The sequence below is a fragment of the Oryx dammah genome, unplaced genomic scaffold, assembly GCF_014754425.2.
Source record: "Oryx dammah isolate SB20612 unplaced genomic scaffold, SCBI_Odam_1.1 HiC_scaffold_10, whole genome shotgun sequence".
NCBI lineage: Eukaryota > Metazoa > Chordata > Mammalia > Artiodactyla > Bovidae > Oryx > Oryx dammah.
The window spans coordinates 81968287-82090182 of record NW_024070194.1 but is presented as its reverse complement, the minus strand read 5'-3'; the positions used below and the strand labels follow the sequence as shown (position 1 = coordinate 82090182).

The window sequence follows — 121896 nt, the reverse complement described above, 5'->3', positions numbered from 1 at the left end:
ATTTGGGAGTCTGTTAACACAGGTTGTCTAGGATGGTCATAACGTTCCTTCCAAGGAGTAAGCATCTTTTAATTTCTTGGTTGCAATCACCACTGCAGTGATTTTGGAGCCCCCAAAAATAAAGTCAGCCACTGTTTCCACATCTATTTGCCATGAAGAGATGGGACCAGATGCCATGATCTTAGTTTTCTGAATGCTGAGCTTTAAGCAAACATTTTCACTCTGATCTTTCACTTTCATCAAGAGGCTCTTTAGTTCTTATTCAGTTTTTGCCATAAGGGTAGTGTCATCTGCATATCTGAGGTTATTGATATTTCTCCTGGCAATCTTGATTCCAGCTTGTGCTTCATCCAGCCCAGTGTTTCTCATGATGTACTCTGCATATAAGTTAAATAAGCAGGGTGACAATATACAGCCTTGATGCACTCCTTTTCCTACTTGGAACCAGTCTGTTGTTCCATGTGGTTTTTCCAGTAGTCATGTATGGATGTGAGAGTTGGACTATAAAGAAAGCTGAGCACCAAAGAACTGATGCTTTTGAACTGTGGTTTTGAAGAAGACTCCTGAGAGTCCCTTGGACTGCAAGGAGATACAACCACTCCATCCTAAAGGACATCAGTCCTGGGTGTTCACTGGAAGGACTGATATTGAAGCTGAAACTCCAATACTTTGGCCACCTGATGGGAAGAGCTGACTCATTTGAAAAGACCCTGATGCTGGGAAAGATTGAGGGCAGGAGGAGAAGGGGATGACAGAGGATGAGATGGTTGGATGGCATCACTGACTCAATGGACATGAGTTTGGGTAGACTCCGGGAATTGGTGATGGACAGGGAGGCCTGGTGTGCTGCAGTCCACGGGGTCGCAAAGAGTCGGACATGACTGAGCAACTGAACTAATACAGGCTAGACTGTCTAATCCTGTTCTAAGTCTCAAGAGGGTCACATGTCCTAAGAAGACATAACCTATTATTGTGGAATAGGTTTCAAAGAACCTTGAAGACTGGAGCAAAGAAGGGGATTGCATTTCAATGTTGGTTTCAAAAGCTGCAGGCTTTGCTCCAATCAAGGATGTATGACCAAGTTCAAGTAGGTCAAGACACCACATAGTGGTTGTTCTCCCATTAGCATGCTGAGCGAGTTTCTCTAAGGACTTGGTCATATGGAAGTTTAATCATTTTGTTCTTACTACATGTCCCTGTGTGCTTAGTTGTTTAGTTGTGTCCAGCTCTTTGTGACTCCATGGACTGCAGCCCGCCAGGCTCCTCTGTTCATGGAATTCTCCAGGCAAGAATACTGAGTGGTTTGCCATGCCCTCCTCCAGGACAGCATCTTCCCAACCCAGGGATTGAATCCAGGTCTCCCACATTCCAAGTGCATTCTTTACCATCTGAGCCAGCAGGGAAGCTCAAGAATACTGGGTAGCCTATGCCTTCTCCAGGGGATCTTCCTGACCCAGGAATTGAACTGGGGTCTCCTGTATTGCAGGCGGATTCTTTACCAGCTGAGCTAACAGGGAAGCCCACACATGTCCCTAACATCTTTCAAAAATGAAAACTCTTAATTCCATTATTTCACCCCAGTCTCTGAGGGAATCTGTCTTGTGGGCTTTTCCACTGCTATACTGACAAGGGTCAGGTGCAGTATTTTGAATGGCCCAGGAGACCAGGTCAGCTCAGTGTCCCAAAGGGTTATTAGCATTCCTTGCCATCTGCTCCAGTGCCAACCACTTCCAAACCTCAGGAAAGAGGGGACCTGAGGGTAGCGAGATTCCATAGGCAACACAACAACTACGATGAGGAGAAAGCCTTGGATCTTTACATTCATTCCTGAGTTTCTGTGAACCTCTCAAAGAAGCTAAAGCAAGGGTTTGGGATTCATCAAGTCAAAGAGGAAGAAAGGAACAATGAACAGACAGGATGGAGGAAGAACACATGAAAATTACTTTTTAACAAAGTAGTATTTTTCACTGCCTAGGCAAATGACTTCTGTGAATTTCTTGTATGAAGAAGAACTTTTGTTTTCTTTTTACTTAGTTATCACCATCATTAGGTTTTGATGCAAGTGGAAATTTACAATAAAATGAAAACAAATATCATCAAGGATCACATACAATTCTGTGATAAGGTGATCTGTAATTCAGGCAATGTACTGCTTGAGGCTCATATCTTGATCTCTTACTCCAGTTGCTGCTGATGCCATTTGAGGAAAATACAGATGAAGAGAAAAGTAAGTATCACTAGGTTAAAAAATTGGACAATTACAAGAATATAAATAACAAATTTATAATGGATTGCAATACAAATAAATAGTATTTTTAGTATAAAGCTACATTTGCATGAAGAAGCTACATTTGCACTGCTTAGTAACAAATATGATAAAAATACACCAGAAACATGTTAAAGTTGTATGAGTCACATATATACGTCACAGTTCACATGAAGTTTCACTGAGAATAAGCCATCTGAAGGCCATGTGTCCTGATCTGAAACTATCAAAGGCCTTTCAAGCAAACCTCATGGCTCAGGAAAGATGTTAAAAAAGCTGCCCCATCCAGATCGATCTGACTTGACTCCACTTTTGGTTTTCAAGATAAGCTATAATCTTCTAAAGGGGATCATAATGTAGACTGATGTAAACAGATACTGAACGAGAAGAAACTTTTCTATTGGCACAGACGATTTACATCACCATTTTCCCAAATGTTATTATTTGAAAGGATGGGTGAACCACGCATTTATAATACTGGCAGAAATAACACTTTAACACTGAGATAAAGGACATAAGGAAACTACTGATACACATTTTAAAAAGCACCAGTCTCCCCTTCCTTTTCTTACTTCATGCCAATTTAAGGTTTTAGGCTAAAAGCTCAGGTACGTCTTATCATTTCTACTCTTCTTTGGACTCTTTAATGTTTCTCATTCTGTAAATCAGGCTCCACTCTTAAAAGATTTGGTAATAAAAAGTCACATGCCAAGTACTTGCCTTAAAACTATCAACAAGGATTTGGGCCATAAAAGAGTCAAAATTTAGCTTCCTCCACCATCAGTGTCAGCCTGACCAACGCTTGCTTGTTTTTTATCACAGTAGTAATTTTGGATTTCTTCTTGTAGTCAGAGAGGCTTGTGGCTAACTGGGATCTTGTGCCAAGATAAAGCGGCAGGTTTGTACTCATGGGTTCAAGCCATGTGAGTTGAATGAACCAGCTTCTTATCCATTCACACTTACAGTTTAATGGGAAAGAAAGAAGTAGACTGCCTATATGTTGCTTCAGAATGAGAACTCAAAGCAAGCTGGGGTCGTTTGCCAAGAGATAAATAATAAAAGGAAGAAAGCAAGGAAACAGTAACTGGAGGTTTCAAACTTTCCCTCTAACCAGTGAACAGGCACTCTGCTCTCACTTCTCACACAGAAGGCTCTGCACCCATTCCCAAATGAAGTTTCTTTAATTCACCTAACTTTGATATTCTGTAACTAACTGACATTGCAATACAGGGAGATATGATAATTTATTTTTTGAATCAAAATCATATTTCTATGCACTTGACTTCTGGATTAAATATATTACCTATAGGAAAAATCTATCAACTCCTATTGAAATGTTAATCTAATTTAAAGTTATTTTGGGTTGATATTTTCCTTTAGTTTTATATTCAGGAGGAACTTAAAATGATCTTAAAAGTTACAAGTGGAAAGAAATTAAATTTGATTGTGTACATCTCTCATCAGAATATTTAAAAAAAAAAAAAACTGTAAAAACAGTCCCCATAGCAAATACTTCAACTTTTAATGAATCCACATCTCCAAACTGTTTTCTCCTCTTCCTCTATTTTTTTTAAAGTATTGTTGAGAAAGAAAATACATATTTCTTATTATATAATTAAGTACTATCAGAAGTCCAACTGGAAATTGGCCTTACATTTATAAAAAGCCAAAGTAGATTTTATTTCTTCATTCCGTCCCCTTTAGTAAAATACTTCACTTACAGGAAAAGAATTATTTAAATATGAGGGAGGGGGCTTGGAGCGAAGTATCATACAGAAAAGCCAAACTATGAAGCCTTTCTTATTCCATACTGTTGAACTTGAATTCAGTTATCTTTGAAAAATTTTTTCAGCTGATTAGAAAAGAAACAGAATCCAGTGCCAGGAGGGCAGGTTCAGCTTGTCTCTGCTCCAGAAAGGCTTCCTGGTATCAGGGAGATGGAGCGGCCTCCCTGGAGGTACCACTGGAACTGGTACTTTGGGTGGGGTGTCAGAGCCCCAGATGGTGGGCGGGCGAGAAGCGAGCACAAGTCAAGGTCTTCCCAGCCTGTTCTGTGATGGCCTCAAGCTCGAGACTGTGTTGCTGTCTAAAAAGAAAAATTATCAGCAACTCTAACATCATCACACCGGGGGATGAGACTATCAGGTGACTAAGTGGGAAGATGAAAGATAACCACCTCTAAAAACTGGATTCTGTCAGAATAAAAACTCCCTTTGTGTGAGGCTTGCAATAGGCTCATTCAGCCACACCAGGGCAGAGTTTCAGAACCTCCCCCTCCTCCAGTGAGCCCATGTTCAAAGTTAATACAAGGTAAGGGTTATCTAAACAGCAGATAGCAGTGTACTGCATATTTCTTCTTAAAGATGACAGAGTAACATGGAAACTTACATTATCATATGTAAACTAGATAGCCAATGGGAATTTTCTGTATAGCTCAGGAAACTCAAACAGGGGCTCTGAATCAACCTAGAGGGCTGGGATGGGCAGGGAGATGGGAGGGAGGTTCAAAAGGGAAGGGGTGTATGTATACCCATGGCTGATTCATGTTGAGGTTTGACAGAAAACAACAAAATTCTGTAAAGCAATTATCCTTCAATAAAAAATAAAAAGAAAAAAAATGACAGAAGCTTTTAGAAGTCCATAAACTTGTACTATCTGGACTCAAGGGGTGTACAATAAACTTTAGACACCTTTCATAAGCTTGGAATCTAATATTATGAATTTATTCTAAGACATAAATCAGATAGATGGATGGATTTTTTAAAGGACATTGGGCCCCCTGGGTACTTTTAGCAGACTAAGTATTGAGATTTATAGAAGTAAAATTCTTTACAAGATAAGAAGGAAACAAAATCAAACCTTTCATTTTCAGATACACACTTTCGTTAGTTCTTTCATCAAAAACGTATCAGTGAAGGAAAATCAGAAATGTTTTTTCAGTTATTATTAAGCTGGTTCAAGAGCCAAGGGACCCCTTGAAATGGAAACAAAACAACACAGTATTCAAGTTTTCATCATAAGATTACCTTGTACTGGCAAGATGTAGGAGATTTCTGGCTTCAAAGAATATTGCTAAAGGAGCTTTTGGAAAAAAATTTTAAAAGACTACGTTTTGGCTAAAAACAACCAAAATCTCTCCTGTAAAACTGCTACTTCCTTTTGATTCTCCGAAGGTTACATTTTGTTTGAGACGCTTGGCAGTCATGGCTTCATGGGCTGTGCTGCTTGATTATCTAAACCCTTAAGGCAAAACAAACACAGCTAATATCGAGCTGACAGCTGCCCGAGTCCTCTCACTGAGGAAGTGTTGTTCAGAGGGTGAGGAGCCCACAGGCCCATGGTGGGAAAACTGGAAATGTTAAAGGTAAGAAATAAAACACAAGAAGGGAGGTTCAGAGTTAGGAACATTTCCAAGCTTTTTTCTACAATAATCTCCAAGGCCCTCTCAGCTTCTATTTCTAAAAAGTACCCGTGTATATGGTGCCTGATGTTTCTTACAGTTTGACAAAAATCAATACTCAAACAAGAGGAAGCAAGATGTCTGCTCCACTCAGGGTGCTCAGCTTGCCCTGCTCTCACAGTAAGGGCCTGCAGCCCTGTCTGTGCCTGTAACAGTGCTCCTGACGCTGGGGACCGCGTTCTCTGGTCAGAGCTCTGTAGCCCCGAGTAAACCAATGTGTGCTCACCTCGGCCCCAAACAGACCCTAGCACCACGTTTGCTTTTCTGCATCCTGACTGTCACGCCTGAAAGATTCTCCCTAACGTACACGAGGCTGAATGCCATGAGACTAAATGGCTAAAGATTACTGTTTAAGAGAAGCTTGCTCATTCAAAAAGAAAATAAGAATTTGGTTTAAACTGCAGACAAAAGGGGAAGTTAACATATTCTCTTGGTCTGTATTCTTGGAAACAGTGTCCTTAGGCCGACGGTCCCTCGTCAGCATGCTGACTTCTGCGCTGTCTCAGTGAGTCTCCCAGCGCCTCTGTGCCAGCCGGGCAGGGCTGCTCCAGGCTGTCATCTCCCACCTCACCGGACCCCTCGTCCTCCTGGGCCTCCCTCGGGGGTTCCGGGTCCCGGGCATCACTCTTCTCCATGTCCCCACCAGCAGCCGGGCCGTCCTCCTCTTCCTCCTCTGCTTCCTCTTCATAACCAAGGTCCTCTTTCTCGTCCTCGTCATCTACAAGGCTGTCCTTGTTCTCTTCTTCATTTGAATCATCCTTTTCCTCCTCTACATCCTGCAACTGTTCAGTTAAATGAACCTCCTCCGACCTGAGATTCTGCTCTGCAGAAGAAAGAGAGGGCAACAGTCTCTGATTAAACAATGGGCATTCAAAATGCTGTCACTAGTATGTAGAATCTAAAAAACTAAAACAAATGAATGAATATTATAAAACAGAAACAGACTCATACAAGCTAATGCTTTGTACCGACTCAACAAACTAGTGGTTACCAACCGGAGGAGCAAGACAGGGGAAGAGGAAAAGAGGTACAAGCTACAAGGTATAAAATCTACAAGATACAAGAATGTAATATACAGCATAAAGATATAACCAGTATGATAACTTAAAATGGAGTATAACCTATAAAAATAATGAATCAACTCTATTATATATGTGAAACAAATACAACATCAACTATACTTCAATTTTAAAAAGGTCATTCAGCAGTCGATTGCATTTTGCTGTGAAATGAAACAGTGAGGCACAGGATGGCTTTCTCCATCTTGAAACCATGTTACTGCAAAGGACAGATCTCTGGATGGCATCCTAGCCCCACCCAGGGTGTCTCCACCTCTCTCTGGAGACTCTCTGACCAAGCTGACTTGGGCACAGCCCAGGGGCATGGAGAGCAAAAGTCCCTCTGTGCTCTGTGTTATGCACCTTGTAGAATGCTCAGCAGTTTTTAAACACTCACTGGTCATGGTGATTGGTTCAAACTCTGACTTAAGCAGAGCCAGTTGGGAGTCCTGTCCAAGAATTTTTGGCCAGAGTGAGGAGGAAAACTTTCTCTCCTTCTACAGGGATTGTTAAACTGATGAAATGTGAGTTGGGGCTGTTGAAAGCCACTGAATCAGCTTCATAGAGACAGAAACCTATTATCTTTGGGCTGAGCATGAAACCAGAACATCCTTGGATTTTTCAGCTTTGTAAACTAATAGATGTTTCTTTTTTCCCCTAAGTTACTTTAAACTGGGATTCTGTTACTTTTAAGAATTCTAAGGAATATAACATAGTTTATATATGAAGTCTGAAAGCCTTAAAAACTTTAAGAATTAAAAAAGAAATATAAGCTTATTTAGTTAAACTCATGTAAAAGTCAACAATTACAAAGTCTCATTAGTCTTCAACACTTCTCTGGCGGTCCAATGGTTAGGACTCTGTAGGTACAATCCTGGTCAGGAAAGAAAGATCCCACAGGACACAAGTATGGCCAAGAAAACAAAGTCTTTCTGTAAACAACAGGAATAAAAGCATGGAAATCCAGGGGTATTTGGTCCCCAAAACAGTGTGAAGTAGTGAAAGGATTTGGGAAGACTGCTTTTATGGCTCAGAGTCATTATTGGTATACAGGAGAAACTCAGTGAGTGCCACTTCCCCTCCTGCCTAGCTCATCCCAGTTTGAATGAAGGAAAACATGTCAACTGATTAATGAAGGGCATACAATTCAAGGGAAAAAGTAATGGCCAAAATAAAATGTTCTTTAATGGAAGAGAGGAAATAAAAGAATTCTTGCTCAAATCTATCTAGAGAACACATTTCAAGGAATTTGGTGGTGGTGATGGTTTGGTCACCAGCAAACCACAGGGAAATTCACTATGAGCACAGAAGGGCATACCACGGACTTCTAAAGATACTCTATCTCATAAACTTGTCATACTTACCAGACTGTTCAGATATATTCCTTGGAAGTGGCAAGTAGAAACATTCAGATATTACTACCAAGACCTGGAGGGAAAACAGTGATTTTACAGTGAGTGAATAGGACACTTATTACCAAACAACCTTAAAGTTAGGCCTTGCTTCTATAACCAGATATTCATACATAAATACAGAGCAATTGGTCAAAAGTCCAAAAACAAGGCAAGGGTAAAATTAAGAATTTTCTATTTTTCAAATGTGGATATAATGCTGGAAAACACTATTAATTTCAGATAGAGGTCACAAAGTCAAATGTATACACACAGTCCACAAAAAACAAATGAATTAATAAGCAAGTATAAGAAAACAGACACTCTCAGCCAAGTCTGAAGTGATCCTTTAAAAAACCTTACTATGGCAAATGATACCACTGTCACGGCAGAAAGCAGAGAGGAACTAAAGAGCCTCTTGATGAGGGAAGATGGAGGAGGAGAGTGAAAGAGCTGGCCTAAAACTCCACACTCAGAAAACTAAGACCCTGGTATCTGGTCCCTTTGTGAAGCGAAGTGAAGTGAACTGAAGCCGCTCAGTCGTGTCTGACTCTTTGTGACCCCGTGGACTGTAGCCCGCCAGGGTCCTCCATCCATGGGATTCTCCAGGCAAAAATACTGGAGCGGGTTGCCATTTCCTTCTCCAGGGGATCTTCCCGACCCAGGGATCGAACCCAGGTCTCCCGCATTGTAGGCAGACGCTTTAACCTCTGAGCTGTCCCTTTACTACACAGCAAACAGAAGGGGAAAAGGTGGAAGCAGTGACACATTTCCTCTTCTTGGCTCTAAAACCACTGAGGATGGTGACTGCAAGCCATGAAATCAGAGGACAACTACTTCTTGGCAGGGAAGCTATAACAAACAGATAATCGTGTTAAAAAGCAAAGACATCATTTTGCCAGCAAAGGTGAATATAGTCAAGGCTATGGTTTTTCCAGTAGTCATGTACTGATGTGAAAGCTGGACAATAAAGAAGGCAGAGCACTGAAGAATTGATGCTTTTGAACTGTGATATTGGAGAAGACTCTTGAGAGTCCCTTGGACTGCAAGGAGGTCAAACCAGTCTGAACACTCTTTGGAAGGACTGATGCTGAAGGTGAAGCTCCAATACTGTGGCCACCCCATCAGAACAGCTGACTCACTGGAAAAGACCCTGATGCTGGGAAAGACTGAAGGCAGAAGGAGAAAAGGGCAACAGAAGATGAGATGGTTGGATAGCATCACTGAGTCAACGGACATGAACTTGGGAAACTGTGGGAGATGGTGAGGGACAGGGAAGCCTGGAGTGCTGCAGTCCATGGGGTAGTGTAGAGTCGGACATGACTTGGTAACTGAACAACAGTATGATAAATAAAATGAGTCTGTATATGGGTTGTCCCTCACCAGTGGGAAACTCCTGATTATGTGGAAGAGTATTTCAGGGCGTAGAATTACTAAGAGTGCTGTAAGAAATTACTAGAGGTGCACTGGCAGGACCCTGAGGGATGGGATGGGGAGGGAGGTGGGAGGGAGGGTCAGGATGGGGAACACATGTACACCCATGGCTGATTCATGTGAATGTATGGCAAAAACCACCAGAATACTGTAAAGTAATTAGCCTTCAATTTTAAAAAAAAAGCAATGGGAAAATAATAATAATAAAAAGAAATTACTAGAGAGACAAACTGTGAGAAAACACATCAATGATGTGAACTAGATCTTATTTTAAAGAGTGATTGACTGGCTTCACCTCCAACCTTGATTGCAGCATTGACTCACTTTCTACTTACTACTAATAAGCTGTTTCCCTTGATAAACTACAGGCTTCCTAGAGGAAGGTTCATTCTGGCTCACGTTCCACACCCGTACTGTGGGCTGCGATGATGAAACTGACGGGAAGATGTGTGAAACTGGGCTGAGGTAGTCGGGGTCCCTCGCTCCCTACACCCTCCACATGGCCTCCACACAGTACCGCGTAGCAGAGAGAGACCAGCGCAGGAGGAAGCCGCCCGCTGAGAAGGGCTGCACTGGTTCTCCTGTACTGAACTAACTCCTGGGCTTCACCTTCACCGTGAACAACTGCCCAATGTTTAAAACAGAACAGTACTTCATAAATTTAAGGGGTTCAAAAATTTTTAAACTCCAAAGTCATGTCCTTTTGATTCAATTTTATAAACATCAAATGAGTAACTCACTTTGACTATTACCACCTACATATTCATTTATTACTTTACTTAATATTTGGTTCATTACATTTAAGATATCCTGTTAAGATCTGGGGGGAAGGGTTCAGAAAAAGATAAAAAAAGGAAGTTGTAAAGCAATATGTAACAGGGAACTCATAAAAAATGAAGAAAGCTCTTTGATAGATACTTCAGAGATAAGGAGACAACAACCAGTTCTGGGGGTGGGGAAGGATCCAGAATTACCACTTGGGAGCGATGGCCTTTGGGGCCCTGGACAGGGTCAGGAGAGGACGGGCACCCCCAGTAGTCTGACTCATGTAAGCAGCACCACACTGCACACAGAGGCTCTTGGATACAGTTGTTGTTCAGTCGCTCACTCATGTCCGACTCTGCGACCCCATGGACTGCAGGACGCCAGGCTTTGCTGTCCTTCACTATCTCCTGGAGTTTACTCAAACTCATGCCCACTGAGTCAGTGATGCCATTCAACCATCTCATCCTCTGTCATCCCCTTCTCCTCCTGCCTTTAATCTTTCTCAGCATCAGGGTCTCTTTGCATCAGGCGGCCAAAGTATTGGAGCTTGGATCCAGAGAAATGCCCAAATGACAGACAGAGGAAACCCATGTGCAGGGCAGTGGGATGCACGAAGCACCAAGGGTTGGAGAGGAGCAAGCTCTAAGCTGTTAAACTGATGTGAACAACAAAGAGGAAAATACTTCCACCTGAAAAGACAGAGTCTGAAAACCAAATGATAGCCACATGCTTATAGGAGCTATTCACTGAACACAATGCTTTTTTGTGACTTTCTTTTTCCTTTTGCCTCTCTTAATACCAACTGAAGCGAAAATTTTTGGCTTGGTCACATTGCAAAGGAAGGAAGAAACACCTGCCAGTGACAAATAATTGGCATTTACAACAAAGCCTGGAAGGGAGTAAGTCCCACCCGTGAGATACCTGGGCCATCTAGAATGCTAGGTAAGGGGACCTAGAAGAGTCTTATGGGACACCAGCCTCAACCCTGTCAGCTGTATGACCCTGGGCAAGTCACTTCACTGTTTTCTCACTTGCACTCTCTCAAAAGGATAAGTCTGGAGTCAGTCTACCACTAAGGGCTGTTTCAAGTCTCTAATACTACGTAACTCCATTACACCGTCCTCCTTCCCAGAAATTGGGAGGAAAATCTTCTTGTTCCATCAGTTCAGGGTCTATTTTCCAGTCTACAGAACCACCCTCTCGTGATGGGCCACTTTCTGACCACTAAACATGGCACTGTTTACAAAGACGGCCTATACAGGAATGGTACCCTCCTCTCCTTCCCTCCAACAGTTAGATTTTCAGGTTTCAGCTTAGCAGACAGCCAGGCATCTAAAAGAGGAGAGCAGACAGATTTGCCATCTTTCATAGAGAGTGAGAGCTACACCTCCTGATACTGGAGACCCTCTCTGTGCAAGCTCTGTGCTAGGAAGCAGTCAGCAGCATATACTGGGTTGACCAAAAAAGTTCATTTCAGTTTTCCCACAAGATCTTAGGGAAAACCCAAATGAACTACTGGCCAACCCAATAGAAAAATGGTTCACCCAAGTTGCAAAATTCAGACAGTATCTACACCAACTGAAATGGAGACCATATAAGAGATGCAAAAGTTTGCTGCCCGTATATTCCATGGCTTTTCTGCCTGTCCGCAGCTTTGCTGTTTTCCATCCTTCAAAGCACAGTTGCCGACATCAGAAAGTGACGCAACCAGAGCAATCTGATGACACTTATGGGCCTTCCCCGTGTTGGTTTAAAGTGCAGAATATAGACTTCATTTCTAAAACTGAGCCCTTGGGTTACATGTGAAAAATAACCTGGAATTAGTATAGCCACTATGGAGAACAGTGTGAAGGTTCCTTAAAAAAAACTGGAAATAGAACTGCCATACGGCCCAGCAATTCCACTGCTGGGCACACACACTGAGGAAACCAGAACTGAAAGAGACACGTGTACCCTAGTGTTCATCGCAGCACTGTTTATAATAGCCAGGACATGGAAACAACCTAGATGTCCATCAGCAGACAAATGGATAAGAAAGCTGTGGTACATACACACAATGGAATATTACTCAGCCATTAAAAAGACTACATTTGAATCAGTTCTAATGAGGTGGATGAAACTGGAACCTATTATACAAAGTGAAGTAAGTCAGAAAGGAAAACACCAGTACAGTATAGTAACACATATATATGGACTTTAGAAAGATGGTAATAATTATGCTATTTGTGAGACAGCAAAACAGACACAGATGTAAAGAACAGACTTTTGGACTCTAGGAGAAGGTGAGGGTGGGGTGATTTGAGAGAATAGCATTGAAATATGTTTATTACCATATCTGAAATAGATCACCAGTCCAGGTTTGAGGCATGAGACAGGGCTTTCAGGGCTGGTGCACTGGGATGACCCTGAGGCATGAGACAGGGCGTTCAGGGCTGGTGCACTGGGATGACCCTGAGGGATGGGGAGGGAAGTGGGAGGGGGGTTCAGGATGGAGAATACACGTACACCCATGGCTGATTCATGTCAATGTACGTCAAAAACCACTACAATACTGTAAAGTAATTAGCCTCCATTTAAATTAATTAATTAACAAAAAAAATAACACGATAAAATATTTCAACCATTACTAGTCTCAATAAAGACAGCAAACAAAAACAAAATTAGCAGTCTTGCTTTGACTTCCCATCTTTTAAAATTATGGAAAAAAAAAGAAAGACGTAATGGTGAGGCTTATGGGAAAGAAAGACTTGATCAGGAAATCACTTCTCTATGGGAAACGTCGTGCCAATCCTGGCCAATGCACATATTAACATTTCATGCAAAGATTGGCACAATAAAGGACAGAAATGGTATGGGCCCAACAGAAGCAGAAGACATTAAGAAGAGGTGGCAAGAATACACAGAACTATACAAAAAAAAACTTCATGACCCAGATAACCATGATGGTGTGATCACTCACCTAGAGCCAGACATCCTGGAATGCAAAGTCAAGAGGGCCTTAGCAAGCATCAGTACAAACAAAGCTAGTGGAGGTGATGGAATTCCAGTTGAGCTATTTCAAATCCTAAAAGATGCTGCGAAAGTGTTGCACTCTACGTTTCCCATAGAGCAGTGATTTCCTGATCAAGTCTTTGTTTCCCATAAGCCTCACCATTACATCTTTCTTTTTTTCCATAATTTTAAAAGATGGGAAGTCAAAGCAAGACTGCTAGTTTGGTTTTTTTTTTTTTTTTGCTGTCTTTATTGAGACTAGTAATGGTTGAAATATTTTATCAAGTGTTATTTTTTTGTTAATTAATTAATTTAAGGTTGCCAGCAAACTTGGAAAACTCAGCAGTGGCCACAGGACTAGAAATGGTCAGTTTTCATTCCAATCTCAAAGAAAGGCAATGTCAAAGAAGGTTCAAACTACCAGACAACTGCACTCATTTCACACACTAGCAAAGTAATGCTCAAAATTCTCCAAGCCAGCCTTCAACAGTACAGGAACCATGAAAACCCAGATGTTCAAGCTGGGTTTTAAAAGGCAGAGGAACCAGAGATCAAATTGCCAACATCCATTGGATCATTGAAAAAGCATGAGAATACCAGAAAAACATCTACTTCTGCTTTATTGATTATGTCAAAGCCTTTGACTGTGTGGATCACAATAAACTGTGGAAAATTCTTAAAGAGATGGGAATACCAGACCACCTGAACTGCCTCCTGAGAAATCTGTATGCAGGTCAAGAAACAACAGCTAGAATCGGACATGGAACAACAGACCGCCTCCAAATTGGGAAAGGAGTACGTCAAGGGTGTGTATTGTCACCCTGCTTATTTAACTTACATGCAGAGTACATCACACAAAATGTTGGGCTGGATGAAGCACAAGCTGAAATCAAGATTGCCAGGAGAAATATCAATAACCTCAGGTATGTAGACGACACCACCCTTATGGCAGAAAGTGAAGAGGAACTAAAGAGCCTCTTGAAGAAAGTGAAAGAGGAGAGTGAAAAAGCTGGCTTGAAACTCAACATTTAGAAAACGAAGATCATAGCATCCGGTCCCATCACTTCATGGCAAATAGATGGAGAAACAATGGAAACAGAGACAGAGTTTATTTTCTTGGGCTCCAAAATCACTGCAGACGGTGACTACAGCCATGAAATTAAAAGATGCTTGCTCCTTGTAAGAAAAGCTATGACCAACCTAGACAGCATATTAAAAAGCAGAGACATTACTTTGCCAATAAAGGTCCTTCTAGTTAAAGCTATGGTTTTTCCAGTAGTCATGTATGGACGTGAGAATTGGACTATAAAGAAAACTGAGCACCAAAGAATTGATGCTTTTGAACTGTGGTGTTGGAGAAGACTCTTGAGAGTCCCTTGGACAGCAAGGAGATCAAACCAGTCCATCCTAAAGGAAATCATCCTGAATATTCATTAGATGGACTGATGTTGAAGCTGAAACTCCAATACTTTAACCACTTGACACAAAGAACTGTCTCATTAGAAAATCCCTTGAAGCTGGGAAAGATTGAGGGCAGGAGGAGAAGGGGACAACAGAGGATGAGATGGTTGGATGGATCACCGACTCGATGGACTTGAGTTTGAGTGAACTCTGGGAGTTGGTGATGGACAAGGAGGCCTGGCGTTCTGCAGTCCATGGGGCTGCAAAGAGTGGGACATGAGTGAGCGACTGAACTGAACTGAATTGATGACTCACAAAAGGAAGGAGACCCTCTGACGTCACCGAGATCAGGCTCCACATGACAACACCCATGCCTTGCTTTCAGTCCCCAGTTAAAGGCAAAGGTGACAGGGATCAGTGATCCTGAGACCTCTCTGAAAGCAAAGCTTCTAGTTGTTGTGTCACTTTCAACACACATTACAGGTGCAGAAAATGCATGTTGAGCAGAGATACATGCTTGCTGTTTTACGGAAATGTATTCATAGAAAACATATGAATCTATTACTGCTTTGAAATTATTATTTCCTTAAATTACGTTCTCTTCCCAACTTCTTTAAGGGAACAGTATCACTTGGTCACTTGAATAGTCTAGAATCAACTCCCTTCTTCAGATCAAGTCTCTAATAACCTTCCTACACTGATAATTTGACTCAGTTTCCAAATAAACTTAGGGCCCAGACAGGCCTGACTTTTTCAACTTAAAGTCAACCTCGAAAATAAAATTCTAAACTATTTATGCTGAGAAGAGTTTTCAATGTTGGACTTCCCTGGTGGCTAAGACAGTAAAGTGTCTGCCTATAATGTGGGAGACCCGGGTTCAATCCCTGGGTCGGGAAGGTCTCCTGGAGAAGGAAATGGCAACCCACTCCAGTATTCTTGCCAGGAAAATCCCATGGACGGAGGAGCCTGGTAGGCCACAGTCCCTGGGGACACAAAGAGTCGGACACCACTGAGCGACTTCACTTTCACTTCCAATAGGCCCATACTCAACTACATCCAGGATAACTCCATCTCAGAATCACCCAGGATCTCATATTGTTTCCCGTACAGAAGCCACACACTCATGCAGCTCCAGAGTAGACAGCAGATGGGAGAAATACATTGCTATCCACAAAGTTATATCCAAAGTCAAATTATTTTAGGCCAGAGGACTAAGGACACGGTAATTAGCAATAAGATTAATACAGCAGAATGGAGCATACCCGGGACTACTGAATTACCCAGGACTACTTAAGTTCTATCCCTACCCATGAAATTAACATCAGCAGTCAAATGACAAATACAAACCATATATGAGGTAAGCATACTCATGGCAAAATAAAATCAAGCCTCCTTGGCACCCTGGAATATGACTTTGTAGCACCAAGTTATGGCTTGCTATAAAGGTGACTGCTAATATTTTCCTTAAGTTTATTTTTTAAAAGACCATGCAAAAGAGCTAAAATACATTACAAAATGTAAGGACAGACTCTAAGACAAACTTACCTAAAGGGTGATCCTTTTCCTATAAACTTTTAGTCATTAATTATTCCTATTTATAATATAGTGTTCAAGAGCTATGTGATTAGTATATAGTATAATAACTTTTATGAACTTCTTGAGTTTAAAGCTCAAATTGATCAAGAGTAGGTAAAGAGAAAGATTTCAAAAATATATAACCAAGGGAAAAACACACTCAAGCATTTACAGTTCCCATATAATCAAGTATAAAGTATAAAATTATTCCAAGCCCTATCTAAAAGTCTAGGAAGAAAGTATACAGATACCTGATGGATAGGGATTTTCAGATTCAAAGAAGACGTAGTGATATGGTTTGTGTCTCATTTTTTCACATAACAATGATTGTGATTTTTTTAAAATCCACACTATCTTACAAAATCTACCTTGGGAAAACTGGAGAATATGTATAAGAAGCTGGTCATATTTAGATTTTCAATTTGAGGATACAAATAGGAAAAATCATCTTGCTCACCCAAGGAACAAATTCACAGCTTTGGCCTTATCGCAATAGTGTTCTAATCAAGTAGGCAATATGTGAAGTCACAGCTGACTCAGTTGTCTTGGAAACTAACTTATCAACTCAAGTTAAGTCTCTATTTCTCTCTTCAACACTGCCTATATTTTGGGTGGCACATATCTTCAGAATATTTAAGAGGGGGGATTGGGGGATAATAATTTAATGAATTTTCCATTATATCTCAAATCTCCATTGAAAGTAGTATCATACAAGCAAATGTCATTTAACTGCTTAGATTATACACAAAATGATGTTTATTTATGTGCTTTTTCTTTCTTGGCTGCTTTCTAGTTTTGCATGAAACCAACTGGCTCTAAAGACAAGAAAAGAGATTCACGTTATCTCTTACCAGACCCATGAGAAGGCCAAAAATCAAGGTGGCTATCACAAAAAAGAAGTAAGAACACCAAGCAGGAACTCCAAGGGTCACTGTGAAATAGTTGTGAAGATGCTGTAAACAGAAGAAAAAAAGTTAAAAAAAAAAAAAAAAAAAAACCCAACATATTTATAAAGAGAACTAAAAATGTTTGAATCTCCCTCTTTACCACTTAACTCAAGTCTACAGTTCTATTTATATGAGCTCCCACAAAGATCATCCAGCAGATTATACATCTATATTATTTTTCAAGAGCAAGTCAGATTTTATAACACTGAGAATCTGAGAGTAAAAATCAAGGTCGTATCTAGTAAGAGTCATACTTCTTTGAAGTTAATGACCAAACAGAACTCTGGTAGGATTGTTTATCCTTCTTCCATCATGAGATTTTTTTTTTTTGGTCACTATCCCCTAACAACTTATATACCTTAATGTTTACTCATAATATGATATCCATAAAAAAATAAACTTTTTTTTAATTGGGCCTTTATTAATTTTTAAGTAGAACTAAATTACTGCTTATGGAACATCAACCATTTAAATGTTTCCAAACTTCCTTTTTCTAGTCATATTGTTATTGCTCGACATCCAGCCATCCTTTACAAATTTCCTAATCACCATAAAATTAAGACATTTTTCAGCTAATTCATTATGAGCAAATAAGATTTCATTAGTCTTTGAAGAAAGTGCACATTCCTTCTTGTTTACTATCCCCTGGGACTCTATTTTTCACTCAAACAGTAAAAAATGAGTGAGGAGATACAATCTGAGCTAGAAGTATCACATGCTAAATCATACAGGAATTACAGATATGAACTAGCTAGTGTGGAATCAAAGCCCATTTAGACATGGACTTCAAGGAGCCATTTGCCTCATGATGGCTTTGTGATCATCTATTTTAGGCCCTTTTAGCTTCAAAAAAAGTGTTCTTGCCTGGAGAATCCCAGGGACAGAGGAGCCTTGGTGGGCTTCCGTCTGTGGGGTCGCACAGAGTCGGACACGACTGACGCGACTTAGCAGCAGCAGCTTCAAAAAAATTTATATTTTTATGATAGTTTTATGATATTTTTATGTCTATAGATAGTTTATCTACAAAATTACGGGGCACAGGATGAAATGGCTCCAAACTAAATGCCACCAGCAAACAGAAATAATGACTTGCTCAGAACTGATGAGGTTAATGAAAACTAGTCCAAGAGTCTATTTAAATATTTCTCAAAACTGAAGTTACTCAAGTATCTTCCATTGGCTTCTCAGTTTGTAACTGTCAATACAATTTGATAATATATCTGTTTCTGGCTTAACTTAGAATAAACAAAACAGATTGTTAACTGATCTAGAATAGTCTGAGATCTCTTTTCTCCATTTGTTTACTCAGCAATAGAGGCACATCTAAAGACTCAAGTTTTTAAATACTGACACATGTAATTAAAGTGCTCAATAAATATTTATTGAATAAATAAAATACGCTAGCAAATCCTTAAACTATTCACAGGAATGCACACAACTCCTGACTTATAAAACTGTCATCCGTCTCCTGTTGCTGGCACTGGTCATTGCTCTACCTTCAGCCAGGGCAACTATCTAAGAATAATCCAGCACTCTGCAGCCCAAGTAGGCAAAAGAGATAGTTAGGATATAAAAGGTTGTTTTGCTCAAACTCTGTCAGTGGAAGTTTTAAGATGCATTGTATAGTTCTCTAGGAAATTTGGCATATTGAACATAGCTTATTTATGCTTGTCTTGATTATTCAATTTCATCATCAGAATTAAACTCTGAAATGGGCCAAGGAATTAGAAGACATGGAAAGCCAGTGTGCATTTGTGCTAACCCATGGACATATGAATTCTGTAACTTGCTTTATAAGTAGTATCTGCCCAGATAGTTGGAATGAATAACACATCCAGTTATAAGTCCATCTGGACAGTGTCTTAAGCCCTTTTGCAAAATAAATGATTTAAGAAATGCTTAAGAAATTTTCTAAGTTATTTTCTAGAATTCAGTAAATGATATGCCTTTGAATCACTGCATTGAGTCATATTCTCAGTGCGTTCAAAAACATCCTCTTACAGATTCCACTTCAATTTTCTTGTACTGCCATCCTCTAAGGAATTTGCTTGAGCTTCTTAGAGAAACTCTGCCATCTTGTGGTCTTTTTTAGGTGATTACTAAAAAATTACTAAAGCCTCATTAATCAAGTTATGTTTTCAAAACTGTAGCCACAAATCATTATCGTTTACTTTGTCTGAGTCCACAATGGTTTCAGAATACCTTTAAGACTATTAGGGTTCCTGTACTAGGCACATGAAGTTTTCTGTATACATGTTTCCAAGTCATAACTGATTAAAACCGACCTATTTCAATTTTAGATTTCTGTGTTTGTTTCTTTGCCAGGCAAAGTAACTTTTCACTTGTGGAAAATACTGACCCAAGTTCAATATTATATGTGTTCATTACAAGGAAGCATCATATTATTTCCTTAAAATGCATGCAAATGTCACCTGCTGGGCCCAATACCTTACAATATTATATTTTTGTAATAGGTGATTGAATTAGAGCTAATTTTTAGCTATACAGATCTGAATGAGAGGACTACATGAAGACACTGTTTACAGCAGAAAAAAAGGAGGACATTCCAACCAGTGTCAGATGGATTTGAGGAATGGAGCCAGGATAAGGTGCCCAACATTCAGAGGTGGAGCTTTTTATAAGATTCACTCAAAACATAACAGAAAGGTTGAAAGTTGAAAAAAACAATTCCAGGTAGGCACTAACCAGAAAGAAAAAATTACAGTATTAATATTAGAAAAAAATGACCTTATAGAATGTAAATGCAATTTCTATGTATCAAATTTTACTATTATAAAATTAAACATTTTTTCTTTAAAAAAAAATCTGGAAAGTCCAAATATACATATATATACCATATATACTGTACTTCTCAATCACTAATAAGAATATATTAACTGGTTATTCAGAGATGAATCATGTTCTGTTCTTCAAACGGCCTTTTCTCTGCAGTCCAATGCATTCACACAGAATCCATCCATGCTGCCCAAGACTGTGCCCTGTACCTACAAAGTAAAACATCAACTCCTGGCCTTGATGTGCTCCAAATGTCACACACAGAAGTCATTTGCATGACATAATGAAAAATGGCAACTCCTTGTTATCAGTCAAGCTATAAGTTCAGTTCAGTTCAGTCACTCAGTCGTGTCCGACTCTTTGCGACCCGGTGAATCACAGCACGCCAGGCCTCCCTGTCCATCACCAACTCCCGGAATTCACTCAGATTCATGTCCATCGAGTCGGTGACGCCATCCAGCCATCTCATCCTCTGTCATCCCCTTCTCCTCCTGCCCCCAATCCCTCCCAGCATCAGAGTCTTTTCCAATGAGTCAGCTCTTCTCATGAGGTGGCCAAAGTACTGGAGTTTCAGCTTTAGCATCATTTCTTCCAAAGAACACGCAGGACTCATCTCCTTTAGAACGGACTGGCTGGATCGCCTTGCAGTCCAAGGGACTCTCAAGAGTCCTCTCAAGCTATAAGAGGTTGGAACAATTATTTATTTTCCCTGGTACTGTCTTTGAAAAGAAAACTACTTTATAACAATGTGTGAGGGTCACAATTAATTTCCATCTAATCTCTTTTTAAGGCTTCCCTGACAGCTCAGTTGGTAAAGAATCCTCCTGCAATGCAGGAGACCTCGGTTTGATTCCTGGGTCAGGACGATCCACTGGAGAAGGGGTTCCAGTATTCTTAGGCTTCCCATGTGGCTCAGCTGTTAAAGAATCCGCCTGCAACGCTGGAGACCTGGGTTTGATCCCTGGGTTGGGAAGATCCCCTGGAGAAGGGAAAGGCTACCCACTCCAGTATTCTGGTCTGGAGAATTCCACAGTCTGTACAGTCCATGAGATCGCAAAGAGTCAGACACGACTGAGCAACTTTCACAATCTCTTCTTAACCCTCAGAACAAATTATCTCCTGACCTGCAGTTGTAGCAGATTCTGTGCTAAGCTTTTGAAGATTCCTGACACCTATTACAATTATCCTGTTGGTTTAGAAAGTATATGTCTATAAGGTTTTCAAATAGCTATCAAAATATATGATTCCTAAATATATTGAGTGTCAAAATATAGCAACAGGCTGAATCCTTACTCTCAGTTCCTGGTTTGCAATGCAAAATTCTCAACCTTTGAATAAACTTTTCACCAATAAAAGAAAATATCAGAAGAAAACCAAATGAAACTCAAAACTATATGAAAAGAGGACAAATGCTAGTTATTTTTTAATATGATATACAAATGTCAAAAAAAGACAATTAACAGAATTTAAACAAAAAAGATTAAGTTCAAGTCACCAATTTATTTTGTTGCTTAAAAAAAAAAAAAAAAACCTAAAGTAGGTATATCTCAAAAAGCAAAAACTATAATACAACTGAAAAACTGAGATGCAAAAGTTTTTTTTAATTTCTCCAAACATATACTAATATGCACAAAAAGCAGAGCTTTCATAAGCTCCATGAACTGTTGTTGTTCAGTCACTCAGTCGTGTCTGACTCTGTGACTCCATGAACTGTAGCACACCAGGCTTCTGTGTCTTTAACCCAGTCCTACAGCTTGCTCAAACTCATGTCCATTGAGTTTGTGATGCCATCTCATCCTCTGTCATCCACTTCTCCTCATGCTTTCAAACTTCCCCAGCATCAGGGTCTTTTCTAATGAATTGGCTCTTCACATCAGGTGGCCAAAGTATTGGATATTCACCTTCATCATGAGTTCTTCTAATGAACACCCAGGACTGATCTCCTTTAGGATGGACTGGTTGGATCTCCTTGCAGTCCAAGGGACTCTCAAGGGTCTTCTCCAACACCACAGTTCAAAAGCATCAATTCTTCAGCACTCAGCTTTCTTTATAGTCCAATTCTCACATCTATACATGACTTTGTATGGAAATACCATAGCTTTGACTAGACAGACCTTTGTTGGCAAAGTAATGTCTCTCCTTTTTAATATGCTAAGGTGGTCACAGCTTTTCTTCCAAGGAGCAAGTGTCTTTTAATTTCGTGGCTGCAGTCACCATCTGCAGTGATTTTGTAGTTGTTTGTATTCTTTTCCCTGTCTATTTGACATGAAGTGATGGGACCGGATGCCATGATCTTCATTTTTTGAATGTTAAGTTTTAAGCCAGCTTTTTCACTCTCCTCTTTCACCTTCATCAAGAGGCTCTTTAGCTCCTCTTTGCTTTCTGCCAAAAGGGTGGCATCATCTGCACATCTGAGGTTATTGATATTTCTCCTGGCAATCTTGATTCTAGCTTGTGCTTCATCCAGCCCGGCATTTTGCATGATGTACTCTGCATATAAATTAAAGAAGCAGGGTGACAATATACAGCCTGATGTACTCCTTTCCCAATTTGGAACCACTCTGTTGTTCCATGTCTGGATTTAACTGTTGCTTCTTGGTCTACATACAGACTTCTTAGGAGGCAGGTAAGGTGATTTGGTATTCTCATCTCTTTAAGAATTTTCCCCAGCTTGCTGTTATCACACAGTTCAAGGCTTTAGCACAGTCAGTGAAGCAGAAGTAGATGTTTTTATGGAACTCTCTCGCTTTTTCTGTGACACAATGGATGTTAGCAATTTGATCTCTGGTTCTTCTGCCTTTTCTAAATCCAGCTTGAACATCTGGAAATTCTCGGTTCACTTACTGTTGAAGCCTGGCTTGGAGAATTTTGAGCATTACTTTGCTAGCATGTGAAATGAGTGCAATTGTGCGGTAGTTTGAACATTCTTTGGCACTGCCCTTCTTTGGGATTGCAATGAAAACTGACCTTTTCCAGTCTTGTGGCCACTGCTGAGTTTTCCAAATTTGCTGGCATATTGAGTGCAGCACTTTCACAGCATCATCATTTAGGATTTGAATAGCTCAGCTTGAATTCCATCACCTCCACTAGTTTTGTTTGCAGTGATGCTTCCTAAGTTCCACTTGACTTTGCAATCCAGGATGTCTGGCTCTAGGTGAGTGATCATACCATCATGGTTATCTGGGTCATTAAGATCTTTGTGTAGTTCTTCTGTGTATTCTTGCCACGTCTTGTTAATATTTCCTTGAATATTAAGTTCCAAATATGACAAATGATGTATAATCATAACATAGAAAAGACAAATACAGGGAGGTAATCAGATCTAAAGATCTTTTGAAATACTTTAAAAATATATACTTAATTCCCTGGCAATTTTGTCAAATCTGGCAGGATTTAGATCACTGTACATGTAGAGAGGAGCAAAGGTTATGTGATACATTCAATATTATGTAAAAGTTCAGCATTTGAACCTAAATAACAGTTCTAAGTTACTGAGAAGACTCAGTGACATGATACAATCACACATAGCAGCTTCCCAGGTGGCACTAGTGGTAAAGAACCCGCCTGCCAACGCAGGAGACGTGAGACATGTGTTCGATCCCTGGGTCAGGAAGATGCCCTGGAGGAGGAAATGGAACCCCGCTCTAGTATTCTTGCTGGAAGAATCCCATGGAAAGAGAAGCCTGGTGGACTACACCACATGGGGTCACAAAGAGTAGACATAACACTGAGCCACATAAAAGGGGCTTGCAAATTTTTCCCTAAAGGGCTACATCATGAATATTCAGGCTTGTGGGCCATATGATCTCTGCCACAACAACTCATCTCTATCACTGTACTGTGAAAGCAGTCACAGAAAATAGGTAATAAGTGAATGTGACTATGTTCCAACAAGACATTATTAAACAAAACAGGCAGCCCAGCCCGCCCAACAAGCTGAAGTCTCCTGATCCCTAACACATCTTTGATCTGCAGGGAGATTATGACAATGAGAAATAAGAGGAAGTGAAACCACAGAAGCCCTTTCAGCTTTGAGAAAGGCATTCACTACTGATCTATGAAAATATGACTTTGGTCTTTTGGTCCCTGTCAAATCTAAGTCCTTCTACACAAAGACACATTCCCACTATGACTCCAGGTAAGAGTAGTTGTGTGGCTTAAGAAGAAAAGTGAAATTATAAAACCATTTATAAGTATTCATTTTCCTATTATTAAGAAGCAACCTTCTCACTCTTAAAAACCCCTCTGCTGATATAATCATAAAAGGCCTTATTTACTCACCCATATCTTGCCAGAGATGCTAAAAAGACCAGCCATTCCAGACATCCTAAAAAAAATAAAGGCAAGGAGAACCACTGGTGATGGATAGCATAATAAAAAATAGAAACAAACAAACAAAAAAACCTTAAGTCACAAGGACTCCTCCTCCACTTTGTGCAAGACATCATGCTCTGTCCTGGATTCTCTTCCGTTCTGACAGAGCTTAGACCCCAGGGCCAGGTTCTAGATTACTCAGGAGCAAACACAGTCAGGTCTGCTGGTCCTTTCTTGCTGCATGGTACGTGCCTGGCAACATCCCTAACACTGAGCAGCTGCAGGTCTCAGGGGAAAAGTCACACACTCTGCCCTCACAGTCACAAGCTCAGTGGGCACCTGAGAGGGTGCTGTCCGGCTGGAATCCTCTAGGCTCATACCTGAGATGAGAGCTCATGTCCTTTCTCTGCCTTCAAACTGTACACACCCTCTCCACCCTGTGCCCTCAGCTAACACACACTCATCTGTCACGGTACAACCAGCAGCTGTCAGGCGGCCTTTCTCACTGTCTCAGCAGCATGTCTAGCCTGGAGTTCACCTGCTTCTTCTGTTTCGATGGAGGAAACTACCCCACCAACCACAGTCCAAACTCTCCACTTGTGCCTTGGATCCCATCCCTTCTGTCTTGCTAATGACTTGGTTTTTCCTTTCATCCCATTTCCTGCATCAGCAATTTCTCCCTCTCTGATGGATCATTTCACTGCATGAAAACACGTTCTACTCTCACTCATCTTTTGAAAGGAACATCACTGGACCGCAGATGGCCCTCCAACTCATCTTCTCAATCTCCAAAGAGGAGCCTACACTTGCTGCTCCTTCTTCCTCAACTTACCTTTAACCCACTCAGATCCAGCTTCTGTCCCCACTGCTCCACTCCCTGACTCCCTGTTAAGGCCACAGTGATATCACATTGCTTCACTCGATGTCCTGTCTCAGCCTTCATCTCCCCTAACCCCTTGTAGACATGAGACACAAGGGACTCCTCTCTCCTTCGTGCACCTTCTACTTGCCTTTTAGGAAATCGCACACCCCTGCCTGCCCTCCTGCCTCCCTGGCGCTCATTTCCAATTTCCTTTTCCTGACTCCTTCTCTACTCAGCTTATTAACTTTGGAGTGTCTTGTGGCTCAGTCCCAAGCACTTTTCTTTTTCTCTCTCTCCAGGTGACCCCCTTCCTTCTAAAACTTAAAATACCATCTATATGCCTTTTGTATTCCTGAATTCTTCATGGAGACCTATCTCCATGCATCCAACCTGGAAGTTCTACAAAGAAGTCTGCATCTCAAACTCAATATGTCCAATGCTGAATCCTTGATTTTCTATTGCTCAAACTAGACCATCAAGTTCCCAACCAAAACCCCAGGAGTTGACTTGTCTGTGTGAGTGCATGTTTGGAGTGTGTGTCTGTTTGTGTATGAATCTTCCCTTTCCTTCACCTTAGTGGAGGAGTCTACATTTAAAACCTATTTTATTTTTTAATAGTGAAACAATTATTAAAATATTTTAAACTACATTTATACCATATACAAATCTAAATTTCTTTTAAAAGTATCAACTGATAGTGGTGTTGGATTCACATTAGCAATCATTACATGATCAAAGAGACTGCTTTCTTGCGCTTTATTACAAAATTTATTTTTATTGAGTTAACTACTCAAGTTTCAGAATGCTTTAATTTTTTCTAGGTATATTCCTTTCTTTAGGGCTCCTAAAGCTTCAAACAATTGTTCCTTTCTATCTTTAAATTCAGTCCTGTCTCAGTTTAATTCAACATCTATTAAGAGACATTGATTTCAGTTTTTTTCTTCTTAGCTATAATTATGATATACAGGGAAACAAAAGCCATCAAAGAAGCCTAACATTTATCAAGTGTTTTTTTTTTTTTTAATTTGTGGCCATGATTAGCCCTGAATCTCAGTCTTCAGGAAAGCTGGGAAGGTGAGGACTATGGTCTCATCTCCATATAGAGACTGAGAAGCCTGAGTGATGCTAAGTCACTTGGTTAACTAGTGATTGAGACAGACCTCTCCACTGGAAGGTGGTTTTCCCTTCATAATGGCTAGGTCATTTGTGGGGTGATACATTGGCACCATGTGAATACCCCATTACTCCACAATCTTCTAAGAGTTTTACATCCATAATGTCAAGGGCCCTGGTCTGTCATCAGGCTACTCTTAGGCATCCAATCCACACAGTTCCTATAACACTTAACTGGAAAACTGTGCCTATATTCAGTATTCAGAAGGCATCTGAAGTTGTATGGCACTTAATTTTAAAAGCTTTAAAGGCCTGTTCAGCAGTCATTTGTTAACAGCAGAACTGTAATTTTATTAGCAGGAGCTTGTTCAGCTGGTAAAGAATCTGCCTGCAATGCAGGAGACCTGGGTTCAATCCCTGGGTTGAGAGGATCCCCTGGAGAAGGGAATGGCTTACCCACTCCAGTATTCTGGCCTAGAGAATTCCAGGGACAGAGGGACCTGACAGGCTCTAGCCCATAGGGTTTCAGAGTTGGAAACGGCTGAGTGACTTTCACAGAAACACCTGAGGCTGCTTGACCAGTACCAGCGCAGTCTCTAGGACAGTAGCCATGTGTGGGTAGCTTTCAAAAGTCCACAGGTGATTCCCCTGGGCAAGTGAGGATGCAAATCACTGCTCTCAATCATCGCAATGGCAATTCTGACCATTTCAAAAGGCTTCCCAGGTGGCACTAGTAATAAGAATTGCCTGCCAAGCAGGAGACATAAAAGACACAGGTTTGGTACCTGGGTTGAGCAGATCTCCTGGAGGAGGGCACAGCAACCCACTCCAGTATTTTTGCCTGGAGGATCCCATGAACAGAGGAGCCTGGTGGGCTACAATCCATAGGGTTGCAAAGACTGGGACATGACTGAAGTGACTTAGCATGCACACACACGCACACCATTTCAAATTCAGAGAGGTAGAGTTTTGGTGAGTCAATAAGCTGACTTTACAGTTTTCTGAAAATGTGAAGAAAGTGCAACACTGTCAGTTTTCACTAGAAAACTAGTGCTCTTGATACTCACGCCTCCTTAAGAAGAATCCAGCATCACAGATGTAAGCCATACTGTATGATTTCTGGGAAATCAGGTCCACAATAGGGTATATTTTCTGCCCAGTTCTCAAAGAGATCCCACTAATATTGTATAAGTGAATAAGAAGGCCCCAGACCTGGAATCCATGACTAAGAAATAAAGCTGATTAGTTTGTGGAGGGAGCAGAGACAGCTCTAATTTGGTCCACAGGGTCTAAAACTGGCCTTAAGTAAACTTCCCTCAGAGAGAAAACGGACATCATCATGAAACACTAATGATACTCAGTTCAAATATATCCCTACACCATTTTTTTTTCCAACCGGAAATTTACTCCATTTTCCAAACTATACAAATGTACAAGTTTCAAATAAAAGCCCAAGCATTAGTCATGCCCATCTTTCTGGCCAATGTCAAACAAACATCTTTACAATAGTTGGGCATTTCAAAACCATACCACAAGGCTGTGTTACTCGAATTCTGTAAGACTCGCTCCTTTAACTATTCCTGTGTTCTGCAGGTCCAGCAGGGGGGACTCTCGCCCAGCTGGCAGGTCAGGTGCAAGAGTCAACACTCTGCACCCCCAACCTCTTGATAGCCGTCCCTGAGGCTGAGACGTGAGGCTGAGTAAGAGGTGGGAGCAGACAAGGGCAGGGGCAGGGAAGTCTGGTTTGTTGTAATAATGACAGAGACACTGATGACAGTGGGGCTGCCCATGTGAACCGTTTCGGTCTCAGCAAGATTAAACCCCAGGAGTCTACCTGTGGGCCTGAGTGGGCAGCAGCTGGGAAGTGAGTGCCCTGGATCCCTCTCCACTCCTCTGCTCACAGCTCCCCACCCTAGCAGGGCCATCACGAGGCAGCGTGGTGGGGAGACACTGGATCCAAGGGTTCAGAATGGCAGGGACGCTGGGAGGGCGCTGGAGCCGCACAGGGAGGCTCTGGGTGAGGACTGAGAATGCAGAAGAGCCTCACAGGTGCTCTGACAAGAAGCTGTCAGAGGTCTCCAGGCCGAAGCACAGCTACGAAGCCCTGAGCAAGGGAGGCTGACCCCTTGAACACAGTCAGAGTGAGGACTAAAAACACTTAATCCCTCCATCCGAAAAAAGTCACTGTCTCTTCAGCCTCTGTGACTAAGAAGGAGGCCCAGTGTGTTACTGGATTCTCAGTACTGGAAAAGAAATGCACACTTTCCTTGTTAAATGCGTGCCTTTCCAGTTGGAGAATGAAGCACACACGGGTGTAGGGCTTGCTCCTGGTATCTCAGTTCTGCAGGAAGGGCAGCAACTGTTCTGTGAGGAATCTCTCTCATTTCACCACCTGAAGCAAAGTTGCAACAGGGCCTCCATTAAGAGGCTCCCTTAATGCCTGAGGAAGCTCTCCTAAGTGTCACCAGTGCTGTGCAACAGAGTACTGCCACTGTTAAACTCAGCACCCACTCTGCACTGCCACCAGCAATGGCCCTGCTCAGCAGGCAGAATGCAAAGCCACTCTCACTGCAATAGGACAAGGCCAATCTGCATTACTGCCCTCAACCATATCCCCGAGGAGGAAGCTAGAATCCTATTTCATCCAGTATTAATATCTATTATAACGCACTCTAAACAGCTTAGTGAAAGTGAAAGTGAAGTAGCTCAGTCGTGTCCGACTCTTTGCGACCCCACAGACTGTAGCCTACCAGGCTCCTCTGTCCATGATATTTTCCAGGCAATAGTACTGGAGTGGACTGCCATTTCCTTCTCCAGCTAAGCAGCTTAAAGCAACCTCTAATCTTTGTTGTCATCACCAATAATCACAGGAAGAACTGATGGAGAAAAGCCATGCCCAGTGCACAAGAGAGGCCACGCCCTTCCACCTGCAACCTAGAGGGGCACAGGGCACTTCAGCTAGGTTTTGCAGCCCTCATTCCATTGGTGTGGGTAGGGTCAGATTGCATAATAATAGGGTATTATATTTATGATTTTTAAAAAGAGTTCTTACCTTTTATAGACACATATCAAAATATAATAATAAAATGACACATTTGGTATTTGTTTCAAAACAATTGATAAAACAAGCTATAATTTGGTGGTCATAATAGGTGTGTGATATGTATATGGAGGTTTACTGTGCTATTTTCTGTATTTTTATGTATATTTGAAAGTTTCTGTAATAAAAAGTGAAAAAAAAATTTGAGTTCTTGTACAAAAATTTGGAACAAAGTGGCTCATACCATTATGATTTTCATATGATTTATACATATTACAAGCAAAATAACATGCTGCCTTAAAATACTACTGTAATAAGGAGAAAATGCAAATGGATGAATTTCTAAAATTTCCACACATCCATTAGTAGCTACAATTTCCAAATTCAATACATCACTCCCAAGATAAGTTAAAAGACAAACATTTTAAAAGGAATGCCTTAAAACCATACATTTTACAAGGGATCACCTGCAAGTTTAAGAATTAATTCTAAGTTCTTTGCATCCTCAGAATTCATAAAGTCTCAAAAATCCTGCAGATCAGTCCCTTTTCCAGCTCACTTTCCAACCTTCTGCGGTATGAAACCTGTACATCATCCAGTGACATCTCCAATTAACAGCTGGGTTGGGTTGCCATGCTACACTTTTCAGCTGAAGGCCCAGATTCCTGTCCAAACACCTCGGGCCACCATGGCTGCTTTTCAGCAAGTTCTGCAAAATACAGTGACTCAAAATTTCCCTCACAGTTTAGGTGAGCTGGTCTCACGATAACCCCGTGGGGATCCGAGCTGGGGGACACAGAGTGGCAGGGGTCCTGCCCATCAGCACAAGCTGCCTTCCAGCATGCGGGACTGAGGTTTAAACCTATTTTAAAACCACCCATGCTCTGCATCCCCACTGCCACCAGCCTGGTCCATATCACCATCCCTGGGCAAGGCCGCTCCACACAGTCCCTTTCAGCCTCTGCTCACGGCCTGCACTGCTCACACCCCGGCTTCTCACCAGCCACAGGCCTGACCGTCTGCCCCTGCCCTCTCTGTCCTGTTTACACTGCTCCCCCTTTTCTTTCACTGTGCCTGACCCTGGCCACCTGACTCTTCCTCAATACACCGAGCTCTTTCCAATGAGGGACGTGTGAGAATGCTACCTCCATTCCTGGACCGGTCCTCACCTGCTCCTCACCCGGCCAGGCCCTGCGGCCCTGCAGACCCCATCCGCAGTGACCCCTCAGAGCCAGCTCTCCTAGTACCGATCTAACAGAGGCCCGTGCTCCCACAGTCAAGCCCTGACTTGGTAAGGGTTTGTTTTCTGTTTTGTGATTCTTTACATCCCTAACTTTTTCGTCATCTTACTGTAAGTCACCCTAGGAGACCAGAGGGGTCACATCTGTCATGTTGACTGCTAAACATCTAACACTGAGAATAGCATCTGCATAAAATCAATGCTCACTGATTTTAAAGAATGAAAATTTGTAGAATGAAACGTCAGAAGTGAGCTGCTTTTAGAATAAGCCATGTATTTCTTATAGATGCTATCAGATCACTTATTCCTAAAATGTAACATGATTTGATCCTATTTCAGCAGGGATATTCCTTATGCTTATATATACCAACATAAAATCAATTACAAATACCACATTTCATTCCAAATGAAAACTGTGAACAAGGTATTATTGCTTGACCTTATCTGCCTCACCAAGAATTATACAATTTACCATCACGGCCAAAGGTTACCCCTGCAGTATTCTGCTAAGCAGCCAAAGACACCATAGGTCTTACTCTCCACACAGATACTTCAGCAATTCTTTCATGAACTCTAATTCAAGAAAAAGGTTCTCCTCTACCTTCTCAATAATTTATAAGGAAGGAGGCATGGTAAATGGTGTTCAATACCATATTTAATAAAGAGAAAAGAGGTGACGGTGCAAAAGTTGGAGGAGAGCTCTCTGTAACACATCTGAATCTGGGTACTAAACCCTAGCATCCTAAAAACCAGCTGAAACACACGGGGTCACAACACCAGAAACACAACACGGGCCAAGCAGGGGCATGTGTCATCTGGGAAATCAGAAGTGAATATGAAAAGAAATATAGATTTCAAGGTCTATGGGTTGTTAACTTGAGACTCTCTGTTCTGTTAGTAACACTCTGTCATTAAAAAAACAAGTTACGTTAGAGAAGCTGGGGATTTCCAGCCAGTCAGAGGCTCAACAGATTGCCACTTCTTCTCTAAGATATAGTTCTGCAGGTCTTCGTAGACTCCTGGGCCACGGTAACGGCGGAATATCCCATCTTTTGCACTATAAATTATAAAAACAAAAAATAAACCAATTAAAATAACAAGTGTTACAGATAATAAAAACGAAAATAAGTACTGGTTTTACATGTGAACTCCACTCTGAATTTTAACGTCACTCAAATGAAAAAAAAAAGAAATAGTTAGGCATAAATAAGAAAGCATGCACAAATACTTATTACAAATGAGAAATTCCAAAGCAGAGAGAATTAAATATTCTATTTTATCACTACACAATTTGCAACTGTAAGCAAAGTCCTTGGCAGTGGCTAATCTGACAAGCTACTTTTTATTATTTTTGATACAAATTATTTCAATTTTTCTCTTACATCAGCAAAATAGCAGTTGTTATTATGTTTTAAAAAATCTATCCACATTTCCAAATTGATATCATCCAAGTCCCTCCCCTGAAAACTGGGTCTCCCTGGTGGCTCAGTGGTAAAGAATTCGCCTGTCAAGGCAGGAGACCTGGATTTGATCCCTGGGTCGGGAAGATCCCCTGGAGAAAGAAATGGCAACCCACCCCAGAAGTCTTGCCTGGAGAATTCCAGGGACAGAGGAGGCTGGCGGGCTACAGTCCATGGGGCCGCAGAAGAGTCAGACACGCCTTAGTGACGGAACCACAAATGCCTTCGGTCTTCCCTCCCTCTCACCTTCTCTCTGGCTACGTTTCCCCAGGGAGGAGTCTACACTTTCTCCTCTTACATTCACTCATTCACTACTCCTGCCATCGGGGGTCCTGTTTCCATGACTGCACGGAAACTGCTCATACTAGGGCTCTCCAATGACTCTCCAGTGCGGTGTCCCTGGAGCACTCTTCTGCCATTTCTCCTGTGTGTGTCCTGGACACTGTCCCTTCCTCCCTCCTTTCCCTCAGCTTTTCTGACATGACCTCTCCAACCCTTCTCAGTCCCATGCTCCTTGTGTTCCTTCGCACATGTCCTAATGGTGGTCACCGACCCTCAGCATGTTTCTTTTCCCACTGTGTCTATTCTCTCACTGTATATATTTCAACTGGTATCTAATCCCTGGTATGTACCTCCAGTCTAGACCTTTCTTATGACCCTGAAATTAAACTATCACCTAAACTTCTCATTTGGAATTAGCATAAACCCTTCACATTATCTTTTCCATTCTGGTCTCTATGTTCCAAACTGCACTTTATTCTAGCAACTTCTCAATAGCTTTGCTAGTTAAACAGGCCTGTCAGTAGGTCAGCACAGGCTTTCCCTTTCTTAAGGCTAACCAGTCACCAACGACCCACCTCCTCAGCATCTCTGGAAACCACCCCTGCCTGTCTCCTTCCCCCTCACAACATGAGCCTCTCTAGCACCATCCCCTGGGATGGTCCAACCTGTACCTCTCGGGCCACCCACAGAGAAACAGCTATAGTTCTCAGAAGGCGTCTCCTTTTCTCCTGGGCTTTTCCATGATACATCCTCTATTTGGAAAGATCTTCTCTACCTTACCTGCTTCACATACTCCTGTTATCTATTAAGAATCATCCCACCTTTCATGTCATCAGAAAACCCTCTTTGACCTCCTCATCTATTTGCTGCCTGAAATTAAATTCTCTGCAGCCCTTGGACACCCCTCTCTTCTAATCACTATCGTTCAGTGCAGACCAGTCTTTCTCCCTTCAAATGGTAAGCTGAACAAATGAAGGATATGGACAACAACTTAAGAATCCCAGGACACACTTTTTACACACACACCTACTAATTTCTAATCATTACAAGACCAGAAAATTATTTGAACTTACTGGAAAAATGCTGGGAGGGTAGTGACAAAGAAGCGGCCACTCAAACCTACAAGAAGCAGAAACAAAAAAGTTATAAGCCAAACTCAGACTAACACAAGCATCTAACTTAGGCTGTAAGAACAAGCAACCTTGATCTTGTTATTACAACCACATAAGTAAAATTGCTCCCATTACTGAATCACATTTACTGTTTTTTAAAATAAAATTTTAACCATCTTTATTTACTCAATGCTTTCCAGTCACTGACATAAAACTTGCTTATCTTCGCTGTGTTAAACTGGAGTTTTCTGGCTTATATAATATTAAGAACTATATGGTGGCTGAAAAGATAGGTTGTAAAGACATGCAACTTGGGTTAAATAACTAAATTCTCCACCTACTAGCTTTGTGTCTTTAGATAAATGACCTAATCTTTCTGATTATCAATTACCTCATACATAAAATGGGGATATAAAAGCCTAGTTGAATTGTTCTGAAGTTATCTTAGATCATTATATTAAATTATTCAATAAATTATACATATTAAATCAGCCATATATTTAAAAATAATAATGAATGTGACATAATAACATCATGTACAATCTTTGCACATTCATAAATTTTGCAAGTACACTCAAGAAATTCTATGTACAATTCAGCTCAGTTCAGTTCAGTTGCTCAGTTGTGTCTGACTTTTTGTGATCACATGGACTAGAGCATGCCAGGCCGCCCTGTCCATCACCACCTTCTGGAGCTTACTCAAACTCATGTCCATCGAGTTGGTGATGCATTCAGCCATCTCACCCTCTGTCGTCCCTTCTCCTACTGCCTTCAATCTTTCCCAGCATCAGGGTCTTTTCCAATGAGTCAGCTCTTCGTATCAGGTGGCGAAAGTATTGCAGTTTCAGCTTCAGCATCAGTCCTTCCAATGAATACTCAGGACTGATTTCTTTTAGGATTGACTGGTTGGATATCCTTGCAGTCCAAGGGATTCTCAAGAGTCTTCTCCAACATCACAGTTCAAAAGCATCAATTCCTAGCACTCAGCTTTCTTCATGGTCCAACTCACATCCATTCATGACCACTGGAAAAACCACAGCCTTGACTAGATGGACCTTTATCGACCAAGTAATGTCTCTGCTTTTGAACATGCTGTCTAGGTTGGTCATAGCTTTTCTTACAAGGAACAGCATCTTTTAATTTCAGGGCTGCAGTCACCATCTGCAGTGTTTTGGAGCCTAAGAAAATAAAGTCTGTCACTGTTTCCCCATCTATTTGCCATGAAGTGGATCGGATGCCACAATCTTCATTTTTTGAATGGAGTTTTAAGTCACCTTTTTTATTCTCCTCTTTCACTTTTAGCAAGAGGCTCTATAGTTTCTCTTTGCTTTCTGCCATAAGGGTGGTGTCACTTGTGTATCTGAGGTTATTGATATTTCTACCAGCAATCTTGATTCCAGTTTGTGCTTCATCCAGCCCAGCAGTTTGCACAATGTACTCTGCATATAAGTTAAATAAGCAGGGTGACAATATACAGCCTTGACATACTCCTTTCCCGATTTGGAACCAGTCTGTTGTTTCATGTCAAGTTCTCACTGTTGCTTCCGGACCTACATACAGATTTCTCAGGAGGCAGGTCGGGTGGTCTGGTATTCGCATCTCTTTAAGAATTTTCCACAGTTTGTTGTGATCCACACAGTCAAAGGCACTGGCATAGTCAATAAAGCAGAAGCAGGTGCTTTTCTGGACCTCTCTTGCTTTTTTGATGATCCATTGGATGTTGGCAATTTAATCTCTGGTTCCTCTGCCTTTTCTCAATCCAGCTTGAACACCAGAAAGTTCTCAGTTCATGTACTGTTGACCTCACTTAGAGAATTTTGAGCATTACTTTGATAGCGTGTGAGATGAGTGCAACTGTGTGGTAGTTTGAACATTCCTTGGCATTGCCTTTCTTTGGGATTGGAATGAAAACTGACCTTTTCAGTCCTGTGGCCACTGCTGAGTTTTCCAAATTTTCTGGTATATTCAGTGCAACACTTTCACAACATCATTTATATTTTGAAATAGCTCTGCTGGAATTCCATCAACACCACTAGCTTTGTTGGTAGTGATGCTTCCTAAGGCCCACTTGACTTTGCAGTGCAGGATGTCTGGCTCTAGGTGAGTGATCATCGTGGTTATCTGGGTCATGAAGATCTTTTTTGTACAGTTCTTCTGTGTATTCTTGCCACCTCTTCTGAATATCTTCTGCTTCTGTTAGGTCCAGACCACTTCTGTCCTTTACTGTGCCCATCTTTGCATGAAAAGTTCCCTTGGTATATCTAATCTTCTTGAAGGGATCTCTAGTCTTTCCCATTCCATTGTTTTCCTCTATATCTTTGCATTGATCACTTAGGAAGGCTTTTTTCTCTCTCCTTGCTATTTTTGGAACTCTGCATTCAAATGGATATATCTTTCCTTATCTCCTTTGCCTTTCACTTCTTTTCTTTTCTCAGCTAATTGTAAGGCCTCCTCACATAATCATTTTGCCTTTTTGCATTTCTTTTTCTTGGGGTGGTCTTGATCACTGCTTCCTGTACAGTGTCACAAACCTCCATCCATAGTTCTTCAGGCATTCTATCAAATCTAATACCTTGAATCTATTTCTCACTTCCACTGTATAATCTTAAGGGATTTGATTTAGGTCCTAACTGAATGGTCCAGTGGTTTTCCCTACTTTCTTCATTTTAAGTCTGAATTTCACAATAAGGGAGCTTCCCTGATAGCTCAGCTGGTAAAGAATCAGCCTGGGAGACCTAGGTTCGATCCCTGTGTTGGGAAAATCCCGTGGAGATAGGAAAGGCTACCCACTCCAGTATTCTGCCCTGGAGAATCCCATGGACTGCAGTCCATGGGATTGCAAAGAGTTGGACATGACTGAGCTATTTTTCCTTTTGCACTAAGGAGTTCATGATCTGAGCCACAGTCAGCTTCCAGTCTTGTTTTTGCTGACTGTATACAGCTTCTCCATCTTCGGCTGCAAAGAATATAATCGAGCTGATTTCGGTATTGACCATCTGGTGATGTCCATGTGTAGAGTCATCTCTTGTGTTACTGGAAGGTGGCGTTTGCTATGACCAATGCACTCTCTTGGCAAAACTCTGTTATCCTTTGCCCTGCTTCATTCTGTACTCCAAGGCCAAACTTGCCTGTTACTCCAGGTATCGCTTGACTTCCTACTTTTGCATTCCAGCCCCCTATGATGAAAAGGGCATGTTTTTTGGTGTTACTTCTAAAAGGTCTTGTAAGTCCTCATAGAACCAATCAACTTCAGCTTCTTCAGCATTAGTGGTTGGGGCATAGACTCGGATTACTGTGATACTGAATGGTTTGCCTTGGAAACGAACAGAGATCATTCTGTCATTTTTGACATTGTACCCAAGTACTGCATTTAGGACATTTTGTTGATGATGAGGGCTACTCCATTTCTTCTAAAGGAATCTTACCCACAGTAGTAGATATAATGGTCATCTGATTTAAATTTGCCCATTCTGGTCCATTTTAATTCACTGATTCCTAATATCAATGCTCACTCTTGCCATCTCCTGTTTGACCACTTCCAATTACCTTGATTCATGGACCTAACATTACAGGTTCCTATGCAATATTGCTCTTTACAGTATCAGACTTTACTTCCATCACCAGTCACATCTACAACTGGGTGTTTCTTTTCACTTTGATTCCATCTCTTCATTCTTTCTGGAGTTATTTCTCCACCCTTCTCCAGTAGCATATGGGCACTTGCTGCCTTGGGGAGCTCATCTTTCAGTGTCATATCTTCTTGCCTTTTCATACTGTTCCTGGGGTTCTCAAGGCAAGAATACTGAAGTGGCTTGCCATTCCCTTCTCCAGTGGACCACATTTTGTCAGAACTCTCCACCATGACCTGTCCACCTTGGGTGGCCCTACAGGGCATGGCTCATAGTTTCATTGAGTTGACAAGGCATGTGATGAGTTTGATTAGTTTTCTGTGATTGTGGTTTTCATTCTGTCTGCCCTCTGGTGGATAAGGATAAGAGGCTCATGGAAGCTTCCTGACTGTGGGGAAACTGGGTCTTGTTCTGATGGGCAGTGCCATGCTCAGTAAATCTTTAATGCAATTTTCTTTCAATGGGCTGTGTTCCCTACTGGTTATTTGGCTTGGGCCAAACTATGGTAAGGGCAATGAAGATAATGGCAACCTTCTTCAAAGGATTTGTGCAGAATCTGTTGTATTCAGTGCCCCTGACACTGCAGCAGGCCACTGTCAACCCACACCTCCACTAAAGACTCCTGGACACTCACAGGTAAGTCAAGCTCAGGCTCTAGTGGGGACACTGCTCCTTTCTCCCAGCTCCTGGTGCAGACAAAGTCTTCTCTGTGCCTTCCAAAAGTCTGTTTCCCCAGTTCTGTCAAAGTTCTGAATCTAATCCCACTGGCCTCCGAAGTCAAATCCCTTGGGGTTCTCTGTTCCTTTGCCAGATTCCTAGCTTGGGAAATCTGTTGTGGGTCCTAGAACTTTCTTAACAGTCTGAGAATTTCTTTGGTATAATTGTTCTAAGTCTGTGGGCCTCCTGCTTGGCAGCTCTATGGTTGAGCTAATGGCGATCTCCTCCAAGACAGCTTATGCCACAGGCTGCATGATCCAGGTCTGCTGCAGTCCAGAGTCCCTGCCCCCACACCAGGCTACAGATGACCCATGTCTCTCTGCAAGAGACATTCAAACACTCAAAAGCAGGTCTGGCTCAGTCTCTGTGGGGTCTCTGGATCCTGGTGTGTACAAGGTTTTGTTTGAGCTATGTTTTGTCTATGTATATTAAACAGATATTTTTTTTTTTCAATTTATCTGAGTAAACCTTTACTGAACACTACTTACACATTCAGAAAACTAAGATCAAGGCATCTGGTCCCATCACTTCATGGGAAATAGATGGGGAAAACAGTGGAAACAGTGTCAAGCTTTATTTTTTTGGGCTCAAAAATCACTGCAGATGGTGACTGCAGCCATGAAATTAAAAGATGCTTACTCCTTGGAAGGAAAGTTAAGACCAACCTAGATAGCATATTCAAAAGCAGAGACATTACTTTGCCAACAAAGGTCCATCTAGTCAAGGCTATGGTTTTTCCAGTAGTCATGTATGGATGTGAGAGTTGGACTGTGAAGAAGGCTGAGTGCTGAAGAATTGATGCTTTTGAACTGTGGTGTTGGAGAAGACTCTTGAGAGTCCCTTGGACTTCAAGGAGATCCAACCAGTGCATTCTAAAGGAGATCAGTCCTGGGTGTTCTTTGGAAGGACTGATGCTAAAGCTGAAACTCCAGTACTTTGGCCACCTCATGTGAAGAACTGACTCATTGAAAAAGACTGATGCTGGGAGGGATTGGGGGGAGGAGGAGAAGGGGACGACAGAGGATGAGATGGCTGGATGGCATCATCGACTCGATGGACATGAATTTGGGTGAACTCCGGGAGTTGGTGATGGACAGGGAGACCTGGCGTGCTGCAATTCATGGGGTCGCAAAGAGGCAGACATGACTGAATGACTGAACTGACTGACTGAACTGACTTACACATCAATTGTTATGCCAGATACATGCAAAGACATAGACAAAGAAAACCCTTAGTCACTCAGGAAATATTTACCAAGCACTTTCCTTGTTCTGAGAACTGTGATAACTATTCAAGATACAGATAAGCAAAAACACGTCTAGGCTTTGCTCTCACACAGTGTGCAGTCCAATGGCAGAAGGAAAAACTTAATCAAATAATCACAACTATGACTATAAATAGAAATCAATGGGATCAAGAAAAGGGGCATGCAACAAAAACCTGAATGAGACTAGAAGTAATGAGCAGAATGCTCTTTAAATGTTTAGAAGTAAACAAAACTTATGTGGGCACAAACAGTGAGTAAGCCTGGTTTTAGCAAAGTGAAGCAATGCTGAAGCATGGCCCTGACCAGCTCTCACCACTTATGCTTTTCCCATTGAAGAACTAGCTGGATAAAATCAAGTATCTATTCAAATAAAGTGGCTCAAATTTTACATCTCTCTGGTCTCACTTGCAATATGAAACACTGCAGCTTTACTTTTAATAAAATGGGAAATTTGCTTATACTCATTCTATTAGTTAAAGCTATGTTCAGTAAACAGCTTTCCTTATAGCTCAGTCAGTAAAGAATCTGCCTGCAATGCAGGAGACCCATGTTCCATTCCTGGATCGGGAATATCCCCGGAGAAGGAAATGGCAATCCACTCCAGTATTCTGGCCTGGAAAATCCCATGGACAGAGGGGCATGGCAGGCTACAGTCCATGGGGTCACAAAAGTCAGAGACGATTGAGCAACTAAACCATATTCAGTAAAATAATTTATTAATTAATGATGAGTCTTCTGAAAATATTTTCTGATATCAAACTATGTAGACTCTAAAACATCCCTATGGCATTTAAAAGAAAATATTCTGAAGGTAAGAAAAATCAATTTACAAAAAGAAACATTTACTACAAACACCTCTCATGACACATCTGGAAAAAAATATAGCTTGTACTGGCACTTACAAAACCTCAGGTGACCTGAGAAGTCCACTCAGGATTGTAACAAGCATGCTCATCTCAAATACTGTTTGGAAATCCAGCCCAGGAGGGGAACCAGGATATCTTTTAATAACTTTCCAACCCTAAATTACTAGGGGAAAAAGCATTGCATTGGTAAGTCTAAATTATTACATGCATTAAGCTTCAAATAATTATTCCAGTTTCATATCTCATTTCTCTCCTAGCTAGAGATTCTTACACCCATCCAAATTTTTCTACGAATTACTGTATTAAGGACTTATGCTTTCTTCATATATGACCTTTTAAAACAGAATGAACAAATAGCATCCCCTCACTACCTCATTTCTATTTAGATTTTTATAGAATAAATAGAATATCTAAAAAATATTAGGTATTACTGAAAGAAATATTTTTACCTTTTTAAAATCCTTCATGTATTCTTGGTCATCATTGGCCATGGCAATTAATAAAATACATATAAACTTTAAAATGTGTTCATCAGTTCAGTTCAGTTGCTCAGTGTGTCCGACTCTTTGCAACCCCATGAATTGCAGCACGCCAGGCCTTCCTGTCCATCACCAACTCGCGGAGTTCACTCAGACTCACGGCCATCGAGTCCGTGATGCCATCCAGCCATCTCATCCTCTGTCGTCCCCTTCTCCTCCTGCCCCCAATCCCTCCCAGCATCAGAGTCTTTTCCAATGAGTCAACTCTTCGCATGAGGTGGCCAAAGTACTGGAGTTTCAGCTTTAGCATCATTCCTTCCAAAGAAATCCCAGGGCTGATCTCCTTCAGAATGGACTGGTTGGATCTCCTTGCAGTCCAAGGGACTCTCAAGAGTCTTCTCCAACACCACAGTTCAAAAGCATCAATTCTTCAGCACTCAGCCTTCTTCACAGTCCAACTCTCACATCCATACATGACTACTGGAAAAACCATAGCCTTGAAAAGACGGAACTTAGTCGGCAAAGTAATGTCTCAGCTTTTGAATATACTATCTAGGTTGGTCATAACTTTCCTTCCAAGGAGTAAGCATCTTTTAATTTCATGGCTGCAGTCACCATCTGCAGTGATTTTGGAGCCCCCCAAAAAATAAAGTCTGACACTGTTTCCCCATCTATTTCCCATGAAGTGATGGGACCAGATGCCATGATCTTCATTTTCTGAATGTTGAGCTTTAAGCCAACTTTTTCACTTTCCACTTTCACTTTCATCAAGAGGCTTTTCAGTTCCTCTTCACTTTCTGCCATAAGGGTGGTGTCACCTGCATATCTGAGGTTATTGATATTTCTCCCAGCAATCTTGATTCCAGCTTGTGCTTCTTCCAGTCCAGCGTTTCTCATGATGTACTCTGCATATAAGTTAAATAAGCAGGGTGACAATATTCAGCCTTGACGTCCTCCTTTTCCTATTTGGAACCAGTCTGTTGTTCCATGTCCAGTTCTAACTGTTGCTTCCTGACTTACATACAGATCTCTCAAGAGGCAGGTCAGGTGGTCTGGTAGTCCCATCTCTTGAAGAATTTTCCACAGTTTGTTATGATCCACACAGTCAACGGCTTTGGCATAGTCAATAAAGCAGAAGTAGATGTTTTTCTGGAACTCTCCCGCTTTTTCAATGGTCCAACTGATACTGGTAATCTGATCTCTGGTTCCTATGCCTTTTCTAAATCCAGCTTGAATATCTGGAATTTCACAGTTCATGTACTGTTGAAGCCTGGCTTGGAGAATTTTGAACATTACTTTGCTAGCCTGTGAGATGAGTGCAATTGTGTGGAAATTTGAACATTCTTTGGCATTGCCTTTCTTTGGGATTGGAATGAAAACAGACCTTTTACAGTCCTGTGGCCACTGCTGAGTTTTCCAAGTTTGCTGGCATGTTTAATACATCACTTTCACAGCATCATCTTTTAGGATTTGAAATAGCTCTGCTGGAATTCCATCACCTCCACTAGCTTTGTTGGTAGTGATGCTTCCTAAGGCTCACTTGACTTCTCATTCCAGGATGAAAGGCTCTGGGTGAGTGATCACACCTTTGTGATTATCTGCATCATGAAGATCTTTTTTGTACAGTTCTTCTGTGTATTCTTGCCACCTCTTCTTAATATCTTCTGCTTCTGTTAGGTCCATACAATTTCTGTTCTTTATTGTGTCCATCTTTGCATGAAAATCTCCCTTGGTATCTCTGATTTTCTTGAAGAGATCTGTAGTCTTTCCCTTTCTATTGTTTTCCTCTATTTCTTTGCATCACTGAGGAAGCTTTCTTATCTCTCTTTTCTCTTCTTTGGAACTCTGCATTCTAATGAGTATATCTTTCCTTGTCTCATTTGCCTTTTGCTTTTCTTCTTTTCACAGCTATTTATAAGGTCTCCTCAAATAACCATTTTGCCTTTTAGCATTTGTTTTTCTTGTGATGGTCTTGATTACTGCCTCTTGTACAATGTCACAAACCTCCGTCCATAGCTCTTCAGGCACTCTGTCTATCTAATCTAATCCCTTCAATCTATTTGTCACTTGCACTGTATAATCATAAGGGATTTGATTTAGGTCATACCTGAACAGTCTATTGGTTTTCCCTACTTTCTTCAATTTAAGTCTGAATTTGGCAATAAAGATTTCATGATCTGAGCCACAGTCAGCTTCTGGTCTTGTTTTTGCTGATTGTATAGAGCTTTTCCATCTTTGGCTGCAAAGAATATAATCAATCTGATTTTGGTATTGACCACCTGTTGATGTCCATGTGTAGAGTCATCTCTTGTGTTGTTGGAAGAGGGTGTTTGCTATGACCCGTGCATTCTCTGGGCAAAACTCTGTTAGCCTTTGCCTTGCTTCATTCTGTATTGCAAGGCCAAACTTTCCTGTTACTTCAGTAGTTCTTCACTTCCTACTTTTGCATTCCAGTTCCCTATAATGAAAAGGACATCTTTTCTAGGTGCTAGTTCTAGAAGGTCTTGTAGGTCTTCATAGAACCATTCAACTTCAGCTTCTTCACCATTACTGGTCGGGCATAGAATTGGATTACTGTGATATTGAATGGTTTGTTATGGAAATGAACAGAGATCGTCGTTTTTGAGATTGCATCCAAGTACTGAATTTTGGACTGTTTTGTTGATTATGATGGCTACTCCATTTCTTCTAAATTATTCTTGCCCACAGTAGTAGATGTAATGATCATCTGAGTTAAATTCACCCATTCCGGTCCATTTTAGTTCGGTGATTCCTAAAATGTCGATGTTCACTCTTGCCATCTCCTGTTTGACCACTTCCAATTTGCCTTGATTCATGGACCTAACATTCCAGGTTCCTAGGCAATATTGCTCTTTACAGCATTGGACTTACTTCCATCACCAGTCACATCCACAACTGGGTATTGTTTTTGCTTTGGCTCCGTCTCTTCATTCTTTCTGGAGTTATTTCTCCACTCATCTCTAGTAGCATATTGGGCACCTACCAACCGGCGAGTTCATCTTTCAATGTCCTGTCTTTTTGCCTTTTCATACTGTCATGGGGTTCTTAAGGCAAGAATATTGAAGTAGTTTGCCATTCCCTTCCCCAATGGATCACATTTTGCCAGAACTCTCCACCATGACCATCCTTCTTGAGTGTCCCTACATGTTTCATTGAGTTAGAGAAGGCTGTTGTCCATGTGATGAGATTGGGACAGCCATTAGCTTTTGTTAATTAACTTCACTGAGCCTATTTCTGAGTGATATATAAATAGTTTGTTCTTCATAGGATTGTAATGATGCTAAAATGTAAGTGCTCAACACAATTACAGACTGAAGTAAATGCTTATTAAATGTTAGTTATTATCAGCAAAGAGAGAAGTAGAAGGAAGAAAATTTTTTAAAGTAAAACTAATTTTACTTTCAAAACTGAAATGAAGTTGTCAATAGAATATAAATAACTAAGTTTTATTATTATAAAACTAAAATGTTAACACTAACTAAACTGTAGTAAACTAAACTAGTTTCTATAATAAATTAGTGACTTTAAGGACAATGCTTACTCTTAGCCATGGTTTTACCTCTAATCTAGTGCAACAGCCATGGATGTTTTCTGAGCAGCTGCTGTTTTCTGTCTTGGACTACTAAGCTCATCCACATAAAACAGAAGGTTGAAGTAGACACTCATTAAATTTAATTTTCCAAAGTCAACTCAACCGAAACATCACCTGGTCTACACAATATTAAACAGGCAGCATTATGTAATCTAAGGCCTGTGCTCTCTTTAACTTCTACATCTCAGGTGTAAAAATGCAATGTGTTTATAATCTCCAGTCTTTATAACCCTGAAATCTTACTTTCTACTTAAACTACCTAAAAAAAATCTCTTATTAGAAACACCAACAGTTGAGTTACAGGGATAGCTAAAGAGTATGCATAAACACTTCAAAAATTCTTGCTTTCCCTTCTTTTAAAAAAGAATGAAATTATCCCTTACTAGCATTCCTGCACATGGCAACTCTGGTGAAAGTTACAGTAATACAGATTTGCATCCAAACCTTCAACTGTACATAGAAATAGCCAATGAACATCTCAAATGTGGGAAAAATAATATCATTGCAATGGTTTCCCACTGCTTATTCATGAGATAAGATTTTGTAAAAATGAAGCAAATACTTGCTTCCAAAAATACAGACAAGATGTCCCAGAGGTTTGCCCATGAGTCAGTACCAGATAAGACACTCTCTTCATTCGGCTTCCAGGACGGCTACTTTTCTATCTCCTTCCTACCTCATCAGCCTCTCCTTTTCTCCTTTCAGCTTCTAAATGTCAGAGTGCCCCAACTCTCAATTCTGAAAACACTGCTCTGCACATATTCCCTGGTGTTGGTCTTTAGTCACTCAGTCGTATCTGAATCTTTGCGATCCCACGGACTGTAGACCACCAGGCTGCTATGTTCATGGGATTTCCCAAGCAAGAATACTGGAGTGGGTTGCCATTTCCTTCTCCAGGGCCTCTTCCTGACCCAGGGATCAAACTCGAGTTTCCTTCTTTACCACTGAGCCACTAGGGAAGCACACATTCCTTAAGTAATCTCAATTTGTCCCTTCGCTTAAAATACCATCTACCTGATAATTCTTAAATGTCTTTCTCTAGCTCCTCTCTATTTGGATTTCTACTAAACATCTCAAAGCTAAACCCTGTTCCAAACCTGATCCTCTTTTACTCTCTTCCATCTTCACTCTTTTCACAAGTGTCGCAACCAGTTTATCAGGAAATCCTTCTGGGTATTCCAGCCAAATGCATATCTTCAATCCACCCACTTAACACTGCTGCTTCCATCCAAGCCCTTATCCCTCCACGCTAGGCTACTGAACTGACCTCTGAACTTTTCTTCTGGCTTATATTTCTGACCTCTTACAGACAAATTTTCACATAGCAGCCAAATGAATACTTTCAAAAACATGAATCAAATCATGTAACGCCCCGACTAAAAACCTTCCAGTTAGCTTCCTTTCTATCATACTTGATATAAAACCTAAACACTTTGCCAAGGCCAACAAGAGCCTACATGATCTGGTCTCTAGCACCTCTCCAGTCCCATTTGTCTCAAGGACCCCACTGGCTATATTGTTTCTCAAATAAGCCAAGTACCCCCACCTGCACACACTGTTTGCTCCACCTGGAATGCTCTTCTCCTAAACCTCACTGAAATTCATTTCCTTAATCTGTCAAGACCTACAGTTAAAAAGTCCTTCCCTGGACATCCTATTAAAACAGTGGCTCCCACCATTTTTTACATTTTTATCTTGCTTTCTTTTTCATTACAGCCCTTACCACCCCCAGACATTATTTCCCATTTTACTTTTGTGACTTTTTATCCCTTTCGCTAGAATGTAAACTCAATGCGGAACCACATTTTTCCTTTTTATTCATTTGCATCTTTATTTACCTGCATCATTGATCTTATCACTGGTATACAGAACAGGGCCTGGTGCATGATACCAACTCAAAAATTTGTTGAAGAAACACATTATTTCTAAACTCTATTAAAATATTATTTGAAAGCATTACATTTGTAATTTAAAGTACAATTACAAGCATAAAATAATATAATCTAAAGTGAAATATTCTCTAGGCTACACAGTCATGTGTGTGAATTTTTTATCCTAATTTTTTTTAATCAATTACAGGTTCAGTAGCTACCATTTAAAATTCTAGAGTTTCTACTTTAAAAATCCTAAGACATAAAACAACCACATTTTGTTTTTTTGGTCTTTATTTATTCCCTGTTTTCATGGAACACTAGACCAGTGACTTTTTTCCTTCTCCAAAGATGTATCTTATTTATATTAATACTATGAGTCAATGATGAATTTGCTTTTAAAATGTTTTGTCATAGTCAATTTCTCTTATTTCATTATACATTTAATCCATTCACAAGGGAAAAATAGCTATAAATCTACATCTTAAAAGGAAACACTATATTTATTAATAATTACATTTTAGATCTATGAATTCATCACAAAGCTGTTTAATTTAATTCAAACTATGCTGTGAATTTCCAGCAGGTAACCCAAAAGGCTGAAATGAGAATATGCCAGATGCTGCATTTCTAAGAAACTCATCATAAAATGGGTCTGGTACTCACAAAATTAACAAGACTTACATCTGACTTCACTGGACTCACACTTTTAAAAACACAAAAGCAAGTTTATAGCAGATATGTAATTGTAATGATTTGATCTCCAAATATAAAAACTCATTAAAATAGCAGAAAGTCAAAGTGAAAGTTGCATCCAACTCTTTGAGACCCCATAGATAATACAGTCCATGGAATTCTCCAGGCCAGAATACTGAAGTGGGTACCCTTTCCCTTCTCCAGGGGATCTTCCCAACTGAGGGATTGAACCCAGGTCTCCCTCATTACGGGCTGATTCTTTACCAGCTGAGCCACAAGGGAAGCCCAAGAATACTGGAGTGGGTAGCCTTTCCCTTCTCCAGTGGATCTTCCTGACCCAGGAACGGAATGGGGAGATTCTTTACCAACTGAGCTATCAGGGAAGCCCATATAATAACCCAAATCATCAACTAATAATGATAACTGTTAGAGAAGGCAATGGCAACCCACTCCAGTACTCTTGCCTAGAAAATCCCATGGGTGGAGGAGCCTGGAAGGCTGCAGTCCATGGGGTCACTAAGAGTCGGATGCAACTGAGCGACTTCACTTTCACTTTTCACTTTCATGCAGTGGAGAAGGAAATGGCAGCCCACTCCAGTATTCTTGCCTGGAGAATCCCAGGGGTGGAGGAGCCTGGTGGGCTGCCGTCTATGGGGTTGCACAGAGTCAGACACGACTGAAGCGACTTAGCAGCAGCAGCAGCAGCAGCAGTCCCTCAGTTGTGGCCGACTGTTTCCAAACCCCATGAACTATAGCCTGCCAAGCTAATTTATCTAAGGAATTCTCCAGACAAGAATACTGGAGTGAGTAGCCATTCCCTCCTCCAGGGGATCTTCCTGGTCCAGGGATCAAACCTGTGTCTCCTGCCTTGCAGGCAGATTATTTACTGTCTGAGCCACCAGGGAAGTCCAAAAATGGTAATTGTCCATCTCTAAATAGCACTTAGGCATTAGTGGTTTTGGCTTAAATGCTTAAAAATGTGGAGGCTTAAGGACTCACAGCTTATAGCAAAAATCTCTCTCCTATGGGTTTGTCAACACATAGATATTAACTGACACCATTCATCTTGTTGTCCATGTAACTGGTAATTCATTATTTTGTGATTGTTAGACTCACAGCTATTACAGAGAAGGAAGAGCTATATTTCCACATCTACTATCTTTTTCTTTCCTGTGAAAGGATGCAACAGGTAGAAATTAAATGTAGATAGGAAAAAATTACTTATACAGTTTGAAAATTGTCAAATTTGAGATTTAAATCATAAAAACCCAACTTTTCTTAATTTACATATATTACAGTTATTTTTAAACAATAAGTACAAATTTATTGTATTTTTTCAGAATTCAAGTCTCTATCTCCCTCTTTTGAAAAATTGTATCACTACAATTTTTTTCATTATTATTCATTTCCATTATTCATTCATTATTTCATTATTATTTAATTTTCATCATTAACAACTAATGAATGTAGATGGTGAAAGAATTAGAAATTTACCATTCTGGAACTCTTAATAAAACATCTTGTTCAGGTAAGATCATCACAGATCTTAAAACCCCAAAGTATCACCCCATAGATTACCTGTGAGCTATAAAGTGTGGCCTTTCTTTATAATTGAGATGTGTAGTGTCATCACCTTAACCAAGTGCTCAAACTCAGCACCACTAAATAGTGACAGTACATGTCTTCTGATGAGATACAATATAAAGTCACAGCATCACTCCTCCGTAAGTGTTTAACTCAAATCATCCCTTTAGACAGAAGTTCAAGTTTACAGAATATGCAGAAATAAGAGCAAGTTAAATGTCACCATAAAGAAACATCTAGGAAAATCCCTAGCTTGTTCTCTTCAGAATAACAACGGCATGGAAAAAACGGAGTATTCTAGATTGATAGAGACTAAAAACACTTAACAACAAAATGTAACTGGTGAACCTTGACTGGATCCTGGTTTAGAAAACTATAAGAAGACATGGAAAATAATTAAGGACACATTAATACACTGAAGTATTGAAGGGTGAAGTCTCATGATGTTTGCAACTAATATTCAAATGACTTAGCAAAAACATCATAAAAATATATATACACATCTGTATGTGTAAATATGAATACACAAAGAGATACATATATGCAAAAATATTATTTGTTGATTTTAAGTAGTCAGTTTATGGTAATCAATATTCTAGTCTTTAAACTTTTCTGCATGTGTGAAAAAATTCAAATTAAAAGCAACAAACTTTTGTATTTAATGTTCAACATTTACAGTACCTGGTTCTTGAATGACATCTACCTTCCCCACACTGATCTGAAGTATTTCACCGTTCTTTGCAAATGTCTCCCATTCTGAATCAGTCTGCTGGCAGGATGGACACCAAGGGGCATAACTATAAAAGAATAATAGCTATTCAATATACATAAAACATCACTAAAACAAAATAGAGAAAGAGTATTTAAACTGACAAAATAAATTCTTAACTAGGAGGAGGCAGAAAAGCAAGTTTTTCCAAAGTTACTTGATACAGAAGTGTATTTCCCCTCTAGAATTTAATGTTATGAATATCAACTTCCTAGGGAAAAATTCACCAAGTTTAAGATTTTTCACAATTATTATACATGTAAAATACTTTATTTCAATGTTATTGCTATAATCAACACAAATTTTATCACTTTACAAATACTTTTTGATATTTGAGGGTAAACATTGTTTTGAAAGTGCTACTAAAGAAGGATAATTAGAACTGGACATGGAACAACAGACTGGTTCCAAATAGGAAAAGGAGTACGTCAAGGCTGTATATTGTCACCCTGCTTATTTAACTTATATGCAGAGTACATCATGAGAAACGCAAGACTGGAAGAAACACAGCTGGAATCAAGATTGTTGGGAGAAATATCAATAACCTCAGATATGCAGATGACACCACCCTTATGACAGAAAGTGAAGAAGAATTAAACAGCCTCTTGATGAAAGTGAAAGAGGAGAGTGAAAAAGTTGGCTTAAAGCTTAAATTCAGAAAACGAAGATCATGGCATCCAGTCCCATCACTTCATGGGAAATAGATGGGGAAACAGTGGAAACAGTGTCAGACTTTATTTTTTGGGGCTCCAAAATCACTGCAGATGGTGACTGCAGCCATGAAATTAAAAGACGCTTACTCCTTGGAAGAAAAGTTAGGACCAACCTAGAGAGCATATTCAAAAGCACAGATATTACTTTGCTGACTAAGGTCCATCTAGTCAAGGCTATGGTTTTTCAGTAGTCATGTATGGATGTGAGAGTGGGACTGTGAAGAAGGCTGAGTGCCAAAGAATTGATGCTTTTGAACTGTGGTGTTGGAGAAGACTCTTGAGAGTCCCTTGGACTCAAGGAGATCCAACCAGTCCATTCTGAAGATCAGCCCTGGGATTTCTTTGGAAGGAATGATGCTAAAGCTGAAACGCCAGTACTTTGGCCACCTCATGTGAAGAGTTGACTCATTGGAAAAGACTCTGATGCTGGGAGGGATTGGCAGCAGGAGGAGAAGGGGATGACAGAGGATGAGATGGCTGGATGGCATCACGGACTCAATGGACGTGAATCTGAGTGAACTCTGGGAGATGGTGATGGACAGGGAGGCCTGGCGTGCTGCGATTCATGGGGTCACAAAGAGTCGGACATGACTGAGTGACTGTACTGAACTGAACCGTAAACTAGCTAAACCAGTTTCAAATCCATCAAAGCTATAAATGTGATGACCAAAGACCAGAAGACTTGTTGCTAGTGGGTCCCCAGAATGTGAGTCACTTCCAAAGCTCTGTGGCAGTTTTGAAAAGCATTTTAAGAAAGAAAGTATAAGCTATAGCTAAACCAACTTTAATACTAAAGAGTTAGAGAAACACATGTCTTTAATTAGAACTCTGCTATTTACATTTATTTTTTCATTCAATAAACATGAACCGAGCACCACCTTAGAAGCGAGGCCACAACTCTGGAGAAGTCTAATGCATCTCCTTTCCTTATGGATTTTATGGCCCAAAGAGGTAATCAGAATCCAAGAGGCAAATGTGAGTACAGAAAAGATGCTGCAGAGACCCTCAGAAGCTGGGTGATCTCAGAAGAGCCCAAAGAAAAAGAACATCTGTGCTAAAGTAGGTGTTAGCAGCCAGAGAGGGATCAGGAATGTCCTCATCTAAGCAGAGTAAACAATATATGTGTAAGTGCAGAGAGATGAGCATTTTAGAGTTGTGTAAGGGGTCAGCACTCTATTTGAAGCTCTCTGGTTAGCCCTAAGGAAGTAAGAGAATTATGATCAGATTTACGTTTTGTAAAATTCACCCAGCAGTTCTGTGGATAATGGATCAGGGAAGAATAAGATGGAAGCAAAGAGAAGAGGTAGAAGACCAGCCCTGCCTATTTCCATCTTTAAAAAAAGACTAGTATAGCCAAGTCCAAGATCATTCTAAAAAGTCACTAATCGTGCTATTACAGTTCACCGTCCAAGCCCTCATGTTCAGGCGACAAGGACCAGAGAACATAGTCCAAAGAACAATCTGCTGACATGACATCTTTGAACGTGGATTTTTCTATAAGCACTTTTATCCCTACATTTCCAAGGCAAAATACATCCTGGTATACAGTCAGTGCTCAATAAATGTTTACAGAATAAGCAAATGAACCAACTTTAAAGAAAGTTATATTCTTCACCTGAGAAACTCTGTTATTTTCTAAATATCCAAATGACAGACTAGATTGGGTAAACAAGTGGTAAACTCTAGGGTGAAAAGGAACACTTTATTATTAAGTCCATTTCAAGAGGCATTTCAATATTTTGGATAAGAATTCTGCTGGAGGAATCAGAAAGACCAACTACAAATTAAGCATGTGACTTTGAGCAAGTTAATAATCCCTCCATGCCTCAGCTTTCTCGAATGTTAAATGAGACAGTAACAGCAGCTACCTTAGAAGGTTATTGAGAGATTAGATGATGTATGTAAAGCAAACACATATGAAGAAAATCATCAAAGTAAATGACATCTGTAATAAACGGTTTGGTTTCAGAGACATTTTCGTGGTGCATTAGCAAGCTCATGTGAGCCTTACAATAAAAGGAGAAAGAGAAAACCAATAGAAAGGGAAAGACTACAGATCTCGTCAAGAAAATTGAGATACCAACAGAACATTTCATGTAAAAATGGGCACAATAAAGGACAGAAATGGTATGGACCTAACAAAAATAGAAGATATTAAGAAGAGGTGGCAAGAACACACAGAAGAACTGTACAAAAAAGATCTTCATGACCCAGATAACCATGATGTTGTGATCACTCACCTAGAGCCAAACATCCTAGAATGTGAAGTCAACTGGGATTTAGGAAGTATCACTACTAACAAAGTCAGTAGAGGTGATGGAATTCCAGTTGAGCTATTTCAAATCCTGAAAGATAATGTGGTGAAAGTGCTGCATTCAATATGCCAGCAAATTTGGAAAACTCAGCAGTGGCCACAGGACTGGAAAAGGTCAGTTTTCATTCCAATCCCAAAGAAAGGCAATGCCAAAGAATGCTTAAACTACCACACAATTGCACTCATCTCACTCATTCTCCAAGACAGGCTTCAACAGTACGTGAACTGTGAACTTCCAGATGTTCAAGCTGGATTTAGGAAATGCAGACGGACCAGAGATTAAATTGCCAGCATCCACTAGATCATCAAAAAAGCAAGAGAGTTCCAGAAAAACATCTACTTCTGCTTTATTAATTACACCAAAGCCTTTGACTGTGTAGATCACAACAAACTATGGAAAATTCTGAAAGAGATGGGAATACGAGACCACCTTACCTGCCTCCTGAGAAATCTGTATGGAGGTCAAGAAGCAACAGTTAGAACCAGACATGGAACAACAGACTGGTTCCAAACTGGGAAAGGAGTACGTTAAGGCTGTATATTGTCACCCTGCTTGTTTAACTGATATGCAGAGTACATCATGCGAACTGCCAGGCTGGGTGAAGCACAAGCTGGAATCAAGATTGCCAGGAGAAATATCAATAACTTCAGATACACAGATGATACCACCCTTATGACAGAAAGCAAAGAACTAAAGAGTCTCTTGATAAAAGTGAAAGAGATGAGGGAAAAAGCTGGCTGAAAACTCAACATTCAAAAACTAAGATCATGTCATCTGGTCTCATCAGTTCATGGCAAGTGGATGGGGAAACAATGGAAACAGAGACAGACTTTATTTGGGGAGGGGAGCCTCCAAAATCACTGTAGATGGTGGCTGCAGCCATGAAATTAAAAGATGCTAACTCCATGGAAGAAAAGCTATGACCACCCTAGACAGCATATTAAAAAGCAGAGACGTTACTTTGCCAACAAAGGTCTGTCTAGTCAAAGCTATGGTTTTTCCAATAGTCGTGTAGGGATGTGAGAGTTGGACTATAAAGGCGGCTGAGGGCTGAAGAACTGATGCTTTTCAACTGTAGTGTTGGAGAAGACTCTTGAGAGTCCCTTGGACTGCAAGGAGATCCAACCAGTCCATCCTAAAGGAAATCAGTCCTGGGTGTTCATTGGAGGGACCGATGTTGAAGCTGAAACTCCAATACTTTGGCCACCTGATGTGAAGGCCTGACTCACTGGAAAAGACCCTGATCCTGGTAAAGTTTGAAGGCAGGAGGAAGAGGATGACAGAGGATAAAATGGTTAGATGGCATCACCGACTCGATGTACATGAGTTTGAGCAAGCTCCAGGAGTTGTTGATGGACTCTGAAGCCTGGCATGTTGCAGTCCATGAGGTCACAAAGAGTCAGACACGAATGAATGACTGAACTCACTGAACCTTACAACCTCACTGCTCTAAGGCCACAAGACAGATTCAGAGAGACATGTTGAAGGTCACTAAGACCACACAGAGCAAGAACCCAGATGGAGGTATTCCTGTGATAAAAGTGTTCAAGGAAAAAAAGATCCAACAGAGAGACAGACACACAGACAACAGGAATAAGACATACCTGGTGGCTCAGACAGTAAAGAATCTGCCTGCAATGCAGGTGACCCAGGTTTGATTCCTAGGTTGGGAAGATCCCTTGGAGAAGAGAATGACTACCCGGTCCACTACTATTTCTTGAGAAACTCCATTATAGAGGAGTCTGGCAGGCTACAGTCCATAGGGTCACAGAGTAGGACACGATTGAGCAACTAAGCATATGCATTTATATATATACACATTATATATATATATACGAAATTCTGAAGTACAATTTAATGAACGCTAGATTTTTTTTTGCTTTGTTTCCCTAGACCTGTTTTTGCATACAACTCATGGACACCTTTGCTATATCCATAATCATTAAATGAAACAAATTTAATCATCTAACAAAATCCTAGTGCCTAATCTCCAGATAAATTATTACATAAATCAGGATTTGGGTGAAACTGACCCTCAAATATACAAATACCATTGAGATAATTTTAGATACTCCATTTTCTTTGTAGCTGCTAACCAGTGGTTTGTGGCACTTTAATGCTATTATTTATTAGATTTAATCAGTTTATTGTGTTGGAATGTACCAAGGTCATCCATTAACCTAGTGTGTGCTTTGCTAATGGAGATAAACCATCCCTGAATCTTAGATGAGGGAACTGGTCTACTGTTGTTGCAACTTTTAAAGTTACTAATATTGTTTTGTATCTAAATGATCCCATTTAGAATCTGTTGTTCATTGTTCAGTTGTTAAGTCATGTCCATCTCTTTGCCACCCCAAAGACCACAGTGCAGTCTTCAGTACGCCAAGCTTCTCTGTCCTTCACTATCTCCCAGAGCTTGCTCAAACTCATGTCCACTGAGTCCATGATGCCATCCAACCATTTCATCCTCTATCATCCCCTTCTCCTCATGCCCTCAGTCTTCCCCAGCATTAGGGTCTTTTCCAGTGAGTCAGTTCTTCACATCAAGTGGCCAAAGCATTGGAGCTTCAACTTCAGCATCAGTCTTTCCAATTAATACTCAGGACTGATTTCCTTTAGAATTGACTATTTTCATGTCCTTGCAGTCGAAGAGACTCTCAAGAGTCTCCTCTAGTGCAATTTCAAAGCACCAATTCTTTGGTCCTCAGCCTTCTTGATGGTCCAACTCTCAAATTCATATGTGACTACTGGAAAAACCATAGCTTTGATTATACAGACCTTTGTTGGCAAAGTGATATCTCTGCTTTTTAAGCCGCTGTCTAGGTTTGTCATAGCCAACAGTCTTTTAATTTCATGGCTGCAGTCACCATTTGTAGTGATTTTAGAGCCCAAGAAAGTAAAATCTGTCATTGTTTCCTCTTTTCCCTCTTCTATTTGCCGTGGAGTGATGGGGTTCAATGCTATCATCTTAGCTTTCTGAATGCTGAGTTTAGAATCTACTACAAGATTCTATAAGATTTTATTTTCTTGGGCTCTAAAATCACTGCAGATGGTGACTGCAGCCATGAAATTAAGAGGCTTGCTCCTTGGAAGAAAAGCTATGACCAACTTAGACAGCATATTAAAAAGTAGAGACATTACTTTGCCAACAAAGATGCATCTAGTCAAAGCTATGGTTGTTCCAGTAGTCATCTATGAATGTGATAGTTGGACCATAAAGAAAGCTGAGTGCCGAAGACTTGATGTTTTTGAACTGCGGTATTGGAGAAGACTCTTGAGACTCCCTAGGACTGCAAGGAGATCCAACCAGTCAATCCTAAAGGAAATCAGTCCTGAATATTCACTAGAAGGACTGATGCTGAAGGTAAAACTCCATTACTTTGGCCACCTGCTGTGAAGAGCTGACTCATTTGAAAAGACTCTGATGCTGGGAAAGATTGAAAGCAGGAGGAGAACGGGATGACAGAGGATGAGATGGTTTGATGGCATCACCAACTCCATGGACTTGAGTTTGAGCAAGCTCTGGGAGTTGAGCAAGCTCTGGCGTGCTGCAGTCCATGGAGTCGCAAAGAGTCGGACACGACTAAGTGACTGAGTGAGTGAGTGAAGTCGCTCAGTTGTGTCCGACTGTTTGTGTCCCCATGGACTGTAGCCTACCAGGCTCCCCTGTCCATGGGATTTTCCAGGCAACAGTCCTGGAGTGGATTGCCATTTCCTTCTATAGGGGATCTTCCCAACCCAGGGCTCGAACCCAGGTCTCCCACATTGTAGACAGACGCTTTACCATTTGAGCCACCAGGGAAGTCCCAAGTGACTGAACTGAAGTATAAGTAAAATACCTCCAGGGCCCAGATGAATAAAAAGAAGGAAAAGCACATGATCCTAAAGATGTTTCTCTTTTCTCTCCCTCTCCTTCTTCTCCCCTCCCCTCTTCTAAGTCTCTTCCTCGTTCCCACCCTCCCTTCCTCTCCCTCATTATGCATAGATAAATGTAATTTAACTACATATACATGAATAAGACTAATTACAATAGACTGAACACATTTATATTAAAAAAACAGCTCATAGTGGCAGTCTTCTAAGAACTATAATAGAGTTGACCTGCTCTAATTTTGTCTTTTACATGTAAATTAATCCTTTGATTTAAAAATGTCCAAGAGGAATTAGTACCTTTATAGTCATAGAAACTGCAAAAGAGTATTTTTAAACTTTTTGAAAGTGACAGTGGCATGTAAAATTAGTATACTTCATAAAGACATTTGAAGTATTCTATATCCCAGAAAGCAAAATACTGCTAAATCCATGAACTTAGGTGTCAGTCTAATGTTTTTAACCATTACTGGGAAAGAGAATTCAACAGCAAGCTTTTGTTCTCTATACTGGTATTCATGTACAAATCACACATGTCCATCTGCTACATGTAAGGTGGCTGAAGGCCCCTGAGTCTCTGACTGCATGAACTCACTGAATTTTGTATGAGATTTCATTAAGCATATTAGAAAGAATTAAATATATTTTCTAGAAATAAAATTTCATGAAAAATAATTTTTATTCCCCAATAATGGTCAATTTTTTTGTCTTGACTTAAACTTTACCAGTGTTTCCCAGAACATTCTCGTATTTTATCCTTGCAGACATGAGATGAACCATGACAGATACAGTTAATTTTCACTTAGAACTTACTTTGACTAACATACTCAGAAGAATCTGTAACAATGAAGACAACATCGGTATACTAGGTTCATCTTTCTATGACTTACTATATAAAACCAAATCATAATGTCAACAAATAATGCCTTAACTACAAGTGATATTCTTCTTTCTGGAAAATCTGGATAAACTCTTATTACCCAAGACTTGAAAGTATTATGCTCAATTCTCTTTCTTAGAAGATCATTTCTAAGACATGCTATCATAAAATGTAGAGAAAAAATAAAAATTGAGAGTTCTGTGAAAACCATGACATCTGCTAGAGAAATGTAATAATTTCACTAGAATTAATACTCCACAAAGGCCAACAACTGGTGCCTTGCTTGTAACCTAGAACAGAGCCTGGCACAATCCAGGTCACAAAAAATATGTATTATATCAATGAACAAAGGGAAGATGATAGTGAGTATGGATACCAGGAAATCACTGTTCTTCAGTGATACACTAGCTCTTGATTAAAGATTAAAGTATATTATTTGTTCATTCACTGAGTCAAAAGTATTTACTGAACACCTAGAATTTGACAGTTATTAAGGTTTTGTAGATAAACAAGAAAAAGAAAAACTCTGTTCCTCTACTTAAAAGCTTATCATCTACAGGAGGAATAAGACAAAAATCAAGTACAAAAACATATAAATTAATTTATGAATTGTGAAATAAGGCCACAATAGATACAAACAAGGCACCGTGAGAAAGAAGTTTCCTACTGGCTAGGGTACAGGGAAGGCAGGCACCTGTCTGAATGGTGAGGTGTCAGAAATGAGCTCAAAGCAATGCTCTTCATTTGCAGAATTTGGAGAGATGGTAAATACATAGGTGGGCCTCTGAATCCTTTAGGAAAAAGGCTTCCCCTTACATGGGTCAGGTACTGAGAGCCTAAGCACAAGTCAGCCAGGCTCTGTGCCTTCCTCCAGGTTTCCCCAAAGCATAGCTAATCTCCTCAGCTTGTACGGGGGATTGCAAAGCTCAGGCGTGCATTCTAGTCCTGGCCATACCCACCACCTATCAAAGATATGGCTTACAGCTTCAACCTTCCCAGTTTTAATTCCTTGGTTAATGAGAATGAGAATCAAGATACTGCACCAGACTGCTGTAACGCTCAAATTCTGAGACAGGGCATTCTGAACATGTGACGTGAACAATGTAGCTGTTTACTGTGACTGAAACGACAATCATGACCATGGAGATGATGCGGAAACAATCTGAAATCAAATGCTTATACTTCTATGTTAGCCTATAAGCTTCTCTTTTGCATGTTTATCCATAACAGTACCCAGGGCAGTGGTTTCTAATCAGAAGCACTTAGAAGTGTGTATAGGGGATGGACTAAAACTTTGTTGATGTCACATGACTGCTAGGATATCATGGGATACCAGGGGTACCAAAGGTTTTGCAGTATGTGAGCCATCCTCACATATCAAACAGCTGTGCAAGCCAAAATGTCAATAGTACCTGGAGAGAATTGCTGAGGAACACTCAACAGAAAGGAAGCACCCATTAAATATTTGCTAAACAAGTGCTACCTATGCTACTTATCTCCTTCGCACACAGTCACCTGAAACTGAGAAATGTAATTCATTCATCTTCATGTTCACAAGTCCCCAACTTTGAATCTGACACATAACAAGCATCTAATGACTGTCTCTTATACATTCAATCAACAGATCATGACAATCGATGAAACTGCAAGAAATTATAACTATCTAACATGGGTAAGTTAAGGCAACAATGTTCTGACCAAGTATAAGAAGGATACTGGAGAAACAATGGTAAATCCAAGTGATCCTAGGGAAATAAAGGAGGGTTTCCTCTATCACCAGACTCACTAGTTTCCATTCTGAAACATGAATATAAATTAATTTAACACAAAGACTCATTTCTCCTCTGGATATCTGTTTAAACTATATAGGCCAAAACTAAGTTTTATGGATGTCTATTGATGTCTTTGGGGAAAAAAGCCACGAGAAGAGTATACAAAACTGTATTATATTGCATACTTTCGTACTTAAAGAGAACAAAAGTAGTATTTTCAAGAACTTATATGATGGGGAAAGAGCAAGTGTTTACAATAGCAAAAGGTCCTAAGAGAACGCACTTCTCATAGCAAACACCATCTTCCAACAACACAAGAGAAGACTCTACACATGGACATCACCAGATGGTCAACACTGAAATCAGATTGATTATATTCTTTGCAGCCAAAGATGGAGAAGCTCTATACAGTCAGCAAAAACAAGACCAGGAGCTGACTGTGGCTCAGATCATTAACTCCTTATTGCCAAATTCAGACTGAAACTGAAGAAAGTGGGGAAAACCACTAGACCATTCAGGTATGACCTAAATCAAATCCCTCAGGATTATACAGTGGAAGTGAGAAATAGATTTAAGGGACTAGATCTGATAGACATTGTGCCTGATGAACTATGGACCGGTTCGTGACATTGTACAGGAGACAGGGATCAAGACCATCCCCATGGAAAAGAAATGCAAAAAAGCAAAACGGCTGTCTGGGGAGGCCTTACAAATAGCTGTGAAAAGAAGAGAAGTGAAAAGCAAAGGAGAAAAGGAAAGATATAAGCATCTGAATGCAGAGTTCCAAAGAATAGTAAGGAGAGATAAGAAAGCCTTCCTCAGTGATCAATGCAAAGAAATAGAGGAAAAAGAACAGAATGGGAAAGACTAGAGATCTCTTCAAGAAAATTAGAGATACCAAGGGAACATTTCATGCAAAGTGGGCTCGATAAAGGACAGAAATGGTATGGACCTAACAGAAGCAGAAGATATTAAGAAGAGGTGGCAAGAGTACACAGAAGAACTGTACAAAACAGATCCTCACAACCCAGACAATCACGATGGTGTGATTACTCACCTAGAGCCAGACATCCTGGAATGCGAAGTCAAGTGGGCCTTAGAAAGCATCACTACAAACAAAGCTAGTAGAGGTGATGGAATTCCAGTTGAGCTATTTCAAATCCTGAAAGATGAGGTTGTAAAGTGCTCCACTCAATATTCTAGCAAATTTGGAAAACTCAGCAGTGGCCACAGGACTGGAAAAAGTCAGTTTTCATTTCAATCACAAAGAAAGGCAATGCCAAACAACACTCAAACTACCACACAATTGCACTCATCTCACACGCTTGTAAAGTAATGCTCAAAATTCTCCAAGCTTCAGCAATACATGAACCGTGAACTTCCAGATGTTCAACCTGGTTTTAGAAAAGGCAGAGGAACCAGAGATCAAATTGCCAACATCCACTGGCTCATCGAAAAAGCAAGAGAGTTCCAGAAAAACATTTATGTCTGCTTTATTGACTATGCCAAAGCCTTTACTGTGTGGATCACAATAAACCATGGAAAATTCTTCAAGAGATGGGAATACCAGACCACCTGACTTGCCTCTTGAGAAACCTATATGCAGGTCAGGAAGCAACAGTTAGAACTGGACATGGAACAACAGACTGGTTCCAAATAGGAAAAGGAGTATGTCAAGGCTGTATATTGTCACCCTGCTTATTTAACTTATATGCAGAGTACATCAAGAAATGCTGGGCCGGAAGAAGCACAAGCTAGAATCAAAACTGCCAGGAGAAATATCAATAACTTCAGATATGCAGATGACACCACCCTTATGGTGGAAAGTGAAGAAGAACTAAAAAGCCTCTTGATTGAAGTGAAAGAGGAGAGTGAAAGAGTTGGCTCAAAGTTCAACATTCAGAAAACTAAGAACATGGCATCTGGTCCCATCACTTCATGGGAAATAGATGGGGAAACAGTGGAAACAATGTCAGACTTTATTTTGGGGGCTCCAAAATCACTGCAGATGGTGATTGCAGCAATGAAATTAAAAGACACTTACTCCTTGGAAGGCAAGTTATGACCAACCTAGATAACATATTAAAAAGCAGAGATACTAATTTGCCAACAAAGGTCCGTCTAGTCAAGGCTACGGTTTTCCCTGTGGTCACGTATGGATGTGAGAGTTGGACTGTGAAGAAAGCTGAGCACCGAAGAATTGATTCTTTTGAGCTGTGGTGTTGGAGAAGACTCTTTAGAATCCCTTGGACTGCAAGGAGATCCAACCAGTCCCTCCTAAAGGAGATCAGTCCTGGGTGTTCATTGGGAGGACTGATGCTAAAGCTGAAACTCCAATACTTTGGCCACCTCATGCAAAGAGCTGACTCATTGGAAAAGACCCTGATGTTGGGAGGGATTGGGGGCAGGAGGAAAAGGGGATGACAGAGGATGAGATGGCTGCATGGCATCACCAGCTTAATGGACATGAGTTTGAGTGAACTCCAGGAGTTGGTGATGGACAAGGCCTTGCGTGCTGTGATTCATTGGGTCACAGAGTTGGACACGACTGAGTGACTGAACTGAACTGAACAAGGCAATTGAATGGACAATATTATGAAACAATGGGAATAGAGAAAAGAAAACATCAGAAGGCCATTTCAAGATTAGATAATCTTACCTAACCCAAGAAAGAACAAACTCTTCAAAAGAGGTTAAGAGAAAGAAAGCACAGCAAGCCAATCATAGAAACATGGCAGAAACAGAAGTAAAATGTTAAAAAAGAATATATAAAATTAAATACAAACAGAAAACCTGAATGTACAAAAAGTCCACAGCATTAAAGAAAATGTTAGTATACTGTATTGGTGTTTTTCTTTCTGGCTTACTTTACTCTATAATAGGCTCCAGTTTCATCCACCTCATTAGAACTAATTCAGATGTATTCTTTTTAATGGCTGAGTAATACTCCATTGTTTGTATGTACCACAGCTTTCTTATCTATTCGTCTGCTGATGGACATCTAGGTTGCTTCCATGTCCTGGCTATTATAAACAGTGCTGCGATGAACATTGGGGTACATGTGTCTCTTTCAATTCTGGTTTCCTTGGTGTGTATGCCCATCAGTGGGATTGCTGGGTCATAAGGCAGTTCTATTTCCAGTTTTTTAAGGAATCTCCACAGTGTTCTCCATAGTAGCTGTACTAGTTTGCATTCCCACCAACAGTGTAAGAGGGTTCCCTTTTCTCCACACCCTCTCCAGCATTTATTGCTTGTAGACTTTTGGATCGCAGCCATTCTGACTGGCGTGAAATGGTACCTCACTGTGGTTGTGATTTGCATTTCTCTGTAATGAGTGATGTTGAGCATCTTTTCATGTGTTGTTAGCCACCTGTAACACCAATACAGTATCAGTTCAGTTCAGTCGCTCAGTCGTGTCCGACTCTGCGACCCCATGAATCGCAGCACGCCAGGCCTCCCTGTCCATCACCATCTCCCGGAGTTCACTCAGATTCACGTTCATCGAGTCCGTGATGCTATCCAGCCATCTCATCCTCTGTTGTCCCCTTCTCCTCCTGCTCCCAATCCTTCCCAGCATCAGAGTCTTTTCTAATGAGTTAATTCTTCACATGAGGTGGCCAAAGTACTGGAGCTTCAGCTTTAGCACCAATACAGTATACTAACACATATATATGGAATTTAGAAAGATGGTAATGATAACCCTGTATGCAAGACAGCAAAAGAGACACAGATGTATAGAACAGTCTTTTGGATTCTGTGGGAGAGGGCAAGGGTGGGATGATTTGGGAGAATGGCATTGAAACATGTATAATATCATATGTGAAATGAATCGCCAGACTAGGTTCGATGCAGGATACAGGATGCTCGGGGCTGGTGCACTGGGATGACCCAGAGGGATGATATGGGGAGGGAAGTGGAAGGGGGGTTCAGGATGGGGAACACGTGTACACCCATGGCAGATTCATGTTGATGTATGGCAAAACCAATACAATATTGTAAAGAAAAAAAAAAAATTAGTGGGAGAATTTTTCAGGTTTTAAAAAAGGTTTCAGAACAGAAATGGTAAATTACAACAAATATAGTTTTAGATATTTTTCCTTAACAGAGAAGTGCTTTTTTAAAAACTGAAAATTCAACTGCAAGGATACAAAAAATTGAGTGTTTGAAAGACAAAGAAAACACAACAAATTAAATTTTACAATAGGGGTTTTTTGGGTCTTGGAGAAAAAAAAAAAAAGCTAAGTTCTAAAAAATAAATTTTTTTTTTCTTAAAAATAAATTATTGACACTGATCTAACCAGGAATTGTGTTATAGGAGATTGGTACGAATTGGGACAGAAAAGAAAAAATTCCCAGAGGAGAGGTAGCATATAAACAAATGAAAAAACTGTCATTCAAAGTAATGTTAAAATTGTAATACTGGGTTGGGCCATTCTGAACAAACTTTTTCGCCAGCCCAACATTATCAGAAAGCCTCCTAATTTTCTTTAGAGATATTAAATATATCACCAGTGGATACTTAACAATCTCCATTTATTATGGCCAGTTCATCTAAACAAAGTGATAACTTATCGGATGTTTGAAAAAATTCCTAGAAATTTATAGTAGGTCTATAATAGTACTGAAGTTAAATTTTATGTTTTAAAGTGTTGAATTTTGTCAAAGGAGTATCACAAAGAGCCAAATTTTCTTCAGGATGAGCACAGAGATTCTTGAATTTGGATGTACATAATGATTTAAATCCTCTTCCTTTATAGCCTCACTTTGTATTGACCTATTATAGTGAAGTGAACTCAATGGAAAGAGAACTTCTAAAAAGATCTCAAGTGTCTATATAGCTTGCAAGTGTCATCCTGAATCAGAGTCCAAACAGTCTCCATGTCCAGCTCTATCTGTTGCATCTTGAACTGCATACAGATTTCTCAGTAGGCAGGTCAGGTGGTCTGGTATTCCCATCTCTTGAAGAATTTTCCACAGTTTGTTGTAATCCTCACAGTCAAAGGCTTAGGCATAGTCAATAAAGAGAAGTAGATATATTTCTCGGAGAAGGCAATGGCACCCCACTCCAGTACTTTTGCCTAGAAAATCTCATGGACGGAGGAGCCTGGTAGGCTGCAGTCCATGAGGTCGCTAGAGTCAGGCACGACTGAGAGACTTCACATTCACTTTTCACTTTCATGCATTGGAGGAAATGGCAACCCACTCCAGTGTTCTTCCCTAGAGAATCCCAGGGGCGGGGGAGCCTGGTGGGCTGCCGTCTATGCGGTCACACAGAGTCAGACACGACTGAAGTGATTTAGCAGCAGCAGCAGATATATTTCTGGAACTCTCTTGCTTCGATGAACCAACAGATGTTGGCAATTTGATCTCTGGTTCCTCTGTCTTTTCTAAATCCAGCTTGAACATCTGGAAATTCATGGTTCACGTACTGTTGAAACCTGGCTTGGAGAATTTTGAGCATTACTTTGCTAACATGTGAGATGAGTGTAACTGTGTGGTAGTTTGAGCATTCTTTGGCACTGTCTTTCTTTGGGATGGAATCCCAAATGCCACTGGACTTTTCCAGTCCAGTGGCCACTGCTTAGTTTTCCAAGATTGCTGGCATATTGAGTGCAGCGCTTTAACAACATCATCTTTTAGGATTTGAAATAGCTGGACTGGAATTGCATCACCTCCACAAGCTTTGTTAGTAGTGATGCTTAAGATCCTCTTGACTTTGCATTCCAGGATGTCTGGTTCTAAGTGAGTGATCACACCATCGTGGTTATCTGGGCCATGAACATCTTTTTTGTATAGTTCTTCTATGTATTTTTGCCACCTCTTTTTAATATTTTCTGCTTCTGTTAGGTCCACACCGTTTCTGTCCTTTATTGTGACCATTTGTGCATGAAATGTTCCCTTGGTATCTCTAATTTTCTTGAAGAGATCTCTAGTCATTCCCTTTCTATTGTCTTCCTCTTTCTTTGCACTGATCACTGAGGAAGGCTTTATCTCTCCTTGCCAGCCTTTGGAACTCTGCATTCTTAAAGGGGTATATCTTTTCTCCTTTGTCTTTCACTTCTCTTCACATCTATTTGTAAGGCCTCCTCAGAAACCTATTTTGCATCTCTTTTTCTTGGGGATGAGCTTGATTAGTGCCTCCTGTGTAATGTCACAAACCTCCATCCATAGTTCTTCAGGTGCTGTGGGCAAGAATCCCTAGAAGAACTAGAGTAGCCCTCATAGTCAACAACAGTCCAAAATGCAGTACTTGGATGCAATCTCAAAAATGAACAGAATGATCTCTGTTCATTTCCAAGGCAAAACATTCAACATCACAGTAATCCAAGTCTATGCCCTGACAAGCTGAAGAAGCTAAAGTTGAACGGTTCTACAAACACTTACAAGGCCTTCTAGAACTAACACCCAAAAAAGATGTCCTTTTCATTATAGAGGACTGGAAAATACAAAAGTAGAAAGTCAAGAAATACATGGAGTAAGAGGCAAATTTAGCCTTGGAGTACAGAATGAAGCAGGGCAAAGTCTAATAGAGTTCTGCCAAGAACGCACTGGTCACAGCAAACACCTTCCAACAACACAAGAGAAGACGCTACACCTGGATATCACCAGATGGTCAATACAGAAATCAGATTGCTTATATTCTCTGCAGCCAAAGATAGAGAAGCTCTATACAATCAGCAAAAACAAGACTGGGAGTTAACTGTGGCTCAGATTATGAACTCCTTAGTGCCAAATTCATACTTAAATTGAAGAAAGTAGGGAAAACCACTAGACAATTCAAGTAGGACCTAAATCCAATCCCTTAGGATTTCTGTTCCCCTTCATCCCCTGGGTAAACCGTTTACCCATCATGGCCATAAAATACTTCCTCCCAAAGCAGCCGAGAAGCCAGGCAGGGTGACACCCTGCACCCAGGGCCCTCATGGGGCAGGCCGGACACGCCTGCGCGGCAGGGAGGTTGGGCTCAGCCAGGCCAAGCAAGTCCTTGGCTGCGCGGGTCTGGGCCCAGGTCGAGACCATGGGCAGTGCTGGCTTGGGAACAACGCCTGCAAGGACCGTGCGGCGGGGTCGGGCAGGCACACTCACAATTTCAGCATCCACTCGCCCTCCATCACCAGCGTCCAGTTGGAAGCTGTCATGGGCCGCACCAGGCTCTGCTCCGGCGGCTGCGCGGCCTGCTCCCGGTCGGCCTCCGCCTCTGCCACCGCCACGACCCAAGCGGCCAGGAGCGCCGCGAACAGCGGGCCGCGGCGCCCTTCCGCCATACCGGGACGCGGAGCCGGGCTCTTCCCGGGGCTACGGAGAAGGGCGCGGCGGGCCCGCCGACCCGGCCTTCCCTGGTGGTTTGCCAAAAGCCCTGCCCGACCCGCTGCGCCGGCGGCGGCCCGCCTCTTACAGGCCCGGGCTTTCGAGGCCACGCCCCTTCCGCCTAGACTCGCCGTTGCCCGGGGCGTCGGTTGCCTTGGCAACGGCCGTCCTTCCTTCCGGACGGCAGTGTTGAAGATAAGCTGTGACCCAGTGTTGCATAACCAGAGCCTGACTAGCTAGTGCCAAGTAACAGGTTGGCGCATGTGGTTTCTTTCTAAAGAGAAAAGTGGCCAGTAATTAAGATATGCATCCTCTATTCAATGATAGCAAAAATAGCAACAGTGGACTGCAAGTAAACTGTTTTACTGTAATGAAAAAAGAAGGGATGCATTGGGCATCCCTTACTGAAAAGGAGAGGAAATTTTAAGTACTCTGCATGTGTATAATGAAGTAGCACTGCCTAATAGTAAATAATGAAACCAGACCGTGCAGTTTTAATTTTTACAAATTGTTTAAAGCATGGATGCTAACAGATAAAATGAATCAGTTTATAAGAATAGTGCCAGTTGCAATAAAATGGACCTCGAGCTCCTCTTGGCTACACATTTGTCAGATCTAAAATGAGAGTAACCTTAAATTATTTGCAGATCTCTTTCCAGATACACGTTTGATGCATCTGTACCTTGAGATTACCACACCCAAGAATGTATGACAATTACCATTAGAGGCCGGGTGTGCTTTTACACGGAGAAGGCAATGGCAACCCACTCCAGTACTCTTGCCTGGAAAATCGCATGGACGGAGGGGCCTGGTAGGCTGCAGTCCATGGGGTCGCGAAGAGTCAGACACGACTGTGCGACTTCACTTTGACTTTTCATTTTCATGCATTGGAGAAGGAAATGGCAACCCACTCCAGTGTTCTTGCCTGGAGAATCCCAGGGACAGGGGAGCCTGGTGGGCTGCCGTCTATGGGGTCGCACAGAGTCGGACACGACTAAAGCAACTTAGCAGCAGTGCTTTTACAAAATTTGGTTTAAAAGAAAAGCATAGTGTGGTCCACTTATCATGAAAAACAGTAATTTCTGTCCTGGGCTTAAGGACAACTATACAACTAAGAGTACTGCAATGAGATCAGTATCCAATCTGTCCTTACAGGTGAGAAAAAGAAAGGTGACTTTTGCCTGCAGAGACAATCATACCCTAGTTCAGTTCAGCTGAGTTGTTCGGTTGTGTCTGACTCTTTGCAACCCAATGGACTGCAGCATGCCAGGCTTCCCTGTCCATCACCAATTCCTGGAGCTTGCTCAGACTCATGTCCATCGAATCAGTGATGCCATCCAACCATCTCATTCCCTGTCATCCCCTTCCCCTGCCTTCAATCTTTCCCAGCCTCAGAATCTTTTCCAATGAGTGAATTCTTCACATTAGGTGGCCAAAGTACTGGAGCTTCAGCTTCAACATTAGTCCTTCCAATGAATATTCAGGACTGATATAATTTAGGATGGACTGGTTTGATCTCCTTAGGACTCTCAAGAATCTTCTTCAAAAGCATCCATTCTTCAGTGCTTAGCTTTATTTATAGTCCAACTCTCACATCCATACATGACTAGTGGAAAAACCAAAGCTTTGACTAGATGGACCTTTGTTGGTAAAGTAATGTCTCTTTTTTAAATATGCTGTCTATGTTTGTCATAGCTTTTCTTCCAAGGAGCAAGAATCTTCTAATTTCATGGCTGCAGTCACCATCTGCAGTGATTTTGGAGCCCAAGAAATAAAGTCTGTCACTGTTTCTGTTGTTTCCCCATCTATTTGCCATGAAGTGATGGGACTGGATGCCACCATCTTCATTTTTTGAATGTTGATTTTTAAGCCAGCTTTTTCACTCTCCTCTTTCACTTTTCGTCAAGATGCTCTTCAGTTCCTCTTCACCGCCATAGGGTGGTGTCATCTGCATGTCTGAGGTTATTGATATTTCTTCCAGCAATTTTGATTCCACCTTGTGCTTTATCCTGCCCAGTGATTCCCATGATGTACTCTGCAGATAAGTTAAATAAGCAGGGTGACTGATGGGACCCACATGGGGTCTCATTGATAAAATAGCTCATTATGTCAACCTCGCAAACAAAGAATAAATCACAGTATTCTGTAAGACTGACCAAATTACCCAAATGGCATCATGTTATCTCACTGGTGCCTAACTTCTCAAAGCTGCAAGAGCACCAGATTCCAGACCTTCAGCTATGTGACCATTCCTTCAGAGAATTGTCATTGGTGGGGTATAAGAAGGACTCTGTCAGAAACAGAGAATGCTGGCTCTCCTTAAGAGCCAGTCACCCTCTCTTTTCCCTCTAATAAATTTCCTTTTCTTGCCTGACTGCCCGACTCACTCTTTTTCTCTCTGCACTAACCTTACAGCAACAATACAGCCTTGATGTACTTCTTTCTCAATTTGGAACCAGTCCACTGTTCCATGTCTGGTTCTAACTGTTGCTTCTTGACCTGCATACAGATTTTCCAGGAGGCAGGTAAGGCTGTCTGGTATTCCCATCTTTTGAAGAATTTTCCGCAGTTTATTGTGATCCACATGGTCAAAGGCTTTGGCATAGTCAATAAAGGAGAAGTAGATATCTTTCTGGAACTCTCTTGCATTTTCGATGATCCAATGGATGTTGGCAATTTAATCTCTAGTTCCTCTGCTTTCTCTAAATCCATCTTGAACATCTGGAAGTTTTTGGTTCACAGACTTTTGAAGCCTCACTTGGAGAATTTTGAGAATTACTTTGCTATCATGTGAGATTGCTGCAGAAACCAGTACTATGAGAAACCAAGCACCACATTCGGAGAGTTAGAGATCTCGGGTTTATTATGCCGGCAGGCCCAGAGGAGTTCACCTCCAACCTCTGAGCCCCAAACAAAGGAGTTATACAGTTTTTACACACGAACAGGCATAATTAAGCAGGCTTGTGGGTCTGCAGGGGCTGGGTGATTGCAAAGAGCAGGACAAGGGTGAGTGAAATAAGCTCTAGTTCCTGGTATTGTGAGTCCCCATTTTCTGAGACTTAAGTGATCCAGGCTTTGCAAGGAGCAGGCTGAGTTATAGAGGTAGAAGCAGCAGGAGGTTATGTAAAATTTTAACTTTTCTTCTTCAAGATGAGTGCAATTGTTTGGTATTTAACTTGCTGGTATATATATATATATATATATATATATATATATATATATATTGAGTGCAACACTTTCACAGCATTATCTTTTAGGATTTCAAAGAGCGCAACTGGAATTCCATCACCTCCACTAGCTTTGTTCCTAGTGATGTTTCCTAAGGCCCACTTGACTTCAGACTCCAGGATGTCTGGCTTTAAGTAAGTGATCATACCATTGCGGTTATCTGGGTTATTTGGCCTCAGGCCAACAAACAGGGAGGAAACACAGCCCCACCCATCAAAGAAACTTGGATTTACTGAGTATGGCCCCGCCCACCAGAACAACACCCAGTTTTCCCCACAGTTAGTTTCTCTCATTAGGAAGCTTCCATAAGCCTCATCTTTATTCATTACAGGGCAGACAGACTGAAAACCACAATCACAGAGAACTAACCAAACTGATCAAATGTACCACAGACTTGTCTAACTCAGTGAAACTCTGAGTCATGCTGTGTAGGGCCACCCAAGACAGACGGGTCATGGTGGAGATTTCTGACAAAATGTGGTCCACTGGAGAAGGGAATGGAAAACCACTTCAATATTCTTGCCTTGAGAACCCCATAAACAGTGTGAAAAGGCAAAAAGATAGGACCTGAAAGATGAATTCCCCAAGTCAGCAAGTGCCAATATGCTACTGGAGAAGGGTGGAGAAATAACTCCAGAAAGAATGAAGAGATGGGGCCGAAGTGAAAACAACACCCAGTTGTGAATGTGACTGATAATGGAAATAAAGTCCGACACTGTAAAGAGCAGTATTGCATAGGAACCTGGAATGTTAGATTCATGGATCAAGGTAAATTAAAAGTGGTCAAACAGGAGTGGCAAGAGTGAACATCAACATTTTAGGAATCAGTGAACTAAAATGGACTGAAATGGGTGAATTTAATTCAGATGGCCATTATATCTACTACTGTGGGCAAGAATCCCTTAGAAGAAATGGAGTAGCCATCATAGTCAACAAAAAGTCCTAAATGCAGTATTTGGGTGCAATCTCAAAAATGACAGAATGATCTCTGTTCATTTCCAAGGCAAACCATTCAGTATCACAGTAATCCAAGTCTATGCCCCAACCACTAATGCCGAAGAAGCTGAAGTTGAATGGTTCTGTGAAGACTTATAAGACCTTCTAGAACTAACACCAAAGAAATGATGTCCTTTTCATCATAGGGGACTGGAATGCAAAAGTAGGAAGTCAAGAGATCATACCTGAATTAGGTGTTAATTGTAGTTGCTCAATTCTATGTGGAATCAGCCCTTATTCTCAAAATATAGGACCCAGTTTTACAAACCATTGTAAATTTGGATGAAGTCCTTGAAATAAATGTTACCGAAAATCAGCTATCTTTTACAGATCAATCCTATAAACTCAATGGAAAATATTTTGTTTTTAAAAAGAAATAGCATACACAGAAATTCTATTATTCTTTTTAGTGTCCCTTATATATGTAAGGGGCTTCATTGGTGTCTCAGATGGTAAAGAGTCTGCTTGCAGTGCAGGAGACCTGATTCAGTCCCTGGGTTGGGAAGATCCCCTGGATAAGGAAATGGAACCCACTCCAGTATTCTTGCTGGAAAATCCACAAGACAGTGGAGCCTGGCAAGCTATAGTCCGTGGGGTCATAAAGAGTCAGACAGGCGTGAGTGATTTCACTTTCTTTCTTTTGTATATGTACATGATTGGCAAAATATTTTTTTTCTTAAAAAGATCTGATATTAGGAAATTACTATTAATTTTGTTGGGTGTGATAAGTGCTATGACTATATTTTATGAAGTCTTTATTAGTTACAGATAGTGAATTATTTATGAGTAAAATGATATGATATCTAGAATTCACTTTAAAATACCCCAGAAATAAAATTCAGGGGGTTGGAAGGAAGATGCATGAAACAAAAGTGGCATCACATCAATCAAAGCTGAATCTAAGTTCATTTTTGCTATTCTCTCTACCCTTGTGTAGGCTGGAAATTTTGCAAAGTGAAAGAGAGTATCATGGCTGAAGCTCTTCCTTGTTTCTAACACAAATGACCTTCAGACTAGAGTCAGTAGGAAGGTGTCTAGCAAGAATGTGTAGGCAAGTGAATGTGGTGGGGTGGCATAGATGAGAGATAGCACTGGCCTGATACTTCTTACCTTTGTGATTTGGAGCTAAAATCATTTAACACCAATTTTCTGTTTGAATGCAGGTAATAATAGAGCCTACTGCAGATGGTGGCTGTAAGATTAAATGAGATAAATAAAATGCCAGGGTTCTATCCTTCTTTGCATTTAAAGCATGGGATCACAGTTTATAGAAGATTGGTACATGGTAATGGGAAAAAGAGTTTTTGTCCCTAGGGTAGTTTCCAATGATGGCACTATGAGGCAGTTATGCTTATACAAAAACACATGGTTCCTAATAGGAAAAGAAAGTGAAGTAACAAATAGTCCAATAGTAGAAAGTTCAAATACATGGTAATGAACAAAGACCTTGGTAAAAGGTAAAATTGGTAATATAGGGCTTAATATTATGAAGATAATCAACGAGGGTTGAGGAGATTGTATTCAAATTGTAAACTCTGTAATAACAGGGCATAGAAGTAATGCACAATGGTTTTCATAAGAGGATGGGGAAACTGGCATGGAAATATTAAATAAGCTACACAGTGCTGTAAAAGTTAGTCCATAAAGTGATAATCGCACAGGAATTTAATTACACAAACACATTTGCTAAATGCCTCTTAGGAACAAGAGGAATTCTAGACATCATATCATTTTACTCATAAATAATTCACTATCTGTAACTAATAAAGACTTCATAAAATATAGTCATAACACTTATCACACCCAACAAAATTAATAGTAATTTCCTAATATCAGATCTTTTTAAGAAAAAAAATATTTTGCCAATCATGTACATATACAAAAGAAAGAAAGTGAAATCACTCACGCCTGTCTGACTCTTTATGACCCCACAGACTATAGCTTGCCAGGCTCCACTGTCTTGTGGATTTTCCAGCAAGAATACTGTTCCTAAGAGGGAGAATTATTAAATAGGACACTTCCTAGAACAGATAGTAGAAGAAGCCATAGATGATTCAAATAAACTGAGTTGTCCCAAGCTAGTGACTAGAAATGAACCCATAAGGAGCCTTGATAGGCCTCTAAGAAACAGCAACTCCTGGATGACCTCTTGGGGAAATCAATTAATTTTTTTCGGAACTAATAAGTGACTTCAGGGAAAGCTGCATACAACAGAAATAGACATAGATCAATTCTCTTCTGTAATATGGACAAACATCTCATCAACAAAATCTATAAAACTACCTAAAGAAAGAAGGAGAGAAACATGCAAGACATACGAAGAAAGCTAGAGGATTTTGTCGGAGAAGGCAATGGCACCCTACTCCAGTACTCTTGCCTGGAAAATCCCATGGACAGAGGAGCCTAGTGGGCTGCAGTCCATGGGGTCGCTAAGAGTCAGGCACGACTGAATGACTTCACTTTCACTTTTCACTTTCATGCAGTGGAGAAGGAAATGGCAACCCACTCCAGTGTTCTTGCCTGGAGAATCCCAGGGATGGGGGAGCCTGGTGGGCTGCTGTCTATGGGGTCGCACAGAGTCAGACACGACTGAAGTGACTTAGCAGCAGCAGCAGCAGCAGTAGCAGAGGATTTTGTATGATGATGTCAATTTTCCCAAATTAATCTATAAATCCAATGTAATAGGATTCAAAATGCAACCAAGTTCTTTTACATAGCATTCTAAAAATTTATATTAAAAAGCTAATGCTTAAGTCAAACTAACAGAATTTTTTTTTTTAAACTGATGTAGGTCTTGCCTGAGTATTAAATCTACTATAAAGTTACAGTAAAGCGGGGAGGTATTGGTATAAGAAAAAGCAAACAGATAAATGGATCAGAGTAAAGACTCAAGAAATGAAACTGCATGTATATGGATATTTATATATGTTAAAGGTGGTATAGTTAACAGGATAAGGTAGACTTAAGTTGCCTTAACAAAAAACAAGCCTCCCAAATTTCGGAGGTTTGACTCATAAAGCTCCTTTCTATGTCGTGTAAAATCCGCTTCTGTCTAAGAGACTCTGGGGAAACTGAACATTACACAAGCTCTACACAATCCAGGCTGCTTCACTCTCACAGCTCTGCCATCTCGATGCAAGGCCTTCTCCGTGATTACAGCAGGGAAAGGGAAAAGAAAAAGCTGCAAGGAGCTTCTGGCTTCCTTAGTCCAGAAGTAGTACATCCTGGTTCAGCTTATGATTCACTGGCCAGAATTAATTATCACTGCCTCACTTGTAGGATGGTCTTCCCAGGTGGTGCTCGTGGTAAAGAACCTGCCTGCCAATGCAAGACATGTAAGAAACTGCAAGTTCGATCCTTGGATCAGGAAGATGCTTTGAGGAGGGCATGGTAACCCATTCCAGTATTCTTGCCTGGGGAACCCCATGGACAGAGGAGCCTTTTGGGCTACAGTCCCTAGGGTCACATAGAGTCAGACACGACTGAAGCATCTCAGCATGCACTTATACTAAGGGTGGTCATGCATGAGAGTTTGAATATTGATGCACACTAATAATGTCCAGAAATGGCATCTCAAATCTGTAGGAGCAATTGGATGAATTCACAATAGTGTTAGGACAATTTCCTCTCCTTCGAGAAAAAAATAAATACCTCTGACTCAATCTATATACCAAAATAATTTTCAGATCCACTAGAAAAAAGTATACTATAATAAATGTTCTTGGAAAAGTTTGGGGATGATATTTTATGATCATCTGATGGGGAAAGCCTTCCTGATTAACAAAAGAAACACTGAATCCATAAAGGAATTCTGGTAAATTTGCTACCCAGTTAGACAGTTTTAAGTAAAGCCAAACTGTAAACTGACCTGAAATATTTACAACACATAAAGGTTTAGTATCCCTGAAATTCAACAAATTCTACAAATAATTAAGAAAAGGATATATAGCTCAATAAGGAAAACAGAAAAGAATATAAATGCAGAGAAGAAATCCAAATGCCAGATGAATATGAAAAACGTAGATACATACTGCAGGTCAGAAAAAGAGTTGCAAATGCAGTTTATTTGATGATTTCCTATGACTTCCCTTGGAGTACAGACTGCTGCGATGAAGACCAGCCACCCCAAAATTATTTAAAAAATCTTCAGTGAACTCTAAATACAATAGCTCCCTTTCTATAACTACTTGTCCCCTCACTGTATGATTATATTCTCTGATTACATGCTATTTGGGAACCTGGCAAGCATGTCAGTTTTAAAATAGGGTTAAGTGGAAACTGGAAAAGAGAGGGGCATAAATTTTAGTCAAAGCAATTGTGTGCTACAAATCTGTCAAATTGTACATGAAAAGGGAAAATAAAACTGTCACGAATCGTTTAGATATTATGTGTGATGTTAGGTAGTCTCTAATAATAATCAGGCCCTAGATATTGGAGTATACCAGCTGATGTCTTCATTTCAGTCAACAAATTTTGTGGAGCATGTATTGTGTGCAGGCCTTGTGCTAGGTTCCATGAGATCAGTAAAAGTGTGCCACCACTCTTAAGGAGCGAGGCATTAATAACATTAAATGGTAACGATTGAAACAATGCTCAGAAAATATTAAATATTCAACGGTCTAGAGCATTTTGAGTATATCTTTCCTTTTCTCCCTTGCCTTTAGCGTCTCCTCTTTTCTCAGCTATTTGTAAGGCCTCCTCAGACAACCATTTTGCCTTTTTGCATTTCTTTTTCTTGAAGTCGGTCATGATCACTGCCTCCTGTACAATGTCACAAACCTTCATCCATCGTTCTTCAGGTATTCTGTCTATCAGATCTAATGCCTTGAATCTATTTGTCACTTCCACTGTATAATCATAAGGGATTTGATTTAGATCATACCTTGTGGCCTAGTGGTTTCCCTACTTTCTTTAAGTCTGAATTTGGCAATAAGGAGTTCATGATCTGAAGGCAGTCCTAAGATGGCAGAGAAATAGGACAGGGAGACCACTTTCTCCCCCACAAATTCATCGAAAGAACATATGAACACCGAGCAAATTCCACAAAGCAACCTCTGAATGCTGGCAGAAGACAGCAGGCACCCAGAAAGGCAGCCCATTGTCTTCAAAAGGAGGTAGGACAAAATATAAAAGATAAAAAGAGAGACAAAAGAGGTAGGGATGGAGATCCGTCCTGGAAAGGGAGTCTTAAAAGAGGAGAAGTTTCCAAACACCAGGAAACACTTTAACCAGCGGGTCTGTGGAAGAGTTTTGGAATCTCAGAGGGCAACATAACCGGGAAGAAAAATAAATAAATAAAACCCACAGATTATGTGCCTAACAGCAAATCCCAGCACTCGCAGCCACCGCCAGCAAGCTGGGGCTGAACAGGAAGGTGTGGGCTGCATTGCTTAGGGTAAGGACTGGGCCCAAATGCCCTCAGGGCAATCTGAGGGCACTAATGTGAAATAGCAACCCAAATTGTGGGATGGCCAGAGAGAGAGAGGAATTCATGATCTGAGCCACAGTCAGCTCCCAGTCTTGTTTTTGCTGACTCAATATAAACTTTTCCATCTTCAGATGCAAATATAATCAATCTGATTTTGATATTGACCATCTGGTGACATCCATGTGTAGAGTCATCTCTTGTGTTGCTGGAAGAGGGTGTTCGCTATGACCAGTGCCTTCTCTTGGCAAAACTCTGTTAGCCTTTGCCTTGCTTCATTTTGTTCTCCAAGACCAAACTTGCCTGTTACTCTAGGTATCACTTGAATTCCTACTTTTTGCATTCCAGTCCCCTATGATGAAAAGGACATCTTTGTTGGGTATTAGTTCTAGAAGGGCTTGTAGGTCATCATAGAACCATTCAACTTCAGCTTCTTCAGCATTAGTGGTTGGAGCATATACTTGGATTACTATGATAGTGAATTACCTTGTGATTTACCTTGGAAATGAAGAGAGATCATTCTGTAGTTTTTGAGATTGCACCCAAGGACTGCCTTTCGGACTCTTTTGTTGACTATGAGGACTACTCCATTTCTTCTAAGGGATTCTTGCCGATAGTAATAGATATAATGATCATCTGAAATAAATTTGCCCATTCTGGTCCATTTTAGTTCACTGATTCCTAAAATGTTGATGTTCACTCTAGCCATCTTCTGACTGACCACGTCCAATTTACCTTGATCCATGGACCTAACATTCCAGGTTCCTATGCAATACTGCTCTTTACAGCATCAGACTTTACTTCCATCACCAGTCACATCCACAACTGGGAGTTCTTTTCACTTTGATTCCATCTCTTCATTCTTTCTGGAGTTATTTCTCTACCCTTCTCCAGTAGCATATTGGCACTTGCTAACTTGGGGAGTTCATCTTTCAGTGTCATATCTTCTTGCCTTTTCATACTGTTCCTGCGGTTCTCAAGGCAAGAATACAGAAGTGGCTTTCCATTCCCTCTCCAGTGGACCACATATTGTCAGAACTCTCCACCATGACTCGTCCTTACTCGATGTCCCTACATGGCATGACTCATAATTTCATTGAGTTAGAGAAGGCTTTGAGTCATGTGATGAGTTTGGTTAGTTTTCTGTGATTATGGTTTTCATTCTGTCTGCCCTCTGATGTATAAGGACAAGAGGCTTATGGAAGCTTTCTGGTGAGAGACTGATGGTAGGGGTCTTGTTCTGATGGGTGATGTCATGCTCAGTAAATGTTTAATCCAATATTCTGTTGATGGGAGTCGGGGGAGTACTCTGTTCCTCTATGTTGTTTGTCCTGAGGCTTAACTATGGTAGGGTTAATGTCCGTAATGGCGACCTCCTTCAAATGGACTTATCCATTTGAATACAATGCACTGTTGTATTCAGTGCCCCTGACCCCATAGGAGGCCACAGTTGACCCACGCCTCCACTGGAGACTCCTGGAGTCTGGCTCACAGGCAAATCTGGCTCAGTCTCTTGTGGGGACACTTCTCCTTTTTCCAGCTCCTGGTGCACACAACATTTTCTTTGTGCCCTCCAAGAGTCTGTTTCCCCAGTCCTGTCTAAATTCTGTATTCAAATCCCCCTGTTCTCAGTCCCTTTTCTGGATCCCAGGGTTTGGAAATCTGTTGTGGGACCTAGAAATTTCTGAACAGTGTGAGAATTTCTTTGGTATAATTGTTCAGCAGTTAGTGGGTCATCTGCTTAGCAGCTCTGTGGAGGGGCTAATGGCTACCTTCTGCAAGAAGGTTTATGCCACACTGTGTGTACCAGGTCTGCTACAGCCAGATGCTCTGTCCCTGTAGCAGACCACTGCTGATCCATGCCTCTGCAGGAGACATTCAAACACTCAAAGGCAGGTCTGGCTCAGTCTCTGTGGAGTCTCTGGGTCCTGATGCACACAAGGGTTTTATTTTAAGCCCTCTGAGCATCTCTGGAGGGAATGGGATTAGATTCTAATGGTGATTTTGCCCCTCCTACCATCTTATTGGGGCTTCTCCTTTGCCTTTGGACATGGGGTATCTTTATTTGGTGGGACCCAACTTTCTCCTGTCAATGGTTTTTCAGCAGAGAGCTGCAATTTTGGAGTTCTGCCAAGAGGAGATGAGTGCAAGTCTTTCTTCTCAGAAATGGCGTGGACCTAAAAAAAGCAGAAGATATTAAGAAGAGGGGCAAGAATAAACAGAGGAACTATACAGAAAAAGATCTTATCAATTCAGTCACTAAGTTGTGTCTGACTCTTTGCAACCACATGCACTGTGGCAAACCAGGCTTCCCTGTTCATCATCAACCCCCAGAGCTTACACAAACTCATGTCCATTGAGTCAGTGATGCCATCCAATGATCTCATCCTCTGCTAATCAACCTTCTCCTCCTGCCTTCAATCTTTCCCAGCATCAGTGTCTCTTTCAATGATTCAGTTCTTCATATCAGGTGGCCAAATTATTGGAGCTTCAGTTTCAGCATCAGTCCCTCCAATGAATATTCCGCACTGATTTCCCTTAGGATTGACTGGTTGGATCTCCTTGCAGTCCAAGGAACTCTCAATAGTCTTCTCCAACACCACAGGTCAAAAGCATCAATTCTTCAGAGCTCAGCTTTCTTTATAGTCCAACTCTCACATCCATACATGACTACTGGAAAAACCATGGCTTTGACTAAACAGACATTTTTTGCAAAATAATATCTCTCTTTTTTTTAATATGCTGTCTAAGTTGATCATACCTTTTCATCCAAGGAGCAAGCATCTTTTCATTTCATGGCTGTAGTCACCATCTGCAATGATTATGGATCATTGCAGAGTGAGAAAGAGGAGAGTGAGAAAGCTGGCTTGAAACTCAACATTCAATTTTCCCAAGAAAAAAAAAGCTGTCACAGTTTCCATTGTTTCCCCATTTATTTGCCATGAAGTGATGGGGCCAGATGCCATGATCTTTGTTTTTTTAAATTTTGAGTTTTAAGCCAGCTTTTTCACTCTCCTCTCTAATGACCCAGGTAACCATGATGACGTGATCCATCACCTAGAGCCAGACATCCTGACATGTGAGGTCTAGTAGGACTTAGGAAGCATCAGTACGAACAAAGCTAGTGGAGGTAATGGAACTCCAACTGAGCTATTTCAAATCCTAAAAGATGATGCTGTGAAAGTGTTGCATTCAATATGCCAGCACATTTGGAAAACTCAGCAGTGGCCACAGGCCTGGAAAAGGTCAGTTTTCATTCCAATCCCAAAGAAAGGTAATGCCAAAGAATGTTCAAACTACCACACAAATGCACTCATCTCACATGCTAGCAAAGTAATGTTCAAAATCCTCCAAGACAGGCTTCAACAGTGTGTGAGCCAAGAACTTCCAGATGTTCAAACTGGATTTAGAAAAGGCAGAGGAAACAGAGATCAAACTGCCAACACCCACTGGATTATCGAAAATGCAAGGGAGTTCCAGAAAAGCACCTACTTCTGCTTTATTGACCACACCAAAGCTTTTGATTGTGTGGATCACAACAAAGTGGAAAATTCTTAAAGAGATGGGAATACCAGACCACCTTACCTGCCTCCTGAGAAATCTGTATGGAGGTCAAGAAGCAGCAGTTAGAACCTAACATGGAACAATGAACTGGTTTCAAATTGGGAAAGGAGTACATCAAGTCTGTATATTGCCACCTTGCTTTTTAAATTCTATGCAGAACACATCATGAGAACTGCCGGGCTGGATGAAGCACAAACTGGAATCAAGATTGCTAGGAGAAATATCAATAACCTAAAATGTGTACCACCTTATCATAGAAAGCAAAGAGGAACTGAAAACATCTTGATGAAAGTGAAAGAGGAGAGTGAGAAAGCTGGCTTAAAACTCAACATTCAAGAAACGAATATCATTTCATCTCCTCCCATCACTTCATGGCAGATGTGGAAACAATGGAAACAGTGGGAGATTTTATTTTGGGGGCTCCAAAATCACTGTAGATGGTGATTGCAGCCAGGAAATGAAAAGACACTCGCTCCTTGGAGGAAAAGCTATGACCAACCTAGACAGCATATTAAAAAGCAAAGCTGTTACTTTGCTGACAAACGTCTGTCTAGTCAAAGCTATGGTTTTTCCAGTAATCATGAATGCATGTGAGGCTTGGAGCATAAAGAAGGCTGAGTGCCAAAGAATTGGTGCTTTTAAACTATGTTGTTGGAGAAGACTCTTAAAAGTCCCTTGCACTGCAGGGAGATCCAACCAATCAATCTTAAATGAAATCAGTTCTGAATATTCACTGGAAAGAAGCTGAACTTTCAATACTTTGGCCATCTCATGCAAATAACTGACTCATTGGAAAAGACCCTGATGCTGGGAAAGATTGAAGGCAGGAAGAGAGGGGGACGATAGAGGATGAGATGGTTGGATGTCATCACCAACCTGATTAACATGAGTTGGAGCAAGCTCCAGGAATTGGTAATGGACAGGGAAACCTGGTGTCCTGAAGACCATGGGGTCACAAAGAGTCAGACACAACTGAGTGGCTGAACTGAACTGAATTAGGAGCATTTTGTAATAGGAAGACTTAAGAATATGCCATATTGCACTTTAGAGCTACTCGGATATGGAGGCAGGAATAGAACAGATAAAGAAGAGAAACAGAAAATCCCAGATGGAGATAATGCCCTGATAATAAGAAATATTAGAACCTTCAAACTCTCAGCCTTAAAGAGAAAAGCTAAAAATCTAAGCCATGTTTATTATGAACAAATATTTGTTGTCTTTTGTATTTGAAACCTGGGAAATCAGGAACTAATTATATGCATGCACTTAACACATTTAGTCAAGATATGTTTTTATTCTAAATAAGAAATTGGAAAGCAGCAAAGATGTCCTTTGAGTTTATTGTTAGGCTCCAAGGCAAGAAAACCTGTTAACTAAATCATCAGTTCTTGGTATCAATACAAGAATTCACTTTACAGATTTAATTTTGGTGAATATTTTTGATATTTGAACTAGATATTTCCCAAAGGCTTAATTCATGTATTTAGACAGTGTTTCCTTTTGTTTTATTTACATTTCAGTGAAGGTAAAGAGACAACTGCTCACCATTTAATAAACTTTATATTCCTAAGCATAACTTTTGCCCTTAATTCAAACTCCTTTCTGTCTGTCATTATGCACAATTTCAAAATCCAAAATTAGAAACAGATAGGGACTTTCCTGGTCATCTAGAGTCCAGGTTCAGTCCCTGTTCAGGGAAAGAGATCCCATGTGCCACAACTAAGATCAGTTCAGTTCAGTTCAGTTCAATTCAGTCACTCAGTCGTGTCCGACTCTGCGACTCCATGAATCACAGCACGCCAGGCCTCCCTGTCCATCACCAACTCCTGGAGTTCACTCAAACTCACAACCATTGAGTCAGTGATGCCATCCAGCCATCTCATCCTCTGACGTCCCCTTCTCCTCCTGCCCCCAATCCCTCCCAGCATCAGAGTCTTTTCCAATGAGTCAACTCTTCACATGAGGTGGCCAAAGTACTGGCGTTTCAGCTTTAGCATCATTCCTTCCAAAGAAATCCCAGGGCTGATCTTCAGAATGGACTGGTTGGATCTCCTTGAGTCCAAGGGACTCTCAAGAGTCTTCTCCAACACCACAGTTCAAAAGCATCAATTCTTCAGCACTCAGCCTTCTTCACAGTCCAACTCTCACATCCATACATGACCACAGGAAAAACCATAGCTTTGACTAGACGGACCTTGACTAGATGGCAAAGTAATGTCTCTGCTTTTCATGCTATCTAGGTTGGTCATAACTTTTCTTCCAAGGAGTAAGCGTCTTTTAATTTCATGGCTGCAGTCACCATCTGCAGTGATTTTGGAGCCCCCCAAAATAAAGTCTGACACTGTTTCCACTGTTTCCGCATCTATTTCCCATGAAGTGATGGGACTGGATGCCATGATCTTTGTTTTCTGAATGTTGAGCTTTAAGCCAACTTTTTCACTCTCCTCTTTCACTTTCATCAAGAGGCTTTTAAGTTCCTTTTCACTTTCTGCCAGTAAGGGTGGTGTCATCTGCATATCTCAGGTTATTGATATTTCTTCTGGCAATCTTGATTCCAGCTTGTGTTTCTTTCAGCCCAGCATTTCTCATGATGTACTCTGCATATAAGTTAAATAAGCAGGGTGACAATATATAGCCTTGACGTATTCCTTTTCCTATTTGGAACCAGTCTGTTGTTCCATGTCCAGTTCTAACTGTTGCTTCCTGACCTGCATATAGGTTTCTCAAGAGGCAGATCAGGTGGTCTGGTATTCCCATCTCTTGAAGAATTTTCCACAGTTTATTGTGATCTTATCCACAACTAAGATCAGGTACAGCTAAATAAATTACTTAATATTTTTAAAATTAGATACAGACAGGCATTAAAATATTAGATAATGCAGGCCAAGTGTTGAATGTTTTGCTTTTTACCTAACAAAATAATCTAGGATATTTGAAAGATGATAGTTAAAGTCACTCAGTCGTATCTGACTCTTTGCATCCCCATGGAATATACAGTCTATGGAGTTCTCCAGGCCAGAATACTGGAGTGGGTAGCCTTTCCCTTCTCCAGGGAAACTTCTTGACCCCAGAATCGAACTGAGGTCTCCTACACTGCAGGCAGATTCTTTACCAACTGAGCTATCAGGGAAGCCCCTAGAATATTTACTAGGCAGTAATTTATATGTTACTGATAAGAGCTGAGAAAACAGGGTACATTCTATAAAGGAGAAAATACAACTAAAATTTGACTAAAGCAAAAGTTCACATTTCACAAAAATTAGTAGTAGTACCAGTAAAGCATTAACATAAAGAAAGTGAAGTCGTTCAGTCATGTCTGACTCTTTCTGACCCCATGGACTGTAGCCTTCCAGACTTCAGCATCCATGGAATTTTCCAGGCAATGATACTGGAGAAGGTTGTCATTTCCTTCTCCAGGGGATCTTCCCAACCCAGGGACCACATTGCAGGCAGACTCTTTGCTGTCTGAACCACCAGGGGAGCACAAAAAAAGATTCTAATGACCCAGATAACCACTGTGGTGTGATCACTCACCTAGTGCCAGACATCCTGGAATGCGAAGTCAAGATGGCCCTGGGAAGCATCACTACAAACAAAGCTAGTGGAGCTGATGGAATTCCAGTTGAGCTAGTTCAAATCCTAAAACATGATGCTCTACAAGTGCTGTACTCAATATGCCAGCAAATTTGGAAAACTCAGCTGTGGCCACAGGACTGGAAAAGGTCAGTTTTCATTCCAATCCCAAATAAGAGCAATGCCAAAGAATGTTCTAAGTATCATAGAATTGCACTCATCTCACACGCTAGCAAAGTAATGCTCAAAATTCTCCAAGCCAGGCTTCAACAGTACATGAACTGTGAAATTCCAGATGTTCAAACTGGATTTAGAAAAGGCAGAGGAACCAGAGATCAAATTGCCAACATCCAATGGATCATCAAAAAAGCAAGCGAGTTCTAGAAAAGCATCTACTTCTGCTTTATTGACTATGTCAAAGACTTTGACTGTGTAGATCACAACAAACTGTGGAAAATTCTTAAAGAGATGGGAAAACCAGACCTCCTTACCTGCCTTCTGAGAAATCTGTATGTAGGTCAAGAAGCAACAGTTAAATCCAGACATGGAACAACAGACTTGTTCCCAATCAGGAAAGGAGTATGTCAAGGCTGTATATTTTCACCCTGCTTATTTAACTTATATGCAGAGTACATCATGCGAAATGCCAGGCTGGATAAAACACAAGCTGGAATCAAGATTGACAGGAGAAATATCAATAACCTCAGATATGCAGATGACACCAGCCTTACGGCAGAAACTGAAGAGGAACTAAAGAGCCTCTTGATAAAAGTGAAAGAGGAGAGGCAAAAAGCTGGCTTAAAACTCAATATTCAGAAAATGGGCTGGTGCACTGGAACGACCCAGAGGGATGGTATGGGGAGGGAGGAGGGAGGGGGGTTCAGGATGAGGAACATGTGTATACCTGTGGCGGATTCATGTTGATGTATGGCAAAACCAATACAATATTGTAAAGTAATTAATCTCCAATTAAAATAAATAAATTTATGTTTAAAAAAAGCACACATCTAGACATTAACTTCATACTATATTTTATATTTCAAATGTAAGCTTGATATTTAACGTTATCTATTCTTTTTAAAATAATGTCTTTATCAACTAAGCTTCTAATTATATCTTACATAAATCTGAAAAAAATAAATGAAGATCATGGTATCTGTTCCCATCACTCCATGGCAAGTAAATGAAGAAACAATGGAAATAATGACAGACTTTATATTCTTGGGCTCCAAAATCACTGCAGACGGTGACTACATCCATGAAATTAAGACATTTGTTCCTTGGAAGAAAAGTTATGATCAACCTAGACAGTATATTAAAAAACAGAGACATTGCTTTGCTGACAGAGGCCTGCTCTAGTCAAAGCTATGGTTTTTCCAGTAGTCATGTATGAATGGGAGAGCTAGACTATGAAGAAAGCTGACCCCTGAAGAATTGATGATGTTCAACTATGGTGTTGGGAGAAGACTCTTGAGAGTCCCTTGGACTGCAACGAGATCAAACCAGTCAATCTTAAAGGAAATGAGTACTGAATATTCATCAGAAAGACTGATGCTGAAACTGAAGCTCCAATACTTTGGCCACCTGATGCCAAGAACTGACTCACTGGAAAAGATCCTGGTGCTGGAAAAGATTGAAGCCAGGAGGAGAAGGGGAAGACAGAGGATGAGATGGTTGGATGGCATCACTGACTCGATGGACATGAGATTGAGCAAGGTCCGGGAAGTGGTGATGGACAGGGAAGCCTGGAGTGCTGCAGTCCATAGAATTACAAAGAGTTGGACCAAATGAGTGATTGAACTGATACAGTGGACTATTAGCTATATATAAAGAACAAAATAATACCATTTATAACAACAAGGATGGACCTAGAGATTGTCATGCAGATTGAAGTAAGTCAAACACAGAAAGACAAATATCATGTGATATCACTTATATGTCAACTCTGAATCAGATACACCTATGCGGTACTGGGAGCCACAGCAGTTTGTTGGTGAGAACAGGGCCAAGCACAAAGGCACCTCCCGCCTGAGACAGAGTCACGCCGGATGATGCCCACATCAATCCTCAAATCAAACTGTGCAGCAGGCACAGCGCTTCACAACCCCCCAACCTCGGCCTGCCAGTGTTCAGATGTTCCCTACCAGCCAACAGGAGGGAGATACTTCAAAACTACAGACTTGGTACGATAGATTCTGTGTAACACCATTTAGCTCAATTGTCAGTGATTTGCTGGATCACTGACACTGCTAATCACTTGTGGGATTAACAACCCACATTCCTGAGGCTGGGAGGCTCAGATTAGTTGAGTTTGCCAATTTCTGTGTGGTAGCTACTCCCACATGATTGATTTCAAATTGCCAACTTGATGTCCAAGAACTAGTCTCATTTTGGAAAATTGCTAAGTTGGCTCTTACAATCTCGTGCAAGATGCCTTCAGAAGCCCACTACAAGCACTGATAATACTATGCTACCACTTAATACAATGCTTATCCTTTGTTGTTCTGAATACTATAGAGGTGGATGTAAATGAATATAGGTATGTGAATGTGAGAACACATGAAGATATGTTTTGCAGATTTGTGAACTTAAAATACTACACAGGATTCAAGTCTGTGGTTTGGAGCATTTATTAAATTTCTTTTTTTCAGTTATTTTAAAACATAACTAAAGAACACATGTTTTTAGGTGAACTGTGAAAGCTCTTAAAAAACTTTTTTAAGTGAACTCTTCAGTTCAGTTCAGTCATCAGTCGTATCCAACTCTTTGCGACCCCATGAATCGCAGCATGCCAGGCCTTTCTGCTCATCACCAACACCCGGAGTTCACCTAAACTCATATGCATCCAGTCGGTGATGCCATTCAGCCATCTCATCCTTTGTCGTCCCCTTCTCCTCCTGCCCCCAATCTCTCCCAGCATCAGGGTCTTTTCCAATGAGTCAACTCTTCTCATGAGGTGGCCAAAATATTGGAGTTTCACCATCAGCATCAGTCCTTCCAATGAACATCCAGGACTGGTCTCCTATAGGATGGACTATTTGCATCTCCTTGCAGTCCAAGGGACTCTCAAGAGTCTTCTCCAATGCCACAGTTCAAAAGCATCAATTCTTCGGCACTCAGCTTTCTTCACAGTCCAATTCTCACATCCATACATGACCACTGGAAAAACCATAGCCTTGACTAGATGGAACTTTGTTGGCAAAGTAATATCTCTCCTTTTCATTATGCTATCTAGGTTGGTCATAACTTTCCTTCCAAGGAGTAAGCATCTTTTAATTTCATGGCTACAGTCACCATCTGCGGTGATTTTGGAGCCCCCGAAAATAAAGTCTGACTCTGTTTCCACTGTTTCCCCATCTGTTTCCCATGAGGTGATGGGACCAGATGCCGTGATCTTCGTTTTCTGAATGTTGAGCTTTAAGCCAACTTTTTCACTCTCCTGCTTCACTTTCATCAAGAGACTTTTTAGTTCCTCTTCACTTTCTGCCATAAGGGTGGTGTCATCTGCATATCTGAGGTTATTGATATTTCTCCCGGTAATCTTGATTCCAGCTTGTGCTTCTTCCAGCCCAGCGTTTCTCATGATGTATTCTGCATATAAGTTAAATAAGCAGAGTGACAATATACAGCCTTGACCTACTCCTTTTCCTATTTGGAACCAGTCTGTTGTTCCATGTCCAGTTCTAACTGTTGCTTCCTGATTTGCATATGGGTTTCTCAAGAGGCAGGTCAGGTGGCCTGGTATGCCCATCTCTTTCAGAATTTTCCACAGTTTATTGTGATCCACACAGTCAAAGGCTTTGGCACAGTCAATAAAGCAGAAATAGATGTTTTTCTGGAACTCTCTTGGTTTTTTGATGATCCAGCAGATGTTGGCAATTTGATCTTTGGTTCCTCTGCCTTTTCTAAAACGAGCTTGAACATCTGGAAGTTCACAGTTCACGTATTGCTGAAGCCTGGCTTGGAGAATTTTGAGCATTACTTTACTAGCATGTGAGAGGAGTGCAATTGTGCTGTAGTTTGAGCATTCTTCTTTTCACAGGTATTTGTAAGGCCTCCCCAGACAGCCATTTTCCTTTTTTGCATTTCTTTTCCATGGGGATGGTCTTGATCACTGTCTCCTGTACAATGTCATGAACCACAGTCCATAGTTCATCAGGCACTCTATCTATCAGATCTAGGCCCTTAAATCTATTTCTCACTTCCACTCTATAATCATAAGGGATTTGATTTAGGTCATACCTGAATGGTCTAGTGGTTTTCCCTACTTTCTTCAATTTAAGTCTGAATTTGGCAATAAGGAGTCCACGATCTGAGCCACAGTCAGATCCCAGTCTTGTTTTCGCTGACTGTATAGAGCTTCTCCATCTTTGGCTGCATAGAATATAATCAGTCTGATCTCGGTGTTGACCATCTGGTGATGTCCATGTGTAGAGTCTTCTCTTGTGTTGTTGGAAGAGGGTGTTTGCTACAACCAGTGTGTTCTCTTGGCAAAACTCTATTAGCCTTTGCTGTGCTTCATTCCATATTCCAAGGCCAAATTTGCCTGTTACTCCAGGTGTTTCTTGACTTCCTACTTTTGCATTCCAGTCCCTTATAATGAAAAGGACATCTTTTGGGGGTGTTAGTTCTAAAAGGTCTTGTAGATCTTCATAAAACCATTCAACTTCAGCTTCTTCAGCGTTACTGGTTGGGGCATAGACTTGGATTACTGTGATATTGAATGGTTTGCACTGGAAATGAACAGAGATCATTCTGTCATTTTTGAGATTGCATCCAAGTACTGCATTTTGGACTCTTTTGTTGACCATGATGGCTACTCCATTTCTTCTAAGGGATTCTTGCCTGCAGTAGTAGATATTATGGTCATCTGAGTTAAATTCACCCATTTTAGTTCGCTGATTCCTAGAATGCTGACATGAAAAGAAGAGAAGCGAAGAAAAAGGAGAAAAAGAAAGATAAAAGCATCTGAATGCAGAGTTCCAAAGAATAGCAAGAAGAGATAAGAAAGCCTTCTTCAGCAATCAATGCAAAGAAATCGAGGAAAACAACAGAATGGGAAAGACTAGAGATCTCTTCAAGAAAATTAGAGATACCAAGGGAACATTTTATGCAAAGATGGGCTCGATAAAGGACAGAATGGTATGGACCTAACAGAAGCAAAATATATTAAGAAGAGGTGGCAAGAATACACAGAACTGTACAAAAAAGATCTTCATGACCAAGATAATCACGATGGTGTTATCACTCACCTAGAGCCAGATAGCCTGGAATGTGAAGTCAAGTGGGCCTTAGAAAGCATCACTACAAACAAAGCTAGTGGAGCTGATGGAATTCCAAGAGCTCTTTCAAATCCTGAAAGATGATGCTGTGAAAGTGCTGCACTCAATATGCTAGCAAATTTGGACAACTCAGCCGTGGCCACAGGACTGGAAAAGGTCAGTTTTCATTCCAATCCCAAAGAAAGGTGGTGCCAAAGAATGCTCAAACTACCACACAATTGCACTCCTCTCACACGCTAGTAAAGTAATGCTCAAAATTCTCCAAGCCAGGCTTTAGCAATACATGAACATGAACTTCCAGATGTTCAAGCTGGTTTTAGAAATGGTAGAGAAACCAGAAATCAAATTGCCAACATCCGCTGGATCATCGAAAAACCAAGAGAGTTCCAGAAAAACATCTATTTCTGCTCTATTTTTATGCCAAAGCCTTTGACTGTGTGGATCACAATAAACTGTGGAAAATTCTGAAAGAGATGGGAATACCAGACCACCTGACCTGCCTCTTGAGAAACCTGTATGCAGGTCAGGAAGCAACAGTTAGAACTAGACATGGAACAACAGACTGGTTCCAAATAGGAAAAGGAGTAGGTCAAGGCTGTATATTGTCACCCTGCTTATTTAACTTATATGCAGAGTACATCGTGAGAAACCCTGGGCTGGAAGAAGCACAAGTTGGAATCAAGATTGCCAGAAGAAATATCAATAACCTGAGATATGCAGATGACACCACCCTTATGGCAGAAAGTGAAAAGGAACTTAAAAGCCTCTTGATGAAAGTGAAAGAAAGAGTGAAAAAGTTGGCTTAAAGCTCAACATTCAGAAAATGAAGATCATGGCATCTGGTCCCATCACCTCATGGGAAACAGATGGGGAAACAGTGGAAACAGAGTCAGACTTTATTTTTGGGGGCTCCAAAATCACTGCAGATGGTGACTGCAGCCATGAAATTAAAAGATGCTTACTCCTTGGAAGGAAAGTTATGACCAACCTAGATAGCATATTCAAAAGCAGAGACATTACTTTGCCAACAAAGGTCCGTCTAGTCAAGGCTATGATTTTTCTAGTGATTATGTATGGATTTGAGAGTTTGGCTGTGAACAAAGGTGAGCGCCAAAGAATTGATGCTTTTGAACTGTGGTGTTGGAGAACACTCGAGAGTCCCGTGGACTGCAAGGAGATCCAACCAGTCCATCCGAAAGGATATCAGTCCTGGGTTTTCTTTGGAAGGAATGATGCTAAAGCTGAAACTCCAGTACTTTGGCCACTTCATGTGAAGAGTTGACTCATTGGAAAAGACCCTGATGCTGGGAGGGATTGGGGGCAGGAGGAGAAGGGGACGACAGAGGATGAGATGGCTGGATGGCATCATGTAACCGATGGACGTGAGTTTGATTGAACTCCGGGAGTTGGTGATGGACAGGGCGGCCTGGCGTGCTGCAATTCATGGGGTCGCAAAAAGTCGGATACGACTGAGCTACTGAACTGAACTTGAGCATTCTTTGGCACTGCCTTTCTTTGGGATTGGAATGAAAACTGACGTTTTCCAGTCCTGTGGGCACTGCTGCATTTTCCAAACTTGCTGGTATATTGAGTACAGCATTTTCACAGCATCATCTTTCAGGATTTGAAAGAGGTCAACTGGAATTCCATCACCTCCATTAGCTTTGTTCGTAGTGATGCTTTCTAAGGCCCACTTGACTTCACATTCCGGGATGTCTGGCTCTAGGTGAGTAATCATACCATCATGTTTATCTGGGTTGTGAAGCTCTTTTTTGTACAGTTCTGTGTATTCTTGCCACCTCTTCTTAATATTCTGCTTCTGTTAGGTCCATACCATTTCTGTCCTTTATCGAGCCCATCTTTACATGAAATGTTGCCTTGGTATCTCTAATGTTCTTGAAGAAATCTCTAGTTTTTCCCATTCTGTTGTTTTCCTCTATTTCTTTGCATTGATCACTGAGGAAGGCTTTCTTATCTCTTCTTGCTATTCTTTGGGAATCTGCATTCAGATGCTTATATCTTTTCTTTTCTCCTTTGCTTTTCTCTTCTCTTCTTTTTATAGCTATTTGTAAGGCCTCCCCAGATATCCATTTTGCTTTTTTGCATTTCTTTTCCATGGGGATGGTCTTGATCCCTGTCTCCTGTACAATGTCATGAACCACAGTCCATAGTTCATCAGGCACAGTGTCTATCAGATCTAGTCCCTTCAATCTATTTCTCACTTCCACTGTATAATCATAAGGGATTTGATTTAGGTCATACCTGAATGATCTACTGGTTTTCCCCACTTTCTTCAATTTGAGTCTAAATTTGGCAATAAGGAGTTCATGATCTGAGCCACAGTCAACTACCAGTCTTGTTTTTGCTGAGTTTATAGAGCTTCTCCACCTTTGGCTGCAAAGAACATAATTAATCTGATTTCAGTGTTCACCATTTGGTGATATCCATGTGTAGAGTCTTCTCTCGTGTTGTTGGAAGAGGGTGTTTGCTTCCTCTCTTCCTTCAACAAGGGCCCCTCCAGTTACAGATTCAGTCGTAGATGAGAAAGAAAGTGAGACTGAAGGAGACATGGCCAACTTCACAGAGCAAAAAAAGGGGAGAAAAATAGAAAGTCAGTGATAAACTGTGAGCTTTCTGATATGTGTTGAGAGACCCTCCCATTTTAAAAGCCAATGACAATCTGCTAACAAGAGCAACTATATGTACATATGTAGTAATTTTAATTTACATTTTTGAAATTTTCTAAGAAAAATTTCCTATGTTTGATTTGTTTTCTTTCAGTGGTATACGTCTCAGTTTTCTATGGAGTACTTTTCTATGGAAGTTGTTCAAAATATACTGGTTTTTTAAAGTATAATTTAGTAGTTAAATATCTTTCTTATATATATATATATTTTTTTTTCAATCACCACCTTTGAGTGACTTACAGGTGTCCTTGCCTGTTGTTGTTATTTATCAGAGGCCAAGTCCTGTCTGACTCCTTGTGACTGACTCCATGGACTGCAGCACCCCAGGCTTCCCTGTCCTTCACCATCTCCCAGAGTTTGCTCAAACTCATGTCCATTGAGTCGTTGATGCCATCAAATCATCTCATCCTCTGTCATCCACTTCTCTTGCCCTCAATCTTTTCCAGTATCAGGGTCTTGTCCATTGAGACATCCTTTTGCATGTGGTGGCCAAAGTATTGGAGCTTCAGCTTCTGCATCAGTCTTTTCAATGAATATTCAGGGTTGATTTCCTTTAGGATTGACTAGTTTGATATCCTTGTAGTCCAAGGGACTGTTGAGAATTTTCTCCAGCACTATAATTTGAAGGCATCAATTCTTTGGCACTCAGTCTCCTTTATGGTCCAATTCTCACATACATACATGACTACTGGAAAAACCATAGCTTTGACTATATGTAACTTTGTCAGGAAAGTGATATCTCTGCTTTTTAATACTCTGTTTTGGTTTGCCATAGTTTTTCTTCTAAAGAGCAAGCTTCTTTTAATTTCATGGTTGTAGTCACTGTCCACAGTGATTTTGGAGGCCAAGAAAATAACCTGTCACTGCTTCCACTTTTTCCTTATCTATTTGCCATGAAATGATGGGACTGGATGCCATGATCTTAGTTTTTTGAAGTTGTTTTAAGCCAGCTTTTTCACTGTCCTCTTTCACCCTCATCAAGAGGTTCTTTAGTTCCTCTTCACTTTCTGCTAAGAGTGGTATTATCTGCATATCTGAGGTTATTGATATTTCTCCTGGCAGTGTTGATTCCAGTTGATGATTCAGCCAGCCCATCATTTGTCATGACGGACTCTGCATATAAGCTTAATAAACAGGGTGACAATATACAGCCATGTCATATTTCTTTCCCAATTTTGAATCAGTCCATTGTTCCATGTAAGGTTCTCACTGTTGTTTCTTGACCCACATACAGGTTTCTCAGGAGACAGGCAAGTTGGTCTGTTATTCCCATGTCTTTAATAATTTTCCATATTTTATTGTGATCCACACAATCAAAGGCTTTAGTGTAGTCAGTGAAGCAGAAGTAGATGTATTTCTGGAATTCCCTTGCTTTCTCTATTATCCAGCAAATGTTGGCAATTTTATTTCTGGTTCCTCTACTTTTTCTAAGTTTACCTTGAACATCTTGAAGTTTCAGTTCATGTAGTGCTGAAGCCTAGCTTGAAGGATTTTGAGCATAACCTTACTAACATGCAAAATGAGAGCAACTATACAGGTAGTTTGAACACTTTTTCACATTGCTTGTCTTTGGTACTGGAATGAAAACTGAACTTTTCCAGTCCTGTGGCCACTTCTGAGTTTTCTAAATGTACTGGAATATTGAGTACATAACCTTAACAGCATCATCTTTTAGAATTTGAAAGAGCTCAGCTGGAATTATATCACCTCCATTAGGTTTAGAGCTATTACTTCTTCCTAAGGCCCTCTTGACTTCAGACTCCAGTATGCCAAGCTTTAAGTGAGTGATCACACCATCATGATTATCTGGGTCATTAAGATCTTTTTCATATTGTGCTTTTGTGTATTCTTGACATCTCTTTTTAATCTCTCTGCTTCTGTTAGGTCCTTTCGATTTCTGTCCTCTATCATGCTCATCTTTGCATCAAATGTTCCCTTGGTATCTCCAATTTTCTTGAAGAGATCTCTAAGTTTTCCCATTCTATTATTTTACTCTATTTCTTTGCACTGTTTAAGAAGGCCTTCTTATCTCTCCTTGCTGTCTCTGGAACTCTGCATTCATTTGGGTGTATCTTTCCCTTTCTCCCTTGCTTTATGCTTCTCTTCTTTGCTCAGCTATGTGTAAAGCCTCCTCAGACAACCACTTGCATTTCTTTTTCACTGGCATGGTTTTAATCACTGACTTCTGTCACCTCTACTCTATAATCATAAGGGATTTTATTTAGGTCATACTGGAATGGCCTAGTGATTTTGCCTACTTTCTTCAGCTTAAGGCTGAATTTTGCAATAAGGAGTTCATGCTCTGAGCCATAGTCAGCTCCATGTCTTGATTTTGCTGTATGAGCTTCTTCATCTTCAGCTACAAAGAATATAATCAATCTGATTTTAGTATTGACAATTTGGTGATGTTCATGTGTACAGTAGTCTCGTGTGCTGTTGGAAAAGGGTGTTTTCTGTGAGCGGTATGTTCTCATGACATAACTCTTTGCCCTGAGTCGTGTTGTACTCCAAGGCCAAACCTGCCTGTTACTCCAGGTATCCCTCGACTTCCTGCTTTTCCATTCCAGTTCCCTATGATGAAAAGGATATCTGTTTTTGGTATTAGTTCTAGGAGATCTTGTAGGTCTTCATAGAACCATTCAACTTCAGCTTCTTCAGCCTCAGTGGTTGGGGTATAGACTTGGATTTTGTGATGTTGAACGATTTGCCTTGGAAACAAACTACAATCATTCTCTCACTTTTGAAATTGCACTTAAGTAGTGCATTTCAGACTCTTTTGTTGACTATAAGAGCTTCTCCATTTCTTCCTAAGGATTCTTGCCCACAGTAGTAAATATAATGGTCATCTGAATTAAATTCTCCCATTCCTGTCTATTTTAGTTCACTGATTCCTATGATGTTGATGTTCATTCTTGCCATCTCCTGCTTGACCATGTCTATTTTACCTTGATTCATGGAGCTAACATTCCAGGTGAAATACTGTTCTTTACAGCATCAGACTTTACTTTCACCACCAGAGACATCCACAACTGAGCGTTGTTTCCACTTTGGCCCAGCTGCTGTATTTTTCTGGAGCTGTTAGTAGCTGCCCTCAGCTCTTCCCCAGTAGTATATTAGACACTTTTGGACCTGGAAGGCAGGTCTTCTGGTGCCATATATTTTTGCCTTATCATACTTTCATGGCGTTCTCAAGGCAACAATGCTGGAGTGATTTTCCATTCCCTCCCCCAGTAGACCACGTTTTGTCAGAACTCTTAACTATGACCTATCCATCTTGGGTGGCTCTGCAAGGCATGGCTCATAGTTTCATTGAGTTATGAAACTATGACAAACTATGACAAACTTCACTTTGCCATGACAAGACAGTGTTCCATGAAGGGCATGTTCTTGTTTAAACTGTACTAAATACTAACATCAGTAGGTGTGGCATATAGCCTGTTGTCAACCATCTGAAAGACACTTAGAAACAGTTTGTGGCTTTAATTTATTAGAGGCCGTTGTCACATTGAGCCATGTGCATTTATAGAATAGTTTCAACCTCACACATATTACATTATAAACCCTTCACAAGCTCAGATTTGTAAGTGAGCAGCTGATGTTTTAGTAAGAAGGACACAGTGAAGTAATTTTCAGTTAATTTGTTATCAGAAAGTTATCCCTGACCCTATATTGCAGATGGGAAATATTTTGGAATATTTAAAATACAAAATTTGTAACATGTACAAACACTTCTATTTGTTAAAATGGAATTTATTCCCGAATGACCAACTGTGAATTCATAAGGAAGTCAGGAGAAAGGATGTAGAGATTCCCACAGGCTTTGTAAAGTGAGTTTGTTCATTTTGTGACAATTCATTGGGTTATACTCTTCTGTTTCATGTGCTTTATATATATATATTTGTTGCATTTTTGTTGTTGTTGTTTTTGTTGTATTTATTTGTTTGTTTATTTTTAGGCCATGCCATGTGGCATGCAGGATCTTAATTTCCTGACCAGGAATCAAACTCATGCTCCGGCATTGGAAATGCAGAAACTTAACCACTGGACCTCTAGGGAAGTCCCTGTATACTTTTATATATGCATGTATTACTGTACCTGAAGTATTGGAAATTTTCATATTCTTGAGTTTGTTTAACATATGACAATGTTGATCATGTTGGAAAATCAATACATTATGTAGGTTATAAAATACCACAGTAGTATAATACCATGTTGGAAAAATACACAAGCATGTTCATGCACTCATAAAAAACTGAATATATATTCACCAATGATTTTCTAGCTGTTAATGAATAGTGTGTAGCTACAACTAGTCTAGTTATAGATAGTGCTATATTAGTATATAGGAACAATCAAGAGTTCCTTGATTTTTTACCACTTCAGTATTTATGTATAGTTTCAGTTTTCTATTGATGACATTTAGTTTATTTCTAAACTTTACCCTCTTAACACTGTTGCAATGAATAATCTTTTACACATAATGTATTGCCTGAGTGCAAGTCTATCTATAGAAGAGTTTCCTAGAAATAGAATTGCTGACTTAATGATATATGCATTTGTATCTTTAACAGCCATGGCCCAATGGTCTTTCAAAGAGATAGTTTCAATTTTATGCTCCCATAAGCGATACATAATCACACTATATATGAAAGTACTTTCCTGTCAGTGCCATTTGTTTGTATTCTGTTCTCCACTCCCCAAAACTTGCTTAATGCAGAAAATATTAAAGCTACACAACAAATAAATACTTTGGATGGTATTATGAATGATCACCTACCCCCCATTTTGTGCTTTGCTTTTTTCTTAGAATTTCAAAGTAACAAGAAAAAAATCAAGCTATAGAAGAGTATGCATAATATACTACCATGTGTATAAAAATATTTAAAAAATGATATTAGTTTGTGTTTATGTATGTTCAGAGAAGTTCTCTAGAAGTTGAAATAGTTCATAAATTCTCATGAATCAGAGTTATTTCCTAGTCCTGAGCTTTGTTAAGTATGTCAAGGGCATATACAACCAAAATGTTGAGATGAAGCAGACAGAGGTCTGTGAAGTTATGGAGCCTCCCCTTCTACCTCACATCAGCTGGAGCTTCATTCTCACTGTGGGATCCCCTCCCACAGTGGGAGCATTTAATTAGAAAGCATCTCCATTTTATACCTAGATACAGCCCACCTGACATTCTCCCTAAATGCCCATCTCTATGAAACTGGGTTACATTTACTATAGGCTTTCCTTAGCCAGGACCATCCACCAAGGGCCTTTAAGAAACAGTGCCTCTGCCTTCCAATAGGAATCAGTAACTCTGCTTACATGGAGGTCCAGGAAAGTAGGTCCCTTACCTGCCTTTCCCATGGGGGTAAATCTTCTGTAAAGACATGAACGGATCTCAGGCAATTGATTTAACTCTTTCTTCCTGAAGGATACAGTACCGTGCCTTAAAAAAGTTGAATAGCTGGGAATAGGGTGAGATGGAGGTTTTAAAGTGAATATCTTTTTTGTCCATATAAATGTATTACCTATTAAATGATCATATAAATACAAATAGCAAAAATAGTAAATTAGAAACATCCAGTTTATAACCATGAGAATATGATATTTCTGGATCTTTATTTTGTCTGTACTCTTGGAAAATATTTCTATGTTATGTTTAAACATCACTAATTTAATTCTGGTAATGGAATATTTGGCACAGGAAACTTTGAGAATGAGAAAGAAAGTATAACAAGATTAAACTCTTTTGGCTAAGAACAGTACAGATTTTTGTGTTTGGATTTGAAGCTTTGCCTAATAACTTATATTTTCATCCTAAACTATATTAGTGGATTTTATGGGCGCTCTGGTGGATTAATGACATTTCAATTTTTAAGGGTGACCATTGTATTTTATTGTGTTTTCTTAAGTAATGGTGAGGCTTCAGGACATTCTACTAGCCCTGTCCTTGTAAATTTATTGCCTTAGCAAGGCATAACTTTTTGTCTTAGAAGCAGATGTAATATGTTACAGACCTAGAATTTGGGCTACTTCTTAATTATATGACTTCAAAGTTATTCAGCTTCTACAGGTTTCACTAATATTCTTCCCATCTGTAAAATGGGAAAGTCAATGACAACTGTCTCAGCCCAGATCCCGAGAAAACAAAGCCTGAGGCCAGATCAAAAGCAATGATGCTTAATGTGTTGGGTGCATGAAAGTCTGAGACAGTACAAAGTCAGGAGGTACGGAGTCATCAGCAGATGTGTCCGCCTGGCACAGATATCCTGGATAACAGGAAAGAGTATCCTTGCACCAGATGAGTTCTTCAGAAGGAGGAAAAAGAGGGATGTTTTGGCTAGGTGTCACATATCTCCTCTTTCCCACTGGAAAAAGTTCCCATAAAATGGACTTCAATGCCCTTCACTGCCAAGTGGCATCATTTGGCCCTTTCAGCTGCCTCTTGGGATGCTGTAGCCCAAGTCCTGTCGTGTAATATTTTATCAAAATCCTCAAGTGTCTGGAGGAATCAGAACTTTAGATGGCCTGCCTGGCTACAAATTATATATTTCATCACATGTTATATTTTTTGGAGATATCTATTCCCAATTCTCCTACATCAAGTCAGATAAGATATGAAATTCAGTGTTTTGTGAGAGAAATATTATTTGATTATATCAAAAAACCTATGGCTTTACCATCATAATTAAGCCCAATATCTATACATTTTCATGGCCCAGATGTGTTCTATAAAAATAAGCTATTAATAATGAAAATGACTATATCTTTCAAGTTTTTCTGTAGGCCTTTGATGTAATTCTTTCAATTATTTGTCTATCCATTAACTTAGTTATCTCTGAAGAATAAGAAATGTCTGCTATGATTTATTTTAAAATAGTAAAATCATTTAAAAATAATAATTCTCAACAGTTCATAAATACTTTGCTATATTTTCAAGCTATTTTGAAATAGCTGACTGAATACACACTTTTTCTTGTTTCTCTAAAATAGATTTCATCCCATTAGAATGCTGGAAAGTTCAATCTCTCTGCCTCTAAATATATATATACATACATACATACATACCATTTATATGTACACATAGCATTTCTTAACATTTGAGGTAGCCCAAGTCATATAGCTATGTTTCAAGACTAACTCTGGAGAAGACAATGGCACCCTACTCCAGGACTCTTGCCTGGAAAATCCCATGGATGGAGGAGCCTGGTAGACTGCAGTCCATGGGGTCATGAAGAGTCGGACATGACTGAGCGACTTCTGTCTTCCCCTTCTCATCCTGCCCTCAATCTTACCAGCATCAGGGTCTTTTCAAATGAGTCAGCTCTTTGTATCAGGTGGCCAAAGTATTGGAGTTTCAGCTTCAACATCAGTCCTTCCGATGAACACCCAGGACTGATCTCCTTTAGGATGAACTGGTTGGATCTCCTTGCAGTCCAAGGGACTCTCAAGGGTCTTCTCCAACACCACAGTTCAAAAGAATCAATTCTTCGGTGCTCAGCTTTCTTTATAGTCCAACTCTTATATCCATACATGACTACTGGAAAAACCATAGCCTTGACTAGATGGACCTTTGTTAACAAAGTAATGTCTCTGCTTTTTAATATGCTGTCTAAATTGGTCATAACTTTCCTTCCAAGGAGTATGCGTCTTTTAATTCATGGCTGTAATCACCATCTGCAGTGATTTTGGGGCCCAACAAATAAAGTCTGACACTGCTTCCACTGTTTCCAAATTTGCTGGCATATTGAGTGCAGCACTTTCACAGCATCATCTTTTAGGATTTGAAATAGCTTATCTGGAATTCCATCACCTCCACTAGCTTTGTTCATAGTGATGCTTCCTAAGGCCTACTTGAATTCACATTCTGGGATGTCTGGCTCTAGGTCAGTGGGGGTGATAATACTAGTCACAAAAAGGCAAATTAGTATGATTCTAGTTATATGAGGTACCTAGAGCAGTAAAATTCATAGAGCAAAAAAGTAGAATGGCGATTGTCCATGCTAGGAGGAGAATGAAAACGGAGGTTATTGTTTAAGGCTGCATAGTTTCAGTCTTGCTCAATGAAAATTCTCTACTTAATGCACACTTAAAATTTTTAAATGATGACTTTCATGTTTTATGTATTTTATTACAATTTAAATAATTATATGAAATAAACACAAATGCAATTTCCAAGAAATTGGAACACATATACATTGTGGTTGAAAATGTAAAATAATGCAGTTGCTGTGAGAAACAGTTGGATGGTTTCTCAGTAAGTTAAATATAAAATTATCAGATTACTCAATTACACTCATAGGTATATAACTCAAAAGATTTTAAAACAGGGACTAAAATAGATATTTATGCAAATTATCACAAAAGCATTATTCAAAGAATCACAGATGGAAACAACCCAACTGTCCATCAACAGATGAATATATAACCAAAAGATGGCATTAACATGCCATAGAATATTCTCCAGCCATAAAAGGAATGCAGTTCTGTGAACTTTAAAAGCAATAAACGTCCCAAGTGGCTCAGTGGTTTAAAAAAAAAAAAAAATCTGTCTGCCAATGCAGGAGATGCAAGAGATAGCTGTTGGATCCCTGTGTCGGGAAGATCTCCAGGAGAAGGAAATGGCAACCCACTCCAGTATTCTTGCCTGGAAAACCCCAGGGACAGAAGAGCCTGGCAGGGTACAGTAAATGGTGTTGTAAAGAGTCAGATGTGATTGACCAACTGAGCATGGATACACAAGTGAAATAACCCAGACACAAAAGGACAAATATTGAAAGATTTCAGTTTTATGAAATATCTACATTGGAAAATTCATAAGGACAGAAATGGTTAGAAGTTACCAGAAGCAGAGAAGGAAGGAAGGGAGTAATTGTTTAATGGGTTGTTGTTGTTTTTCAGTCACTCAGTCGTGTCCGACTCTTTGCAACCCCATGGATTGCAGAATGCCAGGCTTCCCTGTCCTTCACCATCTCCCAAAGAAGCTCAAACTCATGTCCATTGAGTCAATGACGCCATCCAACCATCTTGTAATCTGTCGTCCCCATCTCCTCCTGCCTTCTATCTTGCCCAGCATCACGGTCTTTTCCAATGAGTTGACTCTTCACATAAGGTGGCCAAAGTACTGGAGCTTCAGCTTCAGCAACAGTCCTTACTATAATATTCAGTGTTTATTTCCTTTAGGATTGACTGGGTTTGATCTTGCAGTTCAAGGGACTCTCAAGAGTTTTCTCCAACACCATAATTCAAAAGCATAAATTCTATGACTTTTATCCTTCTGAGGTTCAGTTCTCACGTCAATACGTGACTACTTTCCTAGCAAAGTAATGTCTCTGCTTTTTAATAAACTGTTTAAGTTTGTCATCGGGCCTCCTTGGTGGCTCAGCTGGTAATGAATCCGCCTGCAATGTGGGAGACCTGGGTTCAGTCCCTGGGTTGGGAAGATCCCCTGGAGAAGGGCAAGGTTACTCACTCCAGTATTTTAGCCTGGAGAATTCCATGGACTATATAGTCTATGAAGTTGCAAATAGTCGGACATGACTGAGTGACTTTCACTCCTAGGTTTGTCATAACTTTTCTTCCAAGGAGCAAGTATTTTTTAATTTCATGGCTGTAGTCACAGTCCTCAGTGATTTTGGAGCCCAAGAAAATAATGTTTTTCACTGTTTCCATTGTTTCCCCATCTATATGCCATGAAGTAATCGGACTGGATGCCATGATCTTAGGCTTTGAATGTTGAGGGTTTTTTAAATTTTTTAATTAATTAATTTTTTATTGAAGTATAATTGCTTTATAGGATTTTGTTGTTTTCTATCAAACCTCAACATGAATCAGCCATATTTATACATATATCCCCTCCCTTTTGAAGCGCCCTCCCATCTCCCTCCCCATCCCAACCCCTAGGTTGATACAGAGCCCCTGTTTCAGTTTCCTGAGCCATATGGCAAAATCCTGTTGGCTATCTATTTTACATATGATAATGTGAAATAGATTTCCATGTTTCCAAAAGTTTCCATGTTGCTCTTTCCATACATCTCACCCTCTCCTCCCTTCTCCTCATGTTCATAAATCTATTCTCTGCGTCTGTTTCTCCACTTAGTTCAGTTCATTTCAGTTCAGTTCAGTTGCTCAGTCGTGTCCGACTCTGCAACCCCATGAATCGCAGCACGCCAGGCCTCCCTGTCCATCACCAACTCCCAGAGTCTACTCAAACTCATGTCCATCGAGTCAGTGATGCCATCCAGCCATCTCATCCTCTGGCGTCCCCTTCTCCTCCTGCCCCCAATCCCTCTCAGCATCAGGGTCTTTTCCAATGAGTCAGCTCTTTGTGTCAGGTGGCCAAAGTATTGGAGTTTCAGCTTTAGCATCAGTCCTTCCAATGAACACCCAGGACTGATCTCCTTTAGGATGGACTGGTTGGACCTCCTTGCAGTCCAAGGGACTCTCAAGAGTCTTCTCCAACACCACAGTTCAAAAGCATCAATTCTTCGGTTCTCAGCTTTCTTCACAGTCCAACTCTCACATCCATACATGACCACTGGAAAAACCATAGCCTTGACTAGACAGACCTTTGTTGGCAAAGTAATGTCTCTGCTTTTTAATATGCTGTCTAGGTTGGTCATAACTTTCCTTCCAAGGAGTAGGCGTCCTTTAATTTCATGGCTGCAATGATTTTGGAGTGATTCTGCAGTGATTTTGGAGACCCTAAAAATAAAGTCTGACTCTGTTTCCACTGTTTCCCCATCTATTTCCCTGAAAGATGATGCTGTGAAAGTGCTGCACTCAATATGCACAAACTTGGAAAATTCAGCGGTGGCCACAGGACTGGAAAAGGTCAGTTTTCATTCCAACCCCAAAGAAAGGCAGTGCCAAAGCATGCTCAAACTACAACACAATTGCACTCATCTCACATGCTAGTAAAGTAATGCTCAAAATTCTCCAAGCCAGGCTTCAGCAATATGTGAACTGTGAACTTCCAGATGTTCAAGCTGGTTTTAGAAAAGGCAGAGGAGCCAGAGATCAAATTGCCAACATCCACTGGATCATCAAAAAATCAACAGAGTTCCAGAAAAACATCTATTTCTGCTTTATTGACTATGCCAAAGCCTTTGACTGTGTGGATCACACAACTGTGGAAAATTCTGAGAGAGATGGGAATACCAGACCACCTGACCTGCCTCTTGAGAAACCTGTATGCAGGTCAGGAAGCAACAGTTAGAACTGGACATGGAACAACAGACTGGTTCCAAATAGGAAAAGGAGTACACGAAGGCTGTATATTGTCACCCTGCTTATTTAACTTCTATGCAGAGTACATCATGAGAAACGCTGGGCTGGAAGAAACACAAGCTGGAATCAAGATTGCCAGGAGAAATATTAATAACCTCAGATATGCAGATGACACCACCCCTATGGCAGAAAGTGAAGAGGAACTAACAAGGCTCTTGATGAAAGTGAAAGTCTAAGATCATAGCATCTGGTCCCATCACTTCATGGGAAATAGATGGGGAAACAGTGGAAACAGTTTCTCCAATACTGCCCTGTAATTAAATTCTTCAGTACCAATTTTCTAGATTCCACATATATGCGTTAGATTATGATATTTATCTTTCTTTTTCTGACTTACTTCACTTTGTATAATAGGTTCTAGGTTCATCCACCTCATTAAAACTCAAATACATTCCTTTTTATGGCTGAGTAATATCCCATTGTGTAAATGTACCACAACTTCTTTATCCATTCATCTGTCGATGGACATCTAGGTTGCTTCCATGTTCTAGCTATTGCAAATAGTGCTGAAATGAACAATGGGATACATGTGTCTTTTTCAATTTTGGTTTCCTCAGGTATATGCCTAGGAGTGGGATCGCTGGGTCATATGGTGGTTTTATTCTTAGTTTTTAAGGAATCTCCATACAGTGAAGAAAGCTGAGTGCCGAAGAATTGATGCTTTTGAACTGTGGTGTTGGAGAAGACTCCTGAGAGTCCCTTGGATTGCAAGGAAATCCAACAGTCCATTCTAAAGGAGGTCAACCCTGGGCGTTCTTTGGAAGGAATGACGCTAAAGCTGAAACTTCAGTACTATGGCCACCTCATGTGAAGAGTTGACTCATTGGAAAAGACTCTGATGCTGGGAGGAATTGGGGGCAGGAGGAGACGGGGACGACAGAGGATGAGATGGCTGTATGGCATCACCGACTCTACGGCCGTGAGTTTGAGTGAACTCCGGAAGTTGGTGATGGACAGGGAGGCCTGGCTTGCTGCAATTCATTGGGGTCGCAAAGAGTCGGACATGACTGAGCGACTGAACTGAACTGAACTGACTGATACAGTCTTCCATAGTGGCTGTATCAATTTACATTCCCACCAACAGTGCAACAGTATTCCTTTCTCTTCAACATTTATTGTTTGATGATGGGCATTCTGAGTGGTGTGAGGTGATATCTCATGATAGTTTTGATTTGCACTTCTCTAATAATGAGTGATGTTGAGCATCTTTTCCTATGTTTGTTAGCCATCTGTATGTCTTTGAAAAAATGTCTATTAGGTGTTTTTTCCCACTTTTTGATTGGGTTGTTTGTTTTTCTGGTTGTATGAGCTGCTTGTATATTTTGAATTTAATTATTTGTCAGTTGTTTTATTTGGCATTGTTTTCTCCCCTTCTGAGGGTTGTCTTTTCACCTTGCTTGCAGTTTCCTTTGCTGTGCAAAAGCTTTCTGTTTAACCAGGTCCCACTTGTTTACTTTTGTTTTTATTTCCGTTACTCTAGGATGTGGGTCATAGATTATCTTGCTTTGATTTCTGTCATCGAATGTCCTGCCTATGTTTTCCTTTAAGAGTTTTATAGTTTCTGGTATTACATTTAGGTCTTTAATCCATTTTGAGTTTGCTTTGTGTATCGTGTTAGGATGTGTTCTAATTTCATTCTTTTACATGTGCTGCTAAGTCCCTTCAGTGGTGTCTGACTCTATGCGACCCCATAGATGGCAGCCCACCAGGCTCCCCCGTCCCTGGGATTCTCCAGGCAAGAACACCAGAGTGGGTTGCCATTTCCTTCTCCAGCGCATGAAAGTGAAAAGTGAAAGTGAAGTCGTTCTGTCGTGTCTGACTCTTAGCGACTCCATGGACTGCAGCCTACCAGGCTCCTCCAGCCATGGGATTTTCCAGGCAAGAATATTGGAGCGGGGTGCCATAGTTGTCCAGTTTTCCCATCACCATTTATCGAAGAGGCTGTTTTTACCCCATTCATATTCTTGCCTCCTTTGTCTTTATGTCTGTTAGTGTTTGTCTATGTATTAAGGTGATCCTATGTTGGGTGCATAGATATTGACAGTTGTTATGTCTTCCTCTTGGATTGATCCCTTGATCATTATGTAGTGTCCTTCCTTATCTCTTGTAATATTCTTTATTTTAAGGTCTATTTTGTCTGATATGAGGATTGCTACACCAGCTTTCTTTTGCTTCCCATTTGCATGGAATATATCTTTCTATCCTCTCAGTTTCAGTCTATGTGCCTTTAGGTCTGAAGTAGGTTTCTTGTAGGCAGCATGTATATGGGTCTTTTTTTTTTTTTTTTTGCATCAATTCAGCCAGTGTGTGTCTTTTGGTTGGAGCATTTACTCCATTTACATTTCAAGTAATCATTGATATATATGTTCCTATTGCCATTATCTTAATTGTTTGGGGTTGATTTTGTAGATTATTTTTCTTCTCTTGTATTTCTTGACTATATAAGTCCCTTTAACATTTGTTGTAAGGCTGGTTTGGTGGTACTGAATTCTCTTAACTTTTGCTTGTCTGAAAAGCTTTTTATTTCTCCATCAATTTTGAATGATGTCCTTGCTGGGCACAGTAATATTGGTTGCAGATTTTTCCCTTTCACTACTTTAATTATATCCTGCCATTCCCTTCTGCCCTGCAGAGTTTCTGCTGAAAGATCAGCTGTTAAGCATATGGAGTTTCCCTTGTATGTTACTTGTTGCTTTTAATATTCTTTCTTTGTGTTTAGTTAATTTGATTAGTATGTGTGTTTCTCCTTGGGTTTATCCTGTATGGGACTCTTTGTGCCTCTTGGATTTGATTGACTATTTCCTGTTCCATGCTGGGGAAATTTTCAACTATAATCTCTTCAAAATTTTTCTCATACCTTTTATTTTTTATCTCTTCTTCTGAAAGGAAAGCGAAAGTCACTCAGTTGTGTCTGACTCTTTGTGACCCCATGGACTATACAGTCCATGTAATTCTCTAGACCAGAATACCAGAGTGGGCAGCCTTTCCCTTCTCCAGGGGAACTTTCCAACCCAGGGATCGAACCCAGATCTCCTGCATTGCAGGCAGATTCTGTACAATCTGAGCCACAAAGGAAGCCCTGTAATTCAAATATTGGTGCACTTGATATTTTCCAAGAGGTCTCTGAGACTATCCTTTTCTTTTCATTCTTTTTACTTTATTCTGCTCTTAGAAGTCATTTCCACCATTTTATCTTACAGCTCACTGATTCATTCTTCTGCTTCAGATATTCTGCTATTGATTACTTCTAGAGTATTTTTAATTTTAGTAATTGTGTTGCCTGTATGTTTATTCTTTAATTCTTCTGCTGCTGCTGTTGCTAAGTCATTTCAGTCAGGTCTGACTCTGTGCGACCCCATAGACAGCAGCCCACCAGGCTCCCCTGTCCCTGGGATTCTCCAGGCAAAAACACAGGAATGGATTGCCATTTCCTTCTCCAATGCATGAAAGTGAAAAGTGAAATCGCTCAGTTGTGTCCAACCCTCAGGGACTCCATGTACTGCAGCCTTCCAGGCTCCTCCATCCATGGGATTTTCCAGGCAAGAGTATGGAGGGGGTGCCATTGCCTTCTCTGTTAATTCTTCTAGGTCTTTGTTATTTGACTCTTGCATTTTCTCCATTTTGTTTTCAAGGTTTTTGATCATCTTTATTATTATTATTCTGAGTCCTTTTCCAGGTAGTTTGCCTATTTCCTCTTCATTTATTTGGACTTCTGTGTTTTTAGTTTGTTTCTTCATTTGTGTAGTATTTCTCTGCCTTTTTGTTTTGTTTTGTTTGTTTGTTTGTTTTTAACTTATTGTGTTTGAGGTCTCCTTTTCCCAGACTTCAAGGAAAGTTGAATTCTTTCTTCCTTTTGGTTTCTGCCTTCTTAAGGTTGGTTCAGTGATTTGTGTAAGCTTTGTATAGGGTGAGATTTGTGCTGAGTTTTTGTTTGTTTTTCCTCTGATGGGCAAGGCTGAGTGAGTTGGTAATCATGTCTGCTAATGATTGGACTTGTATTTTTATTTTGTTTGTTGTTTTGGTGAGACATCCTGCACAAGGTACTACAGGTGGTTGTGTGATGCTGGGTTTTGTATTCAAGTGGTTTCTCTTGTGTGAGTTCTCACTATCTGATACACCCCAGGGTTAGTTCTCTGGTAGTCTAGGGTCTTGGAGTCAGTTCTCCCACTCCAAATGTTCAGGGCTTGATCTCTCGTCAAAAGTGAAGATTCTACAAGTGGTTTGTTTTGTCATTAAATGAGATTAAAGCAAATAATCAAAGATGAACCCCAGACAAATAGAGGTTACAAAATCAGGCAAATAATAATTAAAATAATGGAATATATGCAAATACATATACACCAATGAGCAAAGTAAAAACAGTCCAACAAAAATAAAGTACAGTAGACTGACTCAGTGAACGGAGGAAATCAAAAATTATATTTACCAGTTAAGAACAAAACTAACTAAAGCACAAATGGGAAAGCAAACCTGAAGCAAAGTACCAACTGGGGTATAAAGCACTGAAAACAAAACTAACAAATATGTTGAGAGCAAAGGAAAGAAAGAAAAGAGAGAAAGAGTAAATATGCAAAGTTAAATAGAGTTAGATAAAGAAGATTTATATGCATTAAAAATTAACTCTAAGGGGAACAGTAAGAAAAGCAAACAAAGGAATAAATGTAGAAAAATAATAGAATTTTTAAAATTAAAATTATAAAAAGGAGAAAAGAAAAAATGGAAGAAAGGAAAAAAAAATGAAAATGCCACAGATCTGCAAAAGCCCAATGTAGAGGCAGAGGTTTATAACAAGAATAGAAACTGTGACTGAATATACACATATACATATACACCCATAAGCAAAATCAAAACAGTCAAACAAAAATAAAGTACACTATATTGACCCAGTGAACAAAGGACAGCAAAAATTATACCTACCAGAACAAGAAAAAGTAAAACACAAACTGGAAAAGAAAACTAAAGCAAGGTGCCAATTGGGCAATAAAGCAATGAAAATAAAACTAACAAATATGTTGGGAGGAAAGGAAACTAACGAAAGAAAGAATAGATATGCAAATTTAGAGGTAGATAAAGAAGATTTATATCCATTAAAAATTAACTGCAAGGGGAAAAGAACAGTAGGAAAAGCAAACAAAGCAATAAATGTAGAAAAAATAATAATAGGTTTAAAAAATTAAAGTTAAAAGAAAGAAAAGGAAAACTCCACAGGACTGCAAAAACTCAATGTAGAGACAGAGATTTATAACAACAATAAAAAATGTGACTGAGAGGCGGTCCTGAGATGGTGGAGGAATAGGATGGGGAGACCACTTTCTCCCCCACAAATTCATCAAAAGAACATTTGAGCACTGAGTGAATTCCACAAAACAACTTCTGAATGCTAGCAGAAGACATCAAGCACCGAGAAAAGCAGCCCATTGTCTTTGAAAGGAGGTAGGAAAAAATATAAAAGACAAAAAGAGAGACAAAAGAGGTAGGGATGGAGCTCTGTCCTGGGAAGGGAGTCTTAAAAAAGAGAAAAGTTTCCAAACACCAGGAAACACTCTCACTGCCAAGTCTGTGGCGAGCCTTGGAACCACAGAGGGCAACATAACAGGAAAGAAAAATAAATAAATAATTAAAACCCACATATTAGGAGCCCAGTGGTAACTCTCCCAGCGGAGAAGCAGCGCAGATGCCTGCACCCGCCACTAGCAAGCAGGGGCTGGGCAGGGAGGCGTGGGCTGCATTGCTTAGAGTAAGGACTGGGCCTAAATGCCCTGATGGAAATCTGAGGGAACTAACTTGGGCTAGCAAGCCAGACTGTGGGATAGCTACCACGCAAAGAGCCCTAACCTAAGAGACCACCAGGCCTGCTCACAGAACAAAGGACTGAGCAGAGCTAGCTGGATGCAGACCATCCCCCTCTGGTGACAGGCAGCCAGAGCCAGAAGAGGGCAATCATGGCCCCAGAGATTATCTACGTGGCATTATCTACCAAACCACAAGTAGGGTTCGTTGCTAACTAAGACTTCTTGGGATTCTGGACAGTCAACATGTGCCTGAGAAGGTGCGCTGGTTGTACACCCAGAAAACTGAGCGGCAGGGATAGGGGAGGCGATAAGTCGCAGTGACCATGCTTGCCAAACACCTGGTCACCTGAGCTGCTCAGACCTGGGAAGGGCACAAAACGCAGGGCCAACAGAGTCTGTGCCTCTGAGGAGTACCTGAGTACCTGAACCTGAGAGGCTTAGATTTGCAAAGTGCATACAACCAGAGCCGGCCTTGGATGGTTCCTGGCAGAGCAACTTAGAGCCTAAGCAGTGTAGACAGGGAAAGCACACACACCACGAGCAGGAGCAAACCCAGGGTGCCCAAGTCACTGCGAGCACATGCTAGTTTTATCTGTTGGCAGCATCCCTCACTCCCCACAGCACGACTGAACAAGTGAGCCTAAAAAACTGTCCATCACCACCCCCTTGTATCAGGGCTGAAATTAGACACTAAAGAGACTAGCAAACAGAAGAAGCTAAAACAGAGGGAACATCCTTGGAAGTGACAGGTGCAATAGATTAAAACCCTGTAGTTTGTACCGACTACATAGGAAGGGGCCTATAGATCTTGAGAAATATAAGCCAGATCAAGGAATTATCTGAAAATGAACTGACCCCACAACTGCCCACAACACCACCAGAGAAAGTCCTAGATATATTTTTACTAATTTTACTATCATTCTTTATTTTTCTTAATTTTTCAGTCCTCTATTACTCCTTTAATTTTCATTTTTTTAACCTATTACTTTGCAAAAAAAAAGATAGACCCTATTTTTCAAACAAAAATTCATATACATATTTTATAATTTTTGTGACTTTTTTTCCTTTAATATTGTATCTTTGAAAACCCAACCTCTCCTCTAGATTTTTAATCTTTGCTTTTTGGTATTTGTTATCAATTTTGTGCCTTTAAGAACCGAATCTTCAGTACCCATTTTTAATTGGGGGTGAGATTACTGGCTTGACTGCTCTTTCCCCCTTTGGACTCTCCTTTTTCTCCACCAGGTCGCCTCTATCTCCTCCCTCCCCCTTCTCTTCTCTACCCAACTCTGTGAATCTCTTTGTGTGTTCTGGACAGTGGAGAACACTTAGGGAACTGATTACTGGCTGGATCTGTCTCTCTCCTTTTGATTCCACCCCCCTTATCCTCCTGGCCATCTCTGTCTCCTTCCTCCCTCTTCTCTTCTCTGTGTAACTCCACGAACACCTCTGAGTGGTCCAGACTGTGGAGCGTACATAAGGAAGTAATTACTGGCTTGCTTGCTCTCTTCTCTTTCGATTCCACCTCATCTCATTCGGGTCACCTCTATCTCTCTCGTCCCTCTTCTCTTCTCCATGTAACTCTGTGAACCTCTCTGGGTGTCCCTCACTGTGGAGAAATTTTTCATGTTTAACCTAGATGTTTTATCAATGGTGTTGTATAGATGGAGAAGTCTTGAGGCTACTGTAAAAATAAGACTGAAAACCAGAAGCAGGAGGCTTAAGTCCAAATCCTGAGAACACCAAAGAACTAGTGACTCCAGGGAACATTAATCAACAGGAGCTCATCAAATGCCTCCTTCCATACACTGAAACCAAGTACCACCCAAGGGCCAACAAGTTCCAAAGCAAGACATACCACACGAATTCTCCAGCAACACAGGCTGCCCAAAGTCACTCCCAACACATTGACATCTCATAACTCATTACAGGACACTTCATTGCACTCCAGAGAGAAGAAATCCAGCTCCACCCACCAGAACACCGACACAGGCTTCCCTAACCGGGAAACCTTGACAAGCCACCTGTCCAACCCTACCCACAGTGAGGAAACTCCACTATAAAGAGAACTCCACAAACTGCCAGAATACAAAAAGGCCACCCCAAACACAGCAATATAAACAAGATGAAGAGACAGAGGAATACCCAGCAGGTAAGATAAATGCCCACCAAACCAAACAAAAGAGGAAGAGATAGGGAATCTACCTGATAAACAATTCTGAATAATGATAGTGAAAATGTTCCAAAATCTTGAAAACAAAATGGAATCACAGATAAATAGCCTGGAGACAAGGATTGAGAAGTGCAAGAAAGGTTTAACAAGGACCGAGAAGAAATAAAAGAGTCAGTATATAATGAATAATGCAATAAACGATATCAAAAACACTCTGGAGGGAACAAATAGTAGAATAACAGAGGCAGAAGTTAGGATTAGTGAGGTAGAAGATAGAATGGTAGAAATAAACAAATCAGAGAGGAAAAAAGAAAAACGAATTAAAAGAAATGAGGACAATTTCAGAGACCTCTGGGACAATGTTAAATGCTCCAACATTCGAATTATAGGAGTCCCAGAAGAAGACAAAAAGAAAGACCATGAGAAAATACTTGAGGAGATAATAGTTGAAAACTTCCCTAAAATGGGGAAAGAAATAATCACCCAAATCCAAGAAACCCAGAGAGTTCCAAACAGGTTAAGCCCAAGGTGAAACACCCCAAGACACATATTAATCAAGTTAACAAAGATCAAACACAAAGAACAAATATTAAAAGCAGCAAGGGAAAAACAACAAATAACACACAAGTGGATTCCCTTAAGGATAACTAACAGCTGATCTTCCAATAGAAACTCTTCAGGCTAGGAGGGAATGGCAGGACATACTTAAAGTGAAGAAAGAAAGTAACCTACAGGCCAGATTACTGTACCCAGCAAGGATCTTATCGAAGTATGAAGGAGAAATCAAAAGCTTTACAGACAAGCAAAAGCTGAGAGAATTCAGCACCACCAAACCAGCTCTCCAACAAATGCTAAAGGATATTCTCTAGACAGGAAACACAAAAAGGGTGTATAAACTCGAACCCAAAACAATAAAGTAAATGGCAACGGGATCATGCTGCTGCTGCTGCTGCTGCTGCTAAGTCACTTCAGTCGTGTCCAACTCTCTGCGACCCCATGGATGGCAACCCACCAGGCTCCCCTGTCCCTGGGATTCTCCAGACAAGAACACTAGAGTGGGTCATACTTATTAATAATTACCTTAAACGTAAATGAGTTGAATGTCCCAACCAAAAGACAAAGACTGGCTGAATGGATACAAAAACAAGACCTCTATAAATGTTGTCTACGAGAGACCCACCTCAAAACAAGGGACACATACAGACTGAAAGTGAAGGGCTGGAAAAAGATATTGCACACAAATAGAGACCAAAAGAAATCAGGAGTAGCAATATTTATATCAGATAAAATAGACTTTAAAACAAAGGCTGTGAAAAGAGACAAAGAAGGAAAAAAGATCAATACAAAAAGAAGATATAACAATTATAAATATATATGCACCCAACATAGGAGCACCACAATATGTAAGACAAATGCTAACAAGTATGAAAGGGGAAATAAACAATATTCCAATAATAGTGGAAGACTTTAATACCCCACTCACACCTATGGATAGATCAACTAAACAGAAAATTAACAAGGAAACACAAACTTTAAATGATACAATAGACCAGTTAGACCTCATTGATATCTATAGGACATTCCACCCCAAAACAATGAATTTCATTTTTTTCTTAAGCACACATGGAACATTCTCCAGGATAGATCACATCCTGGGCCATAAATCTAACCTTGGTAAAATAAAAAAAAAAAAAATTGAAATAATTCCAAGCATCTTTTCTGACCACAATGCAGTAAGATTAGATCTCAATTACAGGAGAAAAACTATTAAAAATTCCAACATATGGAGGCTGACCAACACACTGCTGAATAACCAACAAATCACAGAAGAAATCAAAATATGCATAGAAACGAATGAAACTGAAAACACAACAACCCAAAACCTGTGGGACACTGTAAAAGCAGTGCTAAGGGGAAGGTTCATAGCAATACAAGCATACCTCAAGAAACAAGAAAAAAGTCAAATAAATAACCTAACTCTACACCTAAAGCAACTAGAAAAGGAAGAAATGAAGAACCCCAGGGTTAGCAGAAGGAAAGAAATCTTAAAAAATAGGGCAGAAATAAATGCAAAAGAAACAAAAGAGACCATAGCAAAAATCAACAAAGCCAAAAGCTGGTTCTTTGAAAGGATAAATAAAATTGACAAACCATTAGCCAGACTCATCAAGAAACAAAGGGAGAAAAATCAAATCAATAAAATTAGAAATGAAAATGGAGAGATCATAACAGACAACACAGAAATAGAAAGCATCATAAGAGACTACTATCAGCAATTATATGCCAATAAAATGGACAATGTGGAAGAAATAGACAAATTCTTAGAAAAGTATAACTTTCCAAAACTGAACCAGGAAGAAATAGAAAATCTTAACAGACCCATCACAAGCACAGAAATTGAAACTGTAATTAGAAATCTTCCAGCAAACAAAAGTCCAGGTCCAGATGGCTTCACAGCTGAATTCTACCAAAATTTAGAGAAGAGCTAACATCTATCCTACTCAAACTCTTCCAGAAAATTGCAGAGGAAGGTAAACTTCCAAACTCATTCTATGAGGCCGCCATCACCCTAATACCAAAACCTGACAAAGATGCCACAAAAAAAAAGAAAACTACAGGCCAATATCACTGATGAACATAGATCCAAAAATCCTCAACAAAATTCTAGCAATCAGAATCCAACAACACATTAAAAAGATCAAACACCATGACCAAGTGGGCTTTATCCCAGGGATGCAAGGATTCTTCAATATCCACAAATCAATCAATGTAATACACCACATTAACAAATTGAAAAATAAAAGCCATATGATTATTTCAATAGATGCAGAGAAAGCCTTTGACAAAATTCAACATTCATTTATGATAACTCTCTAGAAAGCAGGCATAGAAGGAACATACCTCAACATAATAAAAGCTATATATGACACACCCACAGCAAACATTATCCTCAATGGTGAAAAATTGAAAGCATTTCCCCTAAAGTCAGGAACGAGACAAGGGTGCCCACTTTCACCACTACTATTCAACATAGTTTTTGAAGTTTTGGCCACAGCAATCAGAGCAGAAAAAGAAATAAAAGGAATCCAAATTGGAAAAGAAGAAGTAAAACTCACTGTTTGCAGATGACATGATCCTCTACGTAGAAAACCCTAAAGACTCCACCAGAAAATTACTAGAGCTAATTAATAAATATAGTAAAGTTGCAGGATATAAAATCAACACACAGAAATCTCTTGCATTCCTATACACTAATAATGAGAAAATAGAAAGAGAAATTAAGGAAACAATTCCATTCACCATTGCAATGAAAAGAATAAAATATTTAGGAATATATCTACCTAAAGAAACTAAAGAGCTATATATAGACTACTATAAAACACTGGTGAAAGACATCAAAAAGGACACAAATAGATGGAGAAATATACCATGTTCATGGATCAGAAGAATCAGTATATAGAAAATGAGTATACTACCCAAAGCAATCTATAGATTCAATGCAATCCCTATCAAGCTACCAACGGTATTCTTCACAGAACTAGAACAAATAATTTCACAATTTGTATGGAAATAGAAAAAACCTTGAACAGCCAAAGCAATCTTGAGAAAGAAGAATGGAACTGGAGGAATCAACCTGCCTGACTTCAGGCTCTACTACAAAGCCACAGTCATCAAGACAGTATGGTACTGTCAAAAAGACAGAAATATAGATCAATGGAACAAAATAGAAAGCCCAGAAATAAATCCACACACCTACGGACCTTATCTTTGACAAAGGAGGTAAGAATATACAATGGAGAAAAGACAACCTCTTTAACAAGTGGTGCTGGAAAAACTGGTCAATCACTTGTAAAAGAATGATAACTAGAACACTTTCTAACACCATTCACAAAAATAAACTCAAAATGGATTAAAGATATAAATGTAAGACCAGAAACTATAAAACTCCTAGAGGAGAACATAGGCAAAACATTCTCTGACATAAATCACAGCAGGATCCTCTATGATCCACCTCCCAGAATATTGGAAATAAAAGCAAAAATAAAGAAATGGGACCTAATTAAAATTAAAATCTTCTGCACAACAAAGGAAACTAGAAGCAAGGTGAAAAGACAGCCTTCAGAATGGGAGAAAATAATAGCAAATAAAGCAACTGACAAAGAATCACTCTCAAAAATATACAAGCAACTCCTGCAGCTCAATTCCAGAAAAATAAACGACCCAACAAAAAATGGGCCAAAGAACTAAACAGTCGTTTCTCCAAAGAAGACATACAGATGGCTAACAAACACATGAAATGAGGCTCAACATCACTCATTATCAGAGAAATACAAATCAAAACCACAATGAGGTACCATTTTATGCCAGTCAGAATGGCTGTTATCCAAAAGTCTACAAGCAATCAATGCTGGAGAGGGTGTGGAGAAAAGGGAATCCTCTTACACTGTTGGTGGAAATGCAAACTAGTACAGCCACTATGGAGAACACTATGTAGTTTTTTTGTTTTTCCTTAAAACCTGGAAATAGAACTGCTTTATGACCCAGCAATCCCACTGCTGGGCATACACACCGAGAAAACCAGAAGTGAAAGAGACACCTGTACCCATGTTCATCACAGCACTGTTTATAATAGCCAGGACATGGGAACAACCTAGATGTCCATCAGCAGATGAATGGATAAGAAAGCTGTGGTACATATACACAATGGAGTATTACTCAGCCATTAAAAAGAATACATTTGAATCTGTTCTAATGAGGTGGATGAAACTGGAGCCTATTATACAGAGCCAGAAAGAAAAACACCAATACAGTATACTAACACATATATATATGGAATTTAGAAAGATGGTAATGATAACCTTGTATGCGAGACAGCAAAAGAGACACAGATGTATAGAATAGTCTTTTGGACTCTGTGGGAGAGGGCGAGGGTGGGATGGTTTGGGGAATGGCATTGAAACATGTATAATATCATATGTGAAATGAATCGCCAGACCAGGTTCGATGCATGATGCAGAATGCTCGGGACTGATGCACTGGGATGACCCAGAGGGATGGTATGGGGAAGGTGGTGGGAGGCTCAGGATGAGGAACACATGTACACCCGTGGCAGATTTATGTTGATTTATGGCAAAACCAATACAATATTGTAAAGTAATTAGCCTCCAATTAAAATACATAAATTCATATTTTAAAAAATTAAAAAAAATGTGACTGAGGGGGGGAAAAAGCTTAAAAGCTTAATTGGATTTCATAGTGCCAAAAAAATCGACAACTACAACAGAGGGGAAATAATGAGGGGGGAGGAAAAATGTAAAAGAATATACAGAACAAGTCAAAACATAAGAATAATAAAGGTTTTTCTTGAGTCACTGCTCTCAGAGTCCTTTCCCTCTCTGGGAGTCAGTCCACCTCACCTCCCTAGGATGTCCTCCACCACTGTTCTGGTCTCAGGACCTGCTGTGTGGGGGCAGCTCAGATTCTAATCTGGTCCTACTCCTCTGTGTTCTAGCTATTAGAACTACTGCGTTTTCTTTTGTGGGAGCTCTCAATGACCTTGTATATATTCCATAGACACAGAGTCTGCCTAGTTGATAATGTGAATTTAATCTGCAGCTTGTGCAGCTGGTTGGAAGGTTTTGGGTCTTCTTCCTTAGCCACAGTCCGGGACGGCTGGGAAAGCCGGCAGGGAAGGTGGCTCAGGGGCCTCATCGTCCCCTTGTCCCCCTCTCTCTCTGGAGTGGGGGGTGGGGTACTGTGGGGGTGGGCCCACCCCCGAGTGTTACAGCCCCCAGCAGCAGTGCTCCCCTAATCTTGGGGCTGAGAGAGCCAGACCTGATGCCACACTCTCCCTCCTCCTGGCTCCTACCACTGCATGGGCACTCCTACAAAGGGGCATTCCCCATGGGGATGCATGGGTGTCCCCTGGCCTTGGCCAGGTTTTTTTGGGGGGGTGAGCCACCCCTCCCACAGCACGACCGTGGGAGTAGGTTTCAATTGTGGTTTTATTTCCACCTCTTCATGTGGGTCGTCCACTGGGGTTTGCTCCTGAGGCTGCCCTAGAGGACTTGGGTTGCCCCTATGAGGGCCAGGTGTGGAGGTGGTATAGCTGCTTGGGTTGCAGCATTTCTGGCAGCACCAGGTACTCAGGGGAGTTGGGGGCTAGGGCAGCAGAAAATACAGTGCTCTAGAAGGGTATGGCGACCAGTATTGGCCAATACTCTCTAGTATTCTTGCCTGAAGAACTCCCTCCCTGACAGAGAATCCTGGCAGGCCACAGTTTACAAGGTCGCAAAGAGTCAGACATGACTGAAGCAACCCTGTGCACATAGATGCAAGACATTTTTTGCCTGTGGCAGCTCTGCCCCAGTGAAGGTTGAGTTTGAAGGTGGCACAGCTGCTTGGCTTGTGGGGACCCTGGCGGAATCTAGTGTGCAGGGACACGGACTGCCTCTGCCACAGGAGTTATGCACCATCAGGTTTTTTTTTTGAGCCTCTTGTAGCTGGCAATCAGAAGGCCTCTTTGGCCAGTCTTTCTCCATAGCTCTGCCAGTTTGGGCACTTAAAGAGCTCCCTTGTCTGGGGTCCTTTTCTGTTGTTCAGTCCATCGGGAACATAGAGACCTACCCCCTGGGTGGGGTTCTACCCTTCAGAGAAGGAGCACCCTGGGTGGGGTCCTACTCTGTGGTTCAGTGCATCACGCGTTTGAAGGGCCAGCCTCTCTATTGTTCAGCTGCCAATGCTGGAGTGTAGGGAGAAAGGCTATGGTGATGGCTCCACCTCCTACACGTGACTCAGCAGCCTTGCTTCCACGGCTGCCTGGCTTTCCTCCACAGGCATTTCCCATCACAGTCTCCTCCCTCACATCCCTTTGATCTGTCTCTCCACAGTCAACAGCAGCCCTCTCCCTGGGATAACTCCACAATCCCCAAACTCCAGCTCTGAGCCGCTACATCTTCCAGGGGACCTGCATCCCTGTCTGGGGTATGTAGGGCTGCGGCAAGGGCTATCTGATTCTCATTACATTTAAGCTCCCACAGATCAGTTGTTTCACTCTCAGTCTTAAACGACTTCTCCTCTGACTTAGACAACTCCCCTGATGTGGGGATCAGACCTCTGCTTCAGTTCCCCCAATCCACTGAGGGCAGGTCCAGTCCTACTAACACTTTTGTTTTCCCCCTAGTTCCTTTATCCTACTGAGTTTTGCGTGATTCTACGTATTCTTTTCCACTGGTCAGGTATTCCTGTCTGCTCTCAGCTGGTGTTCTGCATGCACTTCTGTGCCTGAAGGTGTATTCCTGAGGTATCTGTGGAGAAAGATGTACTCAACATCCACCTACTCCTCTGCCATCTTGTTCCCCCCAAATGTTGAGTTTTAAACCAGCTTTTTCACTCTGTCCTTTCACCTTCATTAAGAGGCTCTTTCATTCCTCTTCATGTTCTGCCATAAGGATGGTGTTATCTGCATATCTGAGGTTATTGACATTTCTCCTGGCAATCTTGATTCCAGCTCGTGCTTCATCCAGGCCAGCATTTCACATGATGTACTCTGCTTATAAGTAAAATACACAGGGTGACAGTATACATCCTTGACACACTCCTTTTCCAGTTTTGAATCAGTCTGTTGGTTATGTTCAATTCTAACTGTTGCTTCTTGAGCTGCATACAGGTTTCTCAGGAGGCAGGTAGGGTGGTCTGGTATTCTCATCTATTTAAGAATTTTCCACATTTTGCTGTGATCCACACAGTCAAAGGCTTTAGTGTAGTCAATAAAGCAGAAGTGGATGCTTTCTGGAATTCCCTTGCTTTTTCTATGACCCAATGGATGTTGGCAATTTGATCTCCAGTTCCTCTGCCTTTTCTAAATCCAGCTTGTACATCTGGAAGTTCTCGGTCCACATACTGTTGAAGCCTAGCTTGGAGGATTTTGTGCATTACCTTCTGTTTAATGTGTAGAGTTTCTATTTCTGATGATGAAATTTTGGAAATAGATAATGGTAGTGATTGTACACCATTGTCGGTGTTACTAATAGCATAGAATTATACACTTTAAAAAAAAGTAGAAAAAAATTTTAAATACATTTTAGTATAATTTTAAAATATATTCAAAACCCAAAAAAGTATTAATACAGTTCTTAAAATTGGTTTTTATGAAGTGAATGAAGGGAAGGAATTGGTGATCACCCTAAGATTTCATGGGATGTGAGGCTACTCATGCTATCAAAACTGAACCCATAGAAAGAAGAGGGATGGAATTTTGAAAATGACAAAGAATCTGGCATTTTGATGATGCTGAATTTGAGATGGTACAGTAGAGAAATGACTATTTGGAAATCATTATCATTTAGTGGTAGCTGAGAAAAATAACATATGATAATTAAAACGTGAGACTGTTTCAGGAAAACGTAAGCTTCTCTTCTAGTCTAATAAATATTATTACATTTTACTAGGGAAAAAAACTAATAGAAAACAGCTTCCTTCTTAATGACAATCATAATTCTTTTCTCGACTGTTCTCAGAGTGGATAAAATCAGAGTAAATATTATTATACTACTTCATAGCAACAACCTAATTTGATTTTCTTTTGATTACTGCCAAAAGTTTAATTAGATACATAATCCATGGTCATTAATAGTCTTTATTCTAGAACCATGAGCTTTTGAAGGTTGATTCTGAGAACCATCTTACTTAGATACCCCTTTGCCTTCTGTGGTAGTACAGACTGTTGCTAAGACCCCTTAGATATATGAATTTGAAGCAAAGATTAATAGACTCTATCCTGGAATGACTTCACATTATAAAACCCCGAAGCCAAGATTCAAATGGTGTAATGTGTGAAAAAAATCTTGAGAATAGTTTAAAGTTCTGTATAAAAATTATTCATTATTATTATGATGATGATACAATAAGGCTGAGTCATTGATCAGCTTACATTATTAGTATAAACATGTTAAGAAGGAAGAAGTATGATGATTTTTTTTATTTGTGTAAAACTAGCTGGGTTTATGACTTAAAAACTCTGATTTTGTACTTAAAATAGTTCCTTAGAAAAACATACATTTAGCATATTCAACAGCATTGACATTTTGGACCAGACAATTCTTTTGGGGTGGGGGGCAGTGTTGTCCTGTACACTGCAGGTCATTTAGCAACATCCACAGCCTTTATCCACTAGATGCTGGTACCATCTCCCCCAGTGCTGACAATCATCAATATTTCCAAATTTGCCAAATGTTCCCTGGGAGCCAAAATTGCCTGTGCTTGAGAACTCCTGCTTGTATATACAGGTATGTACATCTTAACTCATTTATAAAAATAAATGTACATAGTATTCAAAATAGAGCTCTCATATTACATAATTGAACTACTGCCTTTGAGAAATGCTAAGGAGAAATGCTTAACTACTAGGAGCAAAGGAGTTATCCTAAGTGCAGCAGTAGATAGCAGGTGCCTGACAACACAGGTAGCCTTTGGAGCCACTAAGCATCGCCACTGAATAGTGATTAGGTGAAGATTTTCCCCCCTCCCTGGAGGCTTTTGTACTCTAATTTCTAGCTTCACTTTCTTAGTCCCATCACTCTCCCATCATACCAACCAGCACAACAGTACCACTGTCATAGAATAAATCACCCTGGGAAGAGAATGCAGTTTGCCCTGCTCAGGAAGAGATGGGTAATTTCTTTCATTATTTTTCTTATCAGTTTCTGAGAAGTCAATAGAACATCAAGGCAGTCATAAAATTTTGAAACAATAACCTCTTGGTTCTCTGGTGTAAGCAAGAAAACATATTGTGCATTTATGGGTAATATATAAGCTATTTAGAAAGTCTGTGTTTTGTTGCTGTTGCTTTTAAAGTACAAATGTGGAGTTCAGCTTAAGGTACATAGAAATCTGAGGAGCCTTTTCTTTTTAGTAAATAAAAAATAATATGAGCTAACACAAGCACAGAATGTAAGTCCAAGAAAGAGAAAACTAATGTTTAATATAGACACATACATATAGTACATCAAAATGTATAACTTTTAATTTTGAAAAGATCTGAGATTTGCAGAAAAATTATAAAAAGAAGACAGTTCCCATTCACCCCTTATCCAGATTTCCCTGATGTTAACACCTAACAATGATCAAACTTGTGTGTTAGTCACTCAGTCATGTCTGACTCCTTGTGACTCCATTGCAAGGAGATTTTTTACCATCTGAGCTTCCAGGGAAGCCCCTTGGATGGAACTTGGTTATGAGACAATTCTCTTTTGCAGCTGAGCTGGGGGAAGAAGGGAAGGAGTCTAAAGGTTCTGGTGTCCCCTGAGAAGGAGGTCACTCCTGGAAAGCTGAAACAGAGGTGGAGAGGGGCACTGAGCCTGATGACATCCCTGAGCTCCCAGATCTGAATGGGTCCTCCCACCCCTTGGCTTTTCATATGTGAAGCCCATCATAAACGATTCTGTCCTCACCACCTTAAGAGCTGACGGGACTTCAGATATCCTGACTTTGGCAGCATCAAGACCAGGGGCTGTACACTTGCAGACATTGACACTTGTGGACATAGGAGGCAAGCAAGCTTTCCCCTAGGCCTCCATCAAAACCAGGATATAAACAATTGGTACAATATTATTTGCTATGCTGCTCTATTTGAAGTTCACCACTTTTCCCACTTATGTCCATTTTTCTGTTCCAAGATCTAATTCAAAACACTAGAATATATTTATTTAGCTGCCATGTCTTCTTGTTCTCCAATCTGTAACCATACTACAGTCTCTCCTTGTTTTTCATGACTTTGGCAGGCAGAATATTTCTTGATTTGGGTTGACTTGGTATTTTCTCAGGATTATCTTGAAGTTCTGCATCTGTGTCTAGAACAGCACACAAGAGATGCTGTACCCTGCTCAGGGCATCTTATCAGGAGGGTGAGACAAAAATATGTCTTATTATCAGTTATCCCTGTTCTCTTGCTTTAGGTGTTGTCTGCTATGTTTCTGCTCCATAAAGTTACCATTTTCCTTTTAAAATTAATATCCTGGGGAAGACTCTTTGAAACTATGCGCAAAACCTGCTTCTCAAACTTTGCCTACTATTTTCAGAACTTATGTTGGTGACTCTTGCCTGCAAAAATTATTTCTCTGGTGTTTGCCTTGTCATGATCTATTCCCTCATTCCTTCTATATTAGAGTCTTTCTATATATAGATCTTTCTGTTCTCTCCCACATATTTATTTATTCAGCTATTTGTTCTATCAGGAGGAATACAGGGATATTTCCTTTATTCTGTGGATTAGAAGCCAATACATATTCCCATTATTTATTTTTTTGCTCAAAATGATGTAATTTTTGGGCTCTTTCAGTTGAGGCCTAGGTCCTCTCAACATGTCCCCATCCTTTTCTGACCACTTTCTAATTTTTTGGCACCAAAGGAGATTCTCAGCTCATTTTATAATTTTGTAATTTTAAAATGAGACCTTCTCCTTTTTTTTTTCATTTAAAATAAAAACAGTTTTCATGCAGTTAATAAAAATGACTGGGATTTACAAAAGCCAAATAATTATCCTGGAAGAAAAGTAATTTAATCTCCATACGGAAGAAAGATGGTAGGTTGTAAGAGAAAAGGAAGGAAGGAAAATACAGATGAGCAATGTAAATGATACTTAAGAAAACAGATAAACTTGAGAAGAGAAACAAAGTGAGTGGAAAAAAAGAAAAAGACTTTTTAAAAATTTTAAATGACTATAAAGCATAGAAAACCCTAAAGATTCCACCAGAAAATAACTAGACCTAGTCAATGAATATGGTAAAGTTGCAGGATATAAAATCAACACACAGAAATCGCTTGCATTCCTATACACTAATAATGAGAAAGTAGAAAAAGAAATTAAGGAAACAATTCCATTTACTATTGCAACGAAAACAATAAAATACTTAGGAATATATCTACCTAAAGAAACTAAAGACCTATATATAGAAAACTATAAAACACTGGTGAAAGAAATCAAAGAGGACACTAATAGATGGAGAAATATACCATGTTCATGGATCAGAAGACTCAATAT

General features: G+C 40.4%; 1 protein-coding gene and 1 long non-coding RNA gene across 2 annotated transcripts; both read right to left on the bottom strand.

Annotated features, from left to right (window-relative positions):
- Positions 1-2258: 2258 nt before the first annotated feature.
- TMX4 (thioredoxin related transmembrane protein 4) lies at positions 2259-65949 on the bottom strand. Its single transcript, XM_040248325.1, has 8 exons — positions 65635-65949; positions 48911-49026; positions 33469-33514; positions 31582-31710; positions 24366-24411; positions 17193-17294; positions 8149-8212; positions 2259-6549 (listed from the first exon to the last, which is right to left on the bottom strand). The coding sequence occupies exons 1-8, from the start codon at positions 65811-65813 to the stop codon at positions 6185-6187; spliced, it is 1047 nt and encodes a 348-aa protein (XP_040104259.1). The 5' UTR covers positions 65814-65949; the 3' UTR covers positions 2259-6184.
- Positions 65950-100614: 34665 nt separating this feature from the next.
- On the bottom strand, positions 100615-102169 carry LOC120869199. The gene is made up of 3 exons (XR_005722465.1): positions 102139-102169; positions 101776-101779; positions 100615-100696 (listed from the first exon to the last, which is right to left on the bottom strand). It is a non-coding gene; the product is annotated as an uncharacterized LOC120869199 (long non-coding RNA).
- Between the last annotated feature and the right edge of the window lie 19727 nt (positions 102170-121896).

Excerpts from the sequence above, each read along its gene's own strand:
- TMX4 (XM_040248325.1), bottom strand. The coding sequence starts at position 65,813 with ATGGCGGAAGGGCGCCGCGGCCCGCTGTTCGCGGCGCTCCTGGCCGCT. Across the intron at positions 33,515-48,910 it reads AGATGTCATTCAAGAACCAG|GTTTGAGTGGCCGCTTCTTT; the intron begins GTACTGTAAATG and ends TGCTTCTTGTAG. Across the intron at positions 6,550-8,148 it reads GAATATATCTGAACAGTCTG|AGCAGAATCTCAGGTCGGAG; the intron begins GTAAGTATGACA and ends TTTCTTCTGCAG.